Consider the following 144,179-nt stretch of genomic DNA (forward strand, 5'->3'; position numbering starts at 1 on the left):
TTTTTTCTGGACTGTATCCAGAATCATACCCAGGAACAGTAGACGTGTCGTCGGAACCAGCTGTGATTTTGGAATATTCAGAATCCAACCGTGCTGGTGCAGCACCTCCTGAGATAGTGCTACTCCTACCAACAACTGCTCCTTGGACCTCGCTTTTATTAGGAGATCGTCCAAGTACGGGATAATTAAAACTCCCTTTTTTCGAAGGAGTATCATCATTTCCGCCATTACCTTGGTAAACACCCTCGGTGCCGTGGACAGTCCAAATGGCAACGTCTGGAATTGGTAATGGCAATCCTGTACCACAAATCGGAGGTACTCCTGGTGAGGATGGTAAATGGGGACATGCAGGTAAGCATCCTTGATGTCCAGGGATACCATGTAATCCCCCTCGTCCAGACTTGCAATAACCGCCCTGAGCGATTCCATCTTGAACTTGAATTTTTTTATGTATGTGTTCAAGGATTTCAAATTTAAAATTGGTCTCACCGAACCGTCCGGTTTCGGTACCACAAATAGTGTGGAATAGTAACCCTGTCCTTGTTGAAGTAGGGGCACCTTGATTATCACCTGCTGGGAATACAGCTTGTGAATTGCCGCCAGCACCGCCTCCCTGTCTGAGGGAGCAATCGGCAAGGCAGATTTTAGGAACCGGTGGGGTGGAGACGCCTCGAGTGTACCCCTGAGATATATTTGAAGTATCCAGGGATCCACCTGTGAGCGAGCCCACTGATCACTGAAATTTTTGAGGCGGCCCCCCACCGTACCTGGCTCCGCCTGTGGAGCCCCACCGTCATGCGGCGGACTTGGAAGAAGAAGCGGGGGAGGACTTTTGCTCCTGGGAACCTGCTGTTTGTTGCAGCCTTTTTCCCCTACCTCTGCCTCTGGACAGAAAAGACCCGCCTTTTCCACGCCTGTTTTTCTGGGTCCGAAAGGACTGAACCTGATAAAACGGCGCCTTCTTAGGCTGTGAGGGGACATGGGGTAAAAATGCTGACTTCCCAGATGTTGCTGTGGAAACTAGGTCCGAGAGACCATCCCCAAATAACTCCTCACCCTTATAAGGCAAAACTTCCATGTGCCTTTTTGAATCCTCATCCCCTGTCCACTGCCGAGTCCATAAGCCTCTCCTAGCAGAAATGGACAATGCACTTACTTTCGATGCCAGCCGGCAGATCTCCCTCTGTGCATCTCTCATGTATAAGACAGAGTCTTTGATATGCTCTATGGTTAGCAGACTAGTGTCTCTGTCTAGTGTGTCAATATTTTCTGACAGGTTATCTGACCACGCAGCGGCAGCACTGCACATCCAAGCTGATGCAATAGCTGGTCTAAGTATAATGCCTGAGTGTGTGTATATAGACTTCAGGATCGCCTCCTGCTTTCTATCAGCAGGTTCCTTGAGGGCGGCCGTATCCGGAGACGGTAGTGCCACCTTTTTAGACAAACGTGTGAGCGCTTTATCCACCCTAGGAGGTGTTTCCCAACGTGACCTTATCCTCTGGCGGGAAAGGGAACGCCATTAGTAACTTCTTAGGAATTACCAATTTTTTATCAGGGAAAGCCCACGCTTCTTCACACACTTCATTTAATTCTTCTGATGGGGGAAAAACTACGGGTAGTTTTTTCTCCCCAAACATAATACCCTTTTTAGTGGTACCAGTAGTTATATCAGAAATGTGTAACACCTCTTTCATTGCCTCAATCATGCAGCGAATGGCCTTAGTGGACATTAGACTAGACTCATCGTCGTCGACACTGGTGTCAGTATCCGTGTCGACATCTGCGTCTGCCATCTGAGGTAGCGGGCGTATTAGAGCCCCTGATGACCTTTGAGACGCCTGGACAGGCACGAGCTGAGAAGTCGGCTGTCCCACATTTGGCATGTCGTCAAATTTTTTATGTAAGGAGTCTATATGTGCACTCAATTCTTTCCATAAGCCCATCCACTCAGGTGTCTGCCCCGCAGGGGATGACATCCCTTCTATTGGCATCTGCTCCGCCTCCACATCATTATCCTCATCAAACATGTCGACACAGCCGTACCGACACACCGCACACACACAGGGAATGCTTCAACAGAGGACAGGACCCACAAAAGCCCTTTGGGGGGACAGAGTGAGAGTATGCCAGCACACACCAGAGCGCTATATAATGCAGGGACTAACTGAATTATGTCCCCTATAGCTGCTTTTATCTATATATATATATATATATATATTGCGCCTAAATTTAGTGCCCCCCCTCTCTTTTTTACCCTTTTCTGTAGTGTAGACAGCAGGGGAGAGCCAGGGAGCTTCCTTCCAGCGGAGCTGTGAGGGAGAAATGGCGCCAGTGTGCTGAGGGAGATAGCTCCGCCCCTTTTCCGCGGACTATTCTCCCGCTTTTTTCAGGATTCTGGCAGGGGTATTTACCACATATATAGCCTCTGGGGCTATATATTGTGGTATTTTTGCCAGCCAAGGTGTTTTTATTGCTGCTCAGGGTGCCCCCCCCCAAGCGCCCTGCACCCTCAGTGACCGGAGTGTGAAGTGTGTATGAGGAGCAATGGCGCACAGCTGCAGTGCTGTGCGCTACCTTGGTGAAGACTGATGTCTTCTGCCGCCGATTTTCCGGACCTCTTCTTGCTTCTGGCTCTGTAAGGGGGACGGCGGCGCGGCTCCGGGACCGAACACCAAGGACGGGCCTGCGGTCGATCTCTCTGGAGCTAATGGTGTCCAGTAGCCTAAGAAGCCCAAGCTGGCTGCAAGCAGGCCGGTTCGCTTCTTCTCCCCTTAGTCCCTCGCTGCAGTGAGCCTGTTGCCAGCAGGTCTCACTGAAAATAAAAAACCTAATTCTATACTTTCTTTCTAGAAGCTCAGGAGAGCCCCTACTGTGTATCCAACCTCGGCCGGGCACAAAATCTAACTGAGGCTTGGAGGAGGGTCGTAGTGGGAGGAGCCAGTGCACACCAGGTGACCTAAAGCTTTCTTTAGTTGTGCCCAGTCTCCTGCGGAGCCGCTATTCCCATGGTCCTTTTGGAGTTCCCAGCATCCACTAGGACGTCAGAGAAATATATAAAATAATATGAAATGCATATGTATATTAATAACAAATTCTCAAAGAGGTGGATCCAAGCTATTCTGTGTACAGTCATATACGAACAAACAAAAATCCGTATCTCAGTCCGTTTATTTATATCAGTTATACCGTGTAACAGCTTTCATTAGAACCCGTATATATATATATTGTTGCTCCTTAATGAAATTTAGATGACAAAGTTCCTTATAATATTGAAGAAAGTTGGTTCTGAACTGTTCGCCCGTGTGGCGCAATGCAGCCCGTCCACTACAAATGCCAAAGTAAAAATCACCAATTTTACAAGAGCAGTATATGATACAAAGTATGGGGTGGTATCTGTCTATATACAGGGCGCATATAGGATAATTATAACATGGAATACATCCCTTTTGTTATTTGTGAAGACGATGTATCCTTCATAAGGCAACTCGGAGGTTTCCTTGATTATTCTTCCCTCCTCTCGTAGAGTCATACAGTGATCCCGATGTTCATAAAAAACAAAGGTAAAGGAAAAATGTGTAGAGCAGTTTTTCACCCGTTAGGTTATTTTCACAACTCAGGAAATAAAAGGGCGTACCCCACTCACACAGGGACAAGTGAGTGGAAACCCATAAAGGTATCTTTCAATCAATGATATTTCTTCAAAGTATTGAAGTCTAAATTTCAGGAGCGTACCCAAAACTCACAATGGTGAAATGGTGACAAATCACATAAAGGTATCTTTAAAATCTTTTGGTTGATCAGATGCGTACCCCAACTTACACAATTTGCAGTTGGAACAAATACATAGGGGTATCTTTTAGGTTTTCTACCACCAAGGAAAATGCGTACCACAACTCACTGGATATGAAAAACTAAGATATGACCCTTCCAGCACCATTCTATCTAAATTGAGAAATTACATTGATAAATATGAAAAAATGGGTACTATTAGCCCTAAAGAGGCTAAGTTCATTTTGATTGACGAACCTACGGTGCCAGTCATATATGTACTGCCCAAGGTGCATAAAAGCACCACAAATCCTCCAGGACGACCGATAATATCGGGCGTACATTCTTTGTCCTCAAACTTGTCCAGATTTATCGACTATCTCTTACAGCCCTTGGTAACTCAGAATAAATCCCACCTAAAGGATACCAAAGATTTCCTTATACTTTTGGAAACCTTGAAGTGGGAAGAAGGAGACATCCTGGTTACTGCGGATGTAGGTTCTCTCTACACCATCATCAATCATGATGATGGTGTAGAGGCGATCACTCATTTCCTAGAGGGGTCAAATTATAACAAGGACCTCAAGGAGATGCTAATAGAAGGTATAAGATTTATTCTCAATAACAATTTTTTTCTTTTTCAGGATCAGTTTTTTATTCAAAAAACTGGAACGGCTATGGGCACCAGATTCGCTCCTAGCTACGCAAACTTGTTCCTAGGATTGTGGGAACTCAACACCATTTGGACTAATAATCCATATGGAGCGAATCTGGTGTCCTATGTCCGCTACATAGACGACATATTTTTCCTCTGGAGGGGGGATGTCGCTATGCTCGATACCTTTTGTGCCACACTAAATACAAATGACAAGAATATTGTCTTGACATTTGTAAAAAGTACAGAGACCATAAATTTTCTAGATATAACAGTTTACGTAAAGGAGGGTCAATTACATACAAAAACCTATTCCAAACCTACCGATTCTGGATCATACATATCAACCAGTAGTTGCCATCATAACAACTGGCTTGACTCAATTCCAATGAGCCAACTAAAAAGGGTAAAGAGAAACTGTACGGAACTGAATGTCTTTGAATCCCAGGCAAAGGAAATGAGCGAGAAATTCACTGCATGTGGATATAATAAAAATACGGTTGAAAGAGCTTTGATGGAAGCCAAAATCACTGACCGTTGTGACTTGCTAGACACGAGATTGGGAAGAAATAAAAAGAGTAAGAGCAATGTATATGAATGGGCATTCATTACAGAATTCAACCAACAGCATAGGGAAATAGAAAATATTCTAAGAAAACATTGGGACCTAGTGAGGAAGGACCCGGTTATCGGACCTTTGGTTCCCTTAAAACCCACCCACATCTACAGAAAAGCCCCAAACTTGAAAAAGCAGTTAGTTTCCAGCAAGTTGCCCTCCACTAAAACCACATCTAGAATAACCTCGAAAGGCTTTTATAGATGTGGAAATTGCATTGGATGCAGATCCATCAAAAGTGAAGGAAAAAATTAAATTGAGAATATTGAAATGAATGGAAAAAATCATGTCATTAAAGACTTCATAACTTGCGACAGTAAAAACGTCATTTATGCCATCAAGTGCAGCTGTAATTTATTTTATATAGGACGCACCAGCAGGGCACTAAAAGTCCGCCTTGGTGAGCATGTCAGAAATATAAAAAAGGGATTATCTACCCATTCGCTTTCAGCTCACTTTCAGTCCAAGCATAATTGCTCTACTGTGGATATAGTAGGGTTCTATGGGATTAAACATATCCAAGGAAACAAACGTAATAAAGATCTAGCTTCACAGCTTGCAAAATCAGAGATGCAATGCATTTTCACCTATGGGACCTTAAATCCCCACGGTTTAAATTATGATTTTGAATTGAAATGGTTTTTGTAAAATAATGACATCTCCTATCTATACTTGTTTTTTTTTAAACAGTACATGTGATTGTTTTAGAATAACCTTACTTGTTTATTATAAACACTGATACCTGCTTATTTACTTTATCTAATTATCAGCCTGCTGTCTATGAATGAAAAACTCCAGTGACAGGAGTTTAACTACATAGAAATCCGTACAGCTATGCCATTAAACTACATATCCCATGATTCCTCTGAGAAAAAATGGAACATGCGCGACGTCACTTCCGGTCACTGCATCGATACGGAACCAATATGAAGAGACCAACGGAGGACATAAATACACGACCACCATTTGACTTCCGGCGGATCTCCATATAAGGGCATAAGAGTCCCGCAAATGAACTACATCTCCCATAAGCCTCAGCGGTAGCACTCGATTACGGACGGAAAAATGACTTTAAATGCCTATAACATTAAGCGCACAGTGTAAACATCTAAAGATTCTCAGTTTACCATATTTGTTAGCTTTTTTTCTGGAATACTGGTTAACTTCCTTTCAGCTATTAAGATTCACCACATCCGGCGGAACTCCATATATGGGTTTGGAACATTGCTCCATTTCCTACATTTCCCATAATTCCCAGCGGTTTATGTGATTATGGCCCAAATAGGGCTTTTTGGGGTCTCATAACTCATAGAGCATATTTCAAATGGGATTTACTATAATGGGGGTTTACTCTGTTTGAATATTTATACGTTTTGATCATGTTTTAAAGAAATGAAATTATGTAATCAATTAATGATGCGATTTCCTGCTGCTCACTAATTGGATGTCTGTACCATAAATATCCAGACTCCCCACAGTACAGGCAGTTCTTGATAAAGGTCCTGCTAAAGACCGAAACGCGTTGAACAAACAGTACTGTGAGTAGCCCTGGATGACCAGAATTGGATCCATTTTTATTTTGTTATTTTTATTCTGTCATCTGTTTTTAAGAAAAATGTTTTGAACTTTTTGCTGTATCTGGGAAATAAATCCTCCGTTGTAAATTAAACAAAGAGGAATCCTTCCCATTTTTTTTCGTGTATCCCGCATGGAATAATTTCCTGTGACCAAGGATAAAGATACCATAATAGGAGTTGAATACCTTCATATCCAGTGAGTTGTGGTACGCATTTTCCTTGGTGGTAGAAAACCTAAAAGATACCCCTATGTATTTGTTCCAACTGCAAATTGTGTAAGTTGGGGTACGCATCTGATCAACCAAAAGATTTTAAAGATACCTTTATGTGATTTGTCACCATTTCACCATTGTGAGTTTTGGGTACGCTCCTGAAATTTAGACTTCAATACTTTGAAGAAATATCATTGATTGAAAGATACCTTTATGGGTTTCCACTCACTTGTCCCTGTGTGAGTGGGGTACGCCCTTTTATTTCCTGAGTTGTGAAAATAACCTAACGGGTGAAAAACTGCTCTACACATTTTTCCTTTACCTTTGTTTTTTATGAACATCGGGATCACTGTATGACTCTACGAGAGGAGGGAAGAATAATCAAGGAAACCTCCGAGTTGCCTTATGAAGGATACATCGTCTTCACAAATAACAAAAGGGATGTATTCCATGTTATAATTATCCTATATGCGCCCTGTATATAGACAGATACCACCCCATACTTTGTATCATATACTGCTCTTGTAAAATTGGTGATTTTTACTTTGGCATTTGTAGTGGACGGGCTGCATTGCGCCACACGGGCGAACAGTTCAGAACCAACTTTCTTCAATATTATAAGGAACTTTGTCATCTAAATTTCATTAAGGAGCAACAATATATATATATACGGGTTCTAATGAAAGCTGTTACACGGTATAACTGATATAAATATACGGACTGAGATACGGATTTTTGTTTGTTCGTATATGACTGTACACAGAATAGCTTGGATCCACCTCTTTGAGAATTTTGAGAATCTGTTCCTTATAATATTGCCCATCAGCAAGGACAAAAACGTTATATGGAAAACTTGCTCCCAGCTGGAGCCTTACATGTAGCTTCCGTCTGCGATGTTTGACACAAGGGGGAGACCCAATGATGAACACAGCGGCCCCGGAATGAGGGATCCTGCGCCTGCACTAGCGCCCGCTTGCAGCGATGATGTCCAGTCACGGGGCTCGGCGAGACCGCACCACTTTAGTGCTGCTTGCAAGCACCCAGGTCGCGGTCTCTCTCCTCCCAATCGGTGTCCGGCTGACGACAGTATAAATGTCAGTAATGGAGACGGGTTCAGATGACAATATGAGGGTCCAATATCACACTGATGCGTTTCGCTCCTTTAGCAGAAGCTTTATCCAAGAATAATCTCCAGAAATTCCAGGACCCTTTTTATAGGACTAATAACTATCCCTATTGGTGCTAATAATGGTGAATAATAATCACCTGTTGTTGCACCTGCTTGGCTACACCTCCTGAAATCCAACCTCCTTATAATCAGTTGTAGTACATATAAAAAAAACTTTATATTCCTATTGTTCCTGAACGGATCCTATATATATCTATATACAAACCTAATAATAAAAAATATAAATATATAAATAAACAAAAAAATCTATATACAACATGTAAATACATACACATAAACATACCCGCTTGTCCATAAAATTGCACTTCTCACTTTAAAAGTCCAAAATATATTCCAAACAAATTACCCTTTAAATATATTCCTATATAGTACTATCTTCCTAATCGTGAATCGAACTCATTAATGCTGCTTTCACATCGCAAAACCTGCTTTTGAAACGGTATTTTAAACGGTATTTAAAACGGGTCTGAGCAGTTAAACCCCTTTCACATCGCATGTTGGTTCCAGTATATTACCGTTTCATTACCGTTTCGATACCTTTCACACTGAACCCGTTTCACCCATAGAAAACAGTGGTTGTCATTATAAATGGACTTTTCTGGCCCACACATATGATGTTTTTATACAGTTAAGGAGGGGGAGGTGGTGGGGAGTGCTTTGATCAGTGCAGCAATCATGGCAGACAGAGCACGTCTCCAGCGACTTTGTCATTGTTTCTGCTGTACTACTTCTGGATTTTGCTTATGAGAGGATATTTGCTATTCTCTCATTGGCCCTCATTCCGAGTTGTTCGCTCGCTAGCTGCTTTTAGCAGATTTGCTCACGCTAAGTCGCCGCCTACTGGGAGTGAATCTTAGCTTATCAAAATTGCGACCGACGGATTCGCAATATTGCGATTAGACCTCTCTTAGTTTCTGAGTAGCTCCAGACTTACTCGGCATCTGCGATCAGTTCAGCGCTTGTCGTTCCTGGTTTGACGTCACAAACACACCCAGCGTTCGCCCAGACACTCCCCCGTTTCTCCAGCCACTCCCGCGTTTTTCCCAGAAACTGTAGCGTTTTTTCGCACACACCCATAAAACGGACAGTTTCCGCCCAGAAACACCCACTTCCTGTCAATCACACTCCGATCACCAGAACGAAGAAAAAACCGTGAGTAAAATACCTAACTGCATAGCAAATTAACTTGGCGCAGTCGCAGTGCGGACATTGCGCATGCGCAGTTAGCGGAAAATCGCTGCGATGCGAAGAAAAATACAGAGCGAACAACTCGGAATGACCACCATTATGTAGCTTGGTTATCGAGTGTTTTAGGAGGAGTAGTAGAAGACTGCAGTGTTTGTCTGAGTATGGGAGGAGTATGCGCAATGTCGTGCGAGAGAGAGCCCTTTTAAGGAGACAATACCTGCACAGGAGGAGGTCTTTCATATCTGCTTCCATGAACACCATTCTAGCCTTAAATCTGTCGACACAGCGAAGATTGTGGGCTAGAGATCGTCCGAGTGGTGATGTATTCATGCAGAGTGTCCTTAACTTTCAGGACGTGCAGTGGAAGGCTCACTTTAGAATGTCAAGTGAGACATTCCACTACCTTTTAGATCTATTAACCCCAGCACTCAGTAGACAAGTTACAAACTTCCGTCGACCATTAGAGCCAAGCAGGAGGCTTGCCATTGCGTTGTGGTGGTACGCCACTCCTGGCGAATATCGCACAATTTCTTGTCTATTTGGAGCTGGAATTTCTACTGTCTGCAACACTGTTCATGAAGTCACCCGCGCTTTGGTGGACAATCTATACCATAGATTTATTTGTCTGCCGCAAGGCCCACGTTTAGACGAGACCATTCAGGGGTTTGCTTCAAAAGGATATCCGCAGTGCGCTGGCGCAATAGATGGAACACACATCCCTATAATTGCTCCTGAGGACAATCCAGCGGATTACCATAACAGAAAAGGATGGCATTCAATTGTTTTGCAAGCTGTGGTCGATCATAAGTATTGGTAAGAATGTTCTGTCCATTCTGTTTTTTTTAAGTGTATTTTTGTAACCTACTAGAACAAGTATATATATATATATATATATAATATAAATCCACAACAGAGGAGCACTCACCAGTCTTCAAAGCAGTTTTTCTTTATTTTCAATAGATCATAATAGAAGGGGGTGTATCAACGTTTCGGTCCCAAGTGGGACCTTTGATCTTGACAAAGGTCCCACTTGGGACCGAAACGTCGATACACCCCCTTCTATTATGATCTATTGAAAATAAAGAAAAACTGCTTTGAAGACTGGTGAGTGCTCCTCTGTTGTGGATTTACATTGGAATTGATGGGTTACTATTATCTATCATTATATGGAAGTCACCCCAGCATATACATAAAAGGCCAGAGTGTGGACTGCTTGGAAATTGTGTATATATATATATATATATATATATATATAATATATATATATATATATATATATTAGCTTCACAGATGTTTTTATTGGATGGCCGGGTCGTTCACATGATGCACGTGTTTTTGCTAATTCCGATCTCTACCGTGTAGCAGAGAACAATGAAGGTGGCCGGCTTTTTCCAAGAGAGGTATGTCAAAACATATAATCATTACAATTTGGGATTGCAGGGCCTGGTGTACATGTACTTACTGTCAATATTACATACCAACATAAACTGCTGTGGACTGTGTTGATGTAATAATGGTGTTTATACACAGGTGACGGCAATCATACATTGAGGAAAGTCCAGTAGCCAAGCATTTGGACCCAAATGGGTTGGGTCATTTGGAGTGGTATATATGAATGAGTACTGCTTACATTATGCCTGTAGAATGTTGCCTTTCCAGCTAGTTTGGTAATACATTTGTCAGTATGTAGTATGCTGTGGCCCGGATATAGCATTGTCTAATAGCAGAAATGTAGTAGGGCATGGTGGGATGTGTAGTTCCTAGTCAGTTGGTCAGCAGAGGATGCAGTCCCATGAGATATGTAATGTCATTCAACGACCATTGACCCGGAAGCAGGAATGTAAAGTTGTGTGGTATGGTATGCCAGTGGCTGGGCTCCTGGCGACCAGCATACCGGCGCCGGAAGCCCACCCGCCGGAATACCTACAGCGTGGCGAGCAGAAATGAGCCCCTTGCGGGCACAGTGGCGCGCTACAGGCAACACGCTATTTATTCTCCCTCAAGGGGGGGTCGTGGACCACCACGAGGGAGAAAAAATAAGAATTTACTCACCGGTAATTCTATTTCTCGTAGTCCGTAGTGGATGCTGGGGACTCCGTCAGGACCATGGGGAATAGCGGCTCCGCAGGAGACAGGGCACAAAATTTAAAAGTTTGACCACTAGGTGGTGTGTACTGGCTCCTCCCCCTATGACCCTCCTCCAAGCCTCAGTTAGGATACTGTGCCCGGACGAGCGTACACAATAAGAAAGGATTTTGAATCCCGGGTAAGACTCATACCAGCCATACCAATCACACCGTACAACTTGTGATCTGAACCCAGTTAACAGTATGATAACGTAGGAGCCTCTGAAAAGATGGCTCACAACAATAAACAACCCGATTTTTTTGTAACAATAACTATGTACAAGTATTGCAGACAATCCGCACTTGGGATGGGCGCCCAGCATCCACTACGGACTACGAGAAATAGAATTACCGGTGAGTAAATTCTTATTTTCTCTGACGTCCTAGTGGATGCTGGGACTCCGTCAGGACCATGGGGATTATACCAAAGCTCCCAAACGGGCGGGAGAGTGCGGATGACTCTGCAGCACCGAATGAGAGAACTCCAGGTCCTCCTTAGCCAGGGTATCAAATTTGTAGAATTTTACAAACGTGTTCTCCCCTGACCACGTAGCTGCTCGGCAGAGTTGTAATGCCGAGACCCCTCGGGCAGCCGCCCAAGATGAGCCCACCTTCCTTGTGGAGTGGGCATTGACAGATTTAGGCTGTGGCAGGCCTGCCACAGAATGTGCCAGTTGAATTGTGCTACAAATCCAACGAGCAATCGTCTGCTTAGAAGCAGGAGCACCCAGCTTGTTGGGTGCATACAGTATAAACAGCGAGTCAGATTTTCTGACTCCAGCCGTCCTTGAAATATATATTTTCAATGCTCTGACAACGTCCAGCAACTTGGAATCCTCCAAATCGCTAGTAGCCGCAGGCACCACAATAGGCTGGTTCAGGTGAAACGCTGATACCACCTTAGGCAGAAAATGAGGACGCCAATTCCGACACTCTCCTGGCTGAAGCCAGGGCCAGTAGCATGGTTACTTTCCATGTAAGATATTTCAAATCTACCGATTTGAGTGGCTCAAACCAATGGGATTTGAGAAAATCCAAAACTACATTGAGATCCCACGGTGCCACTGGGGGCACAACCGGGGGCTGTATATGTAGTACTCCTTTTACAAAAGTCTGGACTTCAGGAACTGTTTACGTGGGCGACTGCCGTGATGTTGTCCGACTGGATCAACACCGGCTGACCCTGAAGCAGAGGTTTTGCCAGGCTTAGAGCATTGTAGATTGCTCTTAGTTCCAGTATATTTATGTGAAGAGACGTTTCCAGGCTTGACCACACGCCCTGGAAGTTTCTTCCTTGTGTGACCGCTCCCCAGCCTCTCAGGCTGGCATCCGTGGTCACTAGGACCCAGTTCTGTATGCCGAATCTGCGGCCCTCTAACAGATGAGCACTCTGCAACCACCATAGCAGAGAGACCCTTGTCCTTGTCGACAATTTTATCCGCTGATGCATCTGCAGATGCGATCCGGACCATTTGTCTAGCAGATCCCACTGAAAAATTCGTGCATGGAATCTGCCGAATGGAATCGCTTCGTAAGAAGCCACCATTTTTCCCAGGAATCTTGTGCATTGATGCACAGACACTGTCCCTGGTTTTAGGAGGTTCCTGACGAGTTCGGATAACTCCCTGGCTTTCTCCTCCGGAAGAAATACCTTTTTCTGAACCGTGTCCAGAATCATCCCTAGGAACAGCAGACGTGTCGTCGGGATCAGTTGGGATTTTGGAAAATTCAGAATCCACCGTGCTGTTGGAGCACTACTTGAGTTAGTGCTACTCCGACCTCCAGCTGTTCTCTGGATCTTGCCCTTAACAGGAGATCGTCCAAGTAAGGGATAATTAATACGCCTTCTCTTCGAAGAAGGATCTCTTCCAGATTCGCTATCACTGCTCTGAGTGACTCCATCTTGAACTTGAATTTTTGTATGTACAGGTTCAGAGATTTCAGATTTAGAATAGGTCTTACCGAGCCGTCCGGCTTCGGTACCACAAATAGCGTGGAGTAATACCCCTTTCCCTGTTGTAGAAGGGGTACCTTGATTATCACCTGCTGAGAATACAGCTTGTGAATGGCTTCCAATACCGTCGCCCTGTCTGAGGGAGACGTTGGCAAAGCAGATTTTAGGAACCGGCGAGGGGGAGACTTCTCGAATTCCAACCTGTAACCCTGAGATACTACCTGCAGGATCCAGGGGTCCACCTGCGAGTGAGCCCACTGTGCGCTGAAATTCTTGAGGCGACCCCCCACCGCCCCTGAGTCTGCTTGTAAGGTCCCAGCGTCATGCTGAGGCCTTTGCAGAAGCCGGGGAGGACTTCTGCTCCTGGGAAGGGGCTGCTTGCTGCAGTCTCTTACCCTTTCCTTTGCCTCGGGGCAAATATGAATGTCCTTTTGCTCGCTTGTTCTTATAGGAACGAAAAGACTGCGGCTGAAAAGACTGCGTCTTTTTCTGCTGGGAGGGGACTTGAGGTAAAAAGGTGGACTTCCCGGCTGTTGCCGTGGCTACCAAATCCGATAGACCGACCCCAAATAATTCCTCCCCTTTATACGGCAATACTTCCATATGCCGTTTAGAATCCGCATCGCCTGACCACTGTCGTGTCCATAGACTTCTTCTGGCAGATATGGACATCGCACTTACTCTTGATGCCAGAGTGCAGATATCCCTCTGTGCATCTCGCATATAAAGGAATGCATCCTTTAATTGCTCTATAGTCAATAAAATACTGTCCCTATCCAGGGTATCAATATTTTCAGTCAGGGAATCCGACCAAGCCACCCCAGCACTGCACATCCAGGCTGAGGCGATTGCTGGTCGCAGTATAACACCAGTATGTGTGTATATACTTTTTAGAGTATTTTCCAGCCTCCTATCAGCTGGATCCTTGAGGGCGGCCGTATCAGGAGACGGTAACGCCACTTGTTTGGATAAACGTGTGAGCGCCTTGTCCACCCTAGGGGGTGTTTCCCAGCGCGCCCTAACCTCTGGCGGGAAAGGGTATAACACCAATAACTTCTTTGAAATGAGCAGTTTTTTATCAGGGGTAACCCACGCTTCATCACACACGTCATTCAATTCCTCTGATTCAGGAAAAACTACAGGTAGTTTTTTCAGACCCCACATAATACCCCTATTTGTGGTACTTGCAGTATCAGAGATATGCAAAGCCTCCTTCATTGCCGTGATCATATAACGTGTGGCCCTACTGGAAAATACGTTCGTTTCTTCACCGTCGACACTAGATTCGGTGTCCGTGTCTGGGTCTATGTCGACCGACTGAGGCAAAGGGCGTTTTACAGCTCCTGACGGTGTTTGAGACGCCTGTACAGGTACTAACTGGTTTGCCGGTCGTCTCATGTCGTCAACCGACTTTTGCTGACATTATCACGTAATTCCATAAACAAAGCCATCCATTCCGGTGTCGACTCCCTAGGGGGTGACATCACCATTACCGGGAATTGCTCCGCCTCCACACCAACATCGTCCTCATACATGTCGACACACACGTACCGACACACAGCAGACACACAGGGAATGCTCTGATAGAAGACAGGACCCCACTAGCCCTTTGGGGAGACAGAGGGAGAGTTTGCCAGCACACACCAAAGCGCTATAATTATATAGGAACAACCTTATATAAGTGTTGTTTCCTTATAGCTGCTTAAATATATATAATATCGCCAAAAAATGCCCCCCCCCTCTCTGTTTTTTACCCTGTTTCTGTAGTGCAGTGCAGGGGAGAGCCTGGGAGCCTTCCTAGCAGCGGAGCTGTGTAGGAAAATGGCGCTGTGTGCTGAGGAGATAGGCCCCGCCCCCTATTCCGGCGGGCTCTTCTCCCGGTTTTTCTGAGACCTGGCAGGGGTGAAATACATCCATATAGCCTCATGGACTATATGTGATGTATTCTTTTTAGCCAGAAAGGTATTAACATTGCTGCCCAGGGCGCCCCCCCCAGCGCCCTGCACCCTCAGTGACCGCCGGTGTGAAGTGTGCCTGAGCGCAATGGCGCACAGCTGCAGTGCTGTGCGCTACCTCATGAAGACTGAAAAGCCTTCAGCCGCCGGTTTCTGGACCTCTTCTTACTTCGGCATCTGCAAGGGGGTCGGCGGCGCGGCTCCGGTGACCCATCCAGGCTGTACCTGTGATCGTCCCTCTGGAGCTAGTGTCCAGTAGCCTAAGAAGCAAATCCATCCTGCACGCAGGTGAGTTTACTTCTTCTCCCCTAGGTCCCTCGTTGCAGTGAGCCTGTTGCCAGCAGGACTCACTGAAAATAATAAAACTATCAAAACTTTTACTCTAAGCAGCTCTTTATGAGAGCCACCTAGATTGCACCCTGCTCGGACGGGCACAAAAACCTAACTGAGGCTTGGAGGAGGGTCATAGGGGGAGGAGCCAGTACACACCACCTAGTGGTCAAACTTTTAAATTTTGTGCCCTGTCTCCTGCGGAGCCGCTATTCCCCATGGTCCTGACGGAGTTCCCAGCATCCACTAGGACGTCAGAGAAACTGTTGGTATGCCGGCTGTTGGGCTTACGACGCCGGTATTCTGTGCGCCGGGATCCCGACAGTCGGCAACCTTAAAACCACCCATGTGATGATGTGCATATACCAATTGATCTTTGCTAATTTGAATCTTTTTCTATTTTTAAACTAGAAATCTAAATTTGTGGATGGAGTTGAAATTCAAGTCCACATAATTGGTGACACAGCCTACCCCTTACGAAGATGGCTGATGAAGGGGTACACCCAACATGTTACACTGACATCTAATCAAGTTGCCTTCACGCACACCCTGAGCTCTGCAAGAATGGTTGTGGAAGACGCATTTGGACGCTTAAAGGGACGTTGGCGCTGCTTTATGAAGCGCAATGATGTGGACCTTACAAACATGCCGAACATTGTTGCAGCTTGCTGTATTCTTCACAACCTTTGTGAATTTCAGAGGGAGGAATTTCTGCCAGAGTGGGCTGTTACGGACTCAGCTGAGCACCCTGCACCAGAATCCACAACATATATGGGTGATCATTCTGGAAGTGCAGAACAGATAAGGGCTGCTCTAATGGGCAACCTTTCCTCATTATTGTCTTAAATTTTTCCCCTTTGTTGTTTATTCATGGTATTTGTGTGTTGCGTTCAAATAAACATGGTTAATGTTTGTGTGTTTTCCCAATTTGAAATTATACACATGGACACAGGCTTTAGAACCAGTCATAGACCTTATAAATTTTTATAATATAAAACCTTGGTTTCAAAAACGTTTGCATCAACATTGTTTGCAATACACTTGCATTATCAAATATTAAATGAAATAAACAATAGAAACAATAACCTCTCAAGGTAACATCCTGTAAACAGGAGAGTCAGGAGTTGTCTCCATATCAGGAGGTGGTTGTGAATGTGGGGGATGGTCAGATTCAGGTGGGTTTGTGGAGGCTGGGTATATTGAGGGTGGGTTTGTGGAGGCTGGGTATATTGAAGGTGGGTTTGTGGAGGCTGAGTATATTGAGGGTAGGTTTGTGGAGGATGGGTAAATTGAGGGTGGGTGTGTTGATGTTGGGTTTGGTCATAGTAGGATGAAGGGCCATAGTGCGGATAGTGTTGAGGGATGTTTGTAGGTGGTTGCTGAGGTGCCATTGTGTGTGGACGTTCCCTCATGGCAAACATTTTTTCAAATAATGACGTTTGAAATGACTGCATTTCCCTCATGTATTCCCTTGTATCCATAGTAATGTGGGCCATCAGGGAATTATTCATGTCCTGCTGAGCCTGCAGGAAGCGCTCAAGGCGGGCATCCTCTCGAGCTGCCATGGCTGCGTCCATCTGCTCAAGTTTCTCTGCTAAGACAGTCGTCATTATTCGAGATGCTTGTTCCGTTTTGTTGGGACGGCGTCTCCTTACGGGAACATTATATACTGTGGACAAAAATAGAAACAAAAAATAACCTTATTGTTCAAGAATACATTACAAAAGTAGCAGAGTTTCAAAACGTGTTTGTGCCCTCCTCCCACCTACACACTGCGCACAGTCTGCCAGATTTTTTATTTAATGGGGTATATTCAAAAAGTGTCGGTAGCTGCCGTCTTGTCGGAAAGATGGTAGCTTCCGACAGTTTTAGGTTGGAAGGGGTTCCGACCTATTCATTACGGCCCTATTTTTTCAGACAAGTCGGGAAACCCAACTTGTTGGAATGCACGCTGATCGGCGGCTTCAGCCGCCGATCAGCGTGCATTGACGCAAACTGGGCCAAACCCGACAGGTTATTACCCCGTTTCCAACAATCTCAATCCGACTTTAAAAAAAGTCGGATTCAGATATGTGATATGAGAGAAGGAGACAGGGGAGCAGCGGGGAGAGCAGGGACCCAGCGGCAGCGTCCACCCGGCTCCAGCACTGCAGACGTCCCGCTTGCTGGAGCCGGGTCTATGCTGCCGTGAGCCTCCACTTCTGCAGCCGCTGCCCCCCGTCTCCTCCGCCGTATGCTCCGTCTCCTCCACTCTTCCCCTCCCGGTGCCGCAGATATCACCTCACCTCCGGCGGCGCATCACGCTTTCCCCTCAGCTCCCGCGCTGGAGCCCGCTCCCCCCTCACCCCTAGCGCCACTCACCACTCCCCTCTGCCCCCGGCACCACTGACAGCTCCCTCTGCCGCTGCTGTCAGCGCACCCGCAGCGCTGACAGCAGCAGCACGACATGGGAGCCGCCAAATACGACAGTGGGATTTGGACGCTCTTTTGAAGAGGGTTGTCGGGTCCATTCCGACAACTGCATGTCGGAATGGAGCCGACTTTTATTGAATATACATCAGTAGTTGTTTTTCGTTAGTAGGTTATGTTAATTATTTATGTATTTTGGAGTGTTGTACTTACTGTTTCCACGTAAGGGCGTCGTTCCTGGAATCCGGCGCTGACTGGGCCCAGCCTGCGTTTCTTCCACTGCCACATTGGGTGTTGTTGCGATGCCCTCAGTTCTTGTATCAGGCACAATGTTTGCCTCAGTGACAACGCCTTCCGTCTGTTGTGTGTCCTCATCCTCACCAAGTAACAGCAAGGACGATGGTGGGGACTGAGATAGTGGCACAGGATTTGGAATGGATTCCGCAGCACAGGACTGGCTTGTCTCTGCCACTGGTACCTGCCTTGTTTCAGCAGCTGCAATGCTTGATGACATGCTCACCGGAGTGGCAAGTGCTGTGTGGCCAAATATACTGCAACACTGCTCGTAGTACTGCCACTCCATGCGGCCAGCTCCACTCCTGTTCCTGTTATGATCGTGTAATTTATGAAAGTTAGGCTTAAGGGCCTTCAACTTATTAATAATTTGCCCTGTTGTAGGCTGGAACCCAGCAGCTTGAAGCATTTTAACTATGTTTTTATATATGAGGGCATCCTTAATTGTCCCAGTAATTTGTCTGCAGATTTTCTCATCCCCTCTGATCCTTAGCAGCTCCCTCACCTCTTCATCACTCCAAGTTGCCATTGTATAGTGTATTTGCACTGAAAACGCTTCTAAAGCCATTCTCATGTGTCTCCTGTGTTTAACAACCAGTTTCCTGGTTCTGCCTGGTGACATCACACATGGAGACAGCCTATCACCTTCTGGGGCTTGCAAATACCGTTTCAGACCCTTTCACACTGCACAATGAAACGGTTCTGAAACGGGTAGGACCCTGCTTTTTTACTGTTTCAAAATACCGGTATTTTGAAAACGTTAAATTCAAGGTGACCCTTTCACATCGCAGCTCAACCGTTTAGGAAGGCTAAAAAATCGGCAATTTACCGGGTTCAAGCTGCGGTGTGAAAGGGGTATAACTCATCTCTCATATACCATTTCTCTACCATCCATCCTTAGTCCATTATGACCATATATTCTAACTAGTCTTATCTAATTACCAATTCACCCAATGTTAGATTTTTTTCCCCCCTCCCATAAAAGAGTTATCTAGATCACCATATATACATTATCCTATATTTCACATTATTTCAATGAGATAGTCAAATTAACCCTCATCTAAATCATGATGTTATGACCTCCACTTATATAATAAAAAATAAGCATACACACTAAAAAAGAAAATATTATTTCAATTAATGTTAATAGGTGTCTTCCCCCTCCGTGATTCGAACACACAACTTCCCCCTTCCCAATCCTTTTCTCTACCGTTCCTCAACTACTGGACTCATACCCAGCATAAGTTTATATCCTTTAATACATGAACTAAGAACCTTAGTACCACTTCCCCCTCCAATATCTACACATTTGGAATCACTATAAATTCCCCCCAAATACTATGTGATCATGCTCTTGTTTAAATGATAAAATAAGATTTTACTCACCGGTAAATCTATTTCTCGTAGTCCGTAGTGGATGCTGGGAACTCCTTAAGGACCATGGGGAATAGCGGCTCTGCAGGAGACTGGGCACAACTAAAGAAAGCTTTAGGACTACCTGGTGTGCACTGGCTCCTCCCCCTATGACCCTCCTCCAGACCTCAGTTAGGAAACTGTGCCCGGAAGAGCTGATACAATAAGGAAGGATTTGGAATCCCGGGTAAGACTCATACCAGCCACACCAATCACACCGTATAACTCGTGATACTATACCCAGTTAACAGTATGAAATGTAACTGAGCCTCTCAACAGATGGCTCAACAATAACCCTTTAGTTAAACAATAACTATCTACAAGTATTGCAGACAATCCGCACTTGGGATGGGCGCCCAGCATCCACTACGGACTACGAGAAAATAAGAATTTACTCACCGGTAATTCTATTTCTCGTAGTCCGTAGTGGATGCTGGGAACTCCGTAAGGACCATGGGGAATAGCGGGCTCCGAAGGAGGCTGGGCACTCTAGAAAGATCTTAGACTACCTGGTGTGCACTGGCTCCTCCCACTATGACCCTCCTCCAAGCCTCAGTTAGGTACTGTGCCCGGACGAGCGTACACAATAAGGAAGGATTTTGAATCCCGGGTAAGACTCATACCAGCCACACCAATCACACCGTACAACTCGTGATATGAAACACAGTTAACAGTATGAAACAATAGAGCCTCTCAACAGATGGCTCAACAATAACCCGATTTAGTTAACCATAACTATGTACAAGTATTGCAGATAAACCGCACTTGGGATGGGCGCCCAGCATCCACTACGGACTACGAGAAATAGAATTACCGGTGAGTAAATTCTTATTTTCTCTAACGTCCTAGTGGATGCTGGGAACTCCGTAAGGACCATGGGGATTATACCAAAGCTCCCAAACGGGCGGGAGAGTGCGGATGACTCTGCAGCACTGAATGAGAGAACTCCAGGTCCTCCTCAGCCAGGGTATCAAATTTGTAGAATTTTTGCAAACGTGTTTGCCCCTGACCAAGTAGCTGCTCGGCAAAGTTGTAAAGCCGAGACCTCTCGGGCAGCCGCCCAAGATGAGCCCACCTTCCTTGTGGAATGGGCATTGACAGATTTTGGCTGTGGCAGGCCTGCCACAGTATGTGCAAGCTGAATTGTACTACAAATCCAACGAGCAATAGTCTGCTTAGAAGCAGGAGCACCCAGCTTGTTAGGTGCATATAGGATAAACAGCGAGTCAGATTTTCTGACTCTAGCCGTTCTGGAAACATATATTTTCAGTGCCCTGACAACGTCTAGCAACTTGGAGTCCTCCAAGTCCCTAGTAGCCTAGGCACCACAATAGGCTGGTTCAGGTGAAACGCTGACACCACCTTTGGGAGAAACTGGGGACGAGTCCTCAATTCTGCCCTATCCATATGGAAAATCAAATAAGGGCTTTTACAAGACAAAGCCGCCAACTTTGATACTCGCCTGGCAGAAGCCAAGGCCAATAACATAACCACCTTCCACGTGAGATATTTCAGACCCACGGTTTTTAGTGGTTCAAACCAATGTGATTTTAAGAAACTCAACACCACGTTGAGATCCCAAGGTGCCACAGGAGGCACAAACGGGGGCTGACTCTGCAGCACTCCTTTTATAAATGTCTGAACTTCAGGTACTGAAGCTAGTTCTTTTTGAAAGAAAATCGACAGAGCCGAGATCTGTACCTTAATGGAACCCAATTTAAGGCCCATAGTCACTCCTGCTTGCAGGAAATGCAGAAATCGACCTAGTTGAAATTCCTCTGTTGGGGCCCTTTCGGCCTCACACCATGCAACATATTTTCGCCATATGCGGTGATAATGAGTTGCTGTAACCTCTTTCCTGGCTTTAGTAAGCGTAGGAATGACTTCCTCCGGAATGCCCTTTTCCTTCAGGATCCGGCGTTCAACCGCCATGCCGACAAACGCAGCTGCGGTAAGTCTTGGAACAGACAGGGCCCCTGCTGCCGCAGGTCCTGTCTGAGTGGCAGAGGCCATGGGTCCTCTGATATAAATTCATGAAGTTCTGGGTACCAAGCTCTTCTTGGCCATCCACAAGTATCGTTCTTACTCCTCGCCTTCTTATTATTCTCAGTACCTTTGGTATGAGAGGCAGAGGGGAGAACACATAAACCGACTGGTACACCCACGGTGTTACCAGAGCGTCCATAGCTATCGCCTGAGGGTCCCTTGACCCGGTGCAATATCTTTTATAGCTTTTTGTTGAGGCGGGACGCCGTCATGTCCACCTGTGGCCTTTCCCAATGGTGTACAATCCTATTGGAAGACTTCTGGAGGAAGTCCCCTTTCTCCCGGGTGGAGGTCGTGTCTGTTGAGAAGATCTGCTTCCCAGTTGTCCACTCCGGGAATGAACACTGCTGACAGTGCTAACACATGATTTTCCGCCTATCGGAGAATCCTTGTGGCTTCTGCCATCGCCATCCTGCTTCTTGTGCCGCCCTGTTGGTTTACATGGGCGACTGCCGTGATGTTGTCTGATTGGATCAGTACCGGCTGGTTTTGAAGCAGAGGCCTTGCCGGCCTCAGGGCATTGTAAATGGCCCTCAGGTCCAGAATATTTATGTGTAGGGAAATAACCTGACTTGACCAAAGTCCCTGGAAATGTCTTCCCTGTGTGACTGCCTCCCAGCCTCAAAGGCTGGAATCCATGGTCACTAGGACCTAGTCCTGTATGCCGAACCTGCGGCCCTCTTGAAGATGGGCACTCTGCAGCCACCACAGTAGAGATACCCTGGTCCTTGGAGACAGGGTTATCAGCCTATGCATCGGAAGATGCGATCCGGACCACTTGTCCAACAGGTCCCTCTGAAAAGTTCTTGTATGGAACCTGCCTAATGGGATTGCTTCGTAGGAAGCTACCATTTTTTCCCAGGACTCGCGTGCAATGATGCACCGCTACCTATTTTGGCTTCAGGAGGTCTCTGACTAGAGATGACAACTCCTTGGCTTTCTCCTCCGGGAGAAACACTATTTCTGGTTTATGTCCAGAACTATCCCCAGGAACAGTAGACGTGTCATAGGAACCAGCTGTGACTTTGGACTGTTTAGAATCCAACCATGCTGTTGTAGCACTGTCCAAAATAGTGCTACCCCGACTACCAACTGCTCCTTGGACTTCGCCCTTATAACGAGATTGTCCAAGTACGGGATAATTACAACTCCCTTTTTTTGAAGGAGTATCAACATTTCGGCCATTACCTTGATAAAACACCCTCGGTGCCATGTACAGTCCAAACGGCAGTGTCTGGACTTGGTAATGGTAATCCTGTACCACAAATCTGAGGTACTCCTGGCGAGGATGGTAAATGGGGACATGCAGGTAAGCATCCTTGATGTCCCAGGATACCATGTAATCCCCCTCGTCCAGGCTTGGAATAACCGCCCTGAGCGATTCCCTCTTGAACTTGAATTTTTGTGTTCAAGGATTTTAAATATAAAATGGGTGACACCGAACCATGCGGTTTCGGTACCCCAACCCGTGTGGAATAGTAACCCCGTCCTTGTTGAAGTAGGGGCACCTTGAGTATTACCTGCTGGGAATACCGCTTATTAATTGCCTCTAGCACAGCCTCCCTGCCTGAGGGAGTTGTCAGCAAGGCATATTTTAGGAAACGGCTGGGGGGAGACATCTCGAATTCCAGCTTGTACCCCTGAAATACTACTTGAAAGAAACAGGGATCCACCTGTGAGCGAGCCCACTAATTGCTGAAATTTTTGAGACGGCCCCCCACCGTACCTGGCTACACCTGTGGAGCACCCGCGTCATGGTGTGGCCTCACAGGAGGCGGGGGAAGAATCTTGATTCTGGGAACAGGCTGACTGGTGCAGCTTTTTTCCCTCTACCCTTGTCTCTGTACAGAAAGGAAGCGCCATTTGACCCGATTGCTTTTCTGAAGCCGAAAGGACTGTACCTTTGTCTGTGAGGAAACCTGAGGTAAAATTATTTCTTCCCAGCAGTTGCTGTGGATACGAGGTCCCAGAGACCATCCCCAAATAATTCCTCACCCTTATAAGGCTCTCTATGCGCTTTTTAAGTCAGCATCACCTGTCCAGTGACAGGTCTCTAATACCTTCCTGACAGAATGGACATTACATTTATTTTGGATGCCAGCCGGCAAAATATCCCTCTGTGCATCCCCCATATATAAGACGACGTCTTTAATATGTTTTTATGTTTGCCAACTAGTATCCCTGTTTGACAGGGTCACCGACCACGCTGCAGCAGCACTATCTGCAGGTCTCAGTCTAGTACCTGAGTGTGTAAATACAGACTTCAGGATAGCCTCCTGTTTTTTATCAACAGGTACCTATTAAAGTGGCCGTATCCTAAGACGGCAGTGCCACCTTTTTTGACAAACGTGTGAGCGCCTTATCCACCCTAGGGGATATCTCCCAGCGTAACTTATCCACCTGGCGGGAAAGGGTACGCCATCAGTAACTTTTTATAAATTACCAGTTTCTTAACGGGGGAAACCACGCTTTCACACACTTCATTTATTCATCTGATGGGGGAACAAAACACTGCCTGTTTTTTCTCCCCAAACCTAAAACCCATTTTTAGAGGTGCCTGGGTTAAAGTCAGAAATGTATAACACATTTTTTATTGCCGGGATCACGTCACGGATGTTCCTAGTGGATTGTGTATATGTCTCCACCTTGTCGACACTGGAGTCAGACTCCGTGTCGACATCTGTGTCTGCCATCTGAGAGAGCGGGCGTTTTTGAGCCCCTGATGGCCTTTGAGACGCCTGGGCAGGCGCGGGCTGCGAAGCCGGCTGTCCCACAGCTGTTACGTCATCCACCCTTTTATGTAAGGAGTTGACACTGTCGGTTAATACCTTTCACCTATCCATCCACTCTGGTGTCGGCCCCACAGGGGGCGACATCACATATATCGGCCTCTGTTCTGTCACCATATAAGCCTCCTCATTCAACATGTCGACACAGCCGTACCGACACACCGCAGACACACAGGGAATGCTCTAAACGAGGACAGGACCCACAAAAGCCCTTTGGGGGGACAGAGTAAGAGTATGCCAGCACACACCAGAGCGCTATATATATACAGGGACTAACTGAGTTATGTCCCTAATAGCTTTTATATACAGTATACAGTGCCAATTTTAATGCCCCCCCTCTCTTTTCCCTCTTACTGTGCAGGGAAGAGCCAGGGAGCTTCCCTCCAGCCGAGCTGTGAGGGAAAAAATGGCGCCAGTGTGCTGAGGAGATAGGCTCCGCCCCTTTTTCGCGGCCTATTCTCCTGTTTTTTATGGAATTCTGGCAGGGGTATTTACCTCATATATAGCCCCTGGGGCCATATATTGAGGTATTTTAGCCAGCCAAGGTGTTTTTATTGCTGCCTCAGGGCGCCCCCCCCAGCGCCCTGCACCCTCAGTGACCGGAGTGTGAAGTGTGTGAGAGGAGCAATGGCGCACAGCTGCAGTGCTGTGCGCTACCTTGGTGAAGACAGAGTCTTCATGCCGCCGATTTTCCGGACCATCTTCTTGCTTCTGGCTCTGTAAGGGGGACGGCGGCGCGGCTCCGGGACCGAACATCAAGGCTGGGCCTGCGGTCGATCCCTCTGGAGCTAATGGTGTCCAGTAGCCTAAGAAGCCCAATCCGGCTGCAAGCAGGCGAGTTCGCTTCTTCTCCCCTTAGTCCCTCGCTGCAGTGAGCCTGTTGCCAGCAGGTCTCACTGAAAATAACAAATTCTAAGACTATAACTTTCTAAGAGCTCAGGAGAGCCCCTAGTGTGCATCCAACCTCGGCCGGGCACGAAATCTAACTGAGGCTTGGAGGAGGGTCATAGTGGGAGGAGCCAGTGCACACCAGGTAGTCTAAGATCTTTCTAGAGTGCCCAGCCTCCTTCGGAGCCCGCTATTCCCCATGGTCCTTACGGAGTTCCCAGCATCCACTAGGACGTTAGAGAAATAGATTTACCGGTGAGTAAAATCTTATTTTCTCTGACGTCCCAGTGGATGCTGGGAACTCCGTAAGGACCATGGGGATTATACCAAAGCTCCCAAACGGGCGGGAGAGTGCGGATGACTCTGCAGCACCGAATGAGCAAACTCAAGGTCCTCCTCAGCCAGGGTATCAAACTTGTAGACTCTAGCAAAAGTGTTTGAACCCGACCAAGTAGCAGCTCGGCAAAGTTGTAAAGCCGAGACCCCTCGGGCAGCCGCCCAAGAAGAGCTTACTTTCCTCGTGGAATGGGCTTTTACAGATTTAGGGTGCGGCAGTCCAGCCGCAGAATGTGCAAGTTGAATCGTGCTACAGATCCAGCGAGCAATAGTCTGCTTAGAAGCAGGAGCACCCAGCTTGTTGGGTGCATACAGGATAAATAGCGAGTCAGTTTTCCTGACTCCAGCCGTCCTGGAAACAAATATTTTCAGGGCCCTGACTACGTCCAGTAACTTGGAGTCCTCCAAGTCCCAAGTAGCCGCAGGCACCACAATAGGTTGGTTCACATGAAAAGCTGATACCATCTTAGGAAGGAATTGGGAACGAGTCCTCAAGTCCGCCCTATCCATATGAGAAATCAGATAAGGGCTTTTGCATGACAAAGCCACCAATTCTGATACACGCCTGGCCGACGCCAAGGCCCACAGCATGACCACTTTCCACGTGAGGTATTTTAGCTCCACGGATTTAAGTGGCTCAAACCAATGCGACTACAGGAAATCCAACACCACGTTGAGATCCCACGGTGCCACTGGAGGCACAAACGGGGCTGAATATGCAGCACTCCCTTAACAAAAGTCTGAACTTCAGGCAGTGAAGCCAGTTCTTTTTGGAAGAAAACGTACAGAGCCGAAATCTGGACCTTAATGGAACCAATTTTAGGCCCACAGTCACTCCTGACTGTAGGAAGTGCAGAAATCGACCCAGTTGAAATTCCTCCGTGAGGCCTTCCTGGCCTCACACCAAGCAACATATTTTCGCCATATGCGGTGATAATGTTTTGCGGTCACCTCTTTCCTAGCCTTAATCAGCGTAGGAATGACTTCCTCCGGAATGCCTTTTTCCTTTAGGATCCGGTGTTCAACCGCCCTGCCGTCAAATGCAGCCGCGGTAAGTCTTGGAACAGACAGGGCCCCTGCTGCAGCAGGTCCTGTCTGAGCGGCAAAGGCCATGAGTCCTCTGAGATCATTTCTTGAAGTTCTGGGTACCAAGCTCTTCTTGGCGAATCCGGAACCACGAGTATAGTTCTTACTCCTCTCCATCTTATTATTCTCAGTACCTTGGGTATGAGAGGCAGAGGAGGGAACACATACACTGACTGGTACACCCCCGGTGTTACCAGAGCGTCCACAGCTATCGCCTGAGGGTCCCTTGACCTGGCGCAATATTTTTTTAGCTGTTTGTTGAGGCGGGACGCCATGATGTCCACCTGTGGCCTTTCCCAATGGTGTACAATCATTTGTAAGACTTCTGGATGAAGTCCCCACTCTCCCGGGTGGAGGTCGTGTCTGCTGAGAAAATCTGCTTCCCAGTTGTCCACTCCGGAAAAGAACACTGCTAACAGTGCTAACACATGATTTTCCGCCCATCGGAGAATCCTTGTGGCTTCTGCCATCGCCATCCTACTTCTTGTGCCGCCCTGTTGGTTTACATGGGCGACCGCCGTGATGTTGTCTGACTGGATCAGCACCGGCTGGTGATGAAGCAGGGGTCTTGTCTGACTTAGGGCATTGTAAACGGCCCTTAGTTCCAGAATATTTATGTGTAGGGAAGTCTCCTGACTCGACCATAGTCCTTGGAAGTTTCTTCCCTGTGTGACTGCCCCCCAGCCTCGAAGGCTGGCATCTGTGGTCACCAGGACCCAGTCCTGTATGCCGAATCTGCGGCCCTCTAGAAGATGAGCACTCTGCAGCCACCACAACAGCGACACCCTGGCCCTTGGAGACAGGGTTATCAGCCGACGCATCTGAAGATGCGACCCGGACCACTTGTCCAACAGATCCCACTGGAAGATCCTTGCATGGAACCTGCCGGATGGAATTTCTTCGTAAGAAGCTACCATCTTTCCCAGGACTCGCGTGCATTGATGCACCGACACCTGTATTTGTTTTAGGAGGTCTCTGACTAGAGATGACAACTCCTTGGCCTTCTCCTCCGGGAGAAACACTTTTTTCTGTTCTGTGTCCAGAACCATACCCAGGAACAGTAGACACGTCGTAGGAACCAGCTGCGACTTTGGAATATTCAGAATCCAGCCGTGCTGTTGTATCACTTCCCGAGATAGTGCTACTCCGACCAACAACTGCTCCCTGGACCTCGCCTTTATAAGGAGATCGTCCAAGTACGGGATATTATAACTCCCTTTTTTCGAAGGAGTATCATCATTTCGGCCATTACCTTGGTAAATACCCTCGGTGCCGGGGACAGACCAACGGCAACGTCTGGAATTGGTAATAACAGTCCTGTACCACAATTTTGAGGTACTCCTGGTGAGGAGGGTAAATGGGGACATGCAGGTAAGCATCCTTGATGTCCAGAGATACCATGTAATCCCCTTCGTCCAGGCTTGCAATAACCACCCTGAGCGATTCCATTTTGAACTTGAACCTTCGTATATAAGTGTTCAAGGATTTCAACTTTAGAATGGGTCTCACCGAACCGACTGGTTTCGGTACCACAAACATTGTGGAATAGTAACCCCAGCCTTGTTGAAGGAGGGGTACCTGGATTATCACCTGCTGGAAGTACAGCTTGTGAATTGCCGCCAGTACTACCTCCCCTTTCTCCGAGGGCAGCAGGCAAGGCTCATTTGAGGAAACGGCGAGGGGGAGTCGCCTCGAAACTCCAGCTTGTATCCCTGAGATACCACTTGTAGAACCCATGTATCCACCTGTGAGCGAGCCCACTGGTCGCTGAAGTTCCCGAGATGCGCCCCCACCGCACCTGGCTCCACCTGTGGAGCCCCAGCGTCATGCGGTGGACTCAGAGGAAGCGGGGGAATATTTTTGATCCTGGTAACTGGCTGTCTGGTGCAGCTTTTTCCCTCTTCCCTTGTCTCTGTGCAGAAAGGAAGCGCCTTTGACCCGCTTGCTTTTCTGAATCCGAAAGGACTGTACCTGATAATACGGTGCTTTCTTAGGCTGTGAGGAAACCTGAGGTAAAAAATTTTCTTCCCAGCTGTTGCTGTGGATACGAGGTCCCAGAGACCATCCCCAAACAATTCCTCACCCTTATAAGGCAGAATCTCCATGTGCCTTTTAAAATCAGCATCACCTGTCCACTGCCGGGTCCCTAATACCCTCCTGGCAGAATGGACATTGCATTAATTCTGGATGCCAGCCGGCAAATATCCCTCTGTGCATCCCTCATATATAAGACGACGTCTTTAATATGCTCTATAATTAGCAAAATAGTACCCCTGTCGAGGTAACAATCTGACAGGGTATCAGACCACGCTGCAGCAGCACTATCCATGCTGAGGCAATCGCAGGTCTCAGTATAGTACCTGAGCGTGTATATACAGACTTCAGGATATCCTCCTGCTTTCTATCAGCAGGCTCCTTCAAGGTGGCCGTATCATAAGACGGCAGTGCCACCTTTTTTGACAAACGTGTGATCGCCTTATCCACCCTAGGGGATATCTCCCAACGTGACCTATCATCTGGCGGGAAAGGGTACGCCATCAGTAACTTTTTAGAAATTACCAGTTTCTTAACGGGGGAACCCACGCTTCTTCACACACTTCATTCACTCATCTGATGGGGGAACAAAACACTGGCTGCTTTTTCTCCCCAAACATAAAACCCCTTTTTAGTGGTAGTTGGGTTAAAGTCAGAAATGTGTAACACATTTTTCATTGCCGAGATCATGCAACGGATGCTCCTAGTGGATTGTGTATATGTCTCAATCTCGTCGACACTGGAGTCAGACTCCGTGTCGACATCTGTGTCTGCCATCTGAGGTAGCGGGCGTTTCTGAGCTCCTGATGGCCTTTGAGACGCCTGGGCAGGCGCGGGCTGAGAAGCCGGCTGTCCCACGGCTGTTACGTGTCGGTTAATACCTTCCACATATCCACCCACTCTGGTGTCGACCCCGCAGGGGGTGACATCACATTTATCGGCACATGCTCAGCCTCCACATAAACCTCCTCATCAACCATGTCGACACAGCCGTACCGACACACCGCACACACACAGGGAATGCTCTGACTGAGGACAGGACCCCACAAAGTCCTTTGGGGAGACAGCGAGAGAGTATGCCAGCACACACCACAGCGCTATATAATCAGGGATTTACACTAACAGGAAGTGATTTTTCCCTATAGCTGCTTTTTATATATCTATATACATAGTTTTGCGCCTAAATTTAGTGCCCCCCCTCTCTTTTTAACCCTTGAGCCTGGGAACTGCAGGGGAGAGCCTGGGGAGCTGTCTTACAGCTGCACTGTGAAGAGAAAATGGCGCCAGTGTGCTGAGGGAGATAGCCCCGCCCCTTTTTCGGCGGACTTCTCCCTCTTTTATATGGATATTTTGGCAGGGGATTTTACACATATATAGTCTTATTTGACTATATTATGTGTTTTTAGCCAGTTTAAGGTACTCTAATTGCAGCCCAGGGTGCCCCCCCCCCCAGCGCCCTGCACCCAGTGACCAGAGTGTGGTGTGCATGGGAAGCAATGGCGCACAGCTGCAGTGCTGTGCGCTACCTTAATGAAGACCGAAGTCTTCTGCTGCCGATTTACAGGAACATCTTCTTGCTTCTGGCTCTGCAAGGGGGACGGCGGCGCGGCTCCGGGACCGGACGATCGAGGTCAGGCCCTGTGTTCGATCCCTCTGGAGCTAATGGTGTCCAGTAGCCTAAGAAGCCCAAGCTAGCTGCAAGCAGGTAGCTTCGCTTCTTCTCCCCTTAGTCCCTCGTAGCAGTGAGTCTGTTGCCAGCAGATCTCACTGAAAATAAAAAACCTAAATATAACTTTCTTTTCTAAGAGCTCAGGAGAGCCCCTAGTGTGCATCCAGCTCAGCCGGGCACAAGATTCTAACTGAGGTCTGGAGGAGGGGCATAGTGGGAGGAGCCAGTGCACACCAGGTAGTCCTAAAGCTTTCTTTAGTTGTGCCCAGTCTCCTGCGGAGCCGCTATTCCCCATGGTCCTTACGGAGTTCCCAGCATCCACTAGGACGTCAGAGAAACAATCCCTACCTTAAATTCTAACCTACACTATGATACTAACTCACAACTTCCACCAATGACTACTAGTATACTAATATAAATAAATATATGCCACAAATAAAAATTGTTTCTTTATTCTATTAAGTGGCTGCGGGGCTAATCCTCTAACATCCCAACAAGGACGTCAATGTATTCTAAGCAAACGATTCAAATTCAGTGCTCTCATTTAATCCTTGAGGTGAGAGGGTTTTCAAACGAAACATCCATAATGCCTCCTTTTTACATAAATTCCGAAACCGATCTCCCCCTCTAGTGGTCCCCTTTACATGACGAACCCCTATACAGCTAAGTCCTTTTGGGTTTGAATGATGTCACATTCAGTGTTCATAAGGAGCTATCTCTGAAAACGTACCACACACACACACACACACACACACACACACACACACACACACACACACACACACACACACACACACCACTCCCCCTGTTTAATAACAACAGGACACCACAGGCTGCTCCCACTGTGTAATAATAACAGGACACCACAGGCTGCTCCCCCTGTATAATAATAATAATAATAGGGGGCATGGCCTAACGTCTGCACAGCAAGGACGTGTTCCTGAAGAGCTCCGGGGCCCAGCGGTATAAAACCCCTGCAAAGTGCCTCCTGCTGCGGGCATCGGGCTTCCCCTGTCTGCCTGAGACCCCCTGGAGCCGGCCGCCGACGGTCACGGAGCCGGGGGACAGCCTGCTCTGTCCCTGCGGGTTGTGGCCTAGGCGAGCCGGAAAGCCGGGGACTGGAGTTTGGGGCCGACCCGCAAGTTGAGCTCCACGGCGCGGGTGCCCCGCGACCGGGCCGGAAATCAACAAGGGACCCCTCCTGACGTCCTCACATCTCCTACCTGCACTCCCTAGGGCCTGCTGTCCCCTGCAGCAGTAGGGGGGACCCCCACACAGCCCCACAGAAGATAAAAGAAGGGAGAGAAGCAGCTCTGTGTGTGCTGCGGCGGCCATCTTGGATTCCGGGGACACAGTCTGGAGTAAGCTGTGCACTCTTGTGTGCAGCCCTGGATGTCAATATAACACACAGGAAGGCTGCATTCCCTTCAGTGCCCAGCCCATCTGGAATACAGTGAGTAATTGCTGCTGCCACAGAAGCCATTTCTTATTTGCTCCCCTGCTCCATAGAAGCCTGTGACAGGAGTCCAGGGCCGCCATCTTGCTTCCTGGCAACCAGCCAGAGTTAAGATAAGCTGCACTACATCACACTCCCCTCACTCTTGCAGGATTACAGATTCGGTCCTCACCTCCGCCCGTAGTGGAGACGACCAAGAAAATGCTTTAACACCCACCATGCGTGCCCGGGCCACTATGTGAAAGGTCGGGCTGCGATCCACCCCAGATGCAGGGATAGCACCTGAAAGGGTTACGGCTCCAATACTGTGACGATCGGATCCATACATCCCCGAAACACTCTCAAGATGATATAACGCAACACAATAAACTACTACGTGTGCCATAATTAAGTAGCTGGACTTTATATATAATACTCTCTGGCACTTTACTCCCAACTCCGTGGCTGGAGTACCTAAAGCTGGCAAATCCATCCCCCTCTGGCGGCCGTTACTGTTAGCTACTTGTTCTACACTAACTGAAACCCGGAATACGTCGCAGTTTGGACCCCCGATTACTCTCTACGTACTTGCTGCGGCTCCCCCCTCCGTCCTTCGGGCTCCCTGGAGCCTGCAATACTTGTTTTCCATCCCCATAGGAACCCGGCACGGAGTAGTGGACCAGCAGCCTGACCTGCCTGGATTACTCGCTCACTGTACAATCTACGGACTGTGTCCATCATCCAATAATTTTCTGATCCCTTTTCCTTTTTCTCTCCCACCCCCCTTTTCATACAAGCCATTATGTCCAAGAACAAAAAAGTAACGCAAGCCCCGACTAACTTCTTTGGCTCAAAATCTAAGGGCCCGCAGAACCCCAACATGACCTCGAGCTCCCCTCCCTCTCCGTGCTCTTCGGAAGTGGGTATCGATCCCCAGATACAGGCGGTAATGTCGAGCCTACTGGAGGGAGTGCAGTCTGCATTCAAACAGGAACTCTCGAACGCCATTGCAGAATTTAAGTCGGATCTCACAGCCCTCGGCAACCGAACAGACGCCTTGGAAACAAAGACCGACGATCTCTGCCGCTCCCAACATCGCCTTGACAGAGAGCTCACTAGGCTACACGAGGAAATGGAGACCCTTAAAGAGCGACAAGAGGACCAGGAAAATCGCTCGCGTAGAAATAATATACGCATACGCAGTGTTCCAGAATCGGTCCTCGGCCCTTCGCTGCCATCATTTCTGAGAGAATTCTTCATACACCTCGTACCAGACCTCACGGACGAAGAGTGTCTCTGTGACAGGGCTCATAGAGCACTTCGTGCTAAACCGTCTCCTGCTCAACCGCCCAGGGATGTTATTGTCCGTTTCCATTATTTCCGCTCAAAAGAGAAAATCCTATCCTCCGTCCGAGACTCCCCAGAGATCCTGTTTAAAGGCATGCAGCTACAGATCTTTCAGGACCTGGCTCCCTCCACTATCCAAAAACGACGGGACCTCCAATCGGTCACCCGGGTCCTGCGACAGCACCAGATCAGATACAGATGGGGATTCCCCTTTCAACTCCACGTCTCGGCCAACAACGCTGTTCACTCTGTCAAGACTTTAACTCAAGGCCAGGAACTGCTTGCAAAGCTGGATCTCCTCCCTGCATCATCTGTAGCCGACATGGCGGCCTCATCATCTAAACCGCCACACTCTCAGTCTCCCCTGCCTGAATGGACAAGGGTGACACGACAACGCACTGTGGACAGCGACCCTCCCTGACCTGGGGTGACCCCCCGCTACGGCTTGTCCACGAAAAGTTGGTGCAGCCCTGAAACGAGCAACGGCTGCGGAAGATTTGACCTCCATCCAAAATCTAATGTCGTAACTATTCTTTGTTATTGCTGTTATAGTTAAGTTTAATTAATTTGTACTCCTATGGTATCCCCCCCCCCCCTTTTTTTTTTTTTTTCCTTTCTCTCCTCGTCCCCCCCCCCCCCCCTTTTTTTTTCCCCCCTTAACTTTTTGTTTGTAATTTTACTGCTTGGACACAGTTCTCCGGGTTCTATATTGTACTCTGTTCTTTATAAATGAAAAATGGCCACGACCATTCTCAACCCTTGTGGCCCGGGTGACATACACCCTCTTACATGGTATCTCAGTTACCCCCCCACAATCCCTTATTGTTGCTTACATTGTTATTTATACAATTTTTTTTCCCTGCGGCCCCCGAATGGGACCCACAATTTCAGGGATGTTTCCCCGTTTGGGATTTTTCTTCTTTATGTTCTTCCCCCTCTCCCTTTTCTTGTGGCCTCTGCTTGACCTTCCCGCTCCTTTTCTTGCTCTACCCAGAGGGGTGGCCTCCTCCTGGCTCAAACTGTAAGTTATTGGATCATGTTTGGCAATATGTCATATTCCCTCACGTGAATAGCCATGTCCCTTAAAATATTTTCGGTCAATGTAAATGGCCTGAACTCCCCTAGGAAGCGTACTGTGTTTCTGAGTGCTTGCAGACGTGAGAAAGTCGACATAGCATTCCTTCAGGAAACACATCTCACCGGTTCCCACACTCAGCTTAAGGGCAAATGGTTCTCCCAGTCCTACTTTGCCTCGGCAGACTGTAAAAAACGTGGTGTGGCCATTTTAATTCGCCGCAACATCCCGTTTATCCACTCTAGGACAGTGACAGACCCAGACGGACGGTTCCTTATGGTAATGGGTACCCTCCGCTCTATGGCTCTCACCTTGGTCTCCACCTACGCCCCCAACCAAGACCAATCTCTATTTTTTGACTCTCTCTCTAAACGCCTGTCACGAGAAGCACAGGGAAGCATTATCATGGGTGGCGATTTTAATACCATAATCGACCCGTCGTTAGATAGATCCGGCCCTCCACCTCACGCTTCCATGACGACCCTACCTCGGGCCTCCCGTACACTCACCGCCACCATGAAACACCACGGCCTTTGTGACACTTGGCGTGCCCAACACCCCCACACCAAAGATTTTACCCATTTCTCAGCTCCGCACCAACACTATTCCAGGATCGATATGATTCACATCTCCTCTGCCCTCGTACCTCTGATTACTGATGCGGGCATCACGCCACTGACATGGACAGACCATGCTGGGGTCTACCTCCTCATAGATATATACCGCACGCCCCGCCGGAAATATAAATGGCGTCTTGACGACTCGCTCTTGCAACACCCCTCTGCACTAGAGGAAATTAGACTGGCAATCACACACTATTTCACCGAAAATATGTCTCCTGACATCTCACTTAATGTCCTTTGGGAAGCTCACAAAGCCACGATTCGCGGCGCTTTGCTGGCGAAATCGTCGGCGATTAGGAAAAAAAACGCGCAGGAGATCGCCTCCCTCGAATCAGAAATAGCCACCTTACTATCCAAACATAAGGCATCCCCCGACGCTTCCCTACTCCCTCAGATCGATTCCCTCCGGGGACAACTTAACACCCTCCTCTCTAACCGTGCAGCACTAATTCTTCGGAAACTGCAGCAACGTTTTTATGATAAAATGGACAAAATAGACTCCCTACTGGCCAACAAACTACGTCGCAAGCAGGCGCTGGGCGCAATAGATAAGTTGTACTCGCCACAAAGGGGAACCTATACATATGACCCTGAAGTGATGACCGAAGATTTCCGCCTGTTTTATAGCTCCCTTTATAACCTGTCTGACCTGCCCCCTCTGTCGTCTGACGGGGCTGGGGGAGCACGCGCATACTTGTCTGATACCCCCCTCCCAGCCCTATCTGACACCCAGTTAGAAGCCCTTAATAGTCGGATCTCGGTGGAGGAGACAATAGCCGCCATACGTTCCATGCGCTCATCAGCCGCACCAGGCCCGGATGGTTTCACAGCCCAATATTATAAACTGTTCGCGAAAGAGCTTGCCCCACACCTATCCTCCCTATTTAACGATATTCTTGAGGGAGCCTCCTTCCTGCCGGAGACGACCCGGGCCGACATAGTGGTAATCCCAAAGCCTGACAAAGACCCGACCAGTTGCTTAAATTATAGACCAATCTCCTTATTGAATGTCGACCTGAAAATATATGCGAAAATATTAGCTAACCGTCTGGCTCCCCTGATGCCCGGTCTGGTCCACCCGGATCAGGTCGGCTTCATCCCTGGACGCCAGGCGTCTGATAACACTAGAAGGGCTATAGATCTAATTTACTCAATTCAAAAACGGAAATCTCCCTCTCTCATTCTGGCTCTCGACGCAGAGAAGGCCTTCGACCGCATCTCATGGTCTTTTGCCTTTGCGGTCCTAGACAAAATGGGATTCTCTGGAAAATTCCTAGAGGGGATTAAAGCACTCTACCGCTCCCCATCGGCCCAGGTTTTGGTTAACGGTGTCTCATCCACCAGCTTTGGGATTACCAATGGTACCAGGCAGGGATGCCCCCTCTCCCCTTTAATCTTCGCACTAATCATGGAACCCCTTGCAGCAAAGATCCGTGATAACACCACTATCCGCGGAATATCCACAGGCCTATCCGAACACAAGATAGCGTTATATGCTGATGATGTCCTGATCTCCCTCACAGACCCAGCCCTGAGATCAGTTCGTATTCACAGTTATCTGGTTATAAAATAAATATTAACAAAACAGAGGTCCTCAACTTTCATATCCCAGCAGCTCTCAAACAAGACCTTCAAACTATCCTTCCCTGTAACTGGTACGCAAAGAAAATCAAATACCTCGGTGTGTACCTGACCCATCATCACCATCAGCTTTTCCAAGCAAACTATCCCCGCTTATTGCAGACAATCCAGGAAGATTTGCTGGAATGGTCCAGCTACTTCATCTCATGGATAGGCAGAATAAACTCCGTCAAGATGAGCGTGCTCCCTCGACTTCTGTATTTATTTCAGACTCTCCCGATTTATGTTCCTACCTACGTCTTTAAGACATTACAACGCCAATCCTCCCTTTTTATCTGGAATCATAAACGTCCCCGCGTTAGACTCAAATTGCTTCAGCGCCCCACCAGAAATGGGGGCCTGGGTATTCCGGACTTTCAGAAATATTTTTATGCTGCGCAACTCTCTCAAAGTGCACAATGGTGCAACGAGGGCGGGACGCGGAAGATTTGGGTGGGGATCGAGGCAGAGGAGACAGGTCTAGCTACACTATCCTCCCTATTATGGCTCCACCGGAACCAACGCCCCCGGACAGCCCTCTCACACCCTGTAGTAAGTCGCTCGCTAGCAACATGGGACCTGACAAACAGACGGTTCAGTTTGGCCCCATACCCGTCCCCGTTAATCCCGCTCTTTCATAATCCAGCCTTCCCCCCAGGCATGTGTAGAACCTCGCATACTTCTTGGCGCTCGAGTGGTTTGCTATATGTTAACGACATCACCTCCAATGCCACCTTCCCACAATTTGCAGATGTCCGAGAAGGAACGGTAATCCCCACCTCAGACTTCTTTCGTTATCTGCAAATTCGACATTTCCACTCCACCACTACCACTACCCTTCTCCACAGACAATTATCCCCCTTCGAATACATTAGCTGGAAACGCACCAGCACCAAGGGCCTCATTTCAGATATTTATGCTCTACTTAGCGATTACCCCACTTCACCCCGGACCCCCCACGAGTTAGCATGGGAAAATGAGCTGGGATTTACTATAGATAATGAAGATTGGGTAGACATCTGGGATAATGCAGCCTCCAGCTCCATATGTGTGAGAATCAAAGAAAATATCTACAAATTACTATACCGCTGGTATTATGTTCCTTCCCGTCTACATACTATGTTTCCTGACACTCCAGATAGCTGCTGGAGGGGTTGTACGGATGTTGGCTCATTCTTACACATATGGTGGACCTGCCCAAAAATCTTTAAAATTTGGGGTGAACTTATCACCTTGCTCTCGCGCTTATTTGACACCTCCATCCCTCCTGACCCCCAATACTTTTTGCTCCCCATGACCCTCCCTACTCTTAACAGACACCAAAACAAGCTATTTCGACATGTAGTTTCGGCAATGACATGCCAAATAGCCACGGACTGGAAGAGCCCGACTCCCTCCCCAATGCCGGTGATAATCTCCCGAATTTGGTATGTCCACAAAATGGAATATATGACCGCTGTCATACGTAACACATCAAAGCAATTTGATAAAGTATGGTCCCCGTGGCTAGGCCTACAACAGGCTCCCTCCCCATTTGCAACATGACATGGCACACCGCTGCTCTGCCCACCTCTTGTCTCTGAAGGCCACCCCTCCACCCCCTTCTACCCCCCTTCCTTCTTTTCTGAATTGATATGCTCTGTCCCCTCTACCTTTCTGACCCCTTCTATCCTCTCTCTGAGTATTCTTTTCTTCTTATTTCCTCCGCTGACTCTCTTTGACGGATGGCCACTCCGTTGCCGAGAGTTACCCACTTCAAATGCCTTAACTTTAATCTTTTACAAAAGAAAAAAAAAAAAAAGGATCCACTCAGTTGATGTAACAATTTATTGTAGCTACATTTGTTCTTTAAATGCCCATTTTGTCTGGGTGTTCTGTTATTATTGTAACCAAATTGTGATCCATCTAATAAAATGTGTTTAAAAAAATAATAATAATAATAATAATAATAATAATAATAATAACAACAACAACAACAACAGGACACCACAGGCTGCTCCTCCTGTATAGTAATAATAAGAGGACACCACAGGCTGCTCCCCCTGTATAATAATAACAGGACACCACAGGCTGCTCCCCCTGTATTATAATAATAATAATAACAACAGGACACCACAGGCTGCTCCTCCTGTATAGTAATAACAACAGGACACCACAGGCTGCTCCCCCTGTATAATAATAATAAGAGGACACCACAGGCTGCTCCCCCTGTATAATAATAACAACAACAGGACACCACAGGCTGCTCCTCCTGTATAGTAATAATAAGAGGACACCACAGGCTGCTCCCCCTGTATAATAATAATAACAACAGGACACCACGGGCTGCTCCTCCTGTATAGTAATAACAACAGGACACCACAGGCTGCTCCTCCTGTATAGTAATAATAAGAGGACACCACAGGCTGCTCCCCCTTTATAATAATAATAACAGGACACCACAGGCTGCTCCCCCGTATACAAATAACAACAACAGGACTCCACAGGCTGCTCCTCCTGTTTAACAGGACACCACAGGCCACTCCCCCTGTTTAATAATAACAGGACACCACAGGCTGCTCCCACTGTGTAATAATAACAGGACACCACAGGCTGCTCCCCCTGTATAATAATAATAATAACAACAACAACAGGACACCACAGGCTGCTCCTCCTGTATAGTAATAATAAGAGGACACCACAGGCTGCTCCCCCTGTATAATAATAATAATAATAATAATAACAGGACACCACAGGCTGCTCCCCCTGTATAATAATAATAATAATAATAATAACAACAACAACAGGACACCACAGGCTGCTCCCCCTGTATAATAATAATAAGAGGACACCACAGGCTGCTCCCCCTGTATAATAATAATAAGAGGACACCACAGGCTGCTCCCCCTGTATAATAATAACAACAGGACACCACAGGCTGCTCCCCCTGTATAATAATAATAACAACAGGACACCACAGGCTGCTCCTCCTGTATAGTAATAATAACAGGACACCACAGGCTGCTCCCCCTGTATAATAATAATAATAATAATAACAACAGGACACCACAGGCTGCTCCTCCTGTATAGTAATAACAACAGGACACCACAGGCTGCTCCTCCTGTATAGTAATAATAAGAGGACACCACAGGCTGCTCCCCCTGTATAGTAATAATAAGAGGACACCACAGGCTGCTCCTCCTGTATAGTAATAATAAGAGGACACCACAGGCTGCTCCCCCGTATACAAATAACAACAACAGGACTCCACAGGCTGCTCCTCCTGTATAAAAATAATAACTGGGCACCACAGGCTGCTCACCCTGTATAAAAATAACTGGGCACCACAGGCTGCTCACCCTGTATAATAATAGGACACCACAGGCTGCTCCCCCTGTATAATAATACTAATAACAGGACACCACAGGCTGCTCCCTCTGTATAGTAATAATAAGAGGACACCACAGGCTGCTCCTCCTGTATAATAACAGGACACCACACACTGCTCCCCCTGTATTAAAATAAATGGGCACCACAGGCTGCTCCCCCTGTATAATTATAATAATAACAACAGGACACCACAGGCGGCTCCCCCTGTATAATAATAATAATATGAGGACATCGCAGGCTGCTCCCCCTGTATAGTAATACGCCATTACCTGATGGTAGCGTCCCCTACGAGAAAATGGCCGCCAGCCTGCACTGAGGACATGTATGGTAATGAAATTACAGAAAGCGGTGATGTGGCCGGGGTGTAGTAGGGGAGGGGCCAGTCACCAGGAATCAGCCTGTGCCAATCATATCCTACATCCGGGCTGTGCGTTCCACCTTACTTCCGGTTTGTGCGTTCCACACACAGGAAGCGAGTTTTCATCGATTGTTGCAGCCTCCCAGTGTCCGTCGAGATCAGGTAATGGTAGCGTCTAGATTACCTGCGTGGAGAGCAGCAATAGGTTCCCTGGCCGTGTAGTGACGTCAGGAGCTCCCCTGGTCTGAGCTCCGCCTTCCATCTATCATTCCCACAAGGCAGCAGGAGCAGAGAGCAGCTATTGCTGTGTCTGGCAGCAGGTAATGATATTATTATTATTATTATTATTATTGTTCTGTTGGCTGAGCAGCTCTGGTGTTAGGATGCTGTACTACAGGGGGAGCAGCCTCTGGTGCCTTGTTGTAGTGCAGCTGGAGCAGCCTCTGGTGCTGCATTATCCCTGTACAGGTGGCTGACACTCTAGTGTCCTATTACCGTAATACAGGTGGCACAGACTCCGCCGTTACCGTAATACAGGTGACTCAAACTCCGCCGTTACCGTAATACAAGTAGTGCAGCCCCCCCACGTTACTATAATACAGGTCGCGCAGAGCAGGATGATAATTAGAGCAGTGTGAAGCAGATATGTGTCAGACTCCTGGCCGTGAGGTGTGTGGTGTAACCATTTAGCAATACAGCATTGCGTGTCAGTCACTGGGGAGTCTTATGTGTGACCAAGGTTGTATGACATAGGGGATAGATGGGGACTCAACAGTCATAGTGCTTCATATCTATGTTATATGTGTGCTCTGTGATGTTTATTATGTTTACTCCTAGACTACTGAGCTGTGAGGAACCAGAGTGTTTACTGGACGATACGTGAGGATGAGATCCGTCACTGATTCCCTGAGGATGGACAAGGACAGGAGTCACATGTCTGAGAGAATACTAAATCTCACCCTGGAGATCATCTATCTGCTGACTGGGGAGGTGAGGGGAACTGGGAGCATCACAGTGACATCACTTATATGTATAGTAATAATACAGGGACATGACTAGGTAGGTGAGGGGAACTGGGAGCGTCAGAGTGACATCACTTATACCTATAGTAATAATACAGGGACATGACTGGGGAGGTGAGAGGATCTGGGAGCATCACAGTGACATCACTTATATCTATAGTAATAATACAGGGACATGACTGGGTAGGTGAGGGGATCTGGGAGCGTCACAGTGACATCACTTATATCTATAGTAATAATACAGGGACATGACTGGGGAGGTTAGGGGATATGGGAGCGTCACAGTGACATCACTTATATCTATAGTAATAATACAGGGACATGACTGGGGAGGTGAGGGGATCTGGGAGTGTCACAGTGACATGACTGGGGAGGTGAGGGGATCTGGGAGTGTCACAGTGACATCACTTATATCTATAGTAATAATACAGGGACATGACTGGGGAGGTGAGGGGATCTGGGAGCATCACAGTGACATCACTTATATCTATAGTAATAATACAGGGACATGACTGGGTAGGAGAGGGGATCTGGGAGCGTCACTGTGATGTCACATATCTATAGTGATAATACAGGGACATGACTGGGTAGGAGAGGGGACCTGGGAGCGTCACATTGACATCACTTATATCTATAGTAATACAGGGACATGACTGGGGAGGTGAGGGGATCTGGGAGTGTCACAGTGACATCGCTTATATCTATAGTGATAATACAGGGACATGACTGGGGAGGTTAGGGAATCTGGGAGCGTCACAGTGACATCACTTATATCTATAGTAATAATACAGGAACATTACTGGGTAGGAGAGGGGATCTGGGAGCGTCACTGTGATGTCACTTATATCTATAGTAATGATACAGGGACATGACGGGTGGTGATGGGATCTGGGAGTGTCACAGTGATGGTACTTATATCTATAGTAATAATACTGGGACATGACTGGGGAGGTGAGGGGATCTGGGATTATCACACGGACATTATCATATCTATAGTAATAATACAGGAACATGACTGGGAAGGTGAGGGGGTCTGGGAGCGTCACAGTGACTTTTCCTATATCTATAATAATAATACTGGGACATGACTGGGGAGGTGAGGGGGTCTTGGAGCGTCATAGTGACTTTACCTATATCTATAGTAATAATACAGGGACATGACTGGGGAGGTGAGGGGATCTGGGAGTGTATGCACTGATATTTGGTGGCTCCTCTATACACAGGAATACTTAGTAGTGAAGAAGATATCCGATAAGTGTGAGACTCCCAGCAGTGGTTCACATGTGTCAGGAGGACTGAGCAGGACCCAAAGCCCCATCATGGTGCCTCCACCTCACTCACTGATACATGAGAGACACAATGACCAGAAGATCCTGGATCTCACCAACAAGATCATTCAGATGCTGACTGGAGAGGTGACTGCTGGGAATGGGACATTATACAGTAACACTAGGGGATGTGTCTGGGTGATGACCGGGGAGGTGACTGTTGGGAATGGAGCGTTATACAGTAACACCAGGGGTTGTGTCTGGGTGATGACAGGAGAGGTGACTGCTGGGAATGGGACATTATACAGTAACACCGGGGGATGTGTCTGGGTGATGACTGGAGAGGTGACTGCTGGGAATGGGGCATTATACAGTAATACCAGGGGGATGTGTCTGGGTGATGACTGGAGAGGTGACTGCTGGGAATGGGACATTATACAGTAACACCAGGGGATGTGTCTGGGGGATGACTGGAGAGGTGACTGCTGGGAATGGGGCATTATACAGTAACACCAGGGGATGTGTCTGGGTGATGACTGGAGAGGTGACTGCTGGGAATGGGACATTATACAGTAACACCGGGGGATGCGTCTGGGTGATGACTGGAGAGGTGACTGCTGGGAATGGGACATTATACAGTAACACCAGGGGATGTGTCTGGATGATGACTGGAGAGGTGACTGCTGGGAATGGGGCATTATACAGTAACACCAGGGGACGTGTCTGGGTGATGACTGGAGAGGTGACTGCTGGGAATGGGGCATTATACAGTAACACCAGGGGACGTGTCTGGGTGATGACTGGAGAGGTGACTGCTGGGAATGGGGCATTATACAGTAACACCAGGGGACGTGTCTGGGTGATGACTGGAGAGGTGACTGCTGGGAATGGGACATTATACAGTAACACCAGGGGACGTGTCTGGGTGATGACTGTATCACTGTGTGTGTCAGGTTCCTATAAGGTGTCAGGATGTCACTGTCTATGTCTCCATGCAGGAGGGGGAGTATATAGAGGAACACAGGGGTCTGTACAAGGACGTGATGATGGAGAATCACCGGCCCCTCACATCACTGGGTAAGAGGAGACTGTCATGTATTGTACAGGGGAGAGCAGGTATGGGGGCCCCTACATACACACATCACCTGATAATCACATATATACACTGTACTCAGTCACTGTGTGTCTCCTACAGATGGACCCAGTAACAGAGATACCCCAGAGAGATGTCCCCGTCCTCTGTATTCCCAGGATTGTACAGAGGAGAATCACAGGACCCCACAGGAGGATCAGGTAGGTGTGATGTAGGTCTCACCAATATACCAAAGTGACTTTCTGCAGCGGGGTACACTGGTATTCCACAGTATATCGGGGTGTAGAGTAGGATCTTGATACGAGGCACCAACAGGCTAAAAGCTTTGACGGTTCCCAGGATGCATAGCACTGCCTCCTCTATATCCCCGCCTCCATGCGCAGGAGTTCAGTTTGTAAGTTGGTGCCTGCAGGCAGATAACAGGAGCAGCCCTGAAAAGAGCTTTTTATAAGAAGATAGAAGACTCCAAGGGCTGCAGCAGAGGCACTCTTGTTGACATCTCATGCTGCGGCTCCCTCACCTCCCTGAGTGGCGCTGTATACTCCCGCGCCCTGGTTGCCGGGTACTTACAGCGGAGGGCTCCGGTTCTTTCTCCAGCTAGCACACACTCGCCACTGCTCTCCGGGATCGCGTGGCCTTATCAAGGGAGGAGGTAAGAGGGACCCGCAGGCGGGACCCACTGCAAATCGCGATCTGGCTCGGCCATTAGGAGGCGCGCTGGCGTGGACACTGTGTTGGTACAGGAACCCCACTAGACCACCAGGGCAAGGGCATAGGTCAGATTCTCCCTATAATCCGTTTTCATGAGGGCCGCAGTATCCGGTGGTGAAGTCCAGCAGGGGGATAAGGCTCTGACCTGTAGCCCCTCCCCCAGCCCCTGGGCGCCATTTACAGTAAATGTTCCCGCCCTGGAGCTGCATCTCTCTGTCTCACTCACTCCCTGTCAGCGTTTGGGCGACATTACAACACAGCTGCGCTGATTCTGGGACTGCTGGGCGATGCCTCCTCTGTAAAGCCGTCTGCATCATCAGCGCTGTGCTTCTACAGGACACTTAAGTATTCTTCATGTCGTATAGACAGTGTTAGTTAAGAACAAGTGCATTTGGTCAGGGTTATTTAGTACAAGTCCCCTGTGATATACATCCAGTCTTTACTGTGCATTGATATATCTGTATACACACTGCTACAAAAAATAAAGGGAACACTAAAATAACACATCCCAGATCTGAATGAATGAAATATTCTTATTAAATACTTTGTTCTTTACATAGTTGAATGTGCTGACAACAAAATCACACAAAAATTATCAATTGAAATCAAATTTATTAACTCATGGAGGTCTGGATTTGGAGTCACCCTCAAAATTAAAGTGGAAAAACACACTACAGGCTGATCCAACTTTAATGTAATGTCCTTAAAACAAGTCAAAATGAGGCTCAGTAGTGTGTGTGGCCTCCACGTGCCTGTATGACCTCCCTACAATGCCTGGGCATGCTCCTGATGAGGTGGCGGATGGTCTCCTGAGGGATCTCCTCCCAGACCCGGACTAAAGCATCCGCCAACTCCTGGACAGTCTGTGGTGCAATGTGGCGTTGGTGGATGGAGCGAGACATGATGTCCCAGATGTGCTCAATTGGAATCAGGTCTGCGGAATGGTCGGGCCAGTCCATAGCATCAATGCCTTCGTCTTGCAGGAACTGCTGACACACTCCAGCCACATGAGGTCTAGCATTGTCTTGCATTAGGAGGTACCCAGGGCCAACCGCACCAGCATATGGTCTCACAAGGGGTCTGAAGATCTCATCCCGGTACCTAATGGCAGTCAGGCTACCTCTGGCGAGCACATGGAGGGCTGTGCGGCCCCCCCAAAGAAATGCCACCCCACACCATTACTGACCCACTGTCAACCGGTCATGCTGGAAGATGTTGCAGGCAGTAGAACGTTCTCCTTGGCGTCTCCAGACTCTGTCACATGTACTCAGTGAGAACCTGCTTTCATCTGTGAAGAGCACAGGGCGCCAGTGGCGAATTTGCCAATCTTGGTGTTCTCTGGCAAATGCCAAACGTCCTGCACGGTGTTGGGCTGTAAGCACAACCCCCACCTGTGGACGTCGGGCCCTCATGCCACCCTCATGGAGTCTGTTTATGATCATATGAGTAGACACATGCACATTTGTGGCTTGCTGGAAGTCATTTTGCAGGGCTCTGGCAGTGCTCCTCCTGTTCCTCATTGCACAAAGGTAGAGGTAGCGGTCCTGCTGCTGGGTTATTGCCCTCCTACGGCCTCCTCCACGTCTCCTGATGTACTGGCCTGTCTCCTGGTAGCGCTTCCATGCTCTGGACACTACGCTGACAGACACAGCAAACCGTCTTGCCACAGCTCGCATTGATGTGCCATCCTGGATGAGCTGCACTACCTGAGCCACTTGTGTGGGTTGTAGACTCCGTCTCATGCTACCACCAGAGTGAAAGTACCGCCAGCTTTCAAAAGTGACTAAAACAGCAGCCAGAAAGCATAGGAGCTGAGAAGTGGTCTGTGGTCACCACCTGCAGAAAAACTCCTTTATTGGGGGTGTCTTGCTAATTGCCTATAATTTCCATCTGTTGTCTATTCCTTTTGCCCAACAGCATGTGAAATTGATTGTCAATCAGTGTTGCTTCCTAAGTAGACAGTTTGATTTCACAGAAGTGTTATTGACTTGGAGTTACATTGTGTTGTTTAAGTGTTCCCTTTATTTTTTTTTGAGCAGTGTATATACATAGCCTTACTTAGTAGTCAGATTACTTAGTATTGCTAGTCCAGTGCAGTGTTATTGTTTGTCATACTTCCTGCATTGTACATGTGACTGTGTGTGTGCATATAGCTGCTGTGTGATATCTACTCTGTGTATCTCACTTATACTGCTATCCCTATATTCTGTACCCTGAGGGGGGCTAAGTGCGTCAGAGTTGTTATTTAATATAGGTCTTTCACAGGATATACTTATTTTGTATTTCTCTGACATCCTAGTGGATGCTGGGTACTCCGTAAGGACCATGGGGAATAGCGGGCTCCGCAGGAGACTGAGCACTCTAAAAGAAAGATTAGGTACTATCTGGTGTGCACTGGCTCCTCCCTCTATGCCCCTCCTCCAGACCTCAGTTGGAATCTGTGCCCGGCCCGAGCTGGTTGCACACTAGGGGCTCTCCTGAGCTTCTAGAAAATACTTTATTTGTTAGATTTTTTATTTTCAGTGAAATCTGCTGGCAACAGACTCACTGCTACGATGGACTAAGGGGAGAGAAGCGAACCTACCTGCTTGCAGCTAGCTTGGGCTTCTAAAGCTACTGGACACCATTATCTCCAGAGGGATCGAACACAGGCCCAGCCTCGGTCGTCCGGTCCCGGAGCCGCGCCGCCGTCCCCCTTGCAGAGCCAGAAGCAAGAAGAGAATCCTGGAAATCGGCGGCAGAAGACTTCGGTCTTCATTAAGGTAGCGCACAGCACTGCAGCTGTGCGCCATTGCTCCCTCTGCACACCACATACTCCGGTCACTGATGGGTGCAGGGCGCTGGAGGGGGCGCCCTGGGCTGCAATTTGAGTACCTAACAATGGCGAACAGCACATAATATAGTAAAATAAACTATATATGTGCAAATTCCCCCGCCATAAACTACATAGAAAAGCAGGAGAAGTCCGTTGAGAAAGGGGCGGGGCTATCTCCCTCAGCACACTGGCGCCATTTTCTCTTCACAGCTCAGCTGGAAGACAGCTCCCCAGGCTCTCCCCTGTAGTTTTCAGGCTCAAAGGGTTAAAAAGAGAGGGGGGGCACTAAATTTAAGCGCTAAACTGTAATGTAAAGCAGCTATAGGGAAAATCACTTGTCTTAGTGTAAATCCCTGATTATATAGCGCTGTGGTGTGTGCTGGCATACTCTCTCTCTGTCTCCCCAAAGGACTTCTGTGGGGTCCTGTCCTCAGTCAGAGCATTCTCTGTGTGTGTGCGGTGTGTCGGTACGGCTGTGTCGACATGTTTGATGAGGAGGCTTATGTGGAGGCAGAGCAGGTGCCTATAAATGTGATGTCACCCCCTGCGGGGCCGACACCAGAGTGGGTGGATATGTGGAAGGTATTAACTGACAGTGTCAACTCCTTACATAAAAGGCTGGATGACGTAACAGCCGTGGGACAGCCGGCTTCTCAGTCCGCGCCTGCCCAGGCGTCTCAAAGGCCATCAGGGGCTCAAAAACGCCCGCTACCTCAGATGGCAGACACAGATGTCGACACGGAGTCTGACTCCAGTGTCGACGAGGATGAGACATGTACACAATCCACTAGGGGCATCCGTTGCATGATTACGGCAATGAAAAAAAATGTTACACATTTCTGACATTAACCCAAGTACCACTAAAAAGGGTATTATGTTTGGGGAGAAAAAGCAGTCAGTGTTTTTTCCCCCATCAGATGAGTTGAATGAAGTGTGTAAAGAAGCGTGGGCTTCGCCCGATAAGAAACTGGTAATTTCTAAAAAGTTACTGATGGCGTACCCTTTCCCGCCAGAGGATAGGTCACGTTGGGAGATATCCCCTAGGGTGGATAAGGCGCTCACACGTTTGTCAAAAAAGGTGGCACTGCCGTCTCGGGATACGGACGCCTTGAAGGAGCCTGCTGATAGAAAGCAGGAGGCAATCCTGAAGTCTGTATATACACACTCAGGTACTATACTGAGACCTGCAATTGCCTCAGCATGGAGGTGTAGTGCTGCTGCAGCGTGGTCTGATACTTTGTCAGATAATATTGATACCCTCAACAGGGATACTATTTTGCTAACCATAGAGCATATTAAAGACGTCGTCTTATATATGAGGGATGCACAGAGGGATATTTGCCAGCTGGCTTCCAGAATTAATGCACTGTCCATTTCTGCCAGGAGGGTTTTATGGACCCGGCAGTGGACAGGTGATGCTGATTCTAAAAGGCACATGGAGGTTCTGCCTTATAAGGGTGAGGAATTGTTTGGGGATGGTCTCCCAGACCTCGTATCCACAGCAACAGCTGGGAAGTCGACATTTTTACCTCAGGTTCCCTCACAGCCTAAGAAAGCACTGTATTATCAGGTACAGTCCTTTCGGCCTCAGAAAAGCAAGCGGGTCAAAGGCACTTCCTTTCTGCCAGAGGCAAGGGAAGAGGGAAAAAGCTGCACCAGACAGCCAGTTCCCAGGATCAAAAATCTTCCCCCGCTTCCTCTGAGTCCACCGCATGACGCTGGGGCTCCACAGGCGGAGCCAGGTGCGGTGGGGGCACGTCTCCGGAACTTCAGCGACCAGTGGACTCGCTCACAGGTGGATCCCTGGGTTCTGCAAGTAGTATCACAGGGATACAGGCTGGAGTTCGAGGCGACTCCCCCTCGCCGTTACCTCAAATCAGCCTTGCCTGCTGCCCTCAGAGAAAAGTAGGTAGTACTGGCGGCAATTCACAAGCTGTATCTTCAGCAGGTGATAATCAAGGTACCCCTCCTTCAACAGGGACGGGGTTACTATTCCACAATGTTTGTGGTACCGAAACCAGACGGTTCGGTGAGACCCATTCTAAATTTAAAATCCTTGAACATTTATATAAAAAAGTTCAAGTTCAAAGTACCTCAGGTTTGTGGTACAGTACTGTCATTACCAAATCCAGACGTTGCTGTTTGGTCTGTCCACGGCACCGCGGGTATTTACCAAGGTAATGGCCGAAATGATGATGCTCCTCCGAAAGAAGGGAGTCATGATTATTCCGTACTTGGACGATCTCCTTATAAAGGAGAGGTCCAAAAAGCAGTTGCTAGTCAGCGTAGCACTATCTCAGGAAATGCTGCATCAGCACGGCTGGATTCTGAATATCCCAAAGTCGCAGCTGATTCCTGCGACGCGTCTGCTGTTCTTGGGCATGATTCTGGACACAGAACAGAAGAAAATCTTTCTCCCGGAGGAGAAGGCCCAGGAATTATCATCTCTGGTCAGGGACCTCCTGAAACCAAAGCAGGTGTCGGTGCATCACTGCACGCGAGTCCAGGGAAAGATGGTAGCTTCTTACGAAGCAATTCCCTTCGGCAGGTTCCATGCAAGGACCTTCCAGTGGGATCTGTTGGACAAGTGGCCGGATCGCATCTCCAGATGCATTGGTTAACCACCCTGTCCCCGTGGGCCAGGGTGTCTCTGCTGTGGTGGCTGCAGAGTGCTCATTTGCTCGAAGGCCGCAGATTCGGCATACAGGACTGGGTCCTGGTGACCACGGATGCAAGCCTCCAAGGTTAGGGGGCAGTCACCCAGGGAAGAAACTTCCAGGGACAATGGTCCAGGGACAATGGTCGAGTCAGGAAACTTCCCTACACATAAATATTCTGGAACTAAGGGCCATTTACGCCCTGAGTCAAGCAGAACCCCTGCTTCAAAACCAACAGGTTCTGATTCAGTCAGACAACATCACAGCGTTCGCCCATGTAAACCGCCAGGGCGGCACAAGAAGCAGGGTGGCAATGACAGAAGCCACAAGGATTCTTCGATGGGCGGAGAATCACGTGATAGCACTGTCAGCAGTGTTCATTCCGGGAGTGGACAACTGGGAAGTAGACTTCCTCAGCAGGCACGGCCTCCACCCGGGAGTGTGGGGACTTCATCCAGAAGTCTTCCAGCTGATTGTAAACCGTTGGGAACGGCCACAGGTGGACATGATGGCGTCCCGCCTCAACAAAAAGCTAAAAAGATATTGCGCCAGGTCAAGGGACCCTCAGGCGATAGCTGTGGACGCTCTAGTGACACCGTGGGTGTACCAGTCGGTTTATGTGTTCCCTCCTCTTCCTCTCATACCCAAGGTACTGAGGATAATAAGAAGGAGAGGAGTAAGAACTATACTCATTATTCCGGATTGGCCAAGAAGAGCTTGGTACCCAGAACTTCAAGAAATGATCTCAGAGGACCCATGGCCTCTGCCGCTCAGACAGGACCTGCTGCAGCAGGGGCCCTGTCTGTTCCAAGACTTACCGCGGCTGCGTTTGACGGCATGGCGGTTGAACACCGGATCCTAAAGGGAAAGGGCATTCCAGAGGAAGTCATTCCTACGCTGATTAAAGCTAGGAAGGATGCGACCGCAAAACATTATCACCGCATATGGCGATAATATGTTGCTTGGTGTAAGGCCAGGAAGGCCCCAACGGAGGAATTTCAGCTGGGTTGATTTCTGCGCTTCCTACAGTCAGGGGTGACTATGGGCCTCAAATTGGGTTCCATTAAGGTCCAGATTTCAGCTCTGTCGATTTTCTTCCAAAAAGAACTGGCTTCACTGCCTGAAGTTAAGACATTGTTAAAGGAGTGCTGCATATTCAGCCCCCTTTTCTGCCTCCAGTGGCACCTTGGGATCTCAACGTGGTGTTGGATTTCCTAAAGTCGCATTGGTTTGAGCCACTTAAAACCGTGGAGCTAAAATATCTCACGTGGAAAGTGGTCATGCTGTTAGCCTTGGCTTCGGCCAGGCGTGTGTCAGAATTGGCGGCTTTGTCATGTAAAAGCCCTTATCTGATTTTCCATAGGGATAGGGCGGAATTGAGGACTCGTCTTCCTAAGGTGGTATCAGCGTTTCACTATTGCGGTGCCCGCGGCTACTCGGGACTTGGAGGATTCCAAGTTGCTGGACGTAGTCAGGGCCCTGAAAATCTATGTTTCCAGGACGGCTAGAGTCAGGAAAACTGACTCGCTATTTATCCTACATATAGATTGGTAAATGCTCAATTAGCTTAGTGATATCATTCAGGTGCTCGAAAGGAAGGGGTATTTCTGAGCAAGAAAAAAAGCAATTGTTTCCCCAGCACACTGAATGGATAACAGTAACCAGATATAAATCCCACATGATAATAGAATTCAGAGATCTTCGTTACACATATTTGCGCAAATGTGTGGTTAAGCCCCAAAGCCGCATCAAGGCCTCTCTGTATATTTGGGGTCCCTAGCGCTATATCTAGGTGCAGGGTGTGGCACCCCAAAACACCAGACTGAGCCAGAAAGCACAGCGTGACATACCAGTGTAAAAAACTATAGTGTTAATAAATTAGTATTTAGGAAGCCGAAGCTATAGAGGGGGTGATACAAACATGAAATGTAATTAAAATAGAGAAATAGTGTTAGAAAATTAATAAGTGAAAAGTGTTAATAGAATGTAAAGGTATACCACACTAAAGCCATCCAGCTCAGCCAGTCCAGAGGCACCACACCTCACACCTCCATTACCCCAATCTGGGTCTAATATTAACCAGCAAGGAGTCACATGATAATGGCTCCTTACTAAAATATGTCTAAGCTAAGAGCTACTTACCTTGGAGCAACCCCATAATGCTCCATGTGGCATGTCAGGGCCTGCACCTCCTCCTAATGCAGAAACCTCTCTGCCTCTCACAACATACATATAGATTGGTAAATGCTCAATTAGCTTAGTGATATCATTCAGGTGCTCGAAAGGAAGGGGTATTTCTGAGCAAGAAAAAAAGCAATTGTTTCCCCAGCACACTGAATGGATAACAGTAACCAGATATAAATCCCACATGATAATAGAATTCAGAGATCTTCGTTACACATATTTGCGCAAATGTGTGGTTAAGCCCCAAAGCCGCATCAAGGCCTCTCTGTATATTTGGGGTCCCTAGCGCTATATCTAGGTGCAGGGTGTGGCACCCCAAAACACCAGAATGAGCCAGAAAGCACAGCGTGACATACCAGTGTAAAAAACTATAGTGTTAATAAATTAGTATTTAGGAAGCCGAAGCTATAGAGGGGGTGATACAAACATGAAATGTAATTAAAATAGAGAAATAGTGTTAGAAAATTAATAAGTGAAAAGTGTTAATAGAATGTAAAGGTATACCACACTAAAGCCATCCAGCTCAGCCAGTCCAGAGGCACCACACCTCACACCTCCATTACCCCAATCTGGGTCTAATATTAACCAGCAAGGAGTCACATGATAATGGCTCCTTACTAAAATATGTCTAAGCTAAGAGCTACTTACCTTGGAGCAACCCCATAATGCTCCATGTGGCATGTCAGGGCCTGCACCTCCTCCTAATGCAGAAACCTCTCTGCCTCTCACAACATACATATAGATTGGTAAATGCTCAATTAGCTTAGTGATATCATTCAGGTGCTCGAAAGGAAGGGGTATTTCTGAGCAAGAAAAAAAGCAATTGTTTCCCCAGCACACTGAATGGATAACAGTAACCAGATATAAATCCCACATGATAATAGAATTCAGAGATCTTCGTTACACATATTTGCGCAAATGTGTGGTTAAGCCCCAAAGCCGCATCAAGGCCTCTCTGTATATTTGGGGTCCCTAGCGCTATATCTAGGTGCAGGGTGTGGCACCCCAAAACACCAGAATGAGCCAGAAAGCACAGCGTGACATACCAGTGTAAAAAACTATAGTGTTAATAAATTAGTATTTAGGAAGCCGAAGCTATAGAGGGGGTGATACAAACATGAAATGTAATTAAAATAGAGAAATAGTGTTAGAAAATTAATAAGTGAAAAGTGTTAATAGAATGTAAAGGTATACCACACTAAAGCCATCCAGCTCAGCCAGTCCAGAGGCACCACACCTCACACCTCCATTACCCCAATCTGGGTCTAATATTAACCAGCAAGGTCGAAACGCGTTCTACCCATCTATACTACATTGGACTGAGGACGAATATTCACTACAAAGAAGGACAGTACTGCTAATCCTTTCCGCAAACCATCCGGTCACGTGATCCGGAGTTCCGGAAGCAACCGGTTGCCAGGCGACGGAAGAAGCCCGAGACAGCGGAGAGTGGAAGGCGGAGGGGAAGGGAGAAGGTAAGTCCCTGTAGGAGGAGGAGAGGCGCGGCCAGCCGCTCGGAGAGCTCCGGCCGGGTCCACTTCGCCTCTGTGACAGGCGCACACCCCAGGTCAGCGGCCCCACAGAGCGGGCCTGATTCGGGCGCTCTACTGTGGGACATGCTGCAGGAGAAATAGCGCCAGTCCAGGGTCCTTATTCTCCACTCTAACCAAAGCATACACTACCGCTGTCAACTGTTCATCACTTCACAAGAGAATCCTTCACTTCAGAGCACAGATTAGCGGGACGCCGCTGTCTGTATAGACTTGTAAACCGTTTGGACTTTAGTACATATTATCATTAATATTTTTTTGTGGCATTTTTCTTTTTCTTTTTTTCGACTTTACAAAGATTACAGCATTTGTTCTTTCAATTGAACCTTGCACTTCAGAATTTAAGCTCAAACCAGGAGCGTGCCCCAATCACTGATTGACTTTTAAACCGAATTTATACCTGTTGGGAAAGAAAGTATCTCAGCATCTTAGAATAAACAACCTTAAGTATATTACCTGCTTTTTCATTATTGATTTTAGTTTCACTTTATAACCGTATCATTCACCACTACAAATAGGGTTTGAGCGCTGGTTCCCTGTGGATTTATCCACATCTGTATACTTACCATTTAAGGGGGGGTGGGACACCCCTCATTACCAGCAGCACACCCCGCCTCAGATTAACACCTCAGTGCGCAGAGAACCCATTTCTGTATATTTACAACTTTGCCGAGCTGCTACTTGGTCGGGTTCAAACACATTTGCAAAATTCTACAAGTTTGATACCCTGGCTGAGGAGTACCTTGAGTTTGCTCATTCGGTCCTGCAGAGTCATCCGCACTCTCCCGCCCGTTTGGGAGCTTTGGTATAATCCCCATGGTCCTGGGGGGCGTGGTTTGGCTAGCAGAGACGGTGGCTGTGTTTCACCTCAGCTCCTCTGGTGAACACGATAAAACAGCCTTTATAACCCCTCTACCTATCCCAATTATAGCCAAAAGACAGCCCAGCAGACCCAGTTACCCGGCTGCCACAACCTGGGGAGTCCCGCGGAGTCGGGAAGTGCTTTTAAGCACTTTTGCGGACTGCGGCCTTCTCCCCGGACGGAAGCCGGGGCCTAGAGTTTACAGAGAAGCCCGGATTGCTCCAGCAAGAAGAGGTCCGTCGCTACGTGAGGGCGCCCGGCGGCTCCCACCACATCATCCGGACTCACCAAGCCTCGGCCGAGGAGTGGAGGACGGGTCCGGCATCCGGGGGTAAGTCCGCTCCACGTACGGAGCTCGGACTGTGACCGGAGTGACGATCCTCGACGGAAGGGACCCCCGCGATCCCGCGATTACATCTGCGGCCCTGCAGCGCAGCACTGTGCGCTCTCCCATACGGACAACCCGGCGCCCTCGCAGACGGCTGGCAGCGCTCGCTCCCCTCCCCACCCCGCTGTTACAACCACGGCCCTGCAGTGCAGCACGGTGCGCTCGGCTACACGGACCGCCCGGCGGCCTCACAGACGGCTGGCAGCACTCGCTCCCCCCTCACGTCTCACAGGTACCAGAGCTCTCCCCTCTCTCTTAACCCAGACACCTGAGGTAGAAACCTTGGTGGGACTGTTACCATCCACATTCCCTCCACTTACCCCAGTGCCCACTCATACCCCACTAATATATACAGGTTGCGACCTATCCTTCCCTGTGAAGCCAGGGACTAGAGTGGAGACCCCCCTCCCGGAATAGCTCCGACACTTGGCTAAGTGATACACCCCTGTTGGAGACTTGCCCACAGCGAGAGGCAGCGGCAGGGGAGGAGGGAGACCGCGGGATGCGAAGACACAGGCCCATCTGATTCACGCTACCGAGGCGCGACGGCGGTGACGGAGGCCCAGGACACCCGCGGACCAGACGGGGGCGACGGCTGGTAGGTTTCTTTGTTGGCCTGCCAGTCCCTCGTTCCCCGACGGCTCAGCGGCATTCACTGCACCTCTCCCGCCCACCGTGTCCCCGTCGAAGAGGCACATAGCTTGACCTTGACACCCGAGGCCTCCACTCCCTGCATCCGCAGGCCGGGGTCTGAAGTTTAGAAGAAGCCCGAACGTGAGTTCCGGGATCGGAACGTGGACACGGCGGCCCACAAAATACTCGCCTGCAGTCGCCTCCTGCGGCCATAAGTCCCCTCCCCACTTGTAGCAGGCCTAACACCTACAGTTTGGATATTATACATATTGAGATCAGGGGGCTTGGGGCCTAAATTTCAGTGGCAGTGCCCTTTTGAGATCCATATCTTGAGCTGGAGCACCCTCTAGTGGCCTACCCATATACAGAGTTATACATAAGCCACTTAGATCTCCTCATACTTCTCTGATAGAATCTTCAGAGGAAGTGGGTCGCTCCCTGGGAGCCGGCAATGCAGGTGCCCTATATCTACCTCCACATTACCGAAGAAGCGGGATCTGAAGCCCACTACGTGCCTGCTACTGTAACAACGATCACCAATTAATGACGTGCTAGTGCCATTCCATTGGGAGTCATCATGCTATAGGCACTTCACAGCGCACCAAACAATGCTAACTCTATACTCATGATATTTTCTGCAATCAAGTATCCATCCAATCATTTATAAGCATGGTTAGATCCGGGAAAAAGAAGGGCAACACCGCACAACCTAAAGAGACCGCGACCCAACCGGGAATGAGATCGTTCCTGCAATCTACACCTGCAAGGCTATCCGGAAATCTCTCTCCCTCCAGCCCGTCTTCCTGTCATTCTGCTTCCTCTGCCTCCCCGTTAATGATGGAGCAGCCCACCTCACACACCCACAGCGACACCACTCTTCAAGATATCCTGCAATTTATGAAAACACTTCCTACTAAGAAGGACATCCAAGATACCATACGAAAAGAGCTGGCATCAATCAAACAAGACATCTCCCAGCTTTCCGATAGAGTAGACTCCCTGGAGGATCACAGAGCCTCCACTGTCAACTACCTGGGATCCTTAACAGACGCTATCAAATCCCAATCAGATGAGATCAGATCGCTACGATCCCGCGTACTGGATTTGGATAACAGAGGGAGGAGGAATAACATTCGGGTGAGAGGCATCCCAGAGGAAGTTCCCCAGACGGGCATAGTGGATGCTTTGACGACAATCTTTAACACGATTCTGGGCAAAGATCCAACTGCCACCATAACATTTGACAGAGCCCATCGCGCTCTAAAACCAAGGGGGCTTCCCTCAGATCGACCCCGAGACGTCATATGTCGTCTGCATTACTATTCCCAAAAGGAAGAAATCATGAATAAAGCGCGACATATTGACAACTTGAAACACAACGGTGACCCTATTTCCGTCTTTCAAGATCTCTCCTGGCACACTCTGCAACAAAGGAAGATTCTTCGCCCCCTGACGGAGGAACTCCGCAAGCGACAGCTGAAGTACAGATGGGGGTTCCCTTTCAGCTTACAGGTATCCTCCTCAGGCAAGATATATTCACTCCACACTACATCCGACCTTCCCACTTTCTGCTCAGGACTCGGTCTCCCACCCTTAAAGGTCCCAGACTGGGACTTTACCTTCCCGGATCTAAAACCACCACAGCCTTCGAGAGGGGGAGAGTCATGGCAAGTGGTCACCAGTCCTCAAAAGACAACCTCAAAACCACTTCCTGCACACCAGGATCATCCCCCCACCTGAAGAATCTGATTTCCATTACCCTGCTGAATGATCCTTGCTGTTTTCTCTAGGTGGACTGAATACCCTGACTGTGAGAAACCGGGTGAGACACGTTACACGCGGCCTAGGGCCAACTTAACCTCGTTTTATTATGTCCCCCTTTCCTTCTCGCCCCCCCCGGTTTCATTTTTGGTCCCGGAATTCAGCAATGGGACATTGACAGAAGATGGTTACTTGTTTTTACCGATTTACACTGTTAGTCACTATAAGTTTTACTAAGTTAAAATTACACTATTACAACATTTAAGCTAAAAATAAGTGCCTGTAAGGGTGACTCCCTTACCCCGATCCCGCACACGGCCATTGTGCCACATGGAGATGCTGGTTAACAAACCTACCTGCTTCTCCATTGCGGATGTTATTATGTTTACGATGTTTCTATTATTTGTAACTTGCTCTTTTCATCACTCTTTTTCTTCTTATAGTTTTTCTATTTCTTTGGGTGAACTGTCCGAGTGCTACGCCTCACTGTGCTACGATACAATGTGATGTCTTTTTCAGGGGTAATCAAACTCACCTCGATTAATGCAAAGGGTCTTAACACCCCTGAGAAAAGATCCCATTTACTTCGGACACTACGATCCGACAAAGTGGATGTGGCTCTAATCCAGGAGACACATTTTAAGATCTCTGCTCGAGGCCCCTCATTGGTGAATCCAAAATATCCCCTGGCTTTCTACTCTAACAACCCTGAAGGTAAATCTAAAGGGGTTGCTATAATTTTCTCCAAGGCCCTCCAGGTATCTAATGTCTCGGTCCATAAACTTGTCCCTGGGAGGTTACTGGTAGTCCAATGTAATATATTTTCCCAGACATACACCCTCATATCCCTTTACGCTCCAAATCAAGGACAAATCCCCTTTTTTCGATCCTTCCTTCCCCGGCTTGAAGCCCTAGCGATGGGTATAGTGGTTTTGGGTGGCGACCTCAACTGGTCCATGGACCCCTCCATCGACACCTCCCCCCCAGCCCCTAGATTTTCCGAACACAAGCATAGACAGGTCAGGAAGATTTTCCACGAACTTCAATTTGCTGACACCTGGCGGGTCACACATCCCACTGATAGAGATTTCTCTTTTTTCTCACACCCACATCAGGTTTATTCACGCCTTGACTACATGTTCTTAAGCCATAGACACCTCCCCCTAATCGTAGATGCCTCTATTGGCTCCATCACGTGGTCGGACCATGCCCCAGTATCCTTGTCTCTATCGGCTCCATCTCGTGCCCTCGGCCCTTGGACATGGCGCCTTAATGAATCGCTCCTATATGATGCATATTGTAAATCAGAATTGGATGGGGCATTGTCCGACTACTTTGATATCAATGACACAGGAGGAGTATCCGAAATTACGCTTTGGGAAGCCCACAAATGTGTTATACGAGGTAAACTGATCCAACTAGGTTCGTTTGTGAAGAAAAACAGTCAGGCCTTGATCACTACATTACTACACAAAATTCACACTTTAGAAACCCGCCACAAATCCTCCCTGACCCCATCGGATTTGATGGAGCTGTCTGCGGCCCGAACACAACTCCGAACAACCCTCAATAACAAAACCCAAGCCTCCCTACGTAGATGTAATAGTAAATATTATAAGTGGGGAAATAAACCAGGCAGACTCTTAGCCCAGGCACTTAGAACCCAGAGATTGGCCTCCTTCATCCCATCGATGAAAAACAACATGGGCTCCACATGCTTTAAATCCCCAGAGATAGCAGCATGCTTTAAAAGCTATTATAATACTCTATATAACCTGGGTAACCCTTCCCAGACCCATGATCCTCTCTCCAATATGTTAAGAGCCAGGAAATATCTAGCCGATGTGGCATTTCCTCAACTATCAAAGTCTGCCCAGAAATCTTTAGAAGCACCCTTTACTTTGGCCGAGATGGACCATGTTATCTCTATCGCTCCCCTACGTAAAAGCCCGGGCCCAGATGGCTTCACAGCCACCTACTATAAGATGTTTAAAGAAATGCTGGCTCCCAAATTATTGCGGGCCTTTAATTCCATATCCGCCGAGACCCACTTCTCTAGACAATCACTTGAGGCCCATATTACAGTGATCCCTAAACAAGGAAAAGACCCCTCAGTATGCTCCAGCTACAGGCCAATCTCCTTGCTTAATTTAGACCTCAAATTCTTTGCGAAGCTAATGGCTCTTAGACTGAATGAATTTCTCCCGTCGCTCATCCACAACGACCAAGTGGGTTTCGTACCCGGTCGGGAAGCGAAGGATAACACGACTAAACTCCTCAGTCTAATCCATTTGGCCTCCAGCAGTAAGATATCCACTGTATTACTGTCCACAGATGCCGAAAAGGCCTTTGACAGGGTAAATTGGGATTTCATGAGAGCGGTGTTGGAGCATATTGGGTTGGGCCCACGAGCTCTCCATAGAATATTATCTTTGTATACACAACCATCAGCTAAGGTACGAGTTAATGGGACTCTCTCTGATAACTTTCTAATTAGTAATGGAACGAGACAGGGCTGCCCCTTATCCCCCCTGATCTTTGTCCTCTGTATTGAAGCCCTAGCCAGAGCAATTAGAGCTAATGACAAGATTAAGGGATTACAAGTAGGGGATATAGATTATAAACTTGCTCTATTTGCAGATGATCTCCTGACGACGGTCACAGACCCCGCACACTCGCTCCCCAACCTGATGAGCGAATTAGACATTTTCAGTTCACTATCAGGTTTTAAAATCAACACATCCAAATCCTATGCCCTTCATATCTCAACCCCCCAGTCGGTTCTAAGTGGCTTGAAAGCTATGTTCCCTTTCCAGTGGAAGGACTCCCACATTACATACCTGGGAGTTCAACTATCCAGCGACTCCTCACGCCTACTGTCCTTGAATTTCCACCCCATTCTCCAAGCCATTAGAAACGACTATTGCAGATGGCAATATCATAATCTTTCTTGGCTTGGTAGAATCAATGTTGTAAAGATGAATACACTACCCAAACTGCTTTATCTCCTTCAGACCTTACCGATTCAGATCCCTGACTCCTGGTTCCGGACCGTGAGATCCTTGATCCAGCAATTTATATGGTGTCGTAAGAGACCCAGAATCAAAAGGTCAATCCTGACTCGACCTCCCCAGAAAGGGGGCTTTCTATTACCAGATATTGAAATCTACTACCAAGCAATCCTCCTGAGCAGAGTCTTGGATTGGACCAGGAGCCGGGAGATCAAACAATGGGTGGTCTTGGAAGGTACATACATGCAACTGTTCCCAGAAATCTTCCCATGGCTCCCGACCCTGCCCAAATTAATACGACCTCACCCGACCATTTCTCCTACACTTTCTTTTTGGAAGGGGACACGAAGAAGATCGTGCATTTCTTCTGTTTTTGGCCCCCTAACCTCTTTTCTGAGTAATCAGACCTTCCCACCGGGCCTCTCACTAGGATATTATCAAAACTGGGCATTAGAGGGACTCTTTAGAGTGGGGCAGTTGGTCCACCCATCCGGAGTTAAACAGTTCTCGGAGATACGAAAGAAATGGGAGATCCCACAAAGAGATTTCTGGAAATTCCTACAGATCCGTCACTTCCTACATACAAATAATGCATACCGTGAAGCATCAAGGGAGCTGACCACGTTTGAAAAAATGTGTGTGGCCCCTATGAATCCAATACACATTATCTCCACCCTGTACAAGCTTCTATGTGCATCTAACTCCTTGATGCCTCCCCATTTTATTCAAAAGTGGGAGAGAGATCTAAACATCTCACTCTCGGATAAGGAATGGGACTCTATCTTTCTTAAAACACATAAGAGCTCCATATGTATCCAAGTCAGAGAAACGCAATATAAGATCCTAATGAGGTGGTACAGACACCCCACTCTCTTACACGTCATTTCCCCATCCATCTCACCTATCTGCTGGAGATGTCATAGAGACCTAGGCTCTCTGCTACACATCTGGTGGACCTGTCCCCTTATTAAAAATTACTGGGATGACGTAATCTCAACCTCCAACGCCATTTTACATACCTCCGTCCCGTCTGACCCAGCCTTTTGGCTACTAAATCATTCCACTACCCCAATCTCTACCTACAAGTCATCATTAATACGACACCTGGGCAATGCCGCACGAGCAGTGATCCCCACAATGTGGAAATCTGTCAACCCCCCCACAAGGAATACCTGGTTTTCCAGATTAGATTATTATATGAACATGGAAGATGTATTGATGAGCGCAGGGGACAGGCGTCCCGAATTTTCTGCTATATGGTGGCCTTGGATAGATTACAAGACATCCGAACCATATACGACTTACATTTCTTCTACAAAATAGAGTAAAGGACGGGAACTGGCTTTTGACTCAATTGGTAATGGGATCTTAGATGAAAAAACCTAACGCCTGAATCACTACACATGTCTTACTCTCTTTGCTTATCATACTCGGTTCAGTCACCCCAATCTTCTAATGTTTTCTTTCCCTTTTTCTTCTTCTTGTTACATATCTATCCATTATTAGTTTCTCTTAAACCAAAATGTTAATGTGGACTGCAACTATCCAGAACATGCGATTATCGATCTATATACGCTCATGTTGTCATACCATTCTGCCTTCGATTGATATCCAGATATGTTTGCAATTTGTTGTAAGTCTATATTGTTACAATAAAAACAGATTATACAAAAAAAATCCCCATGGTCCTTACGGAGTACCCAGCATCCACTAGGACGTCAGAGAAAATAAGAATTTACTCACCGGTAATTCTATTTCTCGTAGTCCGTAGTGGATGCTGGGCGCCCATCCCAAGGGCGGATTGTCTGCAATACTTGTACATAGTTATTGCTAACTAAAGGGTTATTGTTGAGCCATCTGTTGAATGAGGCTCAGTTATTGTTCATACTGTTAACTGGGTTTAGTTATCACAAGTTGTACGGTGTGGCTGGTATGAGTCTTACCCTGGATTCCAAATCCTTTCCTAGTAATGTCAGCTCTTCCGGGCACAGTTTCCCTAACTGAGGTCTGGAGGAGGGGCATAGAGGGAGGAGCCAGTGCACACCAGATAGTACCTAATCTTTCTTTTAGAGTGCCCAGTCTCCAGCGGAGCCCGCTATTCCCCATGGTCCTTACGGAGTACCCAGCATCCACTATGGACTACGAGAAATAGAATTACCGGTGAGTAAATTCTTATTTTTTCTCTGTGATTTTCAGTCACCATATACCTCCTGAATCCTCTGTTTGTGCTGTCTCACTGCACAAGGGGTTCTTGGTCAGGTATTTTCTCTGCTACTATTGTACTGTGTTGCCCGTGGTGTACGCTTTCATATCAGGTCAGCTACTGGGGACAATGGTTCTGTGGTGGATCACCAGATCCGCAGTGCTGATGTCGCAGATGTAATGGAGGATAACATGGCAGCGGAGGGTTGAGGTTTTCGGGGTTCCCTACCTCCCAGTCAGTTTGTAGCGATGGGGGCACATCATGACCCGCCTTGGACTACATTCTCTTATTTACTGACTACGCTGGTAACTAGACTTGCGCCCTCTATGGGACCTTCCGTGCATTTACAGCCACATATCGTCCCTGTCCACTCAGTTACAGCAATTAAATCACTCATTGACAAAACAGAAACCTAACCCTCGCCCGCCTAAGACCAAGCGGGCCATTACTTCCTCTCCATCCACGCATGTTACGGATACCTCTTCCGATGAAGATGGCGTGTATACTGACCCCACAGACACTGATCCTGATGTTTCTGATGGGGAATCTGTTTCACAGGTGGATGTTCCTGACTTCTTAGAGGCTGTCAGCTTGATTCTTCAAATTAATGATGAGCCAGAACCTGCTGATACCTCTAAGAAACCGGATAGTGTCAAACGTCAGAAGGTTGCTAAATTGGTTTTACCCCATTCTGACCGTTTAGAAATCCTGGGAGAATCCAGAAAGGAAATTCACACCTCACAAGAAGATGCTAGCTCGCTATCCCCTCGTGGCGGAGTTAAGTAAAAATTGGGAAACGCCACCGCCGGTGGACTCGCAAGTCGCTCGACTGGTGGTGTTTTCTGCTCTTCCTGTCAGTACCATCACTTCTCTCAAGGAACCGACGGATAAGCGTGGGGAGGGCTGCTTAAAGTCTATTTATACACTTGCTGGAGCTGTGCATAGGCCCACCATTGCGGCTACTTGGGATGCAGAAGCTATTGAAGCGTGGGCTCAGGAGGTGGAGGATGAGCTGCCGTCTAATTTTTCTGATAATGCTAGACAATGTCTTTCGTATATTGTCACTGCATCTCATTACATTAAGGAGGCAGCTTCTGATGGTGGTGTTCTGGCGGCCAAGGCATCTAACATTTTGGCTCACCGGATTCTCTGGTTACAGTCCCGGTCGGTGGATCTGGACTCTAAAAAGACCCTGGAGGTGCTCTCCTTTAAGGGGAACGTCCTTTTTGGTGAGGATCTCAACAAGATTGTGGCTGACTTAGCTTCCGCTAAGACGGCATGTCTACCCAGTACTGCTCCTTCGGCTCCGAAGGTTAAGAGTACTTCCTTTCGACCTCCAGGTAAAGCAAAGGGTCAGGTGTACCCAAAACAGTCTTGCACTTCCAAAACCACCAAGCCCAAACCTAGGCTGCCCGTCAACTTGCTTTCAAATCAGACAAGCCTGCTGCATGACTGGGTGGGCCTCTCCCTGGGGGATTCCAGGGTGGGAGGCCGACTCCTACAGTTTACCCAGGTATGGTTGAAGACCCCTTCAGACGCCTGGGTAAGGGAAGTCGTCGCTCACGGATATGCCATATCTTTCAAGACGCGTCCTCCTCCTCACTTCTGCCTGACGGACATCCCCTTGGATCAGGTAAAGGCCAAAACTCTTAGTTTGGTGGTGCAGTCCCTCCTGGATACAGGAGTGGTAGTACCGGTGCCTCTGGCTCAGAGGGGCAGGGGGTACTATTCAACACTGTTCCTAGTCCCGAAACTGAATGGCTCCTCCCGGCCCATTCTCAACCTCAAGTCCTTGAACAAGTCTGTGAGGGTCTCCAAGTTTCGTATGGAAACTCTTCGCTCTATATAGTTCTGGCTTTGGAGCCAGGGGACTATATGGTATCCCTGGACATACAGGATGCTTACCTACATATTCTTATTGCCATGTCACATCAGCAATACCTGCGGTTTGCTATTAGCAACCTCCATTAGCAATTCCGGGCCTTACCTTTTGGACTGACCATGGCTCCGCGAATCTTCACCAAGGTCATGGCGGTAATGACGGCCCTGCTTCTCCGTCAGGGGGTCAGGATCCTACCATATCTGGACGACTTGCTGATCCTGGCGAATTCCCCAGAAGTTCTCCTCCGTCATCTGGATCTGACGATCCAGTTTCTGCAAGCCCATGTGTGGCTCATCAACTGGAAGAAATCATCCCTGGTCCCTGCCCAGAGCATGGTGCACCTGGGGGCGTTGTTGGACACACACAACCAGCGGTTGTTCTTGTCACAGGAAAAGATCCTGAACCTTCAGGACAGGATACGATGCTTCCTCTCTCGCCCGAGAGTGTCGATACACTCAGCGATGCAAGTACTAGGCCTCATGGTGTCGGCTTTTGACATGGTGGCGTATGCTTAATTTCATTCCTGTCCTCTGCAGAAGCTGATTCTTGTAAAGTGGGACGGCCTGCCTCACCATATCAGGTCTCACATGATCTCTCTGTCTCCGGAGGTTCGTCGGTCACTGAGCTGGTGGCTACTGGACCAACAATTTTGCAGGGGCCGTCCCTTCTGTATCTCCAACTAAGTCCTCCTGACGACGGATGCCAGTCTGATGGGCTGGGGCGCGGTGTTGGAGCAACACTCCCTTCAGGGTCGGTGGACCATGGAGGAGTTTCTCCTCCCGATAAACATTCTGGAATTTTGGGCAGTGTTAAATGTTCTGACACTGGCCCAGCATCTGATACAGAACAGGTCTGTTCAGGTACAGTCGGACAACACCACCACGGTGGCGTACATAAATCATCAAGGCGGCACTCGAAGCCGCCTGGCAGTGATGGAAATGTCAAAGATTCTTCAATGGGTAGAACGCCATCTGCCAGCCATATTGGCAGTGTTCATTCCGGGGGTCCTCAACTGGGAAGCGGACTTCCTAAGTCATAAGGACGTACACGCCGGAGAGTGGTGCCTTCATCCAGAAGTGTTTAAACTCATAGTGGACAAGTGAGGCCTACCAGACGTAGACCTGATGGCGCCTCGACACAATCATATATTATAAATAAATAATAAATAAGTTCAAGCAAGAAGGAGGAATCCTACTTCTGATCGCTCCAGCCTGGCCCAGACGGCATTGGTTCTCAGACCTACAGGTTCTCTCGTTTGAGCGTCCTCTTCTGCTTCCGCAACGTCCAGACCTCCTCGTTCAGGGCCCTTGTGTCTACCAGGATTTGGCCCAGCTGGCTTTGACGGCGTGGCTCTTGAAGCTTCAGTTCTGAGGGCCAAAGGATTTTCTGACGCGGTCATTCAAACTATGTTGAAGGCCCGTAAGCCTGATTCTGCTTGGATTTATCATAGGGTCTGGAATTCTTACTTTGCGTGGTGTGCATCTAACAATCATGACGTTTACAAGTTTAGTACGTCCAAACTTTTGGCTTTCCTACAACAAGGCCTGGACTTGGGCCTTCGTCTGGCCTCCCTCAAGGTTCATATATCTGCCTTGTCGGTATAGTTTCAGAGAAAAATTGCGACTCTGTCTAATGTTCATTCATTCACTCAGGGTGTTTTACGGATTCAACCTCCCTATGTCCCACCTGTGGCTCCTTGGGATTTGTCGGTTGTTCTGGAGGCCTTGCAAGAGTCTCCATTTGAACCTCTTGAATCTGTGGACCTTAAGTGGCTGACTATTAAGGTCTTGTTTCTGCTGGCTAATTCCTCTGCTAGATGGGTTTTGGACTTAGGTACCTTATCCTGCAGGTCTCCCTTTCTGATTTTTCACCGTGACCGGGCGGTTCTTCGAACGCGCCCTGGTTATCTACCTAAGGTGGTGTCTTCTTTCCACCTTAAACCAGGAGATTGTGGTTCCGGCCTTTATCTCTCCTGAATTGTCCTCCAAAGAGCGGTCTTTGACTGTGGTATGGGCTCTCCATATCTATGTGAAGAGGACGGCTTCCATTCGGAAGTCTGATTCTCTATTTATACTTTATCCTTCATCCACTAGGGGCCACTGGAGTGCAGATACAATGGGAAATAGTAGGCAGTAACTGGGAGCTGGCACTTTAAATTTATGACCATGTGACTAGCTCCTCCCCTACTATCTAAAAATTAGCTGCCATATTCTGATGGAGTTAGAGGGCTAATCCCTCATATCAAGGAGCGGGCAGACCAGACTGGTTTCATTTATTAAATATACAGCTGCAGTGGCCCAGTGAATAAGCAACTGAGCTACAGTGAGAAGGGTCGTCGGTTTGAGGCTAGCCAGGAACACATTTGGCCTGTATATTCTTTCTTACTCCGCTCCCCCTTCCCCGCTCTCCAAACAGCCCTCCCCCGCTCTCCGCTCATCAGCCTGGCTCACAGAGCCGGCATGGGGATATCGATGTTGGCGCTCTGCAATTTTAAATCTGGCGCCATAACAGGGGGGGCGGAGCTAACTCCCGCTCTGTACAGCGGGCTCAGCGTTTCCCGGCCGCGGCACGCTTTGACGGCGGGGGATACAGGCGCTCACCGCTACAGTTACACTGCGGCTGGTTACGTTTTGAATTTGGGGGGGTGGAGCTTAATCCAGCTTTGCTCAGCGGGATCCCCGCTCCCCGGCCGCAGCTCGTATTGCAGGAGGGGGATGCAGGGCGCTCACCGCTGCAGTTACGATTAGTTTAAATTGGGCGCCATAAGGGGTGACGGAGCTTAATCCCAACATGGGCCTCAGCTCCCGGCTGCCCCTGTGGCTCTGCATGCGCTGGCGGCCATTTCCTCCCTACAGGGGAGACCTCATCTCATCATAGCAGTGAGTTGTTTTTTCATAGTCCTTTTTATAGATTACCCAGTTATGCTCACTGTACATGCTACACATATATAGCGGATAGAACTATAAGCTTCCAGTGCAATTTATTATAATAACGACCTTGCCACATAACATTTTCCCCTGGCTTTTATCACAGGCTAACCGCCATTTGGGACAACCAGCGAAGCTTCCGAGAAACATGTATTGCACCTGTTCTTTCTAATTTAGCAGGACACTACATGCAGGGCGGGTATTGCCTTCCCTTTATTATTCCTTGGCATTAATGCTGTTTGTAATTTGGGGAATGTGTGTGGCATCAGACAAATAGCCGCTGTGGCTCAGTACGCTAGTAGCGGGGACATCTGAACACAGAGACCCGGGTTTGAATCACAACAAAAAACAACTTTAAGGGAAACGTGTCTGTCACTGTTATAGTGCAGAGATTACATAGGGCTACGCTTCTTTAACCCACCTTTCGCTTACGTCCTAGAGGATGCTGGGGACTCCGTAAGGACCATGGGGTATAGACGGGCTCCGCAGGTGACATGGGCACTATAAAGAACTTTTAGTATGGGTGTGCACTGGCTCCTCCCTCTATGCCCCTCCTCCAGACCTCAGTTAGATCCTGTGCCCAGGGGAGATTGGGTGCACTACAGGGGAGCTCTCCTGAGTTTCTCTGAAAAAATAATTTTGTTAGGTTTTTTATTTTCAGGGAGCACTGCTGGCAACAGGCTCCCTGCATCGTGGGACTGAGGAGAGAGAAGCAGACCTACTTAAGTGATAGGCTCTGTTTCTTAGGCTACTGGACACCATTAGCTCCAGAGGGAGTCGGAACGCAGGTCTCCCCCCGCCGTTCGTCCCAGAGCCGCGCTGCCGTCCTCCTCGCAGAGCCGGAAGATAGAAGCCAGGTGAGTATAAGAAGAAAAGAAGACTTCAAGGCGGCAGAAGACTTCAGATCTTCACTGAGGTAAGCACGCAGTGGTAACACTGCGCGCCATTGCTCCCACACACTACACACACTGAACAGACACTGATGGGTGCAGGGCGCAGGGGGGGCGCCCTGGGCAGCAATATAAACCTCTGGACTGGCATTATGTGGATATAGGCTGCGGAGGCAGTGTATATATCAATACCCCGCCATTTTTTTATACAATTGAGCGGGACCGAAGCCTGCCGCTGGAGGGGGCGGAGCTTGGTCCCTCAGCACTAACCAGCGCCATTTTCTCCACAGAACACTGCAGAGAAGCTGGCTCCCCGGACTCTCCCGTGCTGAACACTGTGACAGAGGTTTAAAAAGAGAGGGGGGGGGGGGGGGGGGGCACTTGTAAGGCGCAGTAAGTGTATTACACGATTATATAGATAAAAAAGCGCTATATCTTGGAATTTGTTTCCAGTGTCATTGGCGCTGGGTGTGTGCTGGCATACTCTCTCTCTGTCTCTCCAAACAGCCTTGTTGGGGAACTGTCCCCTAATAGATATATCCCTGTGTGTGTGTGGGTGTTGGTACGTGTGTGTCTGCATGTCTGAAGCGGAAGGCTCATCCAAGGAGGAGATGGAGCAGATGATTGGTGTGTCTCCGTCGGCAACGCAGACTCATGATTGGCTGGACTTGTGGAATATGTTAAATGCAAATGTAAACTTATTACATAAGAGAATGGACAAAGCAGAGTCCAGGGAAAAAGCAGGGAGTCAATCCACGGATTGGACTGGGTCACGGATTGGACACGGATTGACCCTTCAGGGTCTCAAAAACGTCCCCTATCCCAAACAGCAGACACTAATACCGACACGGATTCTGACTCCAGTGTCGACTACGATGATGCAAAGTTACACCCAAGGGTGACCAAAAGTATTCATTATATGATTATTGCAATGAAAGATGTTTTGCATATCACTGATGACCCCTCTGTCCCTGACACGAGGGTGCGCATGTATAAGGAAAAGAAACCTGAGGTAACCTTTCCCCCATCTCATGAACTGAATGAAGTATTTGAAAAAGCTTGGGAAACTCCAGACAAAAAACTGCAGATTCCCAAGAGGATTCTTAGCATATGGAGGTTTTACCTTACAAGGGTGAAGTTTTGTTTGGGGATGGTCTCGCGGACCTGGTTTCCACAGCTACCGTGGGTAAATTTACCTTTTTACCTTTTGTTCCCCAAACATGACAATCCAATGTCTACAACCTTTCCAAATATTCTTTGAAATAAAGAGACCAGAACATTTAAAAAAAAAAAATCAAATCTATCGTTTTCATAGATCTTTGGGAAGGGCAATTTGTTTTAAAAATATTAATAAAAGTTATGTCTTAAGCATTCTCTATATTTTCATACATTATCAACCTTTTTTCTCAAGAGTGCACCCACACAAGAGCCTTCTTTTCTCTCCTATTGCAGGTCTGGGTTCTGTCAGACGTGGATCCTTGGGCGATGGAAATTGTATCCCAAGGCTACAAACTGGAATTTGAAGAGGTGCCCCCTCGCCGATTTTACAAGTCGGCCTTGCCAGCTTCTCCCCCGGAGAGGGAAGTAGTATTGGCTGCAATTCAAAAGCTGTGTCAACAGCAAGTGATTGTCAGGGTTCCCCTGGTCCAACAGGGAAAAGGGTATTATTCAACCCTGTTCGTGGTCCCGAAGCCGGATGGTTCGGTCAGACCCATTTTAAATCTAAAATCCCTAAACCTGTACTTGAAAAAGTTCAAATTCAAGATGGAATCGCTCCGGGCAGTGATCTCCATCCTGGAAGGGGGAGAGTTTATGGTATCACTGGACGTGCCTACCTTCATGTCCCCATATATCCTCCTCATCAGGAGTACCTGAGTTTCGCTGTACAGGACTGTCGTTACCAGTTTCAGACGTTGCCGTTTGGGCTTTCCACGGCACCCAGGATTTTCACCACGGTGATGGCGGAGATGATGGTGCTCCTGCGCAGGTAGGGAGTCACAATTATCCCGTACTTGGACGATCTCCTGATAAAAGCGAGATCGAGAGATCAATTACTGAAGAGCATGTCGCTCTCCCTGAGAGTGCTACAACAGAACGGTTGGATTCTCAATCTGCCAAAGTCACAATTGGTTCCAACGACTCGACTGTCATTCCTAGGAATGATTCTGGACAAGGAACAGAAGAGGGTTTTTCTCCCAATGGAAAAAGCCCAGGACCTCCAGAACATGGTCAGAGACCTGCTAAAACCAAAAAGAGTGTCAGTCCATCAATGCACTCAAGTTCTGGGGAAAATGGTGGCAGCCTACGAGGCCATTCCCTTCGGCAGGTTCCATGCGAGGACATTTTAGTGGAACCTTCTGGACAAGTGGTCGGGGTCCCATCTACAAATACATCAGAAGATAAGCCTGTTCCCCAGGGCCAGGGTGTCTCTCCTGTGGTGGCTGCAGAGTGCTCACCTTCTAGAGGGTCGCAGGTTCGGCATTCAGGACTAGGTTCTGTTAACCATGGACGCTAGCCTCCGAGGATGGGGAGCAGTCACACAAGGAAGACATTTTCAGGGACTAGGGTCAAGCCAGGAGGCCTGTCTACACATCAACGTGTTGGAATTGAGGGCCATATACAACGGCCTACCACAAGCGGAGAAGCTTCTTCGCGACCTACCGGTGCTGATTCAATCAGACAACGTCACAGCCGTGCCTCATGTAAACTGCCAAGGCGGGACAAGGAGCAGAGTGGCAATGGCGGAAGCCACCAGGATTCTTTGCTGGGTGGAAAATCACGTAAGCGTTCTGTCAGCTGTCTTCATACCGGGAGTGGACAACTGGGAAGCAGACTTCCTCAGCAGACATGATCTCCATCCAGGAGAGTGGGGACTTCATCAAGAAGTCTTTGCAGAGATTGGGGACTTCCTCAAATAGACATGATGGCGTCACGCCTCAACAAAAAGCTTCGGAGGTATTGTGCCAGGTCAAGGGACCCTCAGGCAGTAGCGGTAGACGCCCCAGTGACACCTCGGGTGTATCAGTCGGTCTATGTGTTCCCTCCTCTGCCTCTCATCTCAAAAATATTGAGAATCATAAGACGAAAAAGAGTCCAGACAATACTCATTGTGCCAGATTGGCCTCGAAGGGCCTGGTATTCAGATCTTCAGGAAATGATCACAGAAGATCCGTGGCCTCCTCCTCTCAGGGATTACCTGTTGCAGCAGGGGCCCTGCGTATTCCAAGACCTACCGCGGCTACGTTTGACGGCATGGCGGTTGAACACCGAATCCTAGCTGGGAGAGGTATTCCGGAGGAAGTCATCCCTACTCTGATAAAGGCTAGGAAGGAGGTGACGGTGAAACATTATCACCATATCTGGAGGAAGTATGTTTCTTGGTGTGAAGCCAAGAATGCTCCTACGGAAGATTTCCATCTGGGCCGTTTTCTCCACTTTCTACAGACAGGAGTGGATATGGACCTAAAGTTAGGCTCCATTAAGGTACAGATTTCGGCCCTATCTATATTCTTTTAGAAGGAATTTGCTTCTCTCCCAGAAGTCCAGAGTTTTGTGAAGGGAGTGCTGCACATCCAGCCTCCTTTTGTGCCCCCTGTGGCACCTTGGGACCTTAACGTGATGTTACAGTTCCTAAAATCTTACTGGTTTGAGCCTCTTCAAACAGTTGAATTCAAATTTCTTACTTGGAAGGTGGTCATGTTGTTGGCCTTGGCATCTGCAAGGCGGGTGTCCGAATTGGTGGCTTTGTCTCACAAGAGCCCCTATCTGATTTTCCATGTGGATAGAGCAGAATTGAGGACTCGCCCTCAATTTTTGCCTAAGGTGGTTTCATCTTTTCATATGAACCAACCTATTGTGGTGCATGTGGCTACAGGTGACTTGGAGGATTCCAAGTCCCTTGATGTAGTCAGGGCCTTAAAAATTTATGTAGCCAGGACGGCTCGGGTTAGGAAAACAGAGGCACTGTTTGTCCTGTATGCAGCCAACAAGGTTGGCGCTCCTGCTTCTAAACAGACTATTGCTCGCTGGATCTGTAACACGATTCAGCAGGCTCATTCTACGGCTGGATTGCCGTTACCAAATTCGGTAAAGGCCCATTCCACTAGGAAGGTGGGCTCTTCTTGGGCGGCTGCCCGAGGCGTCTCGGCATTACAGCTTTGCCGAGCGGCGACTTGGTCGGGTTCAAACACATTTGCTAAATTCTACAAGTTTGATACCTTGGCTGAGGATGACCTCATGTTTGCTCAATCGGTGTTGCAGAGTCATCCGCACTCTCCCGCCCGGTCTGGAGATTTGGTATAATCCCCATGGTCCTTACGGAGTCCCCAGCATCCTCTAGGACGTAAGAGAAAATAAGATTTTAAACCTACCGGTAAATCTTTTTCTCCTAGTGCGTAGAGGATGCTGGGCGCCCGTCCCAGTGCGGACTAAATTCTGCAAGACTTGTATATAGTTATTGCTTACATAAGGGTTATGTTACAGTTTTGATCAGTCTCTGGCTGATGCTGTTTTGTTTCATACTGTTAACTGGTTCGTATGTTCCAAGTTGTACGGTGTGGATGGTGTGGCCTGGTATGTATCTTGCCCTTAGATTAACAAAAATCCTTTCCTCGTAATGTCCGTCTCCTCTGGGCACAGTTCTTTAACTGAGGTCTGGAGGAGGGGCATAGAGGGAGGAGCCAGTGCAGACCCATCTAAAGTCTTTAGAGTGCCCATGTCTCCTGCGGAGCCCGTCTATACCCCATGGTCCTTACGGAGTCCCCAGCATCCTCTACGGACTAGGAGAAAAAGATTTACCGGTAGGTGTAAAATCTTATTTTTCTTTACCCTACTGCTGCTCCAGCTCCAAGACGGACCTATACCGGTCTTTCCTTTAGATCTTTCCGTGCCCTTTCCGGGTTTCGAGTCCATGACAGGGACGGTATCTCCGTCACCAAGGGATCTCAGAGTAAGAGGCCGAGGCAGAGGTTCAGCATCCTCGGACCAGTCGGATTGTAGGTCCTCCAACACGCCCACCGCAGGTTGGACCTTCCTCCCACCGCATGTCTGTGTTTTTTTCTGGGATGCCTGGGTATGTTTGGATAATGTTTCTCATCACGGGCGGTTACATACTCGATTTTGGAGTCTGCCAGCTTCTGACGACAGAGTTTGACCGCACAAGACTTGGAAATCCATCCTGCACCTGTTGTCAGTAGAGGAGCCTTTTCTTTGTTCAGTCTTCCACAGGTTTCGTTTAACGGGGTGGCTGTTCACGAGACCACCTCAGATGGAAGGACTTCCCTACTTCGGTTATACCTACTGGGCTCCGATTTCGGAAGTCAGTTACATCGTCTCACTTTTGCCACTTTTGCAAACTTTTTGTGTCCTAGTGTGGATGACGAGGGTTTTTCATTTAGCCGCCGCCTTTGTTTTCTCCAGGTGGTTTGCTCGGCTGCGCTTCGACTAGGTTGACCTGAGTTTCAGGTCTCTGCTCTTTGGGTTTTCTTCCAATGGAAATTAGCCTGGCGGCCGGAAGTTCGGGCTTTCTTGCAGGGAGTTCTCTACCGGCAACCCCCCTTTTCGAATAGGGTTACGGCTGAGCTTCATACTCAGCTGTCGTTTCTTCCACGGGTGATGTCCGCTTTTCATATAAATCTGACACTTGTGTTTTCGGCCCTTTTGGCGGTTTCACTGGATTCGTGACCTTTGGATCTTGTCAGGGCGCTCCGACTCTCTGTACAGAGGTCTTCGGCTGCTCAGCAAATTGATTTAGTCTTTGTTCTGTACGATGCTCCCGTCCTGAATGGCCGGGGTCCCAACAGCCGTTGGATACATCTGACCATCAGACAGTCTTATTTGGCGGTTGCTCGAGAGCCTCCGTTTTCCATTTCGGCGCACTCCACGCGCTCTGGGGGACCTTTGGGGACGGCCGCCCACGGGGTTTCCGTGAATGCTTTATGTTGCGATGCCGCTTAGTCGGGACATCATACGTTTGTCACGTTTTATGGATTTTACATTTTTGCGGCTTCTGTGTCACAGTTTGGCCGAACGGTTTTGCAGGAATCTCAGCGCTCTCCCTCCCGCCTTGGGAGCTCTGGGATCTGCACTCCAGTGGCCCCTAGTGGATGAAGGAGAAATCAGGATTTTGGTACTTACCGATAGATCCCTTTCTCCGATTCCACAGGGGCCACTGGATGCCCACCCAGCGCTGTTTCCTCCTTCTACACTTATCGGGTTGCAGGTCACTGTGTGACTACTTGTTTTGTTCCTATTACCCTATCACTATGTTTCCAGGTTTCCTTGGTATCATCTTGTTTTAGTTGGCTTAGCGAATCTCCTCTACTTTGAAGTTTGTCTTTTCCAGCTCTCCCCGGGCACAGTTTTAACTAAGATATAAAAAGGAGGAGATCTAATCCCCAGTGGTATGCCAATCCCACTATCCTGGCGCTGGTGTTAGATAAAAAATATATAATAATGAAAGTATATAAATAAAAATAAACAGCAGCGTATATGTTTTGAGGCTTGGTTAGGGTCTCTAGCATGAACAAAATGAGAAAAAATCTATAAAACATTGCGCTATGTAGATAAAAATAAAAATGTGTGTGTGTGTGTGTATATATATATATATATATATATGTATGTATTTTAAAAGGTAAAAAATGGCTGTGAAGTTATCAGAAATAAGGTCGGGAGACTATCTACATATAATAAAATACCATTTATTTCAGACTAAATAATCCACAAACTGAAAATGGAATATAGAGATAAAACATGTATATAAGCATCAAATTGTTATTATAACATCAAACACAAATAACGTTCCAGAGGTAACCAATACGTATTATAACAACTCTGTGGATATACTGCAATGATAATAAAATAGATACTTAAGTGTCCTTTTTAGAGACAGTGTGCAACAACTGTTGCAGTTTTCTTTGCACGATCCACATAAATAATATTACTGGCTTTAAATGCCGGCGTCCCGGCTGTACTTGGTAGTTCAAAGTAAACTGAAGATTTTATACTTTAATTACCGCCTGTGGCTCCCATAGATGTAAAATAATTGTCCCTTCTCTCCCGGTGGTGAGGCTGTCACCACCCCGGGTGTGATGTACGTGTGTCCGTGGACAAAAAGAGGTCGGGGAACTCACTGATTCCTCCCGCTAGGATGTTACTGCCGTCTCTCCTCTCCCGGTGGTGAGGCTATCACCGCCCCGGGTGATGTAATTCGGATGTCCGTATGTGCTGGCCGCAGTGTCACGTATGGTGATGTTCAGATGGCAAGCTGACAGACGGGTGGACAACTGGCCAGCGGCAATGAGAGAACGATGCTGTTAGCAATGGTGCGGCAGCGGCGTCTCGGTGGATGATTTCTGGAGCCAGTTAGTCCAATATAGGTGGATCAGTGCACTGCTAATTGTCCAGTATGGCTTGGAGGGAGGACATAGTAAGGGAGGAGCTAGTCACATGGTTATAAATTTAAAGTGCCAGCTCCCAGTTACTGCCTACTATTTCCCATTGTATCTGCACTCCAGTGGCCCCTGTGGAATCTGAGAAAGGGATTTATCGGTAAGTACCAAAATCCTGATTTTTAGTTTTCACAAATGTGGCTGGCCTACCAATAAGCAGACCCTGGCCAGATGGATTAGAATGGTGATTGCACATGCTTATGTACAGGCTGGTCTTCCAGCTCCTGCTACCATCAAAGCCATTCTACTCGGTCTGTTGGATCTTCTTGGGCGGCCCGCCGTGGTGCGACCCTTGAACAATTGTGCAAGGCGGCTATGTGGTCCTCAGTGAACACGTTCATAAGGTTCTATGCCTTCGATACTTCCGCCTCCCAGGATCTTTGGACGCCGAGTTCTTGTACCCGCTACAGTGCATCCCCTCCCATGAGGAGCTGCTTTAGTACATCCCCGATGTTATTCCCTGTGGAATACCAGTGTACCCCACTGCAGAAAAGGAGATTTATGGTAAGAACTTACCATGGTTCAATCTCTTTCTGCGAGGTATACTGGATTCCACAGGGTGCCCACCCTGACGCACTTAGCTTCTTTGGGTTGGTATGGCATTAGCCGCTGGTACCTTCTCCTGTCGCGAGAATGTGATGTTTGTGGCTACTAACTGTTGTCGTCTCTTTTACCTGCTACTGCATTGGGCTGGTTAACAAAACTGAGCTCCAGTGCCTGGAGGCGGGGATATAGAGGAGGCGGTGCTGAGCATCTTGGGAACAGTCAAAGCTTTTAGTTTGTTGGTGCCTCGGATCAAGATCCTACTCTACACCCCAATGTTATTCCTGTGGAATCCAGTGTACCTCGCAGTAAGAGATTTAACAAAGGTAAGTTCTTACCATAAATTTCCTTTTTCATTAGACCAGTCATTCTTTATCCTTGGGTTCTATAACCTTCAGTACCCGCTGTGATGTACAGGGGTACTTAATGTTCTGTAATGGCGGGGCTGGTGCAGGATATACGGGTGATAATGATACACAGAGGGAAAGGGTCTCTATTTATATATAATATTACCTACATTTCTCTATCAGGGTCCACAGGATCTACCATGGGATATGATGAAGCGACAGCTTAACGGGCACCAAACAGTTAAGCTTTTCAGACTCCCAGGATGCAACGTGCCAGACCCCTATATCCCCGCCTCCTGGTTCAGGCAATTCAGTTTTTGGTTTGGTGCAGCAGGAGCCGGACCACGGTGAACGGCTGGGCTGCTTTGCAGCCACAAGCTTTTTTATTTTATATAGTCTTTTTTTTTTTCTTTTCTTTTTTTGAGTGATTTTCCTATGCGTTTTAAATGCATAATAGGAAAGAAGCTCCAACGACTCTCCACCAGGTCGCGTCAACTGTTACCTCCGAGTACACTGGCGGACGCCAGACTGTGATAGCAAGTCCGTACTGGCGAACCCAGACTGTGGCCGGAGAACTGGGAGAAGGTAAGGCGTCTTTTTCTGTTAGCGGTTTAAGACACATATAACACAGCCTTGCTGTCTCGGGTGAAGACTACCGGACAGTCGATGACGCTGCTCCCACCATGGGTGCACCAGCATTAGGCCTCAGGGATCATAGGTTCTGGGTAACAGTAGAGGCCACGAACCCTGGGGTTGATGTCAGCAGTGTGGAGTCAGAGGCTCCCCTGGTTGTCCTTCCCCCCCCCCCCCCCCCCCCAGTTCATGGCCAGTTTCCATCGAGTCTTCGCCATGAACTGTTATTTCCGCTTCCTTCTGAGGGGCATAACATATACCGGGCGGAGCCGTATGGTGTGTCTGATTCCCTGAGCCGTTTATTTGTGGCAGGTTCGTATACGGAAGCGGGGGTTAAGTCTCTCTGTATCCCGCTCTCCTGAGACAGGTGATAAAGCACTGAGTTCTTACCAACCCTGGGCGGTACGAGTAGCGAGTAGGTGCCTAATGCAAATGGGCTTTTTGAACTGCTGTATTATTCGCTGTGCATCTAAATACGCTTGTCTCCGGTATAAGCTAAGCAGTAATGTTTTTCCTGCCTACTTATATGTATTGTGTAGTTGAAACTCTTTTGTGACCGATTGCTTCTGTTTCTGTTAGCTGTTTCTCTCTGTTATTCAGATCCTCATTGCTGGTGCACAGCAGGGTGGGAACTGATTGTGTTTCACTTTAAAGTATTAAAGTGAGCACATTCATGCATAGAAGTACACTTTTTATTGTGTTAATAATTATTTCTGTGTCCAAGAAAGGCAAAGGTGACGAGGCACCTACGTTGTCCTGTCTCACGTCTCAAGATAGTATGTGCTGCATTTAATATTTATGGAATCGCAGTGCGATCGCATGTGTTTTTAAAACACATACTATATATCGCAGTGCGATGGGCACCCGCCGGGAGCGGATGGAGGCCGCTCCCACTCGGTGGTGACGTGCCCATCATGTGATTACCATGCAATCTATCGCATGGTAATCACTTTGGCAGTTCAGATGCAACTGCCGATGCGATGCCCCGTGATGTCACGTCGCGGGGCATCTCACAAGTGAGTGGTCACCATAAGAAGAAGCAGATCTGGTCAACCAGATGCCCAGCTTCTAAACCAGAATATAAGCCATCGGCCTGATGGCACGGGCCACCTGGGGGATCCCGGGGTGGGAGGCAGACTTCTTTTTGCACTGGTATGGCAGCTGTCCACCAGAGATACCTGGGTGCAAGGAGCGGTGCCTTCAGGAAAAACCTCCCTCAAAGATTCTTTTGTACCAGCCGGTCTCCGATGGAGTCGAAGGCCATGGCTTTAGAGGACGCAGTTCAGAATTTGCTGCAGTCAGGAGTAATAGTGCCGGTTCCTACAGCACAGAGGTGACGAGGTTTCTATTCCAACCTGTTTCTAGTTCAGAAACTGAATGTATCTTACCGACCCAATCTCAAGATTCTGAACAAATATATCTGGGTGCCTCGATTCCGTATGGAAACCTTGTGGTCCATTATCCTGGCTATAGAGCTGGAGGATTTTATGGTGTCTTTGGATATTCAGGATACTTACCTCCATGTACCTATAGCAGCTCCTCATCAGTGCTACCTCAGGTTTGCTATCCTCCAGCAACATTTCCAGTTTCAGGCTCCACCTTTTGGACTGGCTACAGCTACAAGGGTATTTACTAAGATAATGGTGGTGATGGCAGTTTATCTCCGTTGTTAATGTTGATTAACATACAGGACAGAAAAGCAATACCTTTTTATAGCAATACCTTTTACACTGAAATTCGAGCAGTTGCGGCTGCTGGATGTAATCATAAACCTACGTACTTTTTACTCACTTAGCGTACACACACACTGACACGCTGTAAGCACAATGCAGCTACAAGTGTGGCTGAAATACACTTTAAACCTTAGCAGGAAAGAGACACAACACCAATTGTATTTAAAATGCTGGGATCCGACTCACCAACATATAATTGCAAAAAGGGGGTTACAATAACAATACAATCACAATAAGAGAAAAGAGGTTGCAATCAATGGTACATATGTTTGTTTCGCCAGCGCCACACGGACACGGTGCTCAGTCAATCAAGCAAGATGACCTTCAGAGAGAGAGAGAGAGAGAGACACCGGCCAGGCAGCTTGGCTTTTTATACATTTGGCTAAAACATAATACAATAGAAACTGTAATCTCTTCACCTATAGCTTAAAGGGCTGGTCATTTACAGTACAGGAGAGGTCATAGGTCGGTTTGAATAGGTGGGCGATGCCCGGTCCAGGTGCACTTGCAGTTGGTCTCCACTGGGTTCCCTCCGAATATCAGAGTACAGTAAATACAGTATAATATTCTGTTATGCGCAGGAGCGTGCTATCTTCTGCAAACTGCTACCGGAATGTTGCTCTTAAAATACCCTACAGCTGGATACCAAACACCAACTCCTAACCTAATTCTGTCAGCTCATATCCTGTAAAGGTGAAGCCCTTTGTTGTTGTACCCTTTAAACAAGTATAACTTGCTGGTGTGGTGCGTGTGTGCTATGTGTTCATTGTGCACTATGTGGATTAAATATGAGATATGTCTTTGTGGCTTTTCCATGCGAATACAAATGCTACCGTAATTACTCATACCACGCGCTAAAACGCACTACTGCGTGAGTGATTATATGTAACTTGCGAATATGCGCACGCACGGCAGAACAAGTACGCGCATGGAGGCCATCTGTGCGGTGTTTGTACTTGGTGCGTGTGACAATAATATTTTCGACTTTGACACCGTCATATGGGAATAATGATTTTCCCATATCAAGACAACTTGCTTATCCTGGCACAATCTCCGGAAACTGCAACACCATCTTCAGGTGACAATAGCCAGCTTACAGGACACGGCTGGCTCATAAATTGGGCAAAGTCCTCTTTAGTTCCATCACAATGGATGACACATCTGGGCGCTGTATTAGATACCAGTCTTCAGAGAATCTCTCTTCCTCTGAACAAAATAACCACATTACAGATGAGGGTTCAGGAATTGCTACACAGTCGGAGAATATCCATCCAAGCAAGTTCTGGGATCAATGGTCTCGACATTCGACATGGTAGAATTCCATTCAAGACCCCTTCAGCATCTGATTCTTGCCAAATGGAATGGACAGCATCAGGTGATGAAAACTCAGACAATAATTCTTCCTCAGGAAGTCTGTCGGTCATTAGCCTGGAGGCTATAGACGTTCCATCTGGACAAAGGTCGAACACTTTTGGATCTCAGATTGGGAGGGTCTGACAACAGACGCAAGTCTTCAGGGCTGGGGAGCCATGATAGAACAGTACTCGTTCCAGGAAGAAAGTCATCTGCCAATCAACGTCTTGGAGCTTCGGGTCATATACATGGCACTCACTCAGGCGAAAGAAATACTTCATGCAAACCAATTCAGATTCGCTCGGACAATGCCACAGCAGTAGCGTACCTCAATCACCAGGGAGGCACTCGAAGTCGACTGGCAATGAAGGAGGTAAGCCACACAATAAAGTGGGCAGAATGTCATCATTCAGCCGTGTCTGCAGTTTTCATACCAGGAGTCCTAAATTGTGAAGTGGACCTTCTCAGCTGGCACAGTATTCATGCAAGCAAATGGTCCTTACATCCAGAAGTCATTCAGATCCTGGTAAACAAGTGGGGACTGCCGGAAGTGGATCTCATGGCCTCCCGTCAGAACAACCAGATACCCGCATACCGGTCAAGAGCAAAGGCGCCAGAAGCAATCTTCATGGATGCTTTATCAGTGAGATGGAATTTTTGTCTGGTTTACATGTTTCCACCAATCTCTCTGGTACCCAGGGTGATTCAACAATTCAAATAAGAAGGGGGCGCCGTAGTACTGAAAGCTCCGGCATGGCCCAGAAGAAATTGGTACACAGATCTACAGAAACTCTATGGACACTCCGTTTCTTCTGAGTCAATGTCCAGATTTCTTAATTCAGGGTCCCTGTCTGGATCGCCTGTCTTTGATGGCATGACCATCTGGATCGCCTGTCTTTGATGGCATGGCTCGTGAGACATCCGTCTTAAAAGCAAAAGGTTTTTCAAATGAGGTAATTCAAACGATGCTTAAAGCAAGGAAACCATCTTCTGCTCGCGTCTATTACTGATGGCATGCGTATATTCAATGGTGCGCTGCAAAATGTTTTGATCCTAGGTCTTTCAGAGTTTCTAGAATTCCAGCATTTCTTCAAGTAGGAATGGATAAGGGGCCTCCACATAGCTTACTTGAAGGTACAAGTGTCAGCATTAGCTGTATGTTTCAAAAGAAAATTGCAAACCTACATGATATTCACACTTTTTTTTTTTCCAGGGAATGCTTCACATTCAACCTCCTTTTGTTCCCCCTACAGCTCCCTGGGATCTAGAATTAGTTCTCTGGTTACTTCATGTTGCTCCTTTTGAACCACTGAGTTGGGTGGATCTCAAATGGTTGATAGATAAAGTGCTTTTTCTTCTAGCAATTGCTTCAGCTAGAAGATTATCAGATTTAGGGGTACTTTCATGTCGCCCTTTTTTTCTGATATTTCATCCAGATAGAACAGTTCTAACTAAATCTGGATATCTTCCTAAGGTGGTCTCTAAGTTCCATCTTAATGTAGAAATAGAAGTTCTGGCATTTCAGGTACTGGACCTCTCTGCGGGAGATGCATTATCGGACGTAGTTCGTGCTCTAAGGATCTACGTGGATCGTACCAGAGCCATCAGAAGGACAGACACTCTCTTCGTTCTCTGTTTCACAAGAGAGGATGACCTGCCAATAAGCAAACACTGGTGCGATGGCTTCGGATGACTATCTCAGAAGCATACACCCAAGCTGATCTCCTTATTCCGGATAATGTCTCTGCCCACTCTACTCGGTAGGTAGGTCCTTTATAGGCAACCTACCATGGCGCCTCAGCTGATCAAATCTGTAAGGCAGCCACATGGTCATCCATTAACACATTCATGAGACATTATGCCTTTGACACATTTGCCTCTCAGGATGCTGCATTTGGGCGAAGGATTCTCCTGTCTAATCAAAGGCGTCCCCTCCATTAGTGGCTGCTTTGGGAAGTCCCAAGGTAGATCCTATGGATAACTGTGGACCCTGATAGAGAAACAGAGGTTTTGGTAGACTTACCTAGATAACCCTCTTTCTCTGAAGTCCACAGGGATCTCACCCTGACACCCCTGATTTGAGACTCTGTACACTTACAAACCTCTTCCTGTCCTTCGTTATGGAAGTGTGTATGTTCTTCTCTCCTGAATAGGTCTCCCTCTTAAACTGCTCCTGCCTTGAGCTTTAGAACCAATTGAATTGCCGGAGCTGGGAGGCGGGGATATAGGGGGCTGGCCCGTTGCATCCTGGGAGTCTGAAAAGCTTAACTGTTTGGTGCCCATTCCGCTGTCGCTTCATCATATTCCAACCTAGATACTGTGGACACTGTGGAGAAAGAGGGTTATCTAGGTAAGTCTACCATATCCTCTGCTATTTGACCTAATAGCAATTGTGTTCATTACATACATATTACTTTACCAATGTGGGGGTACAAATAAGGCAAATGGACTGCAAGGGGGTACCCAGCAGGATATGACTGAGAGCCATTGCACTATATGTTCTGTACAGAGCTGTGTGTGTGTCTAATACTCTGATTACTCTGAATAAATGATGTCCGGCGTTAATAAAGCATTAATTTCTATATGGATATTTAGGGTGAAGATCTGACTAATATAAAGGTTGAATATATAGAGGGAAAAGAAGAGATGTATGTGACTGATATGAAGGCAGAAGATATAGTGGAAGAAGAGACGTATGTGACTGATATGAAGGCAGAAGATATAGAGGGAGAAGAAGAGACGTATGTGACTGATATGAAGGCAGAAGATACAGAGGGAGAAGAAGAGACGTATGTGACTGATATGAAGGCAGAAGATATAGAGGGAGAAGAAGAGACGTATGTGACTGATATGAAGGCAGAAGATACAGTGAGAGAAGAAGAGACGTATGTGACTGATATGAAGGCAGAAGATATAGAGGGAGAAGAAGAGACGTATGTGACTGATATGAAGGCAGAAGATACAGAGGGAGAAGAAGAGACGTATGTGACTGATATGAAGGCAGAAGATACAGAGGGAGAAGAGGAGACGTATGTGACTGATGTGAAGGCAGAAGATATAGAGGGAGAAGAAGAGACGTATGTGACTGATGTGGAGGCAGAAGATATAGAGGGAGAAGAGGCAAATGTAACTGATGTGGAGGCAGAAGATATAGAGGGAGAAGAAGAGACGTATGTGACTGATATGAAGGCAGAAGATATAGAGGGAGAAGAAGAGACGAATGTGACTGATATGAAGGCAGAAGATATAGAGGGAGAAGAAGAGACGTATGTGACTGATATGAAGGCAGAAGATACAGTGAGAGAAGAAGAGACATATGTGACTGATATGAAGACAGAAGATATAGAGGGAGAAGAAGAGACGTATGTGACTGATGTGGAGGCAGAAGATATAGAGGGAGAAGAGGCAAATGTGACTGATGTGGAGGCAGAAGATACAGAGGGAGAAGAAGAGACGTATGATGATATGAAGGCAGAAGATATAGAGGGAGAAGAAGAGACGTATGTGACTGATATGAAGGCAGAAGATACAGAGGGAGAAGAAGAGACGAATATGATTAGTGACCAGCAGTGTAAGAAGGAGGACATCCCTACAGATATCAGCACAGGTGAGTAATAAGGATGAGGATCAGGTCACAGCAATTCTTCCATTCAGGTCTCAGATATCAGAGTTTGTAACATCAAAATATGGGCTTCAGGAAGAACTACTTCTTTGTCCTGATTTGATGCATCAGGGATTATTATTGTAACACCCATTTCATGAATAGTCTGCTCCATGGACGCATCAATCTGTACGCACCAGCGAACCTTGTCCTTGTGTGTATTCCTGATCCAGTGCATGCACAGCAGTTGATTTAGGGCAATACGGCCGGGGTAATGGTTAGCATTACTTCCTCACAGCTCTGACATCATGGGTTTAATTCCCACCGTGGCCCTAACTGTATGGAGAGTTGTGTTTCTATCTCCCCCCCCCCCTGTGGCACATGAGCAGTTTACTGGAGTCAGTGAGATCCATATAAACGTTGTGTACGACTCATGATCAGGCCCTGAAGAGGTACAAGTGTCAGCCTAGGTTTTTTTTTTTTTTTTTTTTTTAATGGTAAATTAGATTTGATCATGAGCCTTCTCCAGGCAGCAATGAGGAGCAGACTCTGGAAAGATTGGAGCTGTCTACTACCAGTGTTTCTAAGGTCTTATATTTTCTTAGAGAAGGTCTACAAAATGGGGTCTAGCACTTGGCCCACTAAGATCCGAGTGACAGCTCCAAGTGTGTGTGGAAACGGAATTGTTCTCTGGTGAGGATTGTTGCTTTTCAAGCAGCTAAGATGCCTGAAGTCACTTATAGCTCCATAGGATCTCATCCTGGTGCTACAGGCGCTGACAGAAGACCATTTTCACCCTCTACAAGAGATTACTTTAGTGGCACTTACAGTTCTATTTCTTCTTGGCAACAATAATAAGAGATCCAGGCCTTAGGACGCATAGAGCATCTTTCCTAAAGTTGTTTAAATATTTAATCTTCATCAGCTTTCATGTCCTGAGCTACAAACCTATAAGATGAAATGCTACATAGTCTACATTGAGGGCCTTATTCAGAGTTGAGCGCAGCCGTTGCGTTCACATGAAGCGGCTGCATTCAAAGGATCTGTGCACGCACATCGGCTACATTGCGCAACGCATCTCCATGAGATCGCATCCCGGAAAGGATGCATGGTGATTGACAGGCGATGGGCTTCTAGGGGGCAGGTGTGTCATGGCTATTTTCGGGAAGCCCAATGACATCACCGGCATTTCCTGCGATAGGAAACATACATGGTGCTAGACCACCTGCCTACACAGGGGTCGCCCTCTATTTTGGTTTTTGCCTTGTGCTGGGCGGCCCCCAGCATGTGTGAGTAGTATGGTCGCAGATCTTGCTGCAATGTCAAAATCTGTAACCAACTCTGAATAACCCCCTTAGTACCAACGATTTCCAGAAAAAGCTACATATTCTAGATATAGTATGATTTCCAAAATATGCTGCACATTCTAGATTTAAGAAGAACAATTTCCAATAAAGGCTACACATTCTAGATTTAGTAAGACTGAATTCCAGGAAAGGCTGCACATTCTAGATTTAGTAAGTGTGAATTCCGGGAGAGGCTGCACATTCTAGATTGAATAACAATGATTTACAGCAAAGGCTGCACATTCTAGATTTAGTAAGACTGAATTCCAGGAAAGGCTGCACATTCTAGATTTAGTAAGACTGAATTCCAGGGAAGGCTGCACATTCTAGATTTAGTAAGACTGAATTCCAGGGAAGGCTGCACATTCTAGATTTAGTAAGTGTGATTTCCGGGAAAGGCTGCACATTCTAGATTTAGTAAGACTGAATTCCAGGGAAGGCTGCACATTCTAGATTTAGTAAGACTGAATTCCAGGAAAGGCTGCACATTCTAGATTTAGTAAGTGTGAATTCCAGGGAAGGCTGCACATTCTAGATTTAGTAAGACTGAATTCCAGGAAAGGCTGCACATTCTAGATTTAGTAAGTGTGATTTCCGGGAAAGGCTGCACATTCTAGATTTAGTAAGACTGAATTCCAGGGAAGGCTGCACATTCTAGATTTAGTAAGAATGATTTCCAGGAAAGGCTGCACATTCTAGATTTAGTAAGACTGAATTCCAGGAAAGGCTGCACATTCTAGATTTAGTAAGTGTGATTTCCGGGAAAGGCTGCACATTCTAGATTTAGTAAGTGTGATTTCCGGGAAAGGCTGCACATTCTAGATTTAGTAAGACTGAATTCCAGGAAAGGCTGCACATTCTAGATTTAGTAAGTGTGATTTCCGGGAAAGGCTGCACATTCTAGATTTAGTAAGACTGAATTCCAGGGAAGGCTGCACATTCTAGATTTAGTAAGAATGATTTCCAGGAAAGGCTGCACATTCTAGATTTAGTAAGACTGAATTCCAGGAAAGGCTGCACATTCTAGATTTAGTAAGTGTGATTTCCGGGAAAGGCTGCACATTCTAGATTTAGTAAGACTGAATTCCAGGGAAGGCTGCACATTCTAGATTTAGTAAGAATGATTTCCAGGAAAGGCTGCACATTCTAGATTTAGTAAGTGTGATTTCCGGGAAAGGCTGCACATTCTAGATTTAGTAAGACTGAATTCCAGGGAAGGCTGCACATTCTAGATTTAGTAAGACTGAATTCCAGGAAAGGCTGCACATTCTAGATTTAGTAAGTGTGATTTCCGGGAAAGGCTGCACATTCTAGATTTAGTAAGACTGAATTCCAGAGAAGGCTGCACATTCTAGATTTAGTAAGACTGAATTCCAGGGAAGGCTGCACATTCTAGATTTAGTAAGAATGATTTCCAGGAAAGGCTGCACATTCTAGATTTAGTAAGTGTGATTTCCGGGAAAGGCTGCACATTCTAGATTTAGTAAGACTGAATTCCAGGGAAGGCTGCACATTCTAGATTTAGTAAGAATGATTTCCAGGAAAGGCTGCACATTCTAGATTTAGTAAGTGTGATTTCCAGGAAAGGCTGCACATTCTAGATTTAGTAAGACTGAATTCCAGGGAAGGCTGCACATTCTAGATTTAGTAAGACTGAATTCCAGGGAAGGCTGCACATTCTAGATTTAGTAAGTATGAGTTCTGTATATCTTGTCGAAACCGAACAAGTTCTGACAACTTGTCCCATGAAGGGGGTTGGGTCCTAAAGAAAGTCCACTCACAAAGATGGATAAGACAGGTAATTGCGCAGACTTAGAAGTGGAAAGATGTAGTTGTCTCATAAGTCTTCAGGTCACACTCCATTGGGACTGTCACAACTTATTGGCACAGGCATCTACAGGAGACTTATTCAAGGCTGCAGTCGTTCCTCACTCACCTTCTCTTGGATCTTGCCAATTCTGTAGATACACAATGTGGGAAGAAAATACTTCAAGTTATGGAGCAACAATGTGTTTAACACAGGTTTGCTTCGGTACTTCATTGTTTCACATGCCCCTTCTTCCCGTCATATTAACTGGTACATCATGGGGGTATATTTACTAAGCTCCCGATTTTGACCGAGTTAGTGTTTTTTATTCATAGGGATAAATTTACTAAGGTGGGAGATTTTTAGAACTGGTGATGTTGCCCATAGCAACCAATCAGATTATATCTATTATCTGCTAGAAGTAGCTAGATAAATGGTAAGCAGAATCTGATTGGTTGCCATGGGCAACATCACCAGTTCTAAAAATCTCCCACCTTAGTAAATTTACCCCATAGTGTCATCTCGGCAATTTACTAAACTCAAATCTCGGCAGTGATGAGGGCATTCGGATTTTTTTTGAGGGCAGAGAAAAAAAATACGAATGAATACACCATCGGTCAAACACGCCTGATATTTTATACAACTCTGTAATTTACTAACAATTCGTATTCTCAATCACTGCCGTCAAAAGCCAAACACTGCCGGGAAAAAATACAAATCGTTAAAAAAAGCAGTTTTCAAATAGACCTGCTAACCCCCACCCCCCCCACCCCCATATTCTGATAGGCATGCACGGATTTGTGAGATCCGTGCATGTTTATCTGTGGGAAGGGGTGTGAAAGAGTTAAAAAATCAGGAAAAAAAATTGTGTGGGGTCTCCCCTCCTATGCATAACCTGCCTCAGGCTCTTTGAGCTGGTCCTGGTTGTAAAAATACTGGGGGGAAAACTGACTGGGGTTCCCCCATATTTAAACAACCAGCACCGGGCTCTGTGCCTGGTCCTGGTGCAAAAAATACAGGGGACAAAAAACATAGGGGTCCCCTGTATTTTAAACACCAGCATCGGGCTCCACTAGTCAGAGAGATAATGCCACAGCCGGGGGGTGCTTTTATGTCAGCCCCGGCGGCCGTGGCATTACTCCTCCAACTAGTCACCCCTAGCTGGGGTACCCTGGAGGAGTGGGGACCCCTTAAATCAAGGGGTCTCCCCCACCAGCCACCCAAGGGCCAGGGATGAAGCCCGAGGCTGTGTCTCCCACCCCCCCCCCATCCCAGGGCGGTGGATGGGGGGCTGATAGCCATAGTGTAAAAATAAAGAATATTGTTTTTTGTAGAAGAACTACAAGTCCCCGCATGCCTCCCCCACAAGCTGGTACTTGGAGAACCACAAGTACCAGCATGCGGGAGAATAACGGGCCCGCTGGTACCTGTAGTTCTACTACAAAAAAATACTCCCCAAAAAACACGTCACACACCGTGACAGTACACTTAGATACATACATACTTACCTATGTTGACACGGAGCACTCGATCCCCTTGTCCAGTAGAATCCCGGGGTACCTGTAAATATAAATTATACTCACAAACAATCCGGGGTAGATCGGTCTTCTTTAAATTTGTAACCCAGGGACTTGCTAAAATAATAAAACGAGTAACCCGATCCACTTTCTGAAAGGGGATCCATGTTTACACATGGATCCCCTTTCCCCAACTGGCGGGACCCCCCGTGACTGCTGTCAGTGAAGGTCCCGCCAGCCAATCAGGGAGCTCCACGTCACGGCACTCTCCTGTTTGACAGCGCAGGAGCGCACAGCCAAAACAGGAGCCAATCAGAGGAGCGCACTGGATACAATGTAGCGTAGCGGCGCTACATTATATCTAGTGGTGGGAACTTTGCGGTCTGCGGTAGACCGTGAGTTAATTAGGGTCACCCACAAGAGTGACCCCACTCTGGATTGGGTTGCTCGTTTTATTATTTTAACAAGTCCCTGGATTACAAATTTAAAAAAGAGGACCGATCTCCCCGGATTGTTTGTGAGTATAATTTATATTTACAGGTACCCCGGGATTCTACTGGACAAGGGGACCGAGTGCTCCATATCAACATAGGTAAGTATGTATGTAAGTGTGCATGTATGTAAATTAAAGTTGTACTTTCACGGTGTGTGTCTTGTGTTTTTTGGGGGGTATTTTTGTAGTAGAATGCTGGTACTTGTGGTTCTCTAAGTACCAGCTTCTTTATTTTTACACTATGGCTATCAGCCCCCCATCCACCGCCCTGGGATGGGGGGGACAGCCTCGGGCTTCATCCCTGGCCCTTGGGTGGCTGGAGAGGGGGGGGCCTTGATTTAGGGGGTCCCCACTCCTCCAGGGTACCCCGGCCAGGGGTGGCTAGTTGGGGTGGGGGTAATGCCACGGCCGCAGGGGCTAACATAAAAGCGGCCTCCGGCTGTGGCATTAGCTCTCTGACTAGTGGAGCCCGGTGCTGGTGTTTAAAATACGGGGGACCCCATACGTTTTTTGCCCCTCGTATTTTTCACCAGGCACAGAGCCCGGTGCTGGTTGTTTAAATATGGGGGAACCCCAGTCAGTTTTTCCCCTGTATTTTTACAACCAGGACCGGCTCAAAGAGCCCGAGGCTGGTTATGCTTAGGAGGGGGGACCCCACACAATTTTTCCCCCTGATTTTTAACACTTTCCTCCCTTCTTTTAAGGTACACAATGAAGCCCTGCACGGATCACACTGATCCGGCTGGGATTCATTGTGTTAAGTCTAGCAGTGTTTTACTAATCACTCCCGTAAAACACTGCCTGACATTACAAATGACATCTACATCGGAAAAAAATGAAAATGCAGAATACAACAGCATAGTAAATGAGCCGTAAGAAAAAAAAACTTGCAAATTCACACTACCGATGTCATTCGTGTTTAATCTCCCACCAAATCCTGACAATTATGAATCTTAGTAATTATACCCCATGGAGTCTGAGAAAAAAATATTTACTTTATAATTTTGCTTCTTTTTAAGAACTCTATTTTCCTACCCTAAATGTTTTATGGTGTTTTTTTTTTTTAACAGTTCTGGAAGTCACTGAAGACAAGGACAGTAGGGAGGAGGAGGAGGTCAGGGATAGACCTTCTTGGGTTGTGAACTTTTTCCTGCCTAACTCATGCAGAAGGGAATTTTTGCCACTGGTTATGGGTGAAATATAGGTATTCAGGTTGGGTATGAAATCCCGGCAGATGGACACCCATGAGTGGGAATAGCCATGGCGTGCACTGTCGGCATTTCAGCGTCGGTATCCCGACCACCGGGCTATGTACTACATCCCAGGTATTCAAGTAACATAATTTGCATTTGTGTATCTTTTTCCCTCTAGATGGATGTAACAGAAGAAATATATTGACTGAACGTCCCATTGTATCTCCAGATTGTGAAATAGAAGATAAAGACATCACACAAGATTATCTGGGAGAAAACACTGTGAGCCCAGTTAAACATCCAGTACCTCACATTGCAGATATATCACCTGTTACGTCTAACCAGGAGGAATGTTTTTCTGATACCTCAGATGTTGGTCCATCTATCACAGCTCTAAAAGTAGATAAGAAGTTTCCCAGTTCTATAGATGTAAAATGTTTTACACAGAGCACAACGCTTATTACCCAACAACTAACTAAGGCAGGTGAGAAGCCATTTCCATGTTCTGAGTGTGGGAAAAGTTTTCCATACAAATCACGTCTTGTAGTACATAAGAGAAGACATACAGGTGAGAAACCATATTCCTGTTCTGAGTGTGGGAAATGTTTTATACACAAATCAACTCTTGCTACACATCAGATAAGTCACGCAAGTAAGAAGCCATTTTCTTGCTCTGAGTGTGAAAAATGTTTTACATGCAAATCAAGTCTTGTTATACATCAGAGAAGTCACACAGGTGAAAGGCCATTTTCATGCTCTGAGTGTGGGAAATGTTTTATACAGAAATTAGGTCTTGTTAAACATCAGAGAAGTCACACAGGTGAGAAGCCATTTTCTTGCTCTGAGTGTGGAAAATGTTTTACATGCAAATCAAGTCTTGTTATACATGAGAGAAGTCACACAGGTGAGAGGCCATTTCCATGCACTGAGTGTGGGAAATGTTTTATAAAGAAATTAGATCTTGTTACACATCAGAGAAGTCACACAGGTGAGAAGTCATTTTCTTGCTCTGAGTGTGGAAAATGTTTTACATGCAAATCACATCTTGTTATACATGAGAGAAGTCACACAGGTGAGAGGCCATTTCCATGCTCTGAGTGTGGGAAATGTTTCAGACAGAAATCAGCTCTTGTGGTACATCAGAGAATTCACACAGGTGAGAAACCATTTCCATGTTCTGAGTGTGGGAAGTGTTTTACAACTCATACATCTCTTTCCAAACATCAAATAGATCACACAGGGGAGAGGCGATTTCCATGTTCTGAGTGTGGGAATTGTTTTAAATGCAAATCAGATCTTGTTAAACATCAGAGAAGTCACACAGGTGAGAGGCCATTTCCATGCTCTGAGTGTGGGAAATGTTTTACAGAGACATCAACTCTTTTTAGACATCAGAGAATTCACACAGGTGAGAAACCATTTAAGTGTTCTGAGTGTGGGAAATGTTATAAAAGTAAAACATCTCTTTTCAAACATCAGATAAATCACACAGGGGAGAGGCCATTTATATGTTCTGAGTGTGGGAAATGTTTTACACAGAATTCTGATCTTGTTCACCATAAGAGAAATCACACTATTTTGAAACCATTTCCTTGCTCTGAGTGTGGAAAATGTTTTAAATTTAAATCAGATCTTGTTGCACATCAGAGAAGTCACACAGGTGAGAGGCCATTTCCATGCTCTGAGTGTGGGAAATGTTTTGCACAAAAATCAGGTCTTGTTGTACATCTGAAAATTCACAACAGGGATAAGCTATTTCCATGCTTTTAATGTGGGAAATGTCTTGCATGTAAATCACACCTTGTTACACATGAGAGAACTCACACAGGAGAGAAGCAGTTTCCATGTTTAGAAGGTGGTAATTGGCAGAGATGAGATCTTGTTAAATGACTCAGACACTTTTAGCCAGGTCATATGTTGGAAAATGTGTTTTATTTAAACATCCAAATAATTATTTTTTTTAATTGAGTGAATGGGAAGGAAAAGACACTTTGCAGCATGGATAGTAGGTTTTGGAATAGGATAAAAACATAGCATTTGACGGCAGATAAGAACCACTTGACCCATCTAGTCTGCCCCTTTTTCACCATTTTTTATCTCAAACCTTATTTGATCCTTATTTTTTTGTAAGGATATCCTTATGTCTATCCCATGCATGTATAAATTGCTCTACTGTCTTAGCCTCTACCACTTCTAATGGGAGGCTATTCCACTTGTCCACTTCCCTTTCTGTAAAGTCATTTTTCCTCAAATTTCCCCTGAACCTCCCCCCCTCCAGTTTCAGTGCATGTCTTCATGTTCTAATACTTTCTCTTACGTCTGAGAGGATGCTGGGGTCCATTTTAAGACCATGGGGTATAGACTGTTCCGCATGAGCCTTCGGCACTTTAAGACTTTTTAATAGTGTGAACTGGCTCCTCCCTCTATGCCCCTCCTCCAGACCTCAGTTTAGAAAATGTGCCCAGGAGACTGTACGCATTCTAGTGGAGCTCTACAGAGCTTTGCTTGTAAGACTTTGTTAGGTTTTTTGTTTTACAGGGAAGCTGCTGGCAACAGCTTCCCTGCTTCGTGGGACTTAGGGGGGGAAGATAGAACCAACTTCTCAATTAGTTAAATGGTTCTACTTCCGCTGACAGGACACCATAAGCTCCTGAGGGTACTGGACACAGCTCAAAGATGGCCCGCGTTCACTCCCGCAGCACTGCCGCCACCCCCTAACAGAGCCAGAAGAAAGAAGGCAGGTGAGTATATTACCGGAGCCCGGCTGAGAAGGTCCTTTGGTCATTGTTGGCGGCTTGTAAGGTAACCGCAGCGGGGACGCTGCGCGCCATGTCTCAGTACGGGTGCAGAGCGCGTTCTGAGCAGCATGAAACCTTTTTCTCTCCCTGGCTGAAAAACGTATATTCCCCATCCATAGGGGACCCCCGGGGGCCAGTATGAAGATTCCCCTGTTCTGAGGGAAAACACGCCATTACTAGGGGGCGGGGCTTCTCAGGCATACAGTTCACTCACCAGTGCGCCATTTTCTCCTGCAGATGCCGCTGTGAGGATCCACGCTGCTCTTATCTACCGCGGCTACTACAAGTACCAGGGTTCTACAAGGGAAAGAGCATTTACTTATAGTCTATATATATATATATATATAAAATATATTATAGTATATCAATTGGTGAAGCATTTATAGTGTGTGCTGCAGCACATTATATAGGGCGCTGGGTGTGAACTGGCAAATCCCTATGTGTTTTCTCTAACAGACTTCTGTGTGGGTCTGTCCCCGATAGCTCCTGTGTGAAAGGGGTCTCTGTGTGTGTGTACACGCGTGTAACATGTCAGAAGTTGGGGGGGGGGGAGTCGTCACCAGAGGAACCCATTTTAGATGCACAAGAGGGTAATGTGATTGCTCTTCCTTCCCAGAGGGAGCCAGAGTGGGTGAGAAGGTTGCAAAGTAATATTTCCATGTTGGCACACAGATTCTCAGACTCTGAGAAACACTGTTTATTGGAGACAGTCTGTGGAGGATGCCCTGTTTACTGAGGCCTCAGATTCATCTACACTGGTCCCCTCCCGATCCCAGAAGAGGTCCCTTGCCCAAATAATGAAGGGGGACACTGACACAGATTCTGACACGAATGCCGACACTGGGACTTGAGAGGGGTAGACCCCAAATTAGCCAAAAGCATACAATGTATGATTGTTGCTATCAAAGAGGTGTTAGAATTTACTAATACTACACCTGAGGAAAAAGATTATTTTAGATTAAATAAAAAACAGGAGATAACTTTTCCTCCGTCAAAGGATCTGAATAATTTCTTTGAAGACGCCTGGTCTAACCCTGAAAAGAAATTCACTATTCCTAGAAGGAGGACAGGCGCAAGTGGGAGACGCCCCCTGTGGTAGACACCTCAGTTTCTAGGCTGTCTAAGAAAATAATTCTGCCTGCCCCAGGGTCAGCTTCTTTAAAGGATCCTGCTGACCGTAAGTTAGAGACAACTTTAAAATCCATATATACCGCTAACGGTATGCTACTCAGGCCCGCCGTTGCTGGGGCATGGGTGGGTAACGCGGTAGAAAAATGGGCAGACAATTTAATGGTTAATATTGACACTGTAGATAAGGACGAAGTGCTCCTAATCCTCAGCCACATCAAAGATGCAGCAGGGTATTTTGTTAAAGCTATGAAGGATCTTGGTTTGCTGAGTTCCAAAGCCACGGCTATGGCAAATTCAGGTCGCAGGGCTTTATAAATTCGCCACTGGCATGCTGATGTGGAATTAAAGAGAAATATTGAGACACTCCCTTATAACGGGGAGGCCCTTTTTGGTGACAAGCTGGATGCCATGATTTCCACGACTACATCGGGCAAGTCTGCATTTTTGCCTTCCGCAACTCCTCCCCCTAAGAAGGGGTATCATTTTCACACCAGGCAGTCCTTTCGGCCCAACAAGTACAAAAAAGGCAACCCCTTCTTTGCAGGAAGAGGTAGAGGTAGAAAGCCTACAACGCCGGCTGGTTCACAAGAACAGAAGCCAGCAACTGCTGCTGCAAAAACCTCAGCATGACGCTTGGGCTTCCATGCGGGAGTCCGATTGGGTGAGGGCATGCTTATTGTTCTTCAGCAAAATCTGGTTTCGTTCGGACCTGGATCCTTGGTGTTACAAATAGTATCCCACGGTTACAGGTTGGAATTTCAAGATCTACCCCATGCCGATTTTTCAAATCAGCCTTACCAGTTTCTGTCTAAGACAGGACAAACGTGTTGAGCGCAATACAGAAATTGTGTCAAGACAAGGTAATTTCCTTGGTTCCCGAATTACAACAGGGAAAAGGTTTTATTCAAGCCTCTTTGTTTTACCGAAGCCGGATGGCTCGGTCAGACCAATTCTGAACCTAAAGTCTCTGAATCTGTTTTTAAAGTGGTTCAAGTTCAAGATGGAGTCCCTCAGAGCGGTGATCTCCAGCTTGGAAGAAAAGGAATTTCTGGTGTCGGTGGACATCAAGGATGCTTATCTACATGTTCCCATCTACCCTCCACATCAGGCATACCTGAGGTTTGCGGTGCAGGACTGCCACTACCAGTTCCACACGTTACCTTTTGGACTCTCCACGGCTCTGAGGGTGTTCACCAAGGTGATGGCGGAGATGATGGTAATCCTTTGCAAGAAAAGAGTCAACATAATTTCGTACCTGGACGATATCCTCATAAAGGTGAGGTCCAGGGAGAAGTTAGTGCAGGACATTGCTCTGTCCCTGTTGGTGCTTCAACAGCACGGGTGGATCTTAAACCTTCCAAAATCGCAGTTGGCACCGACAATGAGGTTGTCATTTCTGGGAATGATACTGGACACCGAGGTGCAGAGAGTTTTCCTTCCGGTGGAGAAGGCTCTGAAGATCCAGGCGATGGTCAAACAAGTTCTGAAACCAACACGCGTATCAGTTCATCAATGCATCCGTCTGCTGGGAAAGATGGTAGCGGCCTACGAGGCTCTCCAATTTGGCCGATTCCATGCCAGGGTGTTCCAGTGGGACCTACTGGACAAGTGGTCCGGAACGCATCTACACATGCATCAGAAGGTAATACTGTCGACGAAGGCCAGGATTTCACTCCTGTGGTGGCTGCAAACATCTCACCTCTTGGAAGGACGCAGGTTCGGGATTCAAACGGGGTCCTGGTGACCACGGATGCAAGTCTCCGAAGTTGGGGAGCAGTCACGCAAGGGGAAAGCTTCCAAGGAAGATGGTCAAGTCAAGAAACGCTTCTTCACATAAACTTTCTGGAGTTGAGAGCTGTTTACAACTGCCTTCAGCAAGCGATGCATCTTCTTCAGGATCTACCCATACAGATCCAGTCGGACAATGTGACAGCAGTATCTCGCATAAACCGTCAGGGAGGAACAAAAAGCAGAGCGACAATGGCAGAGGTGAAAAAAATTCTCCTCTGGGCAGAAAGACATGCAAGAGCTCTATCAGCAATCTTCATTCCAGGAGTGGACAACTGGGAAGCAAACTTTCTCAGCAGACACGATCTCCATCCAGGAGAATGGGGCCTTCACCAAAATGTCTTTGCAGAAGTGTCAAGTCGTTGGGGCGTTCCTCAAGTAGACATGATGGCTTCTCGTCTCAACAAGAAACTTCCGACATACTGTTCCAGGTCGAGAGACCCACAAGTAGTAGCTGTGGATGCCTTGGTGACCCAGTGGGTGTTCCATTCAGTGTATCTGTTCCCTCCACTTCCTCTAATACCAAGGGTTCTAAAGTTGATCAGAAGAACAAGAGTTCGGGCAATTCTCATTGCTCCAGACTGGCCAAGGACGGCTTGGTATCCAGATCTTCAGGAGTTGCTCCTGGAGGACCCTTGGCCTTTTCCTCTTCGAGAGGACCCGCTTCAGCAGGGACCGTTAGTTTATCAAGACTTACCGCGGCTACGTTTGACGGCATGGCTGTTGAGCGCCAGATCCTAGGGTATTCCCAATGCAGTCATTCCCACACTTATACTGGCCATGAAAGAGGTAACGTCCAAGCATTAATATCGTATTTGGAGAAAATATGTCTCTTGGTGTGAATCCAGGAAGTCTCCTGCGGTGGAGTTTCAATTAGGATGTCTTCTCCTATTTCTACAGGCGGGTGTGGATGCTGGCTTGAGATTAGGATCTATCAAGGTCCAAATTTCGGTTTTGTTCATTTTCTTTCAGAAACAGTTGGTTTCCCTTCCTGAGGTTCAGACGTTCGTGAAGGGTGTTCTGCGCATCCAACCTACTTTTGTGCCTCCTGCGGCGCCATGGGATCTTAATGTGGTGTTGCAGTTCCTTAAATCGGACTGGTTTGAACCTCTGCAAGAGGTGGAGTTGAAGTTTCTCACTTGGAAAGTGGTCATGCTGTTGGCCTTGGCATCAGGCCGACGTGTGTCTGAATTAGGGGCTCTGTCTCACAAGAGTCCTTATTTGATTTTTCACGAAGATAGAGCTGAACTGCGGACGCGTCAGCATTTTCTTCCAAAGGTTGTGTCTTCTTTCCATATCAACCAACCTGTTGTGGTGCCAGTGGCTTCTGACACCTCAGCAGTTTCCAAGTCCTTGGATGTCGTCAGGGCTCTGAGGACTTATGTGACAAGAACGGCTTGGTTAAGGAAAATAGAGGCCTTGTTTGTCCTTTATGACCCCAACAAGATTGGGGGTCCTGCTTTTAAGCAGACTATTGCTCGCTGGATCAGAGGTACTATTCAGCACGCTCATTCAAAGGCAGGATTGCCGATACTGACTTTGGTAAAGGCCCACTCTACGAGGAAAGTGGGTTTGTGCTGGGCGGCTGCCCGGGGTGTCTCGGCGTTGCAGATTTGCAGAGCAGCTACTTGGTCAGGTGCAAACATGTTTGCTAAGTTTTACAAGTTTGACACCTTGGCTGATGACGACCTTCAATTTGGTCAGTCAGTGTTGCAGGAACATTAGCACTTTCCCGCCCGTACTGGGAGCTTTGGTATATCCCCATGGTACTAAAATGGACCCCAGCATCCTCTAGGAAGTAAGAGAAAATAGGATTTTAATACCTACCGGTAAATCCTTTTCTCGTAGTACGTAGAGGATGCTGGGCGCCCACCCAGTGCTCATTTTTCCTGCATATTTACATTTTACATTTTTTCACACAGTTCTCATGTGTTTTGGTTATTACAGCTGTTGGCTGTTTCGTTGTACATGCACGTTGGCATGGGTTATGTTATGGCCATGTTAGGCGGCATGTCTGTAGAGTGTGGGCTGGTGTGAATCTCGCCCTAGTTAATGTAAGTTCTTCTCTCGAAGTTGTCCATCTCCTCGGGCACAGTTCCTATACTGAGGTCTGGAGGAGGGGCATAGAGGGAGTTCACACTATTAAAAAGTCTTAAAGTGCCGAAGGCTCCTGCGGAACCATCTATACCCCATGGTACTAAAATGGACCCAAGCATCCTCTACGGACTACGAGAAAAGGATTTACCAGTAGGTATTAAAATCCTATTTTTTTTTCCAATTGAAAAATGTTTCCCTCCTGGACCTTGTTAAAACCCTTGATGTATTTGAAAGTTTCTATCATGTCCCCCTCCATTCTTCACCAAACTATACATATGTTTTCTTATGTAGGCCATGTATCATGTTAATTGCCCTTCTTTGTACAGTCTGTAATGTATTAATATCCTTTTGAAGATGTGGCCTCCAGAACTGAACACCATATTCTAAATGAGGCCGTACCAATGACCTATACAGTGGCATTACTTCTTGCTTTCTGCTGCTGATTCTTCTCCCAATGCAGCCAAGCATCTGACTAGCCTTCCTCATTGCTGTGTTACATTACTTACTTGCCTTTATGTCACCTGAAATAGTGACTCCTAGATCCCTTTCCTCCTCAGTAATTCCCAGTATAGCGCCATTAATACTATATTTAGCCTTTGGATTTTTGAGGCCCAGGTGCATGATTTTGCATTTTTTGGCATTAAACGGTAATTGCCACGCTCTTGACCATTCCTCTAGTCCAGTGGTTCTCAAACTCGGTCCTCAGGACCCCACGCAGTGCAGGTTTTGCAGGTAACCCAGCAGGTGCACAGGTGTATTAATTACTCACTGACGCATTTTAAAAGGTTCACAGGTGGAGCTAATTATGTCACTTGTGATTCTGTGAGGAGACCTACAAAACATGCACCGTGTGGGGTCCTGAAGACCGAGTTTGAGAACCTGTGCTCTAGTCTACCTAGCTCCTCAAACATTTGTTTAACCCCTCCTGATGGGTCTACCCCTTTTGTGTCATCTGCAAAAAGGCCCTTAGGATCACCCAAATGGTGTAAAAAGTGTAGGGGGTCATGAGGTACAGTGCTTATGGGGTTAACTCTTTTTAATTCATTTTAGCTACTACGTTCGGAGACCTCACAGACATTTTTTTTAGCATAAACTTTAATTTATTGTTAGCCATATTTTTTATAGCTTATATTTGGTCTCTAAAGAAAGAAAAGGCTACATTTTAATATCTTGTATTTAAATTTTTCACCTATTGATACATCATTTTATACTCTGACTACTTTATTAAAAACAATTTAACGGCTAATTCCCAATTAAGGTTATATATATATATTGCTGTATAAATGATAGTAAATGAGAATAAAGCAATACATGGCCATTATGAAGTACACGTAGCCTCATTTACCTAGGGAGAGTATTCAGCAGAATTGGTCAGAAAAATTTCAGTATGAGAATATGAGGGGACCTAAAGAGAGAAAGGATCGGCCATATACCATCATCGGACGACATAGACACAGAACATCAGGAGATCAACCAACGTTAGAGAATTACATAACGGTAACCTGTTCCTCAATATTCATTTTCTTTTTTATAGAAGAGGTATGTTAGACAAAAATTGTACCAATATAAATTGCAAAATAGAAGAAGAAAAAAAGGGGGGGGGGGGGAGAAATAGAAGGGAAGAGGGGGGGGGGGGGGGTGCACAAAACCAAGACAAAGAAAAGACAGCATGCATCACCAGTCCTGAGGAGTAAGGATTTTACATAGGAGGTGTTGAGCACCTAAACTCTTTGAATGGAGTCTCACATTCAAAACACAGAAGGCCACATTGTACATAGGCCCTCATTCCGAGTTGTTCGCTCGGAGTTTTTCATCGCATCGCAGTGAGAATTCTCTTAGTGCGCATGCGCAATGTTCGCACTGCGCCAAGTAACTTTACTATGAAGAAAGTAAGTTTACTCACGGCATTTTCATCGCTCCGACGTTCGCATTGTGATTGACAGGAAATGGGTGTTACTGGGCGGATGCACGGCGTTTTAGGGGCGTGTGGCTGGAAACGCTACCGTTTCCGGAAAAAACGCAGGAGTGGCCGGAGAAACGGTGGGAGTGCCTGGGCGAACGCTGGGTGTGTTTATGACGTCAGCCAGGAACGAAAAGCACTGAACTGATCGCACAGGCAGAGTAAGTCTGAAGCTACTCAGAAACTGCTAACTCGTTTGTAATCGCAATATTGCGCGTACGTCGGTCGCAATTTTAAGAAGCTAAGATTCACTCCCAGTAGGCGGCGGCTTAGCGTGTGTAACTCTGCTACATTCGCCTTGCGAGCGAACAACTCGGAATGAGGGCCATAGAACATTGGATAGAAGACATTCAGGTAACCAAGCAGTGGACTCAAAAATTGTTGAATCCTAAGTTGAGTGAAGTCAACATAACTCTGTATAAGAGTATCCCATTTCCTATAGAATCTAGGAGCCCCTGACTCTACGTCAGGCACTATAGCTTGTCTTTCATAGAAGATATTATTTAGTAGAGATGCTTTCAATTCTGCAATAGATGGAGAGTGCCTATGCAACCAATGAGAGTTTGCGAAGGTGGAGTGAGAAGATAACATTAACATAGTTCATTAACCTGTCCCAAAAAGTCCTTCTTTTCCTGCAGCCCCAGAAATTATGATAGTATGTGGCGTCAGCCATCCCGCATCTAAAACAAAGACCCGTAGAGGTCAGGGTGAAATAGGAATGCTGCTTCGGGGAGATGTAGACTCTATTTGAGAACTTGAGGTGTGTTTCCTGTAAGGCTGCTGATTTTAAATACTTAAGTGTTGAAGGTAACGTGGACATAAGGTCTGACATAGCTGGGAAATCAGGCATGTCCTGCAACCAGCGTGAATGAAGTCTATGTTGCGAAGTTCCCTTCCCAGAGTCTACAAGAATGGAGTACAAGTTACGTATCCTATAACCAAGACTCAAATTTGAATGCAAAAGAGGAGTAAGGGGGTCAACAGTAGTATCAAGGGACATCGCTGGTGGTAAAGAGTGTGCAAATTGGCGAGATTGTAGGTACATAAAGAAATGGCAATTCGGTAATTGATACTTATTTGTCAAGGTAGAGAAGGGGTATATTACACCACCAGGGTCAAAGATATTTTGAATAGACGAAATGCCCTTCTCTTTCCATGTCAGGTAAGTATGGTTGTCGAGACCAGGAGTAAATTGGGGATTACCCCGAAAGGCGATGTTCCTGTCCAGTCATTTATTGATAGATATCCATGCTCTTTAAGTGTTGCAGAAGTGTCCAGCAAGGGAGCCGGAATGGTTATGCTCTATCAAAAATATGATTTCTCAGATTTTACAGAGGGTTGCATAAAATGAATCTGCTACCCAGGTGCAGCAGAATGTGGCAGTCTGTCCCAGTTCTGGTACCTCCAGGTTTCACCGCTGTGTACTCCCATAAGCGTCCTTTAGCACAAATTACGCAGGATGACACCGATACTGAATCTGGCGGTGATGATGGGGTACGGGGGACAGCCTCTCTTGCTAATGGGATGCAGTTGATGATAGAGGCTATTAGGGATGTGTTGAATATTAATGATTCACCACCTGAGCAGGTTGAGGAGGCTTACTTCACTGAGAATAAGAAAGCCTCGCTAACCTTCCCTGCGTCAAAAGAATTAAATGCTATTTTTGAAAAGGATGGGAAAACCCTGCGAAAAAATTCCAGATCCCCCAAGAGGGTTCAGGTGGCATTTCCTTTCCCTGTTGATGATAGGAAAAAATGGGAAAACCCACCTAATGTTGACGCGTCAGTATCCAGACTTTCAAAAAAGGTAGTGTTGCCTGTTCCGGGATTTACCGCCTTGAAAGAGCCGGCTGATCGTAAGATTGATAATACGCTCAGATCCATGTACACGGCTTCAGGGGCTATACTACGTTCCACTATAGCCAGTTCTTGGATTGCCAAAGCTATGGTAAAGTGGTCTGGCACCTTACTTGAAGATTTGAATACTATGGATAAGGATGATGTTAGATTATTTTTGCGCAACATTCAGGATTCATCAGGATTTCTGGTGGATTCCATGAAAGATCTGGGTTCCATGGCTGCAGGAATTTCTTGCATGTCGGTCTCAGCGCAGACAGTCAATGGTCTGCCAACACAGAATCCAGGAAAAGTGTGGAGTCCCTACCGTATACAAGTCAGGCTCTCTTTGGAAGCGCTAGATGCGTGGATTTCTTTCGGGGAGGTAGGCCCAAGTCCAAGAGACCTGCTAAGGCAGGTTCCTAGGAACCCAGGTTCCTAGGAACAGAGACCTATTTCAGGTACACCAAAGTCCTCCGCATGACAGTGGGAGCGAGACTCAGGCAGTTCAGTCACGTCTGGGTGTCGTCTGGCCTGGATCCCTGGGTGATATTGTGTCCCAGGGGTACAGGCTGGAGTTTCAAAATCTCCCTCACCGATTTTTCAAATCAGGTTTACCAGCTCTGCTGGCAGACAGGACGGTCCTACAAGTCGCCGTCCAGAAGTTGGTGGAGTCGCAAGTCATTGTGCTTGTACCACCTCATATGCACAACAAGGGTTACTGGCCCTCATTCCGAGTTGTTCGCTCGTTATTTTTTTCTTGCAACGGAGCGATTAGTCGCTAATGCGCATGCGCAATGTCCGCACTGCGACTGCGCCAAGTAAATTTGCTATGCAGTTAGGAATTTTACTCACGGCTTTTTCATCGTTCTGGTGATCGTGGTGTGATTGACAGGAAGTGGGTGTTACTGGGCGGGAACTGGCCATTTTATGGGTGTGTGCGAAAAAACGCTACCGTTTCCGGGAAAAACGCAGGAGTGTCTGGGCGAACGCTGGGTGTGTTTGTGACGTCAAACCAGGAACGACAAGCACTGAACTGATCGCAGATGCCGAGTAAGTCTGAAGCTACTCTGAAACTGCTAAGAGGTGTGTAATCGCAATTTTGAGAATCTTTCATTCGCCAATTTAAGAAGCTAAGATTCACTCCCAGTAGGCGGCGGCTTAGCGTGTGCAATGCTGCTAAAAGCAGCTTGCGAGCAAACAACTCGGAATGAGGGCCACTATTCGAACTTTTTTGTGGTACCAAAACTGGATGGTTCAGTCAGGCCCATTCTGAACCGAAAGTCACTAAACCTCTTTCTGCTGTGGGGTACACTGGGCTCCACAAGGATAGACATAGGGGGGGGGGGGTATAGAGTAGGATCTTGATCCGAGGCACCAACAGGCTGAAAAGCTTTGACTGTTCCCAGAATGCACAGCGCTGCCTCCTCTATAACCCCGCCTCCCTGCGCAGGAGCTCAGTTTTGTAGTTGGTGCCGCAGATAGCAGGCACATAACAGAGGGGCTGCTCCGGGCAGCCCTAAGAAGAGCTTTTCTGAAGAAAAAGTGAAGACTACAAGGGCAGCAGCGGTGTGTAAATGTCAGAGACATTCACTGCTGCAGCTCCAGCTCTCCCCAGCGGCGCTGTACACTCCCGAGCCCTGGTTGCCGGGAACTACAGCAGGAGGCTCCGGTATTCTTCATGGTGAGGCACACACGGTTGGGGCTCTCCGGGATCGCGTGGCCGCGCTTCGGAAGGTGGTGAGTGGGTCCCGCTCAGCTGTAAAGCCGCCTGGTCAGTGCAGTGACTTTACATGACACTTAAGTATTCTACGTGCCTTTTAGACAGTGTTAGTTAAGAGAGTACATTTAGTCAGGGTTCTCTAGTACAATTACCCTGTGATATACATCCAGTTCTTACTGTGTAGTGTTGTATCTATTGACTACATAGCTATATATATAAGCTGGTCCAGTGCAGTATTATTGTTAGTAATAACCTCTGCATTGTATAACTGTGACTATTTGTGTGTACATTTGATAGCTGAGTGGTGTCCATTTCGTGTCTTTCACTCAACTTGCAATCCCTATATTCTATAACCTGAGGGGGCTTGGTGCGTCAGGTTTTATATTCATATAGGATTTTCACAAGATATACTTTAATACGTATTTTTCACTGTGATTTTAGTCACCATATCTCTCCTTTATCTCTGCTAGTGCTGACTACACTGTGCAGGGGTTTGGGTAAGAGGTATTGTGCTGCTGCCAATTGTACTGTTACCTGATACTGAAAGTTATATCATGTCTGCTTCTGAGGGTACCGGTTCTGGGGCTGAACATACTGCAGGTGTTGCTGAAGCCATAGATCCCTATGAGGGGAATATAGCAGCTGTGGGCTCTGATTCTGGGGGCTCCTTGCCCCCCAGTGGGACTGTGGCAACGGAGGTACATAATGACCCACCGTGGGCCACTTTTTCCATGCCTTCTACATATGCTAGTTAATAAACTGACACCCCCTATGGGACCCCCTATGCCAGTACAACCGTATGTGGTCCCTGCAGCTAACCCGCCATGGGCGGAAGATTTATCTGCTCAATTGAAGTTGAACCAGTCCCCGACTACTAAAAAGTCTGACCCTCGCTCGCCAAAGCCCAAGGGGTCCTCTAAGCGAGCTCTTATCTCCTCACAATCCACTGCTGTCACTGACACCTCGTCTGATGAAGACGGCACTTACACTGACCCCACAGATTCTGACACAGATACTGCTGATGGGGAGGGTAGTTCACATGTGGATGTTCCTGATCTTTTGGAGGCTATTAAAGTTGATTTTGCCGATTACGGATGATCCCGAGCCATCTGTCCCTCCTAAGAAACCAGATAGGTTCAAGCATCAGAAGGTGGATAAACAAGTTTTACCTCACTCTGACCACCTAGTGGATATACATCAGGAACCCTGGGAAAACCGGGTAAGAAGTTTGTGCCTCAAAAGAAGATGCTGGCTCGCTATCCCCTCGCGCCAGAGGTGTCTAAAAATTGGGAAACGCCTCCTCCAGTAGACTCACATGTGGCTAGGATGGTGGTTTCCTCAGCTCTACCTGTCACTACCGTCACGTCTCTAAAAGAGCCTATGGATAAACGTGTAGAGGGTTGTCTGAAAGCTATTTACACCCTTACGGGTGCTGCACAAAGGCTCACTATTGCAGCAACATGGGCTGCAGAGGCTATTGAAGCATGGGCCTTGGAGTTAGAAGCTGAAATCTCTTCTGACCATGCTAGACAATGCTTGTCATATATTGTCACAGCTTCTCGCTATATTAAAGAGGCGGCTTCTGATGCCGGTATCCTAGCAGCCAAAGCCTCTACTACGTCAGTCCTGGCTCGACGGATATTGTGGCTGAGATCCTGGTCTGTGGATCTGGACTCTAGAAAAACCCTGGAGGTACTCCCTTTCAAGGGAGATATTCTGTTTGGGGAGGACCTAAATAAGATAGTGGCTGACTTGGCTACTGCAAAACTGCCTGTCTGCCACATACCATTCCTTCTGTGTCGAAGGCTAAAGGTACTTTCTTTCGCCCCTTTCGTCCTTCAGGTAAAGCAAAAGGTCAGGCATACGACAAGCAGACCAGCACTTCCAAACCTGGTAAGCCAAAGCCCAAAAGAGCCTGGGCGGCCCGTCAGCCAGCTTCCAAGACCGATAAGCCTGCCGCAAGACAGGGCGGGCCTCCCCCTGGGGGATCCCAGGGTGGGGGGGGGTGGCGGCATCTACGGTATACCCAGGAATGGTTGAAGACCACTTCAGATGCCTGGGTATGGGAAGTCATCACTCGAGGTTACGCCATAGCCTTCAAAATCCGACCCCCTCATCGATTTTGCCGTACAGACGTCCCGTTGGACCAGACAAAGGCAAACACTCTACATTCGGTGGTACAGACCCTCCTGGATACAGGAGTCGTAGTACAGGTGATTCTTGTGCAGAGGGGCCGGGGGTACTATTCTCCGCTGTTTCTAGTCCCGAAACCAAATGGGTCCTCCCGGCCCATTCTATACCTCAAGGCATTGAACAGGTTTGAGAAGGTTTCCAAGTTCCGTATGGAAACCCTTTGCTCTATAGTTCTGGCCTTGGAACCTGGGGATTAAATGGTCTCCCTGGATATATGTGATGCTTACCAGCATATTTCTATAGCAGCGTCACATCAGCAATACCTGAGGTTTGCGATTGGCAACCTCCATTACCAGTTTTGGGCATTATTTTTTTGGTTTAACTATGGCTTCGCGAGTCTTCACCAAAGTCATGACGGTGGCACTCTGCCGTCAAGGGGTCCGGATACTGCCGTATCTGGATGACTTTTTAATCCTGGCAATTTCCCCAGAATTTCTCCTATGTCATCTGGATATGACGGCCGGTTTCTACATGCCCACGGGTGGCTCATCAACTGGAAGAAATCCTCCCTGGTCCCTGCTCAGAGCATGGTGCATCTGGGAGCGCTATTGAACACCCACAACCAGAGGTTGTTCTTGTCTCAGGAGAAAGTCCTGAAGCTTCAGGACAGGATTCGTTGCTTCCTTTCTCGTCCGCAAGTGTCGATACATTCGGCAATGCAGGTGCTAGGCCTTATGGTCTCAGCATTCCACATGGTGGAGTATGCTCAATTCCATTCTCGCCCCCTCCAGAGGCTAATTCTAGCCAAGTGGGATGGCCTGCCTCACCGGATCAGGTCTCACATGATCTCATTGACTCCAGAGGTTCTGTCGCTGCTCTGGTGGCTCCAGGACCAACGATTGTGCAGGGGCCATCCCTTCTGGATATCCAACTGTGTCCTGTTGACGACGATGCCAGTCTAAGAGGTTGGGGCGCGCTGCTTGAGCAACACTCCCTTCAGAGTCGGTGGACCAAGGAGGAGTCCCTCCTCTCAATCAACATTCTGGAATTGCGGGCGGTCTTCAATGCATTGAACCTGGCCCAGCATTTCATTCAGAACCGTCCTGTTCAAGTACAGTCGGACAACGCCACCACAGTGGCTTACATAAATCATCAAGGCGGCACTCGAAGACGTTTGGCAATGAAGGAAGTCTCACGGATTCTACATTGGGCGGAACACCATCTACCAACCATATCGGCAATATTCATTCCGGGAGTCCTGAATTGGGAAGCTGACTTTCTCAGTCGCCAGGACGTACATGCTGGTGAGTGGGGCCTCCATCCAGAAGTGTTTCAACTCCTAGTGGAAAAGTGGGGCCTTCCAGACGTAGATCTGATGGCGTCTCGACACAATCACAAGGTTCCGGTCTTCGGAGCAAGGATCCTCAAGCAGCATTCGTGGATGCGCTGGCGGTGCCATGGAGGTTTTGGCTGCCGTACGTGTTCCCTCCGGTGTCACTCCTGCCCAGGGTAATACGGAAGTTCAAGCAAGAAAGAGGAATTCTGCTTCTCATAGCTCCAGCATGGCCCAGACGGCACTGGCTCTCAGACCTGCAAGGCCTATCGTCAGAGCGTCCAATTCAACTTCCACAACGCCCAGACCTCCTCGTTCAGGGCCCCTGTGTCTACCAGAACCTAGCCCGGCTGTCTTTGATGGCGTGGCTCTTGAAGCTTCCGCCTTAAGGGCTAAAGGGTTTTCTGAGGCGGTCATTCAAACTATGTTGCGGGCCCAGAAACCGGCTTCGACTTGGATTTACTATAGGGTCTGGCATTCTTACTTTGGTGCGCATCTAACGATTATGACGCTTCCAAGTTTAGTATAGCCAAGTTGTTGGCTTTTCTTCAGCAGGGCCTGGACTTAGGCCTGCGTCTGGCCTCCCTCAATGTTCAAATATCTGCCTTGTCGGTGTGGTTTCAGAGAAAAATTGCGACATTACCTGATGTGCATACCTTTCTTTACTCAGGGTGTGTTGCGTATCCAACCTCCCTATGTCCCGCCTGTGGCTCCTTGGGACTTGTCGGTGGTTTTGGAGGCGTTACAAGAGTCTCCGTTTGAACCTCTTGGTTCAGCTGATCTTGTGACTTTCCCTTAAGGTGGTGTTTCTGCTGGCTATTGCCTCAGCTAGAAGAGTGTCGGATTTGGGTGCTTTGTCATGTAGTTCCCCATATCTGATATTTCACCGTGACCGGGTGGTTCTTAGGACTCGTCCCGGATACTTACCTAAGGTGGTTTCTTCGTTCCACCTTAACCATGAGATTGTGGTTCCGGCACTTGTTTCTCCTGATCTATCTCCCAAAGAGCGGTTTTTGGATGTGGTATGGGCTCTCCGTATCTATGTGAAGAGAACTGCTTCTATTAGGAAATGTGATTCTCTCTTTGTGCTGTTTGGATTTCACAAACGGGGCTGGCCTGCTCACAAGCAAACTTTGGCCAGATGGATTAGAATGGTGATTGCACATGCTTATGTGAGGGCTGGCCTCTCGGCTTCTGCTCACATTACGGCCCATTCTACTCGGTCTGCTGGACCTTCTTGGGCGGCTCGCCGTGGTGCAACCCTTGGACAATTGTGCAAGGCGGCAATGTGGTCCTCAGGGAACACGTTCATAAGGTTCTATGCCTTTGATACTGCCGCTTCCTTTCTTGTACCCGCTACAGTGCGTCCCCTCCCATAAGGAACTGCTTTAGTACATCCCCTATGTCTAGTCTTGTGGAGATCAGTGCACCCCGCAGCAGAAAACAAGTTTTATGGTAAGAACTTACCTTTGTTAAAACTGTTTCTGCGAGGTACACTGGGCTCCACAAGGCGCCCACCCTGACGCACTTAGCTTCTTTGGGTTGGTATGGCATTAGCCGCTGACACTTCTCCTGTCATGAGAGTGTGGTGTATGTGGCTACTAACCATTGTCGTCTCTTTTCCTGCTACTGCATTGGGCTGATTAACTAAAAACTGAGCTCCTGTGCAGGGAGGCAGGGTTATAGAGGAGGCGGCACTGTGCATTCTGGGAACAGTCAAAGCTTTTCAGCCAGTTGGTGCCTCGGATCAAGATTCTACTTTATACCCCCCCTATGTCTATCCTTGTGGAACCCAGTGTATCTTGCAGAAAGAGTTTTAATAAAGGTAAGTTCTTACCATAAAACTTGTTTTCTGAAGGAGTTCAATTTCAAAATGGAGTCTCTAAGAGCAGTGATATCAAGTCTGGAAGAGGGGGAATTCCTGGTATCCTGGGATATCAAGGATGCGTACTTCCACATTCCGATCTGGCTGCCGCATCAGGCGTATCTCCGCTTTGCCTTGCTGTACTGTCATTTCCAGTTCTAGTCCCTGCCATTTGGCCACTCAATGGCACCGAGGGTATTCACCAAGGTGATGGCAGAGATGATGGTTCTCCTTCGCAGACAGGGGGTGAACATCATTCCACATCTGGACGATCTGCTGATAAAGGCATCATCCAGGGAGAAACTATTACGGTCCATTGCTCTCACGACCGATCTTCTCAGTGTCCATGGTTGGATTCTGAACCTTCCAAAATCACACTTGAAATCAACCAGGAGGTCGTCCTTTCTGGGGATGATCTTCGACATGGAATTACGGAAGGTATTTCTTCCACTGGAAAAAGCATTGGTGATACAAACAATGCTCCGGCATATCTTGAAGCCAGCCCAGGTGTCGGTTCATCAATGCATTCGCCTTCTGGGAAAGATGGTGGCCTTTTACGAGGTTCTCCAGTACTGAAGGTTTCATGCTCGGTCCTTCCAACTGGATCTCCTGGACAAGTGGTCAGGATCATATCTGCACATGCACCTGAGAATGTGTCTGTCGCCAAAGGCCAGGATTTTGTTCCTCTGGTGGCTCCAACTACCTCACCTTCTGGAGGGCCGCAGGTTCGGGATTCAGGACTGGATCCTTCTAACCACGTATGCAAGCCTCCGGGGCTAGGGCGCAGTCACTCATGGGGAGACCTTCTAAGGAAGATGGTCAATTCTGGAAGTCGGCCTTTCCGATCAACATTCTGGAACTAAGATCCGTCTACAACGGTCTTATTCAGGCGCCCCATCTTCTAAGAAATCGTGCCATTCAAGTGAAGTTGGACAACGTAACAACAGTGGCTTACATAAACCGACAGGCGGAAAGAAGAGCAGAGCTGCCATGGCGGAGGTAACAAGAATCCTCCTTTGGGCAGAAAAATAAGCGTTGGTGCTGTCAGCAATCTTCATTCCGGGAGTAGACAACTGGGAAGCAGACTTCCTCAGCAGACACAATCTCCATCCGGGGGAGTGGGGTCTCCATCCGGAGGTGTTCAAAGACATAACAGACCTTTGGGGATTACCCCAAATAGACATAATGGCCTCTCATCTTAACAAGAAGCTTCGGCGTTATTGTTCCAGATTGAGGGACCCACAGGCAGTGGCAGTGGACACCCTGGTGTCTCCGTGGGTGTTCCAGATGGTGTACGTGTTTCCACCACTCCCACTCATGCCAAGAATCCTAAAGCTCATAAGGAGAACAAGGGTTCAAGCGAGTCGAGGCCCCTTCCTCTTCGAGAGGATCTGCTGCAGCAGGGGCCGTTCACCTATCAGGACTTACCATGGCTACGTTTGATGGCATGGAGGTTGAACGCCTGATACTAGCTCGGAAGGGCATTCCGAACAAAGTTATTCCTACCCTGAAACAGGCTAGGAAAAGAGTTACGTCTAAACATTACCATCGTATTTGGAAAAAATGTGTCTTGGTGTGAGTCCAAGAGGTTTCCTACGGTGGAGTTTCAACTGGGACGGTTTCTACTCTTCCTGCAGGCAGGAGTGGATATGGTCCTGAGGTTGGGATCCGTGAAGGTTCAGATTTCGGCCGTATCCATTTTCTTCCAGAAACAATTGGTTGCCCTCCCTGAGGTTCAGACCTTTTTGAAGGGAGTTCTGCACATCCAGCCTCCCTTTGTACTGCCTACGGCGCCATGGGATCTTAACGTGGTGTTGCAGTTTCTCCAGTCTGAATGGTTTGAGCCTCTGGAAGAGGAAGAGGTCCAGTTTCTTACATGGAAGGCTGTCACTTTGTTGGCCTTAGCTTCTGGTAGACGTGTGTCGGAGTTTGCGGCTTTGTCTTGTAAGAGCCCCTACTTGATCTTCCATGAAGATAGAGCTGAGTTCCGGACACGTCAGCAGTTTCTTCCGAAGGCTGTGTCGTCATTCCATATCAACCAACCTATTGTGGTGCCAGTTATTACTGACTCCTCAATTTCAGCTAAGTTCTTAGATGGGTAAGGGCACTGAAGATCTATGTGAAGAGGACTGCTCGTCACAGAAAATCGGACTCTCTTTTTGTCCTATATGATCCCAAGAAAAGTGGGTGCCCTGCTTCTAAGCAAATGATCTCTCGATGGATCAGGTTCACTATCCAGCATGCATATTCTACGGCGGGATTGCCGTGTCCTAAGTCTGTTAAGGCCCACTCTACTCGAAGGTGGGGTCTTCCTGGGCGGCTGCCCGGGGTGCTTTGGCATTACAAACTTTGCCGAGCAGTAACTTGGTCTGGGTTGAATACGTTTGCAAAGTTCTACAAGTTCGATACTTTGGCCTCTGATGATCTGAAGTCAATCAGTTTTGCAGGAGCCTCCGCGCTCTCCCTCCTATTCTGGGAGCTTTGGTACATCCCCATGGTACTAATGTGGACCCCAGCATCCTCTAGGACTCAAGAGAAAAATAAGAATTTACTTACCGATAATTCTGTTTCTCGTAGTCCGTAGTGGATGCTGGGGACTCCGTCAGGACCATGGGGATTAGCGGATCCGCAGGAGACAGGGCACAAAAGTAAAAGCTTTAGGATCAGGTGGTGTGCACTGGCTCCTCCCCCTATGACCCTCCTCCAAGCCTCAGTTAGGATACTGTGCCCGGACGAGCGTACACAATAAGGAAGGATTTTGAATCCCGGGTAAGACTCATACCAGCCACACCAATCACACTGTACAACCTGTGATCTGAACCCAGTTACCAGCATGATAACAGCGGAGCCTCTGAAAAGATGGCTCACAACAATAATAACCCGATTTTTGTAACAATAAGTATGTACAAGTATTGCAGACAATCCGCACTTGGGATGGGCGCCCAGCATCCACTACGGACTACGAGAAATAGAATTATCGGTAAGTAAATTCTTATTTTCTCTGACGTCCTAAGTGGATGCTGGGAACTCCGTAAGGACCATGGGGATTATACCAAAGCTCCCAAACGGGCGGGAGAGTGCGGATGACTCTGCAGCACCGAATGAGAGAACTCCAGGTCCTCCTCAGTCAGGGTGTGCCCCTGACCAAGTAGCAGCTCGGCAAAGTTGTAAAGCCGAGACCCCTCGGGCAGCCGCCCAAGATGAGCCCACCTTCCTTGTGGAATGGGCATTTACATATTTTGGCTGTGGCAGGCCTGCCACAGAATGTGCAAGCTGAATTGTACTACACATCCAACTAGCAATCGTCTGCTTAGAAGCAAGAGCACCCAGTTTGTTGGGTGCATACAGGATAACAGCAAGTCAGTTTTCCTGACTCCAGCCGTCCTGGAAACCTATATTTTCAGGGCCCTGACAACATCTAGCAACTTGGAGTCCTCCAAGTCCCTAGTAGCCGCAGGTACCACAATAAGCTGGTTCAGGTGAAACACTGACACCACCTTAGGGAGAAACTGGGGACGAGTCCGCAGCTCTGCCCTGTCCGAATGGACAATCAGATATGGGCTTTTGTGAGACAAAGCCGCCAATTCTGACACTCGCCTGGCCGAGGCCAGGGCCAACAGCATGGTCACTTTCCATGTGAGATATTTCAAATCCACAGATTTGAGCGGTTTAAACCAATGTGATTTGAGGAATCCCAGACCTACGTTGAGATCCCACAGTGCCACTGGAGGCACAAAAGGGGGTTGTATATGCAGTACTCCCTTGACAAACTTCTGGACTTCAGGAACTGAAGCCAATTCTTTCTGGAAGAAAATCGACAGGGCCGAAATTTGAACCTTAATGGACCCCAATTTGAGGCCCCTAAACACTCCTGTTTGCAGGAAATGCAGGAATCGACCGAGTTGAAATTTCTTCGTGGGGCCTTCCTGGCCTCACACCACGCAACATATTTTCGCCACATGTGGTGATAATGTTGTGTGGTCACCTCCTTCCTGGCTTGACCAGGGTAGGAATGACCTCTTCCGGAATGCCTTTTTCCCTTAGGATCTGGCAGTCAACCGCCATGCCGTCAAACGCAGCCGCGGTAAGTCTTGGAACAGACATGGTACTTGCTGAAGCAAGTCCCTTCTTAGCGGCAGAGGCCATGAGTCCTCTGTGAGCATCTCTTGAAGTTCCGGGTACCAAGTCCTTCTTGGCCAATCCGGAGCCACGAGTATAGTTCTTACTCCTCTACGTCTTATAATTCTCAGTACCTTGGGTATGAGAAGCAGAGGAGGGAACACATACACCGACTGGTACACCCACGGTGTTACCAGAACGTCCACAGCTATTGCCTGAGGGTCTCTTGACCTGGCGCAATACCTGTCCAGTTTTTTGTTCAGGCGGGACGCCATCATGTCCACCTTTGGTCTTTCCCAACGGTTCACAATCATGTGGAAGACTTCCCGATGAAGTCCCCACTCTCCCGGGTGGAGGTCGTGCCTGCTGAGGAAGTCTGCTTCCCAGTTGTCCACTCCCGGAATGAACACTGCTGACAGTGCTATCACATGATTTTCCGCCCAGCAAAGAATCCTTGCAGTTTCTGCCATTGCCCTCCTGCTTCTTGTGCCGCCCTGTCTGTTTACGTGGGCGACTGCCGTGATGTTGTCCCACTGGATCAATACCGGCTGACCTTGAAGCAGAGGTCTTGCTAAGCTTAGAGCATTGTAAATTGCCCTTAGCTCCAGTATATTTATGTGGAGAGAAGTCTCCAGACTTGATCACACTCCCTGGAAATTTTTTCCCTGTGTGACTGCTCCCCAGCCCCTCAGGCTGGCATCCGTGGTCACCAGGACCCAGTCCTGAATGCCGAATCTGCGGCCCTTTAGTAGATGAGCACTCTGCAGCCACCACAGAAGAGACACCCTTGTCCTTGGAGACAGGGTTATCCGCTGATGCATCTGAAGATGCGATCCGGACCATTTTTCCAGCAGATCCCACTGAAAAGTTCTTGCGTGAAATCTGCCGAATGGAATCGCTTCGTAAGAAGCCACCATTTTTCCCAGGACCCTTGTGCAATGATGCACTGACACTTTTCCTGGTTTTAGGAGGTTCCTGACTAGCTCGGATAACTCCCTGGCTTTCTCCTCCGGGAGAAACACCTTTTTCTGGACTGTGTCCAGAATCATCCCTAGGAACAGCAGACGTGTCGTCGGAAACAGCTGCGATTTTGGAATATTTAGAATCCACCCGTGCTGTCGTAGAACTACTTGAGATAGTGCTACTCCGACCTCCAACTGTTCTCTGGACCTTGCCCTTATCAGGAGATCGTCCAAGTAAGGGATAATTAAGACGCCTTTTCTTTGAAGAAGAATTATCATTTCGGCCATTACCTTTGTAAAGACCCGGGGTGCCGTGGACAATCCAAACGGCAGCGTCTGAAACTGATAGTGACAGTTCTGTACCACGAACCTGAGGTACCCTTGGTGAGAAGGGCAATTTGGGACATGGAGGTAAGCATCCTTGATGTCCAGGGACACCATATAGTCCCCTTCTTCCTGGTTCGCTATCACTGCTCTGAGTGACTCCATCTTGATTTGAACCTTTGTATGTAAGTGTTCAAAGATTTCAGATTTAGAATAGGTCTCACCGAGCCGTCTGGCTTCAGTACCACAATATAGTGTGGAATAATACCCCTTTCCTTGTTGTAGGAGGGGTACTTTGATTATCACCTGCTGGGAATACAGCTTGTGAATTGTTTCCAATACTGCCTCCCTGTCGGAGGGAGACGTTGGTAAAGCAGACTTCAGGAGCCTGCGAGGGGGAGACGTCTCGAATTTCCAATCTGTACCCCTGGGATACTACTTGTAGGATCCAGGGGTCCACTTGCGAGTGAGCCCACTACGCGCTGAAACTCTTGAGACGACCCCCCACCGCACCTGAGTCCGCTTGTACGGCCCCAGCGTCATGCTGAGGACTTGGCAGAAGCGGTGGAGGGCTTCTGTTCCTGGGAATGGGCTGCCTGCTGCAGTCTTTTTCCCTTTCCTCTATCCCTGGGCAGATATGACTGGCCTTTTGCCCGCTTGCCCTTATGGGGACGAAAGGACTGAGGCTGAAAAGACGGTGTCTTTTTCTGCTGAGATGTGACTTGGGGTAAAAAAGGTGGATTTTCCATCTGTTGCCGTGGCCACCAGGTCCGATGGACCGACCCCAAATAACTCCTCCCCTTTATACGGCAATACTTCCATGTGCCGTTTGGAATCTGCATCACCTGACCACTGTCGTGTCCATAAACATCTTCTGGCAGATATGGACATCGCACTTACTCTTGATGCCAGAGTGCAAATATCCCTCTGTGCATCTCGCATATATAGAAATGCATCCTTTAAATGCTCTATAGTCAAAAAAATACTGTCCCTGTCAAGGGTATCAATATTTTCAGTCAGGGAATCCGACCAAGCCACCCCAGCGCTGCACATCCAGGCTGAGGCGATTGCTGGTCGCAGTATAACACCAGTATGTGTGTATATACTTTTTAGGATATTTTCCAGCCTCCTACCAGCTGGCTCCTTGAGGGCGGCCGTATCTGGAGACGGTAATGCCACTTGTTTTGATAAGCGTGTGAGCGCCTTATCCACCCTAAGGGGTGTTTCTATCGGGGGAAACCCACGCATCATCACACACTTCATTTAATTTATCTGATTCAGGAAAAACTACAGGTAGTTTTTTCACACCCCACATAATACCCTTTTTTGTGGTACTTGTAGTATCAGAAATATGTAACACCTCCTTCATTGCCCTTAACATGTAACGTGTGGCCCTAATGGAAAATACGTTTGTTTCTTCACCGTCGACACTGGAGTCAGTGTCTGTGTCTGTGTCGACCGACTGAGGTAAATGGGCGTTTTAAAGCCCCTGACGGTGTTTGAGACGCCTGGACAGGTACTAATTGGTTTGCCGGCCGTCTCATGTCGTCAACCGACCTTGCAGCGTGTTGACATTATCACGTAATTCCCTAAATAAGCCATCCATTCCGGTGTCGACTCCCTAGAGAGTGACATCACCATTACAGGCAATTGCTCCGCCTCCTCACCAACATCGTCCTCATACATGTCGACACACACGTACCGACACACAGCACACACACAGGGAATGCTCTGATAGAGGACAGGACCCCACTAGCCCTTTGGGGAGACAGAGGGAGAGTTTGCCAGCACACACCAAAACGCTATAATTATACAGGGACAACCTTATATAAGTGTTTTCCCTTATAGCATCTCAATATGTAATAATATCGCCAAATAAGTGCCCCCCCTCTCTGTTTTAACCCTGTTTCTGTAGTGCAGTGCAGGGGAGAGCCTGGGAGCCTTCCCACCAGCAGTTCTGTGAGGGAAAATGGCGCTGTGTGCTGAGGAGAATAGGCCCCGCCCCCTTTTCGGCGGGCTTCTCCCGTTTTTCTGACAACCTGGCAGGGGTTAAATACATCCATATAGCCCCAGAGGCTATATGTGATGTATTTTTAGCCAGCATAGGTACTTTCATTGCTGCCCAGGGCGCCCCCCCCCAGCGTCCTGCACCCTCAGTGACCGTTGGTGTGAAGTGTGCTGAGAGCAATGGCGCACAGCTGCAGTGCTGTGCGCTACCTCATGAAGACTGAGAAGTCTTCAGCCGCCGATTTCTGGACCTCTTCTCTCTTCAGCATCTGCAAGGGGGTCGGCGGCGCGGCTCCGGTGACCCATCCAGGCTGTACCTGTGATCGTCCCTCTGGAGCTAGTGTCCAGTAGCCTAAGAAGCCAATCCATCCTGCACGCAGGTGAGTTCACTTCTTCTCCCCTAAGTCCCTCGTTGCAGTGAGCCTGTTGCCAGCAGGACTCACTGAAAATAAAAAACCTAACAAAAACTTTTACTCTAAGCAGCTCTTTAGGAGAGCCACCTAGATTGCACCCTTCTCGGCCGGGCACAAAAACCTAACTGAGGCTTGGAGGAGGGTCATAGGGGGAGGAGCCAGTGCACACCACCTGATCCTAAAGCTTTTACTTTTGTGCCCTGTCTCCTGCGGAGCCGCTAATCCCCATGGTCCTGACGGAGTCCCCAGCATCCACTTAGGACGTCAGAGAAATAGGATTTTAATTACCTACCGGTAAATCCTTTTCTCGTAGTCCGTAGAGGATGCTGGGCGCCCGCCCAGCGCTTCGTTTTCCTGCAGTTGTTATCTGGTTCAGTACAACTTTGTTGTTAGTTATGTACTGCATTGTTACTTGGTAAGTAATGTTTCAGCTGTTGCTGAAGTTTTTCAAGCTCCTTATCTTGATGTGCCTTGTATGTGTGAGCTGGTATGAATCTCACCACTGTCTGTGTATAATCCTTCTCTCAAAGATGTCCATCTCCACGGGCACACTTTCCAGACTGAGTCTGGTAGGAGGGGCATAGAGGGAGGAGCCATCCCACACTCTCAAACTCTTAAAGTGCCAATAGTTCCTGGTGGACCCCTCTATACCCCATGGTACTAATGTGGACCCCAGCATCCTCTAAGGACTACGAGAAAAGGATTTACCGGTAGGTAATTAAATCCTATTATTGCTGCCGCTTGTCACTCCCTGTGACTGTCTGCCTCATGGCTCCTGCTATCAGAGGTGCGGTGTGCTGGACTGTCTGCCTCATGGCTCCTGCTATCAGAGGTGCGGTGTGCTGGACTGTCTGCCTCATGGCTCCTGCTCTCAGAGGTGCTGGACTGTCTGCCTCATGGCTCCTGCTATTAGAGGCGTGGTTTGCTGGACTGGCTGCCTCATGGCTTCTGCTGTGAGTTGCGGTCTGCTGGACTGTCTTCTTCATAGCTCCTGCTATCAGAGGTGCGGTGTGCTGGACTGTCTGCTTCATGGCTCCTGCTATCAGAGGTGCAGTGTGCTGGACTGTCTGCCTCATCGCTTCTGCTGTGAGTTGCGGTGTGCTGGACTGTCTGCTTCATGGCTCCTGCTATCAGAGGTGCGGTGTGCTGGACTGTCTGCCTCATGGCTCTTGCTATCAGAAGTGAGGTGTGCTGGACTGTCTGCCTCATGGCTCCTGCTATCAGGTGCGGTGTGCTGGACTGTCTGCCTCATGGCTCCTGCTATCAGAGGTGCGGTGTGCTGGATTATCTGCCTCATGGCTCCTGCTATCAGAGGTGCTATGTGCTGGACTGTCCTCATGGCTCCTGCTATCAGAGGTGAGGTGTGCTGGACTTTCTGCCTCATGGCTCCTGCTCTCAGAGGTGCTGGACTGTCTGCCTCATGGCTCCTGCTATTAGAGGCGTGGGTTGCTGGACTGGCTGCCTCATGGCTTCTGCTGTGAGTTGCGGTCTGCTGGACTGTCTGCTTCATGGCTCCTGCTATCAGAGGTGCGGTGTGCTGGACTGTCTGCTTCATGGCTCCTGTTATCAGAGGTGCAGTGTGCTGGACTGTCTGCCTCATCGCTTCTGCTGTGAGTTGCGGTGTGCTGGACTGTCTGCTTCATGGCTCCTGCTATCAGAGGTGCGGTGTGCTGGACTGTCTGCCTCATGGCTCCTGCTATCAGAGGTGCGGTGTGATGGACTAGCTGCCTCATGGCTCCTGCTATCAGAGGTGAGGTGTGCTGGACTGTCTGCCTCATGGCTCCTGCTATCAGAGGTGAGGTGTGCTGGACGGTCTGCCTCATGGCTCCTGCTGGTAAGGTCAGGCTACAGTACTTCTCTCTCTCTGTGTCGCCATCATGACTACGTACATCCCTATAATTGACCACTGTGCTGTGGACTGTCCAAAGGGATTGAAAGCAAATTGAGAATGTCAGTCCAGACAAAGTAACCTCAGGTATCATTGATGTTATGAGACAATTGGTATATATGTAGGTACGCTTCCTGAAGACAGATGTCATGAAGTCTCTCTTCTACACTGAACTCAAGATTGGGATTGCAGGTTCCATGGTGAAAGATAGAACACAATAGATCCCACACAGACAGTTTAGAGAGTTTGGCACTCCCAAATGGCAAACATACGATACTACAAGTAAGAGAAAGAACTGCGAAGAGGAATACCAGGTGCTTCAGAGTAAAGTCTCTCACACTTGCAATCTTCAACTCTCCTCTATACACAGTGGCCCTCATTCCGAGTTGTTCGCTCACACGCTGCTTTTAGCAGCTTTGCACATGCTAAGTAGCCGCCTACTGGGAGTGAATCTTAGCTTATCAAAATTGCGACCGACGGATTCGCAATATTGCGATTAGACCTCTCTTAGCAGTTTCTGAGTAGCTCCAGACTTACTCGGTATCTGCGATCAGTTCAGTGCTTGTCGTTCCTGGTTTGACGTCACAAACACACCCAGCGTTCGCCCAGACACTCCCCCGTTTCTCCTGCCACTCCCGCGTTTTTTCCGGAAACGGTAGCGTTTCTTCGCACACACCCATAAAACAGCCAGTTTCCGCCCAGAAACACCCACTTCCTGTCAATCACATTACGATCACCAGAACGATGAAAAAGCCGTGAGTAAAATACCTAACTGCATAGCAAATTTACTTGGCGCAGTCGCAGTGCGGACATTGCGCATGCGCAGTTAGCGGAAAATCGCTGCGATGCGAAGAAAAATACAGAACGAACAACTCGGAATGACCACCAGTGCCCGGCAACAGTCTCCTCCCCTTCTTTCCTGACACTCCCTCACTTCCCTGCCTCTCCGCTATACACAGTGCAGAGTATGGTTCATCAAATCGACAGTATCTAGGTCGACAATGTTTAGGTCAACCACTATAGGTCGACAGTCACTAGGTCGACATGGATGGAAAGTCGACAGGGTTTCTAGGTTGACGTGCTAGGTCGACAGGTCTAAAGGTCAACATGAGGGTTTTGGGTTTTTTTTTTGTTTTGTTTTCTTCGTAGAGTGTTTTTTTTATTTTATTTTTATTCGTAGAGTGTTTTCTTCGCTCGCCATGCTTCAGGCAAGTTGCCTCGCTTCGCTTGGCACAGATTACCGTTCCAATCGTAGTCCACGTGGATCGTTAAGTATGAAAAAATTAAAAAAAGAAAAAAATGTGAAAAACGCATGTCGACCTAGAAACCCTGTCGACCTTCCATCCATGTCGACCTAGTGACTGTCAACATATAGTGGTCGACATAAACATTGTCGACCTAAATACTGTCGATCTTCAGACCGGATCCCCACAGGTGTCCACCAACAGTCTCCTCCCCTTCTTTCCTGACACTCCCTCACTTCCCTGCCTCTCTCTGCTATACACAGTGCCCACCAACAGTCTCCTCCCCTTCTTTCCTGACACTCCCTCACTTCCCTGCCTCTCCGCTATACTGCAGTGCCCGGCAACAGTCTCCTCCCCTTCTTTCCTGACACTCCCTCACTTCCCTGCCTCTCTCCGCTATACACAGTGCCCACCATGTCACATCTGGCAGAGTTTGAGGATCCGGCAGCAGAGATTTGCCCGAGGAGGTAGCAGGCTGTGAATGAACCAGATGAGAGGGCTGGATATAGGCCCTCATTCCGAGTTGTTCGCTCGCAAGCTTCTTTTAGCAGCTTTGCACACGCTAAGTCGCCGCCTACTGGGAGTAAGTCTTAGCTTCTCAAAATTACGACCGACGGATTCGCAATATTGCGATCAGACCTCTCTTAGCAGTTTCTGAGTAGCTCGAGACTAACTCTGCCAATGCGATCAGCTCAGTCAGTTTCGTTCCTGGTTTGACGTCACAAACACACCCAGCGTTCGCTCAGGCACTCCCGCGTTTCTCCAGCCACTCCCACGTTTTTCCCAGAAACTGTAGCGTTTTTTCACATACCACCATAAAACGGCCAGTTTCCGCCCAGAAACACCCACTTCCTGTCAATCACATTACGATCACCAGAACGAAGAAAAATCCTCGTAATGCCGTGAGTAAAATACCTAACTGCATAGCAAATTTACTTGGCGCAGTCGCACTGCGGACATTGCGCATGCGCAGTAAGCGGTAAATCGCAAAATAACGAAAATCGGCAACGAGCGAACAACTCGGAATGACCACCATAGTTCCTTCGCATGGGACACGGAGCAATGAAGAATGTAGGCAGGGTTTGAGAGTCAATGGAAAGTATTTATTATGTACAGGACTGAGGTAGAGAACCGAGGCTGGAGCACGATGGTTAAAGACGTGGCTGGAGGCGAAGAACTGTGGACTGTGATTTGAAAGACGAGACTGTAGATGATGAACTGTGGAACTGTGGATGGTGGTTGAAGACGTGGCTGGAGACAAGGACTGTGGACTGTGGTTTGGAAAACGAGGCTTGAAGATAATAATCTGCAGGCTGTGGTCAGTGGTACAAAGGCGTGGCTGGTGAAGGAGATCTGTGGAGTGTGGCTTGAAAGACAAGGCAGAAGACACGGGGCCAACTGTGCCCAAAGAGTCTTACTGGACCGGGTTTTCCAGGAGCGCTTCCACAGGCAGTAGCAGGCTAGAAACGGCAGGGCTGCAGCAGCAACAGAGAACCGACCAAGCAGGATCAGGAGGAACCAGAATACAGCAGGAATCCTGGGAGCACAGGCTAAAGCACCTACAACAGGGTTGTAACTTGAAGCACTGGCGTCCCTGTCCTAAACCAGCCCCCTTTTATAGGGAGAGCTTCCCCTGGATTGGCTGGAAGAAACAGGAAACAGGAACTATGCTTAAAACTTGGTCTCCAACATGGCGGCGCCCAGTAATGCAGACCTTTTTGAAAAGCCACATTTCTCACTGCCCCTGGTCTCCAAGCAACGGTTCAGCAAGAGTGACCCGCTGTAGCTGCGTCCCGCCGCCACGAGTGGACCCCCTCACCGCCGCTAGTGCTGCCCACGGATCTGGCGCAGCAGCCTACCTCCACCGCTGCCCGCACATCACCAAGGAAGCCAGCCCCGTGGCCCCAGCAAACCGGTAAGACTCCGGATGCTGACACACCAGCAGTCTCCTCCCCTTCTTTCCTGACACTCCCTCACTTTCCTTCCTCTCTCCGCCTGTTCTGCCTTGTAAGCGATTGCCCCATTCATGTGTGGGGTTTCTTCTCAGCTGAGGGTGTGCGCTCACTCACAATTTTGCCTAAGAACGCAGCCATGAATAAAGAATGGTTCCAAAACATCATCAAAGAGCAGCTTCTCCTAACCGTCCAAGAACAGTTTGGTGAGGAACAATGGCCCTCATTCCGAGTTGATCGGTCGCAAGGCGAATTTAGCAGAGTTACACACGCTAAGCCGCCGCCTACTGGGAGTGAATCTTAGCTTCTTAAAATTGCGACCGATGTATTCGCAATATTGCGATTACTAACTACTTAGCAGTTTCAGAGTAGCTTCAGACTTACTCTGCCTGTGCGATCAGTTCAGTGCTTGTCGTTCCTGGTTGACGTCACAAACACACCCAGCGTTCGCCCAGGCACTCCCACCGTTTCTCCGGCCACTCCTGCGTTTTTTCCGGAAACGGTAGCGTTTTCAGCCACACGCCCCTGAAACGCCGTGTTTCCGCCCAGTAACACCCATTTCCTGTCAATCACATTACGATCGCCGGAGCGAAGAAAAAGCCGTGAGTAAAAATACTTTCTTCATAGTAAAGTTACTTGGCGCAGTCGCAGTGCGAACTTTGCGCATGCGTACTAAGCGGATTTTCACTGCGATGCGATGAAAAAGAACGAGCGAACAACTCGGAATGAGGGCCAATGTCTTCTCCAGCATGATGGAGCACCTTGCTATAAGGCATAAGTGATAACTATGTAACATGGGGAACAAAACATCGAAATGTTGGGTCCATGGCCAGGAAACTCCCCAGACTTTCATCCCATTGAGAACTTGAGGTCAATCCTCAGGAGGCGGGTGGACACACAAAACCCCATAAATACTGGGGAAAAAAAGTATTGATTAGGCAACAACGGGTGTCCATCAGTCCGTATGTGGCCCAGAAGTTGATTGATAGCAGTCAGGGCGAATTGCAGAGGTCTTCAAGAAGGGTCAACACTGCAAATGTTAACTCTTTACATACACCTAATGAATTGTCAATAAAAGTCTTTGACACTTATGAAATGTTGTAATTTTACTTCATTGTACCATAGTAACATCTGACAAAAAGGTCTACAAACACTGAGGCAGCAAACTATGAAAATCAATACTTGTGTCATTGGCCACCAATGTACACACAGTACAGGCAGGGGGTAACCAGCCCCCATCCCATTATATACACACAGTACAGGCAGGGGGTAACCGTCCCCGTCCCTTTATATACACACAGTACAGGCAGGGTGTAACCAGCCCCCGTCCCTTTATATACACACAGTACAGGCAGGGTGTAACCGTCCTTCGTCCCTTTATATACACACAGTACAGGCAGGGGGAACCAGCCCCCGTCCCTTTATATACACACAGTACAGGCAGGGGGTAGCCGTTCCCCGTCCCTTTATATGCACACAGTACAGGAAGGGGGTAACCAGCCCCCGTCCCTTTATATACACAGTAAAGGCAGGGGGTAACCAGCCCCCGTCCCTTTATATACACACAGTACAGGCAGGGGGTAACAGCCCCCGTCCCTTTATATACACACAGTACAGGCAGGGGGTAACCAGCCCCCGTCCCTTTATATACACGCAGTACAGGCAGGGGGAACCAGCCCTCATCCCTTTATATACACACAGTACAGGCAGGGGGTAGCCATTCCCCGTCCCTTTATATGCACACAGTACAGGCAGGGGTTAGCCGTTCCCCGTCCCTTAGCCGTTCCCCGTCCCTTTATATGCACACAGTACAGGCAGGGGGTAACCAGCCCCCGTCCCTTTATATACACACAGCAAAGGCAGGGGGTAACCAGCCCCCTTCCCTTTATATACACACAGTACAGGCAGGGGGTAACCGTCACCCGTCCCTTTATATACACACAGTACAGGCAGGGGGTAGCCGTTCCCCGTCCCTTTATATACACAAAGTACAGGCAGGGGGTAACCAGCCCCCGTCCTTTTATATACCCACAGTACAAGCAGGGGGTAACCTTCCCCGTCCCTTTATATACACACAGTACAGGCAGGGGGTAACCGTCCCCCGTCCCTTTATATGCACCCAGTACAGGCAGGGGGTAGCCGTTCCCCGTCCCTTTATATGCACACAGTACAGGCAGGGGGTAACCAGCCCCCGTACCTTTATATACACACAGTACAAGCAGGGGGTAACCATCCCTTTATATACACACCGTACAGGCAGGGGGTAACAGCCCCCGTCCCTTTATATACACACAGTACAGGCAGGGGGTAACCAGCCCCCGTCCTTTTATATACACACAGTACAGGCAGGGGGTAACCTTCCCCGTCCCTTTATATACACACAGTACTGGCAGGGGGTAGCCGTTCCCCGTCCCTTTATATGCACACAGTACAGTCAGGGGGTAACCAGCCCCCGTACCTTTACATACACACCGTGCAGGCAGGGGGTAACCAGCCCCCATCCCTTTTGTAAATGCTGATTTACATACAGGACTAAAAGCAACACTTTAAAAAGACATTTCATACACTTTAAATAGAGCCGCTGCGGGCGCTATACTTAATCCTCAACCTACGTACTTATTACACCATTAGCGTACAGAGTCCCGTACCGTGTACGGACTTTGCATACAAATGCTGCGCTGGCTGTACAAAGTACCCTCAGCGCGTACACACCCAAAGATACACCGTGAACCCTTAACAGCTATGCATGCGATAGTAATACACTTTAAACCTTAGCAGGGAAAGGAAAACACGACACCAGATTGGATTTAAAATGCCGGGTTCCGACACCACAACATATTATTACTGAAAGGGGGTTACAATAACTAAGCAATACAATGCAAAAGAATAATGGCTACAGGCAATGGTACACACTTGTTTGGATTTCGACGCGCTACCCAGTTTGGTCCTCGGCCATCTAGATAGATAACTTTTAGAGTCTTGTGTGACCAGGCCTGCAGCTGGCTCTTTTTATACAATCTTCCAAAACTTAACACAATGGATACTGTAATCTCTTTGTCCATTGGACACAGGGATGGTCATTTACAGTACAGGAGAGGTCATACGTTGGTTTGAATAGGTGGGCGATGTCTGTTCAAGATGCACGTGTGGGTGGTCTCCTCTGGGTTCCCGCCGCATACCTAATGTACAGTAAATACAGATTATATCTATATTCTGCTCCTGCACATAACTATTCGCAGGAACATGCGATCTTCTGCAAACCAACACCGGAATATTACCCTTAAAATACCCTACAGCTGGATACCAAACACCACCTTATAACCTTGTTCTGTCCCCCTCCTATCCTGTAAAGGTGAATCCCTTTGTTCTGATACCATTTAAACTGTTGTAACTTGCTGATGTGGTGCAGGGAGACTATGGGGTATATGCAATTGCGGTCGAATTCCCGAAATTGTCGAATTTCGGGTCATTTTCGCCCAAAAAAAAAAATTTGTCAATGCAATTCAGTGCTTTCCGTCCAAAAAACGGACTTTCAAAATTCGACTTTTTGAAATTCGAATTTTTGCAAATTCGACTTTTCTGCAATGATACAAGTGCTGCAATTTGACAAAAGCATATTCAATTCAAGTTTGGAAATTCGACAGCAGTGCTTTTAGACAGTAAATTTGTCATTTTCAATCCGCCACACTTTGGAGGGTGAAAACAATAAAAAAAAATTTAAACATGTTTTTTTTGGTGTTTTTTTTTTTTAGGAATAGCATATCTATTTATATTAGAAGGGATTAGGTACTTTTTTTTTTTTTTTTGGAGGCACAAATATTATTTATATATTTTTAAAATATTATTTTTTTTTTATTTTTTTTTATTGCTGGAACGGTAAAATCATAAAAAAAATGGCGTGGGGTCCCCCCTCCAAAGCATAACCAGCCTCGGGCTCTTCAAGCTGGTCCTGGTTCTAAAAATGCGGGGGGAAAATTGACAGGGGATCCCCCGTATTTTTAAAACCAGCACCGGGCTCTGCGCCTGGTGCTGGTGCAAAAAATACGGGGGACAAAACGAGCAGGGGTCCCCCGTATTTTTAACACCAGCATCGGGCTCCACTAGCTGGACAGATAATGCCACAGCCGGGGGTCACTTTTATACAGTGCCCTGCGGCCGTGGCATTAAATATCCAACTAGTCACCCCTGGCCGGGGTACCCTGGGGGAGTGGGGACCCCTTCAATCAAGGGGTCCCCCCCCCCAGCCACCCAAGGGCCAGGGGTGAAGCCCGAGGCTGTCCCCCCCCATCCAATGGGCTGCGGATGGGGGGGCTGATAGCCTTTTGTGATAATGAAAAGATATTGTTTTTTCCAGTAGTACTACAAGTCCCAGCAAGCCTCCCCCGCAAGCTGGTACTTGGAGAACCACAAGTACCAGCATGCGGGAGAAAAACGGGCCCGCTGGTACCTGTAGTACTACTGGGAAAAAAATACCCAAATAAAAACAGTACACAGACACCGTGACAAGTAAAACTTTATTACACACTGCCGACACACACATACTTACCTATGTTCACACGCCGACATCGGTCCTCTTCTCCATGTAGAATCCACGGATACCTGAAAAGAAAAATAAGATTTTACTTACCGATAAATCTATTTCTCGTAGTCCGTAGTGGATGCTGGGGACTCCGTCAGGACCATGGGGAATAGCGGCTCCGCAGGAGACAGGGCACAAAATTTAAAAGTTTGACCACTAGGTGGTGTGTACTGGCTCCTCCCCCTATGACCCTCCTCCAAGCCTCAGTTAGGATACTGTGCCCGGACGAGCGTACACAATAAGGAAGGATTTTGAATCCCGGGTAAGACTCATACCAGCCACAACAATCACACCGTACAACTTGTGATCTGAACCCAGTTAACAGTATGATAACCGTAGGAGCCTCTGAAAAGATGGCTCACAACAATAAACAACCCGATTTTTTTTGTAACAATAACTATGTACAAGTATTGCAGACAATCCGCACTTGGGATGGGCGCCCAGCATCCACTACGGACTACGAGAAATAGATTTATCGGTAAGTAAAATCTTATTTTCTCTGACGTCCTAGTGGATGCTGGGGACTCCGTCAGGACCATGGGGATTATACCAAAGCTCCCAAACGGGCGGGAGAGTGCGGATGACTCTGCAGCCCCGAATGAGAGAACTCCAGGTCCTCCTTAGCCAGGGTATCAAATTTGTAGAATTTTACAAACGTGTTCTCCCCTGACCACGTAGCTGCTCGGCAGAGTTGTAATGCCCAGACCCCTCGGGCAGCCGCCCAAGATGAGCCCACCTTCCTTGTGGAGTGGGCATTGACAGATTTCGGCTGTGGCAGGCCTGCCACAGAATGTGCCAGTTGAATTGAGCTACAAATCCAACGAGCAATCGTCTGCTTAGAAGCAGGAGCACCCAGCTTGTTGGGTGCATACAGTATAAACAGCGAGTCAGATTTTCTGACTCCAGCCGTCCTTGAAATATATATTTTCAATGCTCTGACAACGTCCAGCAACTTGGAATCCTCCAAATCGCTAGTAGCCGCAGGCACCACAATAGGCTGGTTCAGGTGAAACGCTGATACCACCTTTGGCAGAAAATGAGGACGCGTCCTCAATTCTGCCCAGTCCGAATGGAAAATCAGATATGGGCTTTTATACGATAAAGCCGCCAATTCTGACACTCTCCTGGCTGAAGCCAGGGCCAGTAGCATGGTTACTTTCCATGTAAGATATTTCAAATCTACCGATTTGAGTGGCTCAAACCAATGGGATTTGAGAAAATCCAAAACTACATTGAGATCCCACGGTGCCACTGGGGGCACAACCGGGGGCTGTATATGTAGTACTCCTTTTACAAAAGTCTGGACTTCAGGAACTGAAGCCAATTCTTTCTCGAAGAAAATCGACAGGGCCGAAATTTGAACCTTAATGGACCCTAATTTGAGGCCCATAGATAATCCTGTTTGCAGGAAATGTAGGAATCGACCCAGTTGAAATTCCTCTGTCGGGGCCTTCCTGGCCTCACACCATGCAACATATTTTCTCCAAATGCGGTGATAATGTTGTGCAGTCACCTCCTTCCTGGCTTTGACCAGGGTAGGGATGACCTCTTCCGGAATGCCTTTTTCCATTAGGATCCGGCGTTCAACCGCCATGCCGTCAAACGCAGCCGCGGGAAGTCTTGGAATAGACACGGTCCCTGCTGAAGCAGATCCCTTCTTAGAGGTAGAGGCCACGGATCTTCCGTGAGCATCTCCTGAAGTTCCGGGTACCAAGTCCTTCTTGGCCAGTCCGGAGCCACTAGTATCGTTCTTACTCCCCTTTGCCGTATAATTCTCAGTACCTTGGGTATGAGAGGCAGAGGAGGGAACACATACACTGACTGGTACACCCATGGTGTTACCAGAGCGTCCACAGCTATTGCCTGAGGGTCTCTTGACCTGGCGCAATACCTGTCCAGTTTTTTGTTGAGGCGGGACGCCATCATGTCCACCATTGGTCTTTCCCAATGGACCACAATCATGTGGAAGACTTCTGGATGAAGTCCCCACTCTCCCGGGTGAAGATCGTGTCTGCTGAGGAAGTCTGCTTCCCAGTTGTCCACTCCCGGGATGAACACTGCTGACAGTGCTATCACATGATTTTCCGCCCAGCGAAGAATCCTTGCAGCTTCTGCCATTGCCCTCCTGCTTCTTGTGCCGCCCTGTCTGTTTACGTGGGCGACTGCCGTGATGTTGTCCGACTGGATCAACACCGGCTGACCCTGAAGCAGAGGTTTTGCCAGTCTTAGGGCATTGTAGATTGCTCTTAGTTCCAGTATATTTATGTGAAGAGACGTTTCCAGGCTTGACCACACGCCCTGGAAGTTTCTTCCTTGTGTGACCGCTCCCCAGCCTCTCAGGCTGGCATCCGTGGTCACTAGGACCCAGTTCTGTATGCCGAATCTGCGGCCCTCTAACAGATGAGCACTCTGCAACCACCATAGCAGAGAGACCCTTGTCCTTGTCGACAATTTTATCCGCTGACGCATCTGCAGATGCGATCCGGACCATTTGTCTAGCAGATCCCACTGAAAAATTCGTGCATGGAATCTGCCGAATGGAATCGCTTCGTAAGAAGCCACCATTTTTCCCAGGACTCTTGTGCATTGATGCACAGACACTGTCCCTGGTTTTAGGAGGTTCCTGACTAGTTCGGATAACTCCCTGGCTTTCTCCTCCGGAAGAAATACCTTTTTCTGAACAGTGTCCAGAATCATCCCTAGGAACAGCAGACGTGTCGTCGGGATCAGTTGGGATTTTGGAAAATTCAGAATCCACCCGTGCTGTTGGAGCACTACTTGAGTTAGTGCTACTCCGACCTCCAGCTGTTCTCTGGATCTTGCCCTTATCAGGAGATCGTCCAAGTAAGGGATAATTAATACGCCTTCTCTTCGAAGAAGGATCATCATTTCGGCCATTGCCTTGGTAAAGACCCTGGGTGCCGTGGACAATCCAAACGGCAGCGTCTGAAACTGATAATGACAGTTTTGTACCACGAACCTGAGGTACCCTTGTGTGAAGGGCAAATTGGGACATGAAGGTAAGCATCCTTGATGTCCAAGGACACCATAAAATCCCCTTCTTCCAGATTCGCTATCACTGCTCTGAGTGACTCCATCTTGAACTTTAATTTTTGTATGTACAGGTTCAGAGATTTCAGATTTAGAATAGATCTTACCGAGCCGTCCGGCTTCGGTACCACAAATAGCGTGGAGTAATACCCCTTTCCCTGATGTAGAAAGGGTACTTTGACTATCACCTGCTGAGAATACAGCTTGTGAATGGCTTCCAATACCGTCGCCCTGTCGGAGGGAGACGTTGGCAAAGCAGACTTTAGGAACCGGCGAGGGGGAGACTTCTCGAATTCCAACCTGTAACCCTGAGATACTACCTGCAGGATCCAGGGGTCCACCTGCGAGTGAGCCCACTGTGCGCTGAAATTCTTGAGGCGACCCCCCACCGCCCCTGAGTCCGCTTGTAAGGCCCCAGCGTCATGCTGAGGCCTTTGCAGAAGCCGGGGAGGACTTCTGCTCCTGGGAAGGGGCTGCTTGGTGCAGTCTCTTACCCTTTCCTTTGCCTCGGGGCAAATATGAATGTCCTTTTGCTCGCTTGTTCTTATAGGAACGTAAGGACTGCGGCTGAAAAGACTGCGTCTTTCTCTGCTGGGAGGGGACTTGAGGTAAAAAGGTGGACTTCCCGGCTGTTGCCGTGGCTACCAAATCCGATAGACCAACCCCAAATAATTCCTCCCCTTTATACGGCAATATTTCCATATGCCGTTTGGAATCCGCATCGCCTGACCACTGTCGTGTCCATAGACTTCTTCTGGCAGATATGGACATCGCACTTACTCTTGATGCCAGAGTGCAGATATCCCTCTGTGCATCTCGCATATAAAGGAATGCATCCTTTAATTGCTCTATAGTCAATAAAATACTGTCCCTATCCAGGGTATCAATATTTTCAGTCAGGGAATCCGACCAAGCCACCCCAGCACTGCACATCCAGGCTGAGGCGATTGCTGGTCGCAGTATAACACCAGTATGTGTGTATATACTTTTTAGAGTATTTTCCAGCCTCCTATCAGCTGGATCCTTGAGGGCGGCCATATCAGGAGACGGTAACGCCACTTGTTTGGATAAACGTGTGAGCGCCTTGTCCACCCTAGGGGGTGTTTCCCAGCGCGCCCTAACCTCTGGCGGGAAAGGGTATAATGCCAATAACTTCTTTGAAATTAGCAGTTTTTTATCAGGGGTAACCCACGCTTCATCACACACGTCATTCAATTCCTCTGATTCAGGAAAAACTACAGGTAGTTTTTTCAGACCCCACATAATACCCCTTTTTGTGGTACTTGCAGTATCAGAGATATGCAAAGCCTCCTTCATTGCCGTGATCATATAACGTGTGGCCCTACTGGAAAATACGTTAGTTTCTTCACCGTCGACACTAGATTCGGTGTCCGTGTCTGGGTCTGTGTCGACCAACTGAGGCAAAGGGCGTTTTACAGCCCCTGACGGTGTTTGAGACGCCTGTACAGGTACTAACTGGTTTGCCGGCCGTCTCATGTCGTCAACCGACTTTTGCAGTGTGCTGACATTATCACGTAATTCCATAAACAAAGCCATCCATTCCGGTGTCGACTCCCTAGGGGGTGACATCACCATTACCGGCAATTGCTCCGCCTCCACACCAACATCGTCCTCATACATGTCGACACACACGTACCGACACACAGCAGACACACAGGGAATGCTCTGATAGAAGACAGGACCCCACTAGCCCTTTGGGGAGACAGAGGGAGAGTTTGCCAGCACACACCAAAGCGCTATAATTATATAGGAACAACCTTATATAAGTGTTGTTTCCTTATAGCTGCTTAAATATATATAATATCGCCAAAAAATGCCCCCCCTCTCTGTTTTTTTACCCTGTTTCTGTAGTGCAGTGCAGGGGAGAGCCTGGGAGCCTTCCTAGCAGCGGAGCTGTGTAGGAAAATGGCGCTGTGTGCTGAGGAGATAGGCCCCTCCCCCTATTCCGGCGGGCTCTTCTTCCGGTTTTTCTGAGACCTGGCAGGGGTGAAATACATCCATATAGCCTCAGGGACTATATGTGATGTATTCTTTTTAGCCAGAAAGGTATTAACATTGCTGCCCAGGGCGCCCCCCCCCAGCGCCCTGCACCCTCAGTGACCGCCGGTGTGAAGTGTGCCTGAGCGCAATGGCGCACAGCTGCAGTGCTGTGCGCTACCTCATGAAGACTGAAAAGCCTTCAGCCGCCGGTTTCTGGACCTCTTCTTACTTCGGCATCTGCAAGGGGGTCGGCGGCGCGGCTCCGGTGACCCATCCAGGCTGTACCTGTGATCGTCCCTCTGGAGCTAGTGTCCAGTAGCCTAAGAAGCAAATCCATCCTGCACGCAGGTGAGTTCACTTCTTCTCCCCTAGGTCCCTCGTTGCAGTGAGCCTGTTGCCAGCAGGACTCACTGAAAATAATAAAACTATCAAAACTTTTACTCTAAGCAGCTCTTTATGAGAGCCACCTAGATTGCACCCTGCTCGGACGGGCACAAAAACCTAACTGACGCTTGGAGGAGGGTCATAGGGGGAGGAGCCAGTACACACCACCTAGTGGTCAAACTTTTAAATTTTGTGCCCTGTCTCCTGCGGAGCCGCTATTCCCCATGGTCCTGACGGAGTCCCCAGCATCCACTAGGACGTCAGAGAAAGATCAATATACTCACCTCAGCCAGGGTCCAGAGATAAATCCACGGACTTGGCAAAAAAAGAAAACGAACACATGGACCACCGGACTGAAAGGGGTCCCATGCTGACACATCAGACCCCTTTCCACGAATGAGACCTGTCAGTGACAGCTGTCACACAAAGGTCTCTAAAGCCAATCAGGAAGCGCAACTTCGTTGCGCTCACCTGATTGGCTGTGCGCTGTCTGAGCTGTCAGACAGCGCATCGCACAGCCCCGTCCATTATATTCAATGGTGGGAACTTAGCGGCTAGCGGTGAGGTCACCCGCCGGTCAGCGGCTGACCGCGGGTAACCCCACCGCTGACGGCAAAGTTCCCACCATTGAAACTAATGGAGCGGCTTTGCGATGCGCTGTCTGACAGCTCAGACAGCGCACAGCCAATCAGGTGAGCGCCACGGAAGTAGCGCTTCCTGATTGGCTGAAGGGACCTCAGTGAGTCACGTGGTGTCCCGGCATTCGGGGAAAGGGGTCTGATGTGAAAGCATGGGACCCCTTTCAGTACGGCATGGAACGGGTGTTCGGTTTGTTTTTTTAACAAGTACCTGGATTATACTCTGGACGTGGATGTACCTCTGGACGCTGGAAGGTGAGTATAATTTTTTCACAGGTACCCTCGTATCGTCGGAGACCGTGGCAGTCGGCGTGTCAACATAGGTAAGTATGTGTGTGTCGGCAGTATGTAATAAAGTTGTACTTGTCACGGTGTGTGTGTCCTGTTTTTATTTGGGTATTTTTTCCCCAGTAGAACTACAGGTACCAGCGGGCCCGTTTTTCTCCTGCATGCTGGTACTTGTGGTTCTCCAAGTACCAGCTTGCGGGGGAGGCTTGCTGGGACTTGTAGTACTACTGGAAAAAACAATATCTTTTCATTATCACAAAAGGCTATCAGCCCCCCCATCCGCAGCCCATTGGATGGGGGGGGGACAGCCTCGGGCTTCACCCCTGGCCCTTGGGTGGCTGGGGGGGGACCCCTTGATTGAAGGGGTCCCCACTCCCCCAGGGTACCCCGGCCAGGGGTGACTAGTTGTGTAGTTAATGCCACGGCCGCAGGGCACGGCATAAAAGTGACCCCCGGCTGTGGCATTATCTGTCCAGCTAGTGGAGCCCGATGCTGGTGTTAAAAATACGGGGGACCCCTACTCTTTTTGTCCCTCGTATTTTTGGCACCAGCACCAGGCGCAGAGCCCGGTGCTGGTTTTAAAAATACGGGGGATCCCTGCCCAATTTTCCCCCGCATTTTTAGAACCAGGACCAGCTCGAAGAGCCCGAGGCTGGTTATGCTTTGGAGGGGGGACCCCACGCCATTTTTTTTCCCGTTTTTTTCCCGTTTTTTAAAATCGCGGCAAAATCCGCCAAATCGGCCGATTTTCGCCCGCGGGACTGTCGAATCCGTTTTGCATTGAATATGGTGAATTCCAGCAGCCACCTGCCGGAATTCACCTGTCGAATTGTGTCGAATTTAAAAACGGCGATAATTTGCCGCGATTCGCCGTGAATTGCATATACCCCTATGTGTACATTGTGCATTATTTGGATTAAATATGTAATGTGTTTTGATAACTTTTTCATGCGTTCACAAACTCTTACGTAAATACTCATACCACGCGCTAATGCGCAGGACCGCGGGAGCGACCATACGCAAAATGTGAATATGCGCATGCACGGCAGAACAAGTGCACGCACGGAGGCCATCTGTCTGTAGTTTGTACGTGATGTGTGTACTGCAATATTTTTCGCCGTTGACAGTCCACCCTTTGGCAGTCACCAATAACTGCCACTACCTAATCAATAAACAGAAAAATATCTATACAATATCTACAGAAGTTTGGATGGTCGGGGGAAAGTTGTAGGTGGGAAATATATGACCTAGTGAGATAGTAAAAAGCATGTATGTATGTATGAATCCATGTCTGGGGGGCATGTATCATCGTGTTGCATATGTTCTACATAAGCTTTGAGGTATTGCGAAGTATACATTAAATCCTTCTCATCCCATATTAAGGGTCTGTAAATGGGCCAACAAACACTACCGAGCTCTTTTCGGCTTCTTGTTCCAACAAATGGGGTGCACATTTAGTTGATGATACATGGAGCGGGAAACGTATTTGAGTGCTAGTATATGTGGATATCACCTGTCGACTATGTGTGCCATTAGCTGGAGATTGCAGAGATGAAGATAAGACACATATATAAAAATACATTCACATAAACATTTTGGGTAGGGCTGACATCTTTTCCGGATGGATGTATCTGGGCAGAGGGGGAGACAAAGAAAAACGGGTGAAACAGGCCATGAAATTCATTTGCAATCCTTATCATAATAACGCTGTCTCTATGGATGGGTCATAAATTAAATCTGCTGCTGTAACAGCGTCCTCGCTCCTTAGACTCATCAACTTTGTGCCGTGCTTGCGCAGCATTAGAATTTGAACACACCTAAATATCAAACCAATAATTATGACGACTCCCAGGATACATAGGAGAAACTTTCCCACACTCATAATAACATTTTGAGCCCACTCTCCTAAACCTGAGAACCATTTGTGTGGGTTCAACCATGAGACCCAGCCGGTCAGTTCATTACTCACAGTCGCTAAGGTAAGGTTGTGCTTCCTCCTGAACTCCCACTTCAACTGCAAGATATCGGCCATCTTTTGATCGATAATCTCCGTTGGGTCGTCAGTGCTGTTTGTAATATACGTACAGCACTTCACGCCATATTGAGTTGCCAGAGTAACACAGTACCCACCTGTCACGGCTGTGACATAATTAAGGACCGTCCTGTGCTGAATCAGTTCCTTCTTGTAAGCTTGTAACTCCCTTCCCGTATACCTGAAGGTGTCGTCATACAGCTTGGTGATATTATGTATCAAGTTCGCTAGCGCATGGATATACTTATAATTTATAATTCCTCTGGCAGTACGGGTAATGTCTAATGCGAGAAGGAACTGAATCCCGGTGGATTCGTGGATCAAATCAGAGGCTGCATGCTCTGCCCTATCTATGAGGTGATTCTTGATGATGTGTTCATAGTGAGTATGAGTATAAGGAGCCTGAGCACTGCGGTGAACGTCTTTCATTCTATCATGGGTTATGGTCATGACCTCCGGTAGTACTCTCCCAATATAACACAATCCCACTGAGCTCGGGGCAAGCTACTTGTACGCCTTCCTCCCACATATGAAATAGGCATCATCGGGGAGAACATAGGGGACAGAATATGACATTACCATATTACAAACTTTCCAAGTAAAGAAACCAATCCCTAGTTCTCCCATCTGCTCAGTACAAGTATCGGGCTGGATGATATGAGCACAATACCCTGGCAATACTTTTCCAACCCACATGGTCTTGCTTCCACGGGTATACCTATACCGAAAATACCTCCCACTGTTGGCTATTTGGCGTACAAGTTCAGAGTCTACGGTTCTCCTATCAGCTCTGTATGAAAAGGTCATTGTCTGGTTATTCCACGTCACTTCCCAATTTCCCGGTTTTCGGTAATTGGGAATATTAAAACACAATAAGGACCTGTCTACATGATACTGGTGGAGCTTCATTAGGGGGCCTAGAGATATTGAATTTCTTATTCACCGGTCTCCCACTCCGTAATTCGAGTACCTCATCTATTGCTAAAAGGTATGGTACTAATCCTGACTTACTCTGACCTTGAGGTACTTGTGAGCACACCCTGCATTCTGTCTGGTTTAAGACCTTACCCACTAGTGAGTGGTAATCACTCAACGGATGGCGATCCATGTCGATATTAAGGTTGGACTGACATCTCTGATGCACCCATCCTCTACTATATTCTCACAATTCCTACAAATACAATATTCATCAGACAATAACCCTTCAAAGTGCCTCCGAGCTCCCTGACTACCAGAGTGCTTACTGATGCCAGGCTTTACTAGAGTGATGTGCTGTTCCTGCGATCCTACAAATTCATACTCGCCATCAGAACCCATTCCAGATCCCTGCTCGACCTCTATGAGATCCTCACCAAAACAAACTGTCCTGATCAAAACCAGAATTACTAACAGAACCCGAAATGCAGTCTCTAGTGATCGATCCATTTCGTTAGGGGAAAGGAGGAAAATAAGAAGGAGAAAAGAAAAGAAAATGCAGGGGGAGGTGAAAAAAGAAAATGGTGCGACAACCATCCTAGATCTTTTTGCTCTCTGTGCTCAGATGCCCTTCAACAGTCCTGCCTCTCAACTTTCCCAGAACAAACACTCCTGTGATACGAGCTTCTCTATACTCTGCTCTTTGTCACGAGTTCTCTCTCGGCCAGCGACCTTCTTGCAGTGGGACGAGTGGACCCAAGTCTCTCTTTCGGCGACCTTCAATGCTGTCATGCTGGTTAACAAGACTTGGTATGGTCCTTCCCACCTGTCTATGAGGCAACCTGAGCGTAAGAAATTTCTAATAATCACATAATCCCCAGGTTCAATGTCATGACAATTACTGTTCAGTAGGTCAGGAATCACCAGCTTTAAATTTCTTTGTTGATTTCTCAGCTGCTGGCTCATCCCAACCAAATATTTCACAGTCACTTCCTTATTACATTTCAAATCATCCTGGGGGTCTATCATTACATGAGGTTGTCGACCAAAAAGAATTTCAAAGGGTGATAAGTTAAGTGGAGACCTGGGAGTGGTTCTGATGCTGTACAACACTAGTGGCAAAGCTTCTGGCCACAACAATCCAGTTTCAGCCATTAATTTGCTCAGCTTGTTCTTAATAGTGCTGTTCACTCTCTCTACCTTTGCACTCGCCTGTGGCCGGTACGAAGTATGCAGCTTGCTATCAAATCCCATCAGTTTGCACATGACCTGAAAGACTTCACCTGTAAAATGGGTACCCCTGTAACTTTCAATTATTCTAGGGATACCATATCTACACACAAATTCCTGCACTATTTTCTTTGCAGTGAACGTAGCAGTATTTGTGGCAGCAGGGAACGCTTCTACCCAGTTGGAAAATACATCGATACATACTAACACATATTTAAAATTCCTACAGGGTGGTAACTGTATGAAGTTGATTTGTATTACCTGAAAAGGTCCTTCTGTCGGCGGGATATGGGATGGCTCTGTTGGTATTGTCTTTACAATATTCTTCCTCAAGCAAGTAAATCATGTCATTGCTCTCTTACCTGCATGAGAAGAGAATCCTGGCGCACACCAGTAGGCTCTCACCAGCCTGCACATACCCTCTTTGTCTAGATGAGTCAGACCGCGTGCCACCTCAGCTAGACTTGGAAGATATGCTCTGGGGGCTACTGGCTTACCGTGTCCACCTGTCCACAGTCCTGAGGACTCCTAGCCATACCCCTTTGTCCTCCAGACTTGCCCCTTCCTGTAGGGAACACAAATTTTTCATTTTAATTTACTATCGTGTGTTATCAGTTGTGTGAAGTAAACCGTCTCTGGATGAGAGGAGAGAGGGGGAAAAATAGTAAATAAAAAAAGAAAATGTCAGGTTTGGCATTCACCAACAGGCTGTCACACCATCACGCATATCAGTGTCTGTACACAGTCTCCCTTCACCAGTATTCTCATTCTCCACCCATTGTGCATGACCAGGCACACGGCATTAATACTGGTGTCCTTATGTCCTTATGCTGGTGAGATATACTGGATTTGGGCAGAGCTCTGAAAGACCGAGTAAGCATGTGGCATTTGAACTGTGATCGGGTCCATGTATTGTACCCTCCTGTCGATGAACGTAAGAGATGAGGAGGAAACTTTGGAGGAAAATCACATAGAGGTTAGTAACAGATACATTTGTAGAGGCAAAGAGGATTTTATAAAATTTGACAACTGGATTGGGCACTATGGTGAAATGATTCTCTACTGTCTATGGGGTATATGCAATTCCGGTCGAACTCCCGAAATTGTCGAAAAACTGGATTTTTTCGCCCAAAAAAAAAAAAATCGGCAATGCAATTCAGTGCTTTCCGTCAGAAAAACGGACTTTCAAAATTCGACTTTTTGAAATTCGACTTTTGTCAAATTCGACTTTTCTGCAATGATACAAATGCTGCAATTCGACAAAAGTATATTCAATTGAAGTTTGGAAATTCGACAACTGTGCTTTTAGACAGTAAATTCGTCATTTTCAATCCGCCACACATTGGTGGGTGAAACTAATAAAAAAAAATTTAAAACATGTTTTTTTTGGTGTTTTTTTTTATTGGTAATAGCATATCTATTTATATTAGAAGGGATTAGGTACTTGGTTTGTCTTTTTTGGAGGCACAAGTATTATTTATATATTTTTAAAAATAATATACATATATATATATTTTAAGATGGAATGGTAAAATTCTGGAAAAAAATGGCGTGGGGTCCCTCCTCCAAAGCATAACCAGCCTCGGGCTCTTCGAGCTGGTCCTGGTTCTAAAAATCCGGGGGGAAAATGGACAGGGGATCCCCCGTATTTTTAAAACCAGCACCGGGCTCTGCGCCTGGTGCTGGTGTAAAAAATACGGGGGACCCCTACTCTTTTTGTCCCCTGTATTTTTCGCACCAGGTGCAGAGTCCGGTGCTGGTTTTAAAAATACGGGGGATCCCCTGTCCATTCTCCCCCCCCCTGGATTTTTAGTACCAGGACCAGCTCGAAGAGCCCGAGGCTGGTTATGCTTTGGAGGGGGGACCCCACGCAATTTTTTTCTGTTTTTTTCCCGTTTTTAAAAAAATCGTAAAAATCCATCAAATCGGCCGTTTTTTGTCAGCGGGACTGTCGAATCCGTTTTTTATTGAATATGGTCAATTTCAGCTCCCACTTGCCGAAATTAGACGGTCGAATTGTGTCGAATTAAAAAACGGCCGAAAAATTGCCGCGATTCGCCGCTAATTGCATATACCCCTATACCTCCTAAAAAAAATATTTGTGTCATATATCTACTGGGACTATCCCAGCCATCAATCCAGTGTCCTGTCCATTCTAAGTTCATAGGGAACCCGGTATCTGTGAGATAATTTCCTCTACCTGTGATGGACATGCATCTAGAACAGTGAAATGCAATATTAGTCTTCGTGGGTATCCAACATACTTTGTGCTTCCTGGGCGGGAGCACGCAATGGGGGTAATTCCAAGTTGATCGCAGCAGGAAATTTTTTATCAGTTGGGCAAAACCATGTGCACTGCAGGGGAGGCAGATATAACATGTGCAGAAAGAGTTATATTTGGGTGGGTTATTTTATTTCTGTGCAGGGTAAATACTGGCTGCTTTCTTTTTACACTGCAAATTAGATTGCAGATTGAACACACCCCACCCAAATCTAACTCTCTCTGCACATGTTATATCTGCCTCCCCTGCAGTGCACATGGTTTTGCCCAACTGCTAAAAAATTTCCTGCTGCGATCAACTTGGAATTACCCCCAATATGTATACCATCTATAACAAAACTTCTGTTACGTTAATCAGGGGCCATTTCTGCTAGAGAAAGAAGCAAAAGTTTAGAGGCCTCCTCTTAACCCCAGCAAGTTTTGCCAAAAGGGTAAAGTTGCATTTATTCCGTTCTTCCCATTAACCGAATCTGTGTCTTCTATATGGCTCTTGATTCCTTACTATATGTCCCTTGATCCCGTCTATGTGTTTAATACTGTGGCTTGTTTTCGCTGTCTAGGGATCTATATTGACTATGTGTTCTACTACTCCTACAATCTCTGGCAAAATGCCCTTCCTTCCTACAAGTGTAACATATTCTAGGTCTTTTCTTACTACCTGGGTTTTGGGGTTTAGGCTGATGAGGCTTTACTGTAAGAGCCTGTAGACTTATTGTCATCAGCTTCTCCTCCTGTTGTTTTCTACGCCTAGCAATATTCTTATGATGTTCAATTGCGCACTCTCTAAGACAAGCTACTGTGGCCACTCTCCAGTTTGGCAAAGACGTTTGTACCCTGTCCCTTAATGCCTTATTGAGTCCGTCCATTAGCACAGAGACAGCCACCTCCCTGTAATTCGCATCATTCCCTGTATCTGTCTGATACCCCAATGTTTCTATCCATTATTTGCAGGGCCTGATGGAAATATTCAGATGCCATTTCATTTTCCCTCTGTTTTATGGAGAAAATTATTTTCCACTCAGTGGGGAAACACAACTCTAGTTGCCTATTAATTCGTTCTATATTTTCCTGATTGTTTCCGTCAGTCATAGGACTATCCGACTCTAACCTACAATCAGTGATACATTTTTGGGTGTCAATATTAGGGGGTAGGCACGCTTTTAATAGTATCAGACAATCTTTATTAGCTGGTTCATACGCATTACCCAGATCTCTGATAAACTTCTGACATCTGGCTAAATACTCCCGGGGATCGGGGTATTCCGAAATGATTGACCGCAGCTCATCTCTGGGCCACGGGCAATACATTGCATTATTCCTGGTGAGGATTACTCCCTGACTATCGGTTCCCCCATTGGGAGTTACTATTTCCAAGACAGGGTGTAATTCTACCATTCCGTTTCTAATCTGTTTACTGTAGGGTGTTGTTGTCTCTGTGCAATGACCCGTCTCACACTTACCGGTAGCTGTGACCTCACCAGTTCTTTCAGTGGGGAACACTGGTACTGCTCTAACTGGGTGGACAGGCCCCACCTGAGTTTCCTGCAAAGCGACTGTCTGAATGAGAGCTGTGATTTGGCTGGGTCCTTCATCTTCCTGTGACCTATGACCTTGAAAAGACTTCAAAACAGGATACAACTTGCAAAGATTAGGGTTAATACATTGCTCTTGCATACTACTATCATTTACAGATGTACCATTGATTGTAGCCATCTTTTTCCCTTCGACCTGTGTCGATAATGGTGTGTTTGTGTCTCCATTCCTGCTAGGTTTGGAACCTGCTTTACGAGTTTGTTCCCTTTGCATCTCCCCCTCTTGTTGCCATAAATTTAAACAATCGTTATGTCTAATCCTTTGTTTTCTGGATTTAAGAAGACATATTTTACTGCTTACATTCTGCAGTACCTCTGGTTCAAAGCTGATGGTACCCTATTTTTGTCAGTCATACATACCCATTCAGACAAAAAGTATTCAGCGTGTGGACCACACATAATACTTTTTCCTTTAAATCTCGCTGACCCCTTGGGCCGCGGCTCTTCAGCCTGAACCCTGGCTAAACGTCTCTCACTTGAGCAACTGGCTCCCATAATTGTGGGCTTTTTTCCACAAACACCAAAATACTCAATATGAGTTTTCCTCACTGCCTTCTCCTAACTTACACCTGTAAGCTCTGGCCTCCAGTGCTGGACCACTATTTCCTTACTGCAATGTACTGGTTTCCTATATGACTTAATCTAACTGATATATTATGTATGTTTGGTTCCGATGTACTACCCCCCAATTTTAGTCTGGACGCCCATTTCCCCACCCCTCCCCCATACCTATGTATCCCTCCCATATCTACCCTTGCACTGTATTGTTATATCACCCCCTTTTACGTTCTGTACCCCATAAAAGTGATTCTTTTTCTCAATAAAAACTATTGATTCAAAAAAAAATACTCAATATGAGGCGACGGTGAAAATTCTCTGAGCGCTTTCACCCACTCTCACCCACGCTGGCCAGTACTACCATACACTGTTGATAGGGAAGGCAATGTACCAAACTTAGGGCCCCTCTTGACCTATATTTTACTGGAAGTTTTTGGGAATAACTTACCCTTTCCAGTAAAGTATCTGTCGTTGGAGATTTTCCTGAGAGAGACCAGCGAAAACTCGCTATGCACTTTTTTTAATACACAAATCAGTGCTAATGATACCGCGATTTTACGCTAAAGCTTGTAAAAGGGATATCAAGTTGCGCTATATATCGCACCCACAAACGTGCAGTCCAATCGCACAGCGTATAGGTACTTGTTACTTATCTGCCGTACGACCACTGGAATCGAATCACAAGCTGCAAAACTTCAGCCGGAGCGTATCAAAAAAACTATATGGGTCACAATTCACAATTCCCTACCATGCTCCTGTGTAAATCTCCTCTCGACTTACGTATTAAACCTTATACTAACGTGAGTCAGCCGTCTCACGCCACCAAGCCTCCACTCACTTGGTGTACCGAACAACGGGATCCCGCATTCCGGGGTTCGAATCCACTCACTCCTACGTTCGCTCACTCAAATACACTTTGGTTTTTCTGTACAATTTTTTTAAATTCATTCAGATAGGCAGCTTTACCCCCAGAGGCAATACAGTTTAAACAAAAGTTTTATACTAATCTGCTTTAGAAACCAAGTAGTTTTGTGCTATTGTAGCATGGCTACTGTCCCACCTTTGAACCAAACACTATTGTGTAATTTGTACTTAGCGCCCGCACTTTTACGCACTTTGCGTAAACACACGACCGTGCGTGTCTCTTACACTGCGTGTGCAGTCCTGTACTTTGTCCGGGACACGTGTAGAAAACCTTGTGTCCGCAATAAAACAAATCCCACAACTTCTATAAATGTGAGCAATACTAACTATAATCGCTCACTTAACACAACACCGTTTTTTTCTGTATAAACCTTTACAACCAGGCCAGAACTGCGTTTGTGTCTTTACACTTACTTCCTTAAGCACTGTTTTATTTTTAACTATATAGCAAAAATGTATCCAGTTTCACACAGATCTAAATTAATCTAGCAATCTGAGTCTTATGGCAACAATGTGAGAGGGTATGCAAAGCATGGGTGTCTTTTGTGTACGCTATTTGGCGCCAACAAAAATTTCACAGATTTTTTAAATAGCTTTTTTCCTGTGTTTTACGGGTTCTACCAGCACCTCTGCAGACCATACAGAGCAGACGTCATCTAATCAGCACACAAGTAGGGTTTTCAGTGTATCCATCGACCAAGTAAAGGTTACGTAGGATACTTTCTGTCCGCCCTTTGCTGATAGATTAAGTCTGCTATGACCTGTTAGGCTGTGAGTATGTGGAAAATCGTATGAGCACCCAATTGTAAATGCTGATTTACATACAGGACTAAAAGCAACACTTTAAGAAGACATTTCATACACTTTAAATGGAGCCGCTGCGGCGCTATACTTAATCCTCAACCTACGTACTTATTACACCATTAGTGTACAGAGTCCCGTACCGTGTACGGACTTTGCGTACAAACGCTGCGCTGGCTGTACAAAGTACCCTCAGCGCGTACACACCCAAATATACACCATGAACCCTTAACAGCTATGCCTGCGATAGTAATACACTTTAAACCTTAGCAGGGAAAGGAAAACACGACACCAGATTGTATTTAAAATGCCGGGTTCCGACACCACAACATATTATTACTGAAAGGGGGTTACAATAACTAAGCAATACAATACAAAAGAATAATGGCTACAGGCAATGGTACATACTTGTTTGGATTTCGCCGCGCTTCCCAGTCTGGTCCTCGGTCATCTAGATAGATAACTTTTAGAGTCTTGTGTGACCAGGCCTGCAGCTGGCTCCTTTTATACAATCTTTCAAAACTTAACACAATGGATACTGTAATCTCTTTGTCCATTGGACACAGGGATGGTCATTTACAGTACAGGAGGTCATAGGTTGGTTTGAATAGGTGGGTGATGTCTGTTCAAGATGCACTTGTGGGTGGTCTCCTCTGGGTTCCCGCCGCATACCTAATGTACAGTAAATACAGTTTATATCTATATTCTGCTCCTGCCCATAACTATTCGCAGGAACATGCGATCTTCTGCAAACCAATACCAGAATATTACCCTTAAAATACCCTACAGCTGGATACCAAACACCACCTTATAACCTTGTTCTGTCCCCTCCTATCCTGTAAAGGTGAATCCCTTTGTTCTGATACCATTTAAACTGCTGTTACTTTCTGATACGGTGCAGGGAGACTATGTGTACATTGTGCATTATTTGGATTAAATATGTAATGTGTTTTGATGGCTTTTCCATGCGTTCACAAACTCTACCGTAAATACTCATACCACGCGCTAATGTAATGCGCAGGACTGCGGGAGCGACCATACGCAAATTTCGAATATGCGCACGCACGGCAGAACAAGTACACGCACGGAGGCCATCTG

The 144,179-nt window shown here is 47.5% G+C and overlaps 2 protein-coding genes across 2 annotated transcripts; one reads left to right on the forward strand and one right to left on the reverse strand.

Annotated features, from left to right (window-relative positions):
• Window positions 1–16,527: 16,527 nt before the first annotated feature.
• On the reverse strand, window positions 16,528–40,315 carry LOC135057015 (uncharacterized). The gene is made up of 3 exons (XM_063962876.1): window positions 40,277–40,315; window positions 18,196–18,587; window positions 16,528–17,242 (listed from the first exon to the last, which is right to left on the reverse strand). The coding sequence occupies exons 2-3, from the start codon at window positions 18,563–18,565 to the stop codon at window positions 16,623–16,625; spliced, it is 990 nt and encodes a 329-aa protein (XP_063818946.1). The 5' UTR covers window positions 18,566–18,587; window positions 40,277–40,315; the 3' UTR covers window positions 16,528–16,622.
• Window positions 40,316–40,493: 178 nt separating this feature from the next.
• On the forward strand, window positions 40,494–95,036 carry LOC135056954 (zinc finger protein 23-like). The gene is made up of 7 exons (XM_063962745.1): window positions 40,494–40,685; window positions 41,203–41,355; window positions 42,611–42,802; window positions 43,654–43,732; window positions 43,851–43,948; window positions 82,875–83,886; window positions 90,415–95,036. Exons 2-7 carry the CDS (start codon window positions 41,251–41,253, stop codon window positions 92,004–92,006), a joined length of 3,078 nt encoding a protein of 1,025 aa, XP_063818815.1. The 5' UTR covers window positions 40,494–40,685; window positions 41,203–41,250; the 3' UTR covers window positions 92,007–95,036.
• The last annotated feature ends 49,143 nt before the right edge of the window (window positions 95,037–144,179 follow it).

This window comes from Pseudophryne corroboree, chromosome 3 (genome assembly GCF_028390025.1).
Source record: "Pseudophryne corroboree isolate aPseCor3 chromosome 3, aPseCor3.hap2, whole genome shotgun sequence".
Lineage (NCBI taxonomy): Eukaryota > Metazoa > Chordata > Amphibia > Anura > Myobatrachidae > Pseudophryne > Pseudophryne corroboree.

Excerpts from the sequence above, each read along its gene's own strand:
- LOC135057015 (XM_063962876.1), bottom strand. The coding sequence starts at position 18,565 with ATGGAGTGGCAGTACTACGAGCAGTGTTGCAGTATATTTGGCCACACA. Across the intron at positions 17,243-18,195 it reads GACGCCCTTACGTGGAAACA|TATATAATGTTCCCGTAAGG; the intron begins GTAAGTACAACA and ends TTTTGTCCACAG.
- LOC135056954 (XM_063962745.1), top strand. The coding sequence starts at position 41,251 with ATGAGATCCGTCACTGATTCCCTGAGGATGGACAAGGACAGGAGTCAC. Across the intron at positions 41,356-42,610 it reads TCTATCTGCTGACTGGGGAG|GAATACTTAGTAGTGAAGAA; the intron begins GTGAGGGGAACT and ends CTCTATACACAG. Across the intron at positions 43,949-82,874 it reads GGACCCCACAGGAGGATCAG|GGTGAAGATCTGACTAATAT; the intron begins GTAGGTGTGATG and ends ATGGATATTTAG.